Source organism: Talpa occidentalis, unplaced genomic scaffold, assembly GCF_014898055.3.
Source record: "Talpa occidentalis isolate TD23 unplaced genomic scaffold, MPIMG_talOcc4v2.1 talOcc4.7, whole genome shotgun sequence".
Taxonomy (NCBI): Eukaryota; Metazoa; Chordata; class Mammalia; order Eulipotyphla; family Talpidae; genus Talpa; species Talpa occidentalis.
In genome coordinates this window covers 115,823,118-115,947,387 of record NW_023605083.1, presented here as the reverse complement: position 1 = coordinate 115,947,387, position 124,270 = coordinate 115,823,118, and the positions used below count along the sequence as shown (strand labels likewise).

Sequence of the window (124,270 nt, the reverse complement as noted above, 5' to 3'; positions counted from 1 at the left end):
CGAGCTGGGGATCTTGGGAGGGCCAGCCTGGCCCAAGCCAAGAGTTAGGCACGACTGTCTTCTTCCACCCCCAGACTTGGGGTGGGGGCTGTGAAGAAAGGGAGGGGAGTGTGATTCATAGTAGGCAAGAGATACCACCCAGTACTTGGATAACCTCGCTATGGAGGAGACAGACTCTGCCTTGAAGAAGCCTCCAGTCGATGGGGGAAGTCCCAGTCCCAGACATGAGGGTACCTTGGATCTGAGGAGGCCTCATTCTGGTGGGGCACAGACCTCTAATTTGGTGGAAAAGAGCCAGAGGCTGCTTGTGGGAATGAGGGTGATGCAAACCCCCGCCTGGCGCCCCCTACTGCTCTGTGTGGCGTGCAGTGCCATGAGAGGGAGGTGGGGTTCCCTGTCCAGACCCACCTTATAAGGGGATGGGGCAGGTTTGTCAGAAAAGGGACATCCCGAGTCTGCAAGGAGGAGTGGGGTTAACAAACTGGGGGAGGAGAGTGTTTCTGGCAGAGGCCCTGAGAAAGAGAACAGAGCTCGTGAGGCCTGGGGAGGCTTCTGTGCCCGGATCCCAGAGAGTGAGCGGGCGGTCAGCGAGGGGCCAGCAAGGGGCTTGTGAAGAAACAGGGGGCCCGGGACTACATGTGGGAGCGGCACCGTGGGGCGGGGCGGGGGTGGGGTGGGGGTGGGGGTGGGGGTGGGGTACTGCCACTGACAGATCCGCAGCTTAGACAACACTAGTTCTGACTGCAGTGGGGAGGGTGGAAGCCAGAGTGGCCTGAAGTAAGGGGTGGCGGGGAGGTGACTACCTGAGGCAGGGCTCCTGGTGGGGAGGGGGGCAAAAAGCCCAAAGACCTCATTGGAGAGACTTGTGTTCCCCTTCACACCCCCTCCCCCTGGGGCCGGTTGTGGAGAAACCCTCCTTGCCCTCCTGCAGCCTCACCTCCTCCCTCCTCCAATTCCCCTCTGAGGATGAACATGCTTCATTGACTTTGCATCTTTAATGTGGCCTCAGGGGTCTATGAGGCCCCTGCCAGCTCCTCCAGGCTCACTCCCTTGCTCAGCCACCCTCTTCCTCACTTCTGTGCTACCCAAACCAGCTCTCTCACAATTCTTTTTTTTTTTTTTTTTTTTTTTTTTTTTGTGGGACCCTCACCCTCGGCCTGGGAATGAACCCGCGCTGCAGAGGCTGCGGGCTTCCTCGCAGCCCGGCGCTCAACCGCTGCGCCACCAGGGGAGGCCCTCTCACAATTCTTTAAGCTCAATGTTCGCTGTTGGCACAGGGCCTTTGCACATGCTGCCCCTTCTAGGCCACACTTTCTCTTTCTCCCCCGAGATACCTCTAAGTTCATTACTTTCTGAGGAAGTAATTGTGTTCTGGGCTCAAGTCAGGTTTCTTGATTCTGGGTTCAGCGAACTCATGGTCCGCTGCTTTGCCCTAGACCACTCATCTCCTTGCATTAGGCACCACCTGAGTGATGATTTGATTGCTCTAAACTCCCGGAAACCAGAGACACGGACCCGCTGTGCTCACCTCTAACGCTCAGCACCTTGCCTGGCGCAGACGAGAATCGGCTCAGAATCAGCACTCAGTACGAATCAGTTGAATAAGTGAACGTGCTTTAATGCAGCACTGTCCGACGGAAGTACCATGAGGTGACATGGGTCATTTGCAATTTTTTCATAGCTACATTAGAAAAGTAAAGAGAAGCAGGTGAGATGAACTTAGTGATATATTTCATGTCGCCCAATAATATCTGCAGTATATTTGAATATACAATCAATATTTTTAAATTACTATTGAAATATGACTTTTTTTTTACACATTTTCAAAACAGTGTATATTTTATTCTCACAGCACATCTCAGTTTGGACAGGCCCTTTTCAGGTGTGTGGACGCTGCTCGGTGTCCAGCGTCTAGTCTCACAGCGAGTAGGCACTTGGGCTGAGCCCCTAGTAGACTCAGGACAGAGAGATGCCTCCTGCCTCCTCCTGTGACATCAGTCTCCCTGGGCCTGAGGCCCTATTCTCCCCTCCACCCCACCCCCCAGGCCTCTCTCCCCTCCACCCCACCCCCCAGGCCTCTCTCCCCTCCACCCCACCCCCAAGGCCTCTCTCCTCTCTGCTCAGCCCAGGAGTCTCTTTGTCTCTTTCATTCTTGAGACTGGAGGATGTGACCCTTCATTTTTGCCAGCCCATCAGGGCCTCTCCGTTCCCCTAGTGCCTTCCTGCCCTCTTTCATCCAGGGCAATGAAGCTGAGACAAGTCTTGAAAGACTGTGACAGGCCTCTTCATCCTTGGGGAGAAGAGTGATGGGGGCACTGAGCCTGTAGTCCAGCACACTCCCAGCATAGAAGGGGCTGGGTCAGAGGTGGGGGCAGAAGACATTTCCCATAATGCTCTGGGCTGGGGGTCTGCTGACCATATGCCTGGGGGGAGGCAGCTCCTCTGATAATGCAAAGCATGTTCCTCCCAGCTTTGTGGCAGCTGGTGGGCAGAAGGCCAGGGGACAAGGCTTGAGTCCCCAGGCGTCTGGATGCAGAGGAGCTGAGACTGGGAGGGCTCCTTTTTCTGCCTCCTGCCCCCTCCTCTTTGACTCCCCCAACACCTCTGCCCTCCTGCTGACCCCACCCAGCTACACCAGACCCCTTCAGCAGTGGGCCTGCTTCGGGCAGGGTGCCAGGCCCCAGGACACTCTCCAGTTCCATAGAAGACCCCAGTGCTCTGCATACATCCTGTGGGTGATCCTGGCAGTACCCTCATTCTGATGGACTCCCAGTATTCTTCCCCAGGCAGCCCCTGAGCGACCCTCTTCATCCCCACACGCAAGGTGATTCTTCCCTCATCCGACTGAAGTTCGGAGTTTCCACAGAGTCCCCATTTCCACACCCAATGCTCCCTATTCCAGTTCCCCAACCATCTAGAGGTGAGACCAGGAGCATTTTCCTAAGGCTCTATAATGGAAGAAGGACATTCAGGAACATTCCAACACTCATGCCCCATTTCTCCTAGGGCACGCAGTCCTGCTCTCTTCCCATAGCTTCCAGGTACTTCTCAATCCCTGTGCTCCCTTCCCAGCAGTCCCTGTTCTGACTGTTTCCAGCAGCATTTCCCAAGGGCTCCTGGGAAAGGTGGGATTGGGTCTTCTCCCTGGGCTGGAAACTGTCCCTTTGGAAAAGTCTGGGTATGCTCCCCACCCCATATTGTAGTGACTCATAGAATCTGGGGGTCCCTCTGCATCATCCAGTGAGAGCCTTACACTTCCCTGAGAAGCCCTCAACACTCTCTGGCTTGGGCCTGGGGCTCAACATCCACATTCCAGGAGCCCAGCCCTACCCGAAGCCTAAGGTTTCAATCAGCAGTCCAGATGGTTCTCATTCTCCTCCTACGGACTTTGGGATGCCAGCAGTCCGCACCGGATGTGCAGGCCAGGGGCACGGAACAGCCAGGTTTCCATTCATCAACCTTGAAGCTGAGGGAGGTCACACGATGACCTCCCGGAAGATGAGGCCGATATCCCAGAAGCCGGCCACCTGGGAGCTCTCCCTCCTCACCCTGCTTACCGGTGTAGATTCTTTGTGTTACAAGAAGAAAAAACTCAACTTGGGGTAATTTAAGGGGATTTACTGTCATTCAGAAGTGAAAAGTCCAGGGGTAGAGATAGCCCTGGGCACAGCTTGATTCAGAGGCTCAGCTAACTCCCCATGGCCTGGATTCTCCCTCTCCACCTCTGGTCTCCATATCCGCCCATAGCCCTTTCCTTGCTGTGGCAAGATGGCTGCGAGCTTCAGGTTCAAGTCGGTGGGAAAGAGGCCTCAGTCCTCCAATCCCAGTAACAGTCTCCAGACAGTGTTGGTTTTGACTGGCCCATCTCTGTGGCCAAGGAATGGCTGTCACTGACTGGCAGAGGTGGAGGTCCCAGGCTCCTTTCTCAAGGTGTGGGTGTGGCCTTGCCTGAAGCATGAAGGTGTTGGGGTGGTTTGAAGTACTTACCAAAGGGGTGCCCCAGTCAGCAAATGTAGCCGCCACCTTAGATCAATACTTGACTTCTTTCTCCTCACCAGGCAACCTGAGGAAGACTGTACCCAGGACCCAAGCTTGTCTCTCTAGTCAGAAAGGCCATGAGAGAAGACAGCGGGGGCTGTGGTTCAAGGACCTGCGAGGCACTGGGGTTTTGAAGGGAGGGAGGCCACTGTGGCTGCAGGAACCTAGGGAAGGTCCTGGCTATGGCAGCCTTGGTCTGAGCCTTGACAGGATTTGGATTGTGGGGGCTTGAAAATAGGGGTAGGGTGTGAATATTTCAGGCAGAGTAAACAGCTGGAGCAAAGGCACAAGAATGGGGCAGAGGGAAGAGTTAACTTTGACCCACATAAATAATAAGGGGAGAAGGCAAGGAACAGGGTCAGGTCTAGCAGGGACTTGAATGCCAGGCTGAGGAATTTGCACTGAAGGGAAAACTACTGAGGTTGTCTGAGCAGAAGTGTTCTGGAAGGAGAGGCAGGAAGACCAGCCGGGAGGTTGGAGGTTCAGGCGTGGGAACTCACGTGGGGAGGAAAACAGGGAAGCAATTCAGGGAATATTAAGACAGGAGAGTGAACTCACCTTGGCACCAGATCAGAGGGAAGTGGTGAGGTAGAGGAGCTTGACGGCTCCCCATCTCCAGCTTTAGCAGTTGAAGGGTTGGGTGCTGTTCACAGAATCCGGGCCCTGGAGGAGGAGCAGGGCTCTGTGAAGATCAGGAATTCTATGTGGAGTCTGACACACTTGTGGGACATGCCGGGAAGGAAGGTGGGAGGCACTTGCTGATGCAAGTCAGGAGCTCAGGGAAATCCCAGGCGATTGTGGAACATTTTGATCACCTGCCACCCACAGGGGAAGGTCCCCACCGGACAGTGGCAACAGGCCTTGGGCCAGGCCCATTCAAGTGACCAAGGAGAAAGAAGAGGCAGAGATGACCAAGAAGGGCTGGTGAGTGAGTTGGGGTGCCTGGATCTTTTGGCATCAAGAAACCTAAGAAAAGAGCAAGTTTCTAGGAGATAGCAGGGAGGCTAGAGTGGAGGGCAGGGAGAGGGCTAGGAAGGGCCAGCCAAAGGGGCCGTGAAGGGGTGCAGGAAACAGATGTGGGTGGTGGGAGGAGAGGCAGCAGGTGAGACAGCAGCCCTGTCCCTGTAGAACTTTCCCAGAAGCTTTGCTGGGAGGGGAAATGATTAGAACTAGCCTTGGGAGGAGCAGGGAGCCGGAGGGAGGATGTGACCGCCATGTTAGGAGCTTTAATTTTGCAAATGGGCTACTTTGAGCCACCCCATCGCTTGAACCCTGCAGCCCAGTCCCTCTGTGTGAAGCTCTGCAGCTTCGAGGGTCCAGGCCAGATGAAGTGGTGTCAGCTTCCATTGTCAGGGTCCTACCTCTCTTCTTACCTCAACCGTCCTGTCCTTTATCCAACACCCCCGCTTTCTTTGGTCCCTCTTGCATCTGTCTCACAGCCACTGGTGCAGGATTCATTAGCAAGAACCTGTGTCTTCCTCTCAAGGAACTCAAAGTTCCATCAAAACGAAGAGGGAAATTGTGACTCTAAATCCACAAGCTAGACTCACGTCAAATGCTACCTCTAAGAGACTTTAATAAGCAGCCCCTAGGCCCCCCAGAGTGAATTCTGTGGAAGATTGCTAGGCTACACTCTAGCCCTTCTGGGGAATGACTGGCTGAAGGCTGGGGGATGGTACTGAGGAAGCTGCCAGAATCACATTAGGTTCATGCAGAAGCCACCTGGGAGGCCCTGGGCACCAAGCCCCGCCTCTTTCTGGGGTAACACATGGGCTGGGCACGTGCCCAGAGAGCACCACATGCCTGTCAGGCTGGGGCCTGCCTCCTGCCTCCCTAAGGAGGTTGCCAGAAGCCCCGGAGCAGGGCAAACCCAGAGCGGTGACTCAGGTGAGGGGCTGCCAGGGCGGGAAGGCTGCCGTCCAGGTCAGATCACAGTACCCTCCACCCCACACACGCCAAGTGCCTGGCTGGCCAAGGATCAGCCTGGGTGCCAAGGCAGGGGCTCAGCTCCCCCATCTGGGAGCATGGCTCTGTCTCCCTTGGCAGGAGGGAAGTCTGCTTGGCAGACAGGCATGGCAGCTGTCTCAGGTCGACCTAAACTCACAGTCGGTGCCCCAAGGCCAGGCAGCCCTCCATCCGTGAAGAGCCTCCACTACGGCCAGGGACGTGATGGGAGGTGAGGAGTGGCGGCTGTGGGAGCCGCAGCCTTCTTCCCAGAAGTCTGGGCCCCGAGTTTGACCTCAGATGGGGAGGGGCCCTGGAGACCTTGGGGATCCACAGGGCACAGGGCGCCCCCAGCCATCTCAGTGGCTGAACCCAGCAATACAGCTGCCTCTTAACTGGGGCCTCTGGAGACATGGCTACTGATGACAGGTGGCACTGGTCCAGCATTTTAAAGTTTATAAAGAACTTTCTGGGCCTCCCTGGTGGCTCAGTGGGTTGAGCGCACTGATTCCCTACTGGCCAGGACGATTCCCACATGGCGCGGCAGACCTCTCCTGTCGCTGCTCCCCTCAGCAGTGCTTTCAGTCTGTCTGCCTGTTCAGCTCCCCGCTCTGTCTCTGGTGAATCCTCTCACCCTCCCGCGCCTCTGGCCTGTACCCCAGCTATTGTATAAATAAATAAATCTTAAAAAAAAATAAAGCACCGTAATTTCACATGATCACGTCATTTTTCCTGCCAGAGAGGTATTATCAGTCCTTACAGGGAGACAGCAGAAACAGAGGTTCGCCCAAGGCCACCTGATAGAAATGGCAAAGCCAACCTGGGGCCACTTTTTCCCCCTGCCAGGATGACTCTGCTGCCAGCAGGTGGAGGTGGTGGTGCTGGGCTTGGTGCGGGGATGAGGAGCAGGGCAAGGTGTTTTGGGGGGGCAGGGAGCCTGAGATGAGGACTGGAATTCAGACAGGGGCGGGGGTGAAGATCAACTGACCCCATTCAGATATTTCCAATGGCTCATTCGCCTTCCAGAATCCCTAGCCCCTCCCACAAAGAGTGGCAGGGACAGCTGGAATCCACAGGGGAAGAAGAAAGGGGATCCCAGCTCAGAGCCTTAAGGCCACCAGCAGCACCCCCCCCCTCTGCTCCCAGCCCACCGCCTGGGCTGCAGGAGGCTGGCACCACCGGGAGCCTTGGCATAGAGCCATAGAACCAGGCATAGACCTAGTCTTGTGAAGGGGGCAGAAGACCAGCAAGGCCACACTGCAGGGCACCCTGGCCTGGACCCCTCTGTCTGTCCCCAGCTGCCCACGATGCTGCCCATCCGTGAAGACGCCTCAGGGCCTGACACCTTAGTCTGAGACTCAGACAAGTGTGCCCTTTCAACAACCCCACTTGGGGGCCTCCCTGGTGGCCCAAGGGTTAAGTCTCAGTGCTATCACCAAGACCCACCATGATGGCCTGAGTTCAATCCCCGGCCAGGGAGCAACCCACATGGCTCAGCAGACCTCTCCTGTCTTGCCCATTGCTCCCCTAAGCAGTGTGTTTCAGTAGCTCCGCCTCTTCTGCTCCCCACTCTGTCTCTGGTGAATCCTCTCACTCCTCCCCACACTGGCACCTCTGGCCTACACCCCAGCTCTACGCAAAAAAAAAAAAAATCTTTAAAAAAAAATACAGGATCCTGTTTCTGAATGAACCATTTTTCACCTGAACTGTGACCTCCTTGCAAACAAGGGACTGACTCTAATTAATCCTCCACACCCAGTGCGGTGCCAGAGAGCCAACTTAGGATAATCACCCCATTGTGCAGGGGAGGCAGGTGAGGCTCAAGTTTGCATATGACTCCCCCAAGGTCACACCGTGGACACACAGCAGAGATGGAGCCTTGGGCCTCCAAATACCCTAGACTCTTCTCACAACCCCCTTGACTGAGGGGTTTCAAGGGCAAGATATTCTCTAAAATGAATCTGCGAAGTTTACTAAATTCTGGAGGACTCAGGAGCAGAGAGGATCAGATGCCTTCGTCCCCCAAAGTAACCTCCTCGTGTCTCTGGCCACTGACCAGATTGTCCCTGGGTTTCACTGCAGACCCCTACCTTGCCACCTTCCCCTGCTGGCCTAGTTTCCCAGGAGGACCCCAGGCCTTGGGGGTGCAACCTGCCAGCCTGAGTACAATGTGCAGTCAGCCTGGGATCAGCTCCCAAGTGGTCTTCCTGGCACTCTGAATCATCCCTGGTCACAAAGCTCTGCCCACCTTGGAGCTAGCCTCAGTGTCCTCTGCTAATTAGAGCAGATAAAAAAATTGCTTGGAGCAACCTCAAGAAAGCCCCAGCCTGGTGGGAAAGGCATGCTTCTTGCCTCTGGTCAGCTCCAATCTGATGGTGGTAAAAGGTCACAGGTGGGGACTGGCACAGAGACAAAGAGCAGTGGGCAAAGAGCAGGGGTGGGGGTGGTGATGGAAGCGGAGAGAAGGCACGTGGGTGGGCCAAGCAGGCGAGGAGGAAAGGGTGGGCCGGCCCTAGAAAGGACCAAGGGGACAAGGGGAGGCCGGCACGAGTTGGGGACCAAGGTGCCTGCCGGATGAGCAGGGGGTGCCGAGTGGCTTGGGAAGTTGGGGGGGGGCAGGACCCTACAGTTGGAGGCCCCAGATCCTGGACCTGACTCCAGTGGAGAAACCTAAGCCTGTGGGCCCTCCCCCTCCCAATCCGCCGGTGCTAAAGAGCCCACGACATTTATGACTTCAGGAGGGTAAAGAGCCTGAGAAACGAATCGCAGACCATATGGATTTGTTTCCTGGGTTTAAAAAAATCCCTCTAATTAGACCGGGAAAAGCCATTGGCCTCTGTCTCAAGGCCCCTGGATTCAATTACTGCCTGACCTCCCCCACTCGCACTGCAGTGTGGCCCTGCCTGCCCCTCCACGCGTGGGGGTCAGGGGTGGGTGCCCCAAGAAAGGGGTGGGCCCAGGGGAGAGAGCAGGGCTCCGGGGAGGGAAGGAGGCTGGGGGGTGGAGGAATGTTTTTATTCCTTTCTGATGGATTTGATGTTAGATCCCCTGGAGCAGCGGCAGGGAGCCAGCAGCTCCCAGCCTGGCCCCCGCCCCAGCACTGGGCCCTGGGAAGGCAGGCCAAGGTCCTGGGACAGGCCCTCCGTAGCTTGCCTTCCCCGCTCTGCAAGGAAAAGTTACTGCCGTCGGGAGAAAATGGACTCAGTGAGCAAGTTAAGTGGAATTATGGGTTGTTTCCCCCAAAATGTTTTTAAGAAGTTGGTTTAATACTTTTCCTACAGTACATCGAATCAACCCATGGAAAAATCCCCACTCCACCTGTGCCCTGGGTTTCCTCAGAGGACTCCGTCTCCTCAGTCTATAAACACTCTCCCACTTCCCTCATCCTATAAACACCTTCCCTGAGCCCTGCCACCCCCTCAAACCTCTGTCCTCTCGCCTCTCTGCCAACTCCATATTCTGGGAAAAGGCTCACTCCCTCCTCCCTCCCAACCTCAAATAGCAGCACCTGCTCCCCTCCAACCCCCATCTCAGGGCTGAGCTGGCCTCCATCTGGGGCCCCAGTGGTATGCCCCCCAGGCCTTACCCTCCCAGCATCCCTGCACCTGCGCTCTGAGGGCCTCATCTCCCCTCAACATAGTCCTCCCTCAGCCGCCAAGACACCCACCTACTTCCCCACCAGCCCATCTGCCCACGGCCCTGAGGCCAGAGCTTCCGGGGTTCCGTCTTGGGTGACACGACCCCTGCCCAGTGGCCCATCTCACACTGTGGTCCCAAGTCTGTGGCCTTAGGCCCTCCTTTCTCAGACACCCGCTCCTCCAACCCCACATGTGCAAAAAGCAACAAGTCGTCCTTCTTCGGCACAATCCCTCCCGAATCAACATGCCCAGCGCGAGCTTCTGCCCAGTGCTCTTCTGTCCCGTTGGGCTAGTTGTCTGTTCCTCTAGCAATACCGGACAGTCTGGGTTTCTCCGGCTTCATGACAAGATGAGCTCAGCTCCCCAGTCTCCTACAGACGCAGATGCAGAGCAACCATCAGTCTCAGGCTACTTACTCCCCGTCACTGAAGCAAGACCTTCCAGAGTGTTCTATTCAATGCACCTGAGCTGAGCCTGCCCAGCCGGGCAGGTAAGAACAGATGCTGTCCCAGGCCTGGTATGCTTGAATCCTTCAATGGTCTTTGCAGCCTTGGGGAGGTTCCGCCCCTACACCTGCCAATCAGTACTCTGCCTAAGTGCAGGGGTCCCCTTCACAGGGCTGAGGGTACCCTCTGTGCAGGTCTCCCTCCTGATCTCCTGAGACTCTCACCTCCACGCCTAGGAGCCCCCAGGCTCTGCCTCAGTCTCCCCCTGCCACGGCCTGAAAACCTTCCCCAGGCACTGTTTCCTGTGTCTCGGGGGCCACGGCCCTTCAGCGCGGCCCCCCACTGCCCCTGCTCCACGTGCTGTCTACTTGGATGTGACCTGAAGGGCAACAACTGTCCGTCACTCCATTCTGGGCAGAAGCCCTGGACGAGGGGATTTGAGAGTCTCTTCCAGCCTTAAATCTTACAGTTAATGCAGCCCGTGGCCCATGTCCCTGCTGCACACACGTCTTGTCGCTGAGCCTAGGGTGACGCTGCCAGGACACGGGAGGGCAGGCAGGGCCGGCCGAGGGCACGCGCAGGGCATGGCGGCGGGGCTGCAGGGTCGGTGTGTCTGGGGGCATGTTGGTGGGAAACAGAAGGGAAGGCGGTGAGCTTGGGGCTGAGAGAGCCTCACATGGCTGGAGGGAGAGAGAGCAGGTGGAGGAGGGTGGCATGCAGGGGAACCCAGGAGCTGGCCCAGGGCACAGCGGTGTGTGGTGCAGCCCGGGCTGAACCTGGAGCTCCAGCTCTGAACCGCCGCAACCCGCCCTGCCCTGGGAACTTGGCAGAGAGAGAAAGGAGGAAGAGGGGCTTGCGCGGGGCTCAGGTTGATGACTGCCTGACACTGGCAGACCCTGGGAGGAACAGGAAGGGAGGGCAGAGCTGGGCATTTCCTGGGCCCTGGGGGGAGCACCAGGAAAGTGAGACGTTGGGTCCTGGAGGTCTCCTGAGAGCCCAGGGCTCCCACCCAGGGCCTCCCGCGGTCTCGAGGGCTGGGGCAGGGCCGTTCCCTGGAGATGCATGACGTGTCTCTGAAGACTCTGGGAGTGGAGGGTGGGTGGCCCCGAGCACTGAACTGGCAACTTTGTGAAGGTGCAGCTGCGCGGCCCCCCTTGGAGAATGGATTCAGCAGGGCCTGGGCAGCTGAGCCCCCAGCCTATTCTCTCACAGCAGGAGTTCTGGGCACCGAAGAGGCTCTGCTCCACGAAATGGGCATCTTCGGGCATCTTCCCCTGAAGAGCTGCGGGGCGGGTGGCAGGCCTGGCAGTCTGTGGTCTGAGAATCTCAGTCCAGGGCCAGAGGGGGTGAAAGTGCAGGCATGTGTAAAGAGCCTAGGTAGACAGGCAGAGGGAGGCAGAGGGGAGCAGAGGGTGGGGGGGGGAAGGGCTGTCGGCACCCCTTTAAATATCCCTTGTGCCCTGGACTTACTCCCATCCCAGATCTTATCTCTGGGCGCCTGTCCCTTGGATGGCGCTTTCCCCAGAGCACCCCAGTACCCCTGGGCAGGAGGAGGGGGCAGATCAAAGGGCAGGCGCCCCGACAAGGGAATCTGAGAGGCTTCCTTTGTCTGCACACTGGAGAGGCCCAGCCTGAGACAGGATGGATGGGAGCCCCGGGCCCAGAGCTGGGGGGTGGGGGTGTCATTGGAGAAACCAAATCCTGGTGTATTCACTATGGACAAAAGAAAGGGCTCACAGAGGGTCAGCTCTCTCTCGCCAGCTGCTCTGGCTGGACGTTTCCGGCAGGTCTTGAGATGTCTGGGTCATTCTGGGGCAGAAAAGACCCAAAGCGGGTGGTAGTTGGCACCCGAATTGGCAGGGGACCCAGGGCCACTTACCAAGCTCTGCTTTTAGCTCATTCCAAGTTACCTACACTAAGGAGGGAAACTAGGAGCAGAGCTATGGGGAGTTGCCCCCCCAGATTCTCCAATCCGACACCCCTCACATCCTCATCCCTCCTGGGAAAGCAGACCAGCCACTTGGGTGTAATACTATCCCCAGACTCTGGACTCCCCCACATCTGGAGCCCCAGCTGCCAGCCTGCCATGAGGCTGTGAACTCTCCCCCCAGTCTGCCTGGTCCCAACAACAGGGGAAGAGCCGAGGGGAGCAGCAGCTGTCTCTGGAGCTGTCTGGGCCACAGGCAGGCGCCAGGGCGCTATCGGGAGTGGTGAGGCGAGGATCTGTTTCACCTGCCTCTATTGTAATTTGGGGCTTACAGTTGGTATTAGGGTAAAGAGGTATGTTTGGGATATGGCTTGCTTTGTCCCAACTTTGGTCTGAATTCAAGGAGACCCAGGGATTACCAAACCATGTACCCCCAAGTCACCACTAAGACCAGCTGGACTCCACATAGGACCAAGCATCTGATTCAGCCAGGCCAGGTCTAGAGGTGACCACGAGTGGGGACTGGGGCGGGGTAGACCCGGGCAGCAGGTGAGCTTGTGGATTCAGCGTCCTGGCCGCCAGGGTCCTCTCACCCCTGTGACCTCCTCCACGTTACGCCCTGAGGCTGGTAGTACTTAAGCCCAGCTGCATCCATTTCTGAGTAACAAATTACAGCAAATCTTGCAGCTTCAAACAACACGCCTTTATTATGTTTCCACTGGTCAGAGTAGGTCCTGTGCTCAGGGCCTCACAGGCTATGGCCAAGGTGTCGGTGGGGCTGCACTCCTTCCTGAGCCCAGGTCCTGTTCCAAGCCCACACAGTCATCAGCAGAATTCAGTTTGTGTGTAGAGGGACTGAGGTGCCGATGTTCTTGCTGGCTGCCAGTCAGGGAGTAGTCTCAGCTCCCAGAGGCTGCGCACACTTACTTGCCACATGAGTCCCTCCCTACAAGGCAGATGACTTCTTCCAGCTCAGCAAGAGGATTGCTCTGACCTCACGGAGGACCTCAGCCCACTTTTGAGGGCCTTCACCTGATTAAGCCAGGCCCACCCAAAATACTTTCTCTTGTGGTAACTCACAACCAACTGATTTGGAATCTTAATGTCACCTGCAAAACCCCTTCTCCCTTGTCATATTAGCTAGATGCAAATCACAGGTTCTGTGCCCACTCAAGGGGGTGGGAGTCTTTAGGGCCTGAATTACAGGGGACCACATTTGGATGCCTCTGCCATACTATCCACCCAGGGTCTTTGTATCATCACATCTCCTTCCACAGACTTCTGCCATCTGTGGAGACAGCCAGACTGCTGGCAGCCCAGGAGGGGCCAGGTGAGACCCTTTCTTTCTTCAACATCCACTCAGCAAAGGGCTGTTAAATGTGTGCAAGGCATGCAGGGAGTGTGCAGGCTGGTGAGGCCGTGGCTCTAGCCTCTGGCACCCTATCCTCAAGGGGGAGGCCAACCCCACATAAAGAGGTCACTTTAGCTCCTTAGGAGAGTGCCAGAGAGCTTGTCAGAGGGAGGATAAGTTGAGCTGGGCCTGACTGAAGGTGCGAGATGGGCCAGGGGATGGGCTGTTCTGGCTAAGGGACAGCTTGGCGGAAGTGACTTTGGGAAACAATGTGGCTGTTGACTGCAGGGTTTAGACTGAGAGATCTGACTAGGAAGAAGACAAGGGCGGGTGAACAGCAGGCTGAGGAGGGAGGGGGAGCTGTGAATGAGAACTCCCATGAGCAGAGGACAGACACGATGATATCTTGTCACCTCCAGAGAGTCCTGTCGCCTCTCTAAACTGAGCTCCCGCTGTTATAGGGCAGCCCCGATATTGAACGGGTTGCCTGGCTGTGGGTCCTCACCCGCGCGCTTAAAAGGGACTTATTAATACTCCACTACAGACACACACAAAAGGTTAATAAAAGGTTTATTTACAAGGGAAAGGGAATTAAGGAAATGTACAACTCAGGGAGAAAATAGGGAAATAAAGTCTTTAATGCGTCCTACCCGATCCGCCGACCTGGAAACCCAAAGGCGCTCTCAGAGCTGGCCGGACGCTGCGAGCTGGCGGAGAGCCAAAATGGGGATCCCCCAAAGCCCACGTGTCTGCCTTTTTATATCCACCTGGCTGCTTAACCCCACCCTCAGGTCCCAGCCACCTTCCCTTTGGTGGGGATGGGATTTGGAGTTCCCAGTGTCTTTGGCTTTGGCCTGGGGTGGGGGTGGAGTCCACAAAGCCTGTATGGGATTAGCTTTAGGACATCCTTGTCCCCCTAACACCACTACGAGTCACATGTGGATTTGGGCCCTGGGAATGCAACATTGAAGCAGCAGCAAGGGGAACGCCAGGACCTGAGAGATGAGTCAGGGGTAGACACCAACCAAGTCAGTTACATCTGGAACATGAGCTGGAGGGAAAGAAGGGGGTATCGTAAGAGCAAAGAACTGGGGTCCTGACCTAGTTTGGAGAGTCCACAGAGGTTGGGGGTGGAGTGGGTGGTCTGTATATCACACCCCAGCAGAGGAGAGAGAAAGAGCAGGCAAGTGTATCGCCTACTGTCACTCTCTCTCTCTCTCTCTCTCTCTCTCTCTCTCTGGAAGTAGCCCCCGTCCTTAATTCTCATCATCTCTTGAAACCAGGGCCACCAACATGCTCCTACGTGCCAGAAGCTCTTGGTGCCTTCACACGCCGTGGAAAAACACCAGCGTCCCAGCGCAAGCACAGGGCCCTCAGCCAGAGGGGTACAGATGTGCAGCCCCCGGCTGCGGGAGCTCCTGAGGTCCTTCACCTCTCTGTGCAACCATGGCCGGCCGAGGGGGCCCTGCCCCACTGTCTCGCTCCTCCACACACCCTGCCCCAGATGTTCTCACGCCCCACTGCCCCAGACGTAGTCCCAGACAGCTGCACAGCTGGCCTGCCGGCCTGCGGGACAGTGGGCCTGCCAGCAGCTCTGGAAGAAGGGCAACGAGGGGACACCTCAGACAAACAAAACCTCCCTGAGCTGAGGCACACACCGGCAGAGGCCAAGCAAGCAGGCTGGTCTGTGGGCTTAACCCCTTCCCTCCCAGCACAGCCCCCAGCTGTCCCCCACAGGCCCCTCTCTGCCACTGCCCTGCTCCAGCCACGTGTTCCTGCGTCTCAGCATAGAGCAGACGTCCTCGTTCCCCGGGAACAGGCTCATTTGTTCACTCCTTGTACAGACACAGGCCCTGGGTCTTGTCGCCAAGCGGCCTGGAAGTTCTTCCTGTTGTCTGACCTTGTTCCCACTCTCGGGCTGGTCCACGCTGTGCATCTGCTACGGCAGGCCTGACCGCCCCTCTTCTGCTCTCCAACTCTCCGATTCCTCCTACCTCTAGGCAGAGAAACAGGAAATGGGTCTAGGAATCGAGGAGCAGGAGAAATGGCGGTGGTTGGGTTGGAGGAAGTTCCCGTGCCTCTGGGCCCCAAGGTGGGGCCTTGTTATGGAGGCAGCTCTGCACAGTAGGGGCCTGGGTGTCTGTCATGGTCCCCGCCTGCTAATGGTGCATCCCTGGACAAGCTCTGACTCTGCTTCTCTGCTTGTAGGATGGCAGTGTGCACAGAGGCTGCCTCGGGAGGTCTCAGGGGTAAAACTACAAAGTCCCTAGGCCTGTGGGGCTCACCGTGACTGCTCAGTGGGTGCTCCCCAACATGGTTGTGACAAAAGCACTGGCCCAACACCTCCAGGAAGACAGTCCGGGGCCTTGAACTCAAGCTCCAGTGGCCAAGGTGGCCATTGAATGCTACGCAATCAGCAGATGAGCTCACCCAGACTGCGGCAAGTGACAGAAAGGAACTCCCGAGAGTGTGAGCAGAGCTCCGGAGGCTGGGCCGGCGTGCATGGGAAGCGCAGGTCCCCAGAGAGCAGTGCTGTGCTGAAGGGTTTGAGGCCCAGAAGTGACCGGTCCAGTGTGGGTCTTGGAAAGGGTCCCCCTGGCTGCTATGAGAAGAGATTGGAAGGGCTGGGGTGGGGGGAGTGGAGCCCAGGGGAGGCACCCAGGCAGTGGCCAAGTCTGTGTTGAGGAGGAACGCTGGTAGCTCCTGGTGACAGGGAACCTGCGGAGGGACAGGGTTCTCCCTGGGGCCTGGACTGGGCCTCTCCCGACCACTCAGTTGAGTTCAACATCTCTCCCGGGCGTCTGCGGAGGCTGGGCCTGGTGCCAGGTGTAAGAGACAGATCGGACCAGCCAGGTGAAGAGCCCCACAGAGCTCCCAGCCTGGTGAAGACAGACAGTAAACAAAACACAGTGGGGGAGATGGCTTGTGAATAATTAAAGTGGGAGGCCCTTTGCTTTAGACACAGGCTCCCTGAGGGCAGGGCTGTGTCTCCCCTTCTTGCTGGAGATGCCTGGGGTCACAGCAGTGTTTCTCCATGAGGCTGGAGGCTCCCTCAGAGAGGGTCTGTTGCCTGCCGTGCGAGGGCTGTGGTCTGGCCTGCCTGTTCCCCATCCCTCCCGAGGGGTCAGGGACAGAGGGGAGCCGGTCATGTCATCTGAAACGCTTGCCAGCCACCCGCCAATTCCTGTACTGAGCCCGCTGCTCCCCGGGCAGCAGGGCCACCCACTCTGTCTCAGAAGCTCCTCTTGGGGGGTGGACAAGCAAGCGGAAAATCAACCCACAGAGGGTCTCGACTGTGGCTCAGCCCCTGCTGCCCACTGCCCAGTCCCAGTTTTGAGCTCACTCCACTTGAGGTCAGGGGTGACTGCTAAAGGGGACTGGATGGACATTGGAACAGTCACTTCTGGGCCTCAAACCCTTCAGCACAGCACTGCTCTCTGGGCACCTGCACTTCCCATGCGCCCCGGCCCAGCGTCCCGAGCTCTGCTCACGCTCTCGGAGCTCCTTTCTGCATTTGCCGCAGTCTGGGTGAGCTCATCTGCTGATTGCTTAGCGTTCAGTGGCCGCCTTGGCCACTGGAGCCTGAGTTCAAGCCCCGGACTGTCTTCCTGCAGGTGTTGGGCCAGTGCTTTTGTCACAACCTTGTGGGGGGAGCACCCACTGAGCAGTCACGGTGAGCCCCACAGAGGCCAATGGGCCTGAGAGCAGGACTAGCATTGGACTGAGATCCGGGAGCAGTTGTGAGAACAAGGAGGGTGTAGGAGAACTGGGAGACATGACCCCGGCCTCCATTCTCAATTCCTCTGGGCCATTGAGCTAGTCCCTGCTGTTCCGGGGGCCTGTTTCCCACGCACAGGTGGACCTGGGAGGGTTACAACTCTACTTTCTGAGCCACACTTTTTTTTTTTTATTCCAACACAGTCAATGCATCTTGGAAAACTGAAAACTGGAGAGATCTCTTGTGTGAGCCCCATTAAGAGGAATTGCTAGAGCGTGAAAGATTTGAGGCTGACACCAAGAAGGACTTGCTGGAAGGAAGGGCTGGGAGTCCCTGGGCAGGTCCCGTGTCATTGCTTTCCAGGCCCCATCTGGCTGGACAGGAGGAGGGGCCTGTGGCCAAGGCAGCGTGGGGAACACCGCCTGCCCTTGCAGCCGTGGTGGCAGGATTCTGGTCAGGGTGGGTGTTCCCCCTGGCACTCATGAGGTTTGACCTCTGACATTTGACTTAGTGATGGCCAAGGCCATCTGTCTACCCACACCATTAGGATGGTGCAGAACACAGTGCTGGCTCCAGAGCAGCTGGCTGTCTGTCTGACAGGGGGCTCCTGAGCTTAGGACAGCTCCTGCCCTCAGGAGGTGCAAGTCTGATGGGGGCCACAAACTGCTGCCTTCAGGGGCCCCGGCAGGAGGAAGGAGTCACAGCTTCTGTCTCAGGGCCATGTCTGTCACATGGAAAAATGACCCAGGAGTCAAGCAAACATCAAACCCCCCCCACCCTGGAGGCAGCTGGACCCCCAGCTGTGTGCAAACCTGAAACAGGATCGGGGAAGCAGAGATGGCAGCGTGCCCAGCAGCGAGCCCAGCAGCAAGTGTTGTGTGTTGGGGGGCTAGTAGGGAGGAGGGAAGCAAGCATCCTCCTGTTCCTGGCCTGTGTGTAGACATGTGCACGGGTGGAAGGCAAAAGGGGTGAGTGAGTGAAGGCCATGCTGGAGACCGTGTGCTCAGGTCTACGGGACTGGTGTGCCCTGAGGCACGCTCCTCACTGCTTGTGAACACCTCCACGCAGAGGCTGCAGACCATGTGCAAGGGTGTGAGGCATAGGCATGAGCACTTCGAGTGCACCATGGGTGCAGGGGTCAGACATGAATCCTCCCCAGCCCCCACCAGGCAGAGTGGGGAGCCTGGGCCTCGTCCCTCTGGACCTCAGTTCCCCTGCACACAGGAGGGGGCATGGGGCTGCAGGAGGCTTTCCCAGCTCCCGGGTTCTGTGCTCTGAGTGCCAGGGAAAGCCCCAGGGGCCTGTACGCCTACCTCCAGGCCTTCTGTCTGCCCTTGATCCCTCACCCTGGCGCCCGACAACTGCGCCTGACCAGCGAGTGAGGCTGGGCCAGCTGTCACTGTGACATCCATTCTCCTCGGAGGGTCTGGGAGAGCCCACCCAGTTCCCTGGGCCCCTCTCATTTTCCTTCCACTCCAATGCACCCACAGCTGGGACTTAGGCTAGGTGGCACCTGGAAGCCATGGGGTCTCAGAGGGCTTTGAGGCTTAATCCTTGAGCTAGGAGAAACTAACATGACAAGGAGCTCCGCCCCCAGCACCTCCTGAACCCCACTTTCCACTACCCCTGTCCCCTGGGCTCTGGGAGGACTCCTGGGACCCCAGCCAGGGCCAGGAAGAACCTGTTCATTTGCATATCACTTACATCTGATTTGCATTGTGCCTCCTGGTTGGCTATTTCTAAGCAACCCTGGAATTCTGATTTCACAGATGCTGGGCCTTTTTTTTCTTTCTTTCTTTTTTAATTTTATTTTTATATTCCCCATACAATTGCAACCCCCTTATTTTGACCCCAATCCCTCCCCTCCCCACCCCCCACTCCCCATAGAGTGTCTCTGGTTCATAGTTGTTTGTTGATTTTGATTTTCACTTTCTTATAGTTATTTATTTTCCTGGTCCCTTATTTAAGTTTTCTAGATTCCTGCTATGAGTGAGACCATCCGGTATTTTTCTTTTTCTTTCTGGCTTATTTCGCTGAGCATGATCCCTTCCAGCGCCATCCATGTTGCTGCAAATTGCATGTGTTTATCTTTTTTGAATGCTGAGTAATATTCCATGGTGTATATGTACCACATCTTCTTGATCCAGTCATCTATTTTTGGGCATTTGGGTTGTTTCCAAAGCTTAGCTATTGTAAACAGTGCTGCTATAAACATAGGGGTGCAGGTGTTCTTTGTAATTGATGTTTCTGTGTCCTTTGGGTAAATACCTAGGAGTGGAATTGCTGGATCAAATGGCAGCTCCATCTTTAGCAGGTTGAAGAATCTCCACACAGCTCTCCATAGTGGTTGGACCAGTTTGCACTCCCACCAACAGTGCAGAAGAGTTCCCTTTTCTCCACAATCTCACCAACATTTGTTGTTGCTAGTTTTTTTAATATGTGCCATTCTCACTGGTGTAAGATGGTATCTCATGGTAGTTTTGATTTGCATTTCCCTGATTACGAGTGATGTTGAACACTTTTTCATATGCCTGTTGGCCATTTGCATTTCCTCTTCAGAGAAGTTTCCTTTTAGCTCTTCTTCCCATTTTTTGACAGGAGTATTTTCTTTGTTGTTGTTGAGTCTCATCAGCTCTTTGCAGATTTTTGTGATCAATCCTTTATCATGAGTGTTGTGTGCAAAAATGTTCTCCCAGTTGGTGGGGTTTCTCTTTGTTTTTGTTATTGTCTCTTTTGCTGTGCAGAAGCTCTTTAATTTGATGTAGTCCCAATGCTGGGCCTTTTCTAAGGGGCCACTTCTCTCCCTCCTGCCTTGCTGGGATGCTCCCTAAAGGACACCCTCCTCTCTCTCTCTCTCTCTCTCTCTCTCTCTCTCTCTCTCTCTCACACACACACACACACACACACAGAGAATTCCACTCCTACATACCTGCACTTATGCATATGCACAAGAGTATACTGTCCTTCATCCACCCACATGCAGAGACCTGGGTTCCACCCCTCTGCACCCCCACCCATGTGCCCCTGGAATATGCAGAGTATACACATACACATGCAGCTGCACAAATGTGCATGGTTCTGTATCTTCACAACACTCAAAAAGACACACATGTGCATGCTTGAATACACATCCACAGGGCATTCTACACACACAACTCAGCTCCACAAGGGGCATGCACATGGAGTATGTGCCAGGGCCGGCTGCCACAGGAGTAGTCCAAGCAGCACACCCCACCTTGACCCCTAAATGGGCAGGACTGGGGGTAGGCAGTGCTGGGCCATCAAGTGGCTATTTTTAGTGGCTTTACCACAGAGAGAGAGAGCAGTTCTTTCATCAGAGCTTTGTCTCCAATGCAATATGGGCCCAGCTTGTATTTTCTGGCTTATCTCCACTGCCTCCTCCCAGGTCGTGTCCCCTTATTTGTCCCTCAAAACAGCTTCCTTGGGTGGTCCTGCCTTCTGATTTTATTCACGCTGCTGGCCACCAAGAATATCTCCCTACCTTCTTCCACCAACAACACTCACACCTCTTGGCCCTTGCTCATGCTGTTCTCTCTCCTGGAAGGGTTTCCTAGCCACCCAGTGCGTCCCTAACCATCCTTCAAGTCCCACCTCCATCTCCTGCATGAATCCTTCTCTGGTCTCACCAGGCAGAAGTAATGGCTCCTCACTATGCAAGCTGGTGGCAGAGTGGCCAGTAAAAAGCAGAGCTTGGCCCTGGATATCTGGGTGGGGGCTATAGTGGGGTGGGGGCTGCAATCCTCCCTTTTTAAGGGCAAGAGCAGGGGACTTCTCTGGAAAAGAAGGGGTCTGAACCCTGTGTCACTGCTTTCCAGGGCTCACCTGGCTGGACAGCAGGAAAGACCTAAAGCCGAGACAGAATCAGTGGGCAACAGGCAGGCCAGAAAGTGATTCCTCTACATCACATAGCAAGTCTGGGTCTGCTCAGCTCCTGAACCAGTGGGCCCTGCTGGAGGCTTGGGCAGAGCCCCCGATGTTCTGCGGGGGTCCTGGTCCCTGCTGTTTGGCCCCTCATCTCCAGGGAGAGCAACCCATATGGCCAGAATCCCAGACTGAGAGACATCGGCGCTTCCTCTGATCCTAGACAACACACAGCCAGGAGCCTGCCAGGCCTGGGGTGGTGGAGCAGCGAGGCATGAAATAGGGAAGGAGGAACTTTTAGGGGGTGAGATGAAGCGAGACGAGGCAGTGAGAGGCCTGCAGTTTGGGGGCCGACCCTGCCCGCAGATGTCCCCGGCTGGGACGCAGCCAGCCCTGGGCTGCAGGAGGCCGGTCTCGGGGGAGGGCGCGGCAGGGGCAGGGAAGGAATGGTTTCTGAGCCCCCTCAGGCTCCAGAGTCAGCCTGCCCTCCGGCCCGGGCCCAGAGGCGTGGACGCCCGAGTCCTGCGGACATTCTGGCGGGACTGAAGAGAGGGACCCAGGGGAGAGGGAGGAGGTGGGGAGGGGGACCCCGCCCAGGACCCCAGCGGCGGCGACCGCTCCCGCGCGCCGGGTCGGGTCAGGAGCGGCGGCGCCGCAGCGCCCTCTGCTGGCCGGAGGCGAAGGCGGCGGATCCGAGCTCTGAGTGACGGGACCGGGCTGCGCGCCCCACGCAAGTTCCCAGGGTCCCGGGACTCAGCGTCCACGAGGGAAACTTAGCGACTTGTGCGTCACCCCCTATTTTATTGCTGGGAAAACTGAAGCAAAGAGAGGGGAGGTGACTTGTCCCAAAAGAGGCTGAGGACTGGACTATGGGGTTACGACTCCGTGGGGGTGTCAGGGGGGTGGTCCTGGGTTCCTGAGTCATCCCCATTTGCCATGCTACCCACCAACCTCCCCAGATCAGCCTACAGCCGTCGAATTCCAGGATGCTCTGCAAGCCTCCCCTCTGCCTCCCACCCCTTCTACCCAAACTCCTCCTACAGCAATCCTAGAATCAACACCCTCCGCAGCATGCCCCCCACTTTCCCTCCCCTCCCCCTCCCCAGCCCCTGCTCAGGACACTACCTGTGCTTCCCAACACGCCAACCTAGTCCCACACGAAGCCTCTGCTTTTTTCTTAACCCCCCCCCCCCCCCAGGTAATGAAAACTTTTCTTTTTTTTTAACAGCTTTACTGGATTTTCCTTTTTTTTTTTAAGATTTATTTTTATTTATTTATACAAGCACTGGGTACAGTCAGAAGCGCGGGAGGGTGAGAGAATTCACCAGAGCCAGAGGGGAGAGCAGAGCAGGCAGAAGGACCGAAGTACACTGCTGAGGGGAGCAGCGGGCGGCAGGAGAGGTCTGCGCGCCATGCGGGACCCTCCTCCGGTGGCCGGGGAGCAGCCGGGGATCGAACCCATGCTGCAGAGGCTGCGGGCAGCTTTGCAACCCAGCGCTCAACCGCTGCGCCACCGGGGACGCCCTGGATTTTCCTTTTAATTACAAACCACTATACTAGTATTCTTCATAATGGCTAAAAAACCCAGAGGTATCTAGAGAAAAGGTTGATAGTGTCCTCTCTCCTTTCCAGCTCCCACAGTCCTGTAGCCACTAATCGGATGAGGCCTTGTCTTTCCTTATGCTCCTCTGAGGCCAGGCACTCAATAGCACACCCTGAGATCTGCCACCTGCCAGCCCTGAGGTGCCCACTGCACCCCTGCGGTTGACCTAGTGAGGATAGGGGAAGCCATAGAGAGTAAATAAGTTGATTTCATCATGCATTCTCTGGGGGACAAAATGAGTGATGGACTGGGAAAAATGGGGCCTTGGCTGGGACCAGGTTGCTTTAGGTGAAACTGCCTGGAATTACTCTAAGGACGGACTTTTGCTTTAAGTCCCATTAGAGGGCGCTGTGGCCACTGTAAAGGCCACTGATTTTCTGACAAATCAGACAGCCTCCAGAGGAGAGAGGGGCTGCATAAGAACCCCTGGAGTGCCCACTGGGTGGAGAATGGATTGAGGGTGGGTTTGCATGGCTGTCAGGAGACAGATATAGACAGGTAGGTAGGAGGGTAGATGATTATAGAGATGATAGATAATACATGGATGCTAGATGATAAAGAGGACAGATGGCAGATGATAGGTGGATGATAGATAATGAGATAGATAATAGATATCCCTCTTTTGTGATGGTCCTTCTTCTTGCACAGAAGAAGGCCCAGACAACACACATCCCTCCAACCTTGCTCTTTCCCCTTCCAGCACTTCCAGGTCAGAACATGTAGTTTCACCTCCAAGGTGGGAGCCAGCAGTCCTGGCTATTAATCACTCCTGCAATTTTTCCAATATGAAGGGTAAAAACTTCATCACAACAATCGAACAAAATAAATGGGTAGTCCTGGATTATAACCCAAGCACAAAATACATACCTATGTACAAAACCAAATGTCCGTGAGACCATACCGATTTACATAAAGGTTTGAATAAATTTTAAAATGGGGAAAGAGACAAATCCCCTGTGCAGAAGAAATCCAAATAAATCATGTAGCTACTTTATCCTAAAAGAGGGGGCGCATAACCTCCCCACTCCTTACCAATGGCTGCACAAAATGACTTCCTTCTAAGAGGAGAGCCTGCCCTCTAGCTCTCTAGAAGGGGCGAGAAGTCAGATGCGCACAGCTTCAGCCAGGTGAGCAAGGTCAACATGGACAGCCATAAATCCTGTCGATAACATGCACCTTTGATATGTGATGAAATAGCACCTTACCCCTTTGGTCATCCTCCAAAACCCACAGTCTGATGGGGAAAACCAGACAAATTCCAGCAGAAGGACATTCTACAAACTACCCAGTAAGCCCCAAGTTGTCAAGGTCATCAGAAACAAGGCCAGTGAGGAAAGGTCACAGCCCCACAGAGCCCAACAAAGCTGAATGCCATGGGGTACCCAGGACAGAAATAGAACATTAGGCAAAAACTAAGCAAGTGTGCAGAGACTATGGACTTGTAGTTAATGATAATAGATCAATATTGGTTCTTGAATTGTGTACCAGACAAACTGTACCATACAAATTGTGTACCATATAAATTGTTAATAGTAGGGGAACTGTGTGTGTGGCGTGGGCCTACAGGAGCTTTCTGTACTGCCTGCTCGATTTTTTCTGTAAGTCTGAAACTTCTCAAATAACTAGGCCTATTGATTTGTTGAAAAATACACAAACAAAAACAATTTGTTGTTGTTTTAAATTGTATTTCCCCGACTTCTACTCAGGCTAACTCTTTTCACAGGTATGTTCTGTCAAGTACTTTAGATACAGCCACACATTATTTTTTCTTTTACTCATACACACTGGTAGAAAATTTGTATGGTAAGGATATTGTTGCAAATATTTCTTCAGTCTTTTTATTTTGTTTATGGAAACTCATGCTACTCAGAAATACTTCCTTTAACCAAATCCTCTTTCTCTCTCTTTGCTTCTGTGTTTCCCATGTTTGGAAGATTAAAGAATTATTCTTCTAATAGTTTTAGTTTTGTGTTTCATTTTCAACCTTTAATCCATCTGGGATCTATTTTGTAGGTGATGTCAGGTGGGAGGGGCGGACTTGGCTTTATTTTCTTCCAGATGGATCCGGGATATGGCAGCATCATTAATTAAATAAATTGGCTTCTCTCTAAACTGACACTCCCCTTTGGCAGATAACAAGTCCCTGGGCAGATCCTGGGATTTGCTTCCGGGAGACCATCTTCCCCAGTTCTCCATGTTGTTATCAACATCCAGCCCCAAAGTCCACACCCACATTCCCCTTGAAGGCTGAATTCCCCCCCCACACCCCCGCCCATACCTCCCAGGTGGAATCTCTCTCCCACCCCCCCTTCCCACGGGACTCCTTCATTGCCCACGCATTTACTGAGCGCCTCCTGGGTGTCCAGGGCTGGACCAGGGAAGCCTGCTCCTAGTCTCCGGGAGTTCACAGTCGGGGAAGGGAAGGGAGGAGGACAGGTGCCATCGTGCTGTGAGGCCAGGTGACTCCGGGGTGCGATGGTGGGAGAGTGTCAATTCCACCGCAGAAGAGCTTCATGAAGGCAAGGACACCTGGGCCAGGTGAAACCTCTAATGGTGAGCAGGTGTTTGCCAGACAGTCAAGAAGGAAGGGTGGGGGGTGGAGGGAAGAGAAAGGGATGAGGGTGGAGGGGGAAAGCGAGAGGCGGCTGGCGAGGTGTAGGGCCAGCGCGCACGTGATCATGGGAAAGAGCCTGACCTTTCTCCGAGAAACGGTGCTGAGCCTGCCAGCGCGCACGCGCCACATCCACTCTCCACCTGTGCCGTCCTGTGCTTAGGTGTCTTCTGCCAATGAGCTACTCTTTTTTTCCTAAAATGACTTCACTTTAAAGGGACACTTTGCCTCACTCCCATAGGTGAGAAACCACTATCCCTTGCTATAAATAAGATAGAAAAATCTTAAAAAGAAACATTCTTATAAAAATTAAAATTCTTCATCTGTGCTACTAAAAAAATAGCCCTCCCCGCCACCATGAAGAGCACTTCAGGACACTGAGCAAGAGCTTGGGCTCTGCAAGCCGGGCCGCCTGGCCTCAAACGCCGGCTTGGAAGTTTTAGCTGCGGATCCTCGGGGAAGTCGCCTGTAGTGGCTGGAATGGACACGGTGCAGGTCCTTTACCCCAGCAGACCGGGTAAAGGAGGAGTCAGAGTCCTCAGTGGCTTTTTGCAGGTCTTTTATTGGGGTTTACCAGGTACACAGCAGGCAGGGGTGCTGGGGGGACCGGGAGGCTGGCAGACCTCCCAGCCCCCAGCAAGTCTTCACTCTATCTGGGCTCCCCTGCCTTCTCCCTTCTCTTTCGGCTTCTGCTGCTGCTGGCATCCCTGTGACGCCGCCCTTAAAAGCAGTCTCAGCCCAGGGGAATCCCATCTACCTATGCCCACACCCTACTCCAGGTGCCCGCCATCAGGCATGCAGTCAGGACCGCAAGGATCCATCATCTATCCTGATGGCGGGAGGACAGAAAAGCCTGACATTTTTTCCTTACCCTACACCACCTTATCTCTGGGAGCCTCAGTTTTCTTCTCTGCAAAACGTGGCAATAATAGAAGCAACTTCACTGGACTGTGCAGTTAAATGAGAGGATTGGGAACATTTAGCGGGTGCTTGCTATCTACCTTGGCTAGTCTGGGGTGAGCTTGGAGGCGTCCAAGGATTCCAACCAGGAGAGGGACTCCTGTAGTCTGCATCTCAGAGATCGCCTCCCCCTGGCTGTGGAGTGGGAAAGGAGTGGGCGGAGAGGCCAGCACCAGAGCCCCGTCCAGAAGCCTGCAGTGAGGGGAGGCCCAGGGCTCGGGAGGGAGGCCGGAGCAAGGCTGGCCCTGAGATTCTAAGGTGGCGCGCTGGACCCTTGGGCGCCCCGGGGTAAACCTCCCGTGTGCTGGAGTCCCGTCTGCGGACGGTGGAGGCGGCCTTCAGGCCATCCCTGGGCTGAGGACAGACTCCACCAGCCTAGAAGGCCCTGGAGGGGGTGCCGAGTTTTCAGGAATCAGTGTGGTCAGGGGCAGAACCGGGGGCCAGAAAAGCGTTTCCAGGTGGCCTCCTTTCCGCAGCCTCTCACATCTGCTTTGCCGGCCTTGGTGGCTGCGGCTGAGCCTCCAGGGGGCCCCAGGCCTGCGCTCTTTCAGGCTGTGATCATTTTCTGACTGATGTCCCCTCACTTACTGCCTCCCTGAAATCTGGGGGTGGGGCGCCAACAGGAAACAATGATGATCCCAAGTGGGATGCAGATAGAAAACGAGGCAGTTGTCCTGAACCGCCTGGTGCCTCACCTGGCTCCCATCCCAGCCGAGCCCCTTCCTCAGTGTCCTTCCACTCCTGGGCACATCTCTGATCCAATATGGGTAGAAGCCAGGGTCATGGCTGCCCTGGGAAGCTCTTCTACCTCCTGGACCCCCCGACAATGCCTGCTGGCCAAGGGGCAGAGCGCCCGGCAGCCCTAGAAGCCTCAGCCTCAGGAGGTGGCCTCTGCCCCAATGTCCATTAGGGACCCAGAGGAGTGCTTATGCCCGAATTGGAGGCCAAAGGCCAGGGGTGCAGAAAAGCTGTCAGGTAAATAAAGTTATCAGGCCTTTTTTTTCCCTGCCCCCTGTCATTTGTCTCTATGACTGACACCTATGGCTTTACACACGCACCTGTCATTATGGACACCTCGGCCCAGCACGCACAGGGCATGCTCACACCTGTGCTAAGAGGCCAGGAATAAAAAGATGAGCGGCGTGACTACAGAAGAGGCGAGACCACGAGATAAGAGAATGCCAGAGAGGCCAGAGAAAGAGCGCAAAGATTTGTGAGGGGCTGGGAGGCCCAGTTGTCTCCCGAACCCCCTGTCTCCCACAGCCTGGCCTGCCCCCTGCTTTCCTGCCTTTCCCCCTGCACCTGTTGCACTAGACAGCCAACCCCAGGCTGCCCTGCCTCTACACCCTCCCTGCGCCCCTTCCATGAAAAGAGAGAACTTCTCCCTACCAAGGTTATAGTGACACCCAGTTCACAAATACAGAATCTGAGGCTCAATTTCAAGGGCCAAGTGGCTCAGCAGCCCCAGGTGAGGCTATTTCCCCCACTGAGATGCCTCTCTAGGCTGCCGACAGGAAATTTTGAAACTCAGTGGTTGAACGAGGGCCTGGATGTGCATATTATAATAGCCAGCATTTATTGAACATTTAATATGTGCCAGAAGCTGTTCTCAACAACCCTACCAAGTGGATTCTATTATTATCCCCATGGGGTGGGGGGAGGAGACACAGAGGTGAAGTCATTTGCCCAAAGCACAAGGTTCCAAATCCAGAGTTGGGATCCAGGCGATCTGGCTCCAGAGATGGAGTTCCTCGTTGAGTAGCACACGCCGTTCGTTTTTAGTTTCTTATTTGTTTTTTTAAGAATTCTTGATTAACGAGTCTGAGCAGCCCAGGAACCCGGTTAGCCTGAAAATGCGCCCACCGGAGGCGCACCCAAGTGCCCACCAGGTGGCGCGCTGACCCTACTCGCCTCCTACCAGACACACCCTGGTGCGCTCTCTATTGCCCCCTGCTGGAGATAGTCTTAACCACAGTGACCTGGGTCCAGCGACAGGTGGCGGACAGGTGACCTGGTGCCAGGTGTGGGCTACCTGCCAGGTGCCCTGCAGTCTAAGCGGTCCAGCTTTAGCCCTATTTTCTCCCCCTTGCTTCTCACCTCCAAAGATACTGAAATGTAGCAGGTAGGAGCATGACATATTCTTTCTGTTCACCACTTTACAGCGTACAAAACCCTTTCCACCAGCTCAATTCAAATAACTGGTAATAAAGACCAGAGTGTATTATGTGACAGTAGAGATCCAGATGCCCCCACACCCCAGTCTTCATCCCATGACTTGGGATGATTCCCTCTTATAGGCAGGGAAACAGCACCAAAGACTAGATATTTGCCCATGATCACCCAGACAGCAGTTCTCAGAGCCAGATCCCTAGCCCAGTCTTCCCCTTTCCACTGTACAAGAGCATATGCGGGCACCATGACATCAGGAGAAGGTCTTCTCCTGGCTGGTGAGGTCCTGGGAGAGGCAGGGGCATTGACAAAATGATGCCTCAAAGCCTACAGCGTGTATAGTTTGGGGTGTTAGTGGGCGGTTTCCCTCAGGGCCTTTCACCTGCCCACCCTTCCCCTGCCAGCCAAGCCCCCTTCTGGGCTTCATTCCTTCCTGTAGGATGGACCCTAGCATCCCCGGTGTGAACCCTTGCTGCCCTCTGTCCTTTGCGAGCTCTGCACACTCCCCCGATGATTCTCAAGGCTCGTAAGCCTCCCAGACCTGTCTCTCCATCTGACCTCGGCTCTGGAGTAGCTATTCACTGCACCTGAGCACCCAGAAGCACCTACACTCTACCTGTCCAGGAGGGGGCGCTGCATCTCTTCCTACCAATTGGTTTTGTCCTGGGCCCTGGGCCCAACAGCTGGGAGTCATCTTTGGCTCCTCCACCTCCATGTGTTGGAATCCAACTCCTCTTAAATGTCCTTTCAGACACTTTACCTCCCAGCCTCCAGTTTCACCCACCTTCTCTTATTCCCCCTCCACACTGTTGTAGAGTGATCTTTCTTAATGATCCTTCTAAAGTGCAAACCTGACCCTGTTTAAAACCCGTAATAAAAAACAAAAACACCTTAATTATACGATGATTAAGGAACCACTACTTTTAATGAGGCCCATAAAGCCGTGGGCCATCTAGCTCCTGCCCACCTCTCTGGCTCTGGCTTACGCTCTCCTTCCTTGACCTCACTCACATCCTTCAGTGCCTCCAAAGCACCAACCTCTCCCTGGTCTCATAGTCTCAGCACGTGCTGTTCCCTCTGCCTGGAAGGTGCCTTCCCCAGGGCCTCTCCCCCTCCTCCCTGGCTCCATAGGCAAGGCTTCCTCATCCAGCTGACAGGCTGCATCTTGCAGAAGTTTCCTAACCTCTCCCAGCTGCAGTAGGATCCCCTGCCCCCTTAGTTTCTCTGTCTCTGAACTTGTTCTTCCTTCATGCCACTTGCCAACATCTCAGAGCTTGAGTTTCCCTGTGCCTACCTCATCTCTGTCTCTCCCATAGCCCAGATCCTCCCTGAGAATAAGGAGTGCAGTCTCGCCACTCACAGCTGTACCCCCCACCCAGCCCAGGACCTGACATAAAAGTAGGCACTCCAGAACTATTTGTGGAACAAATGATTCTTTCATCTCGTCCTCATCAGAGCCCCATTCCCAGACTTGCTTTCATCTCTGGCCTTTGCCTGAGTTGCTTCCTCTGCCTGGAAGGTTCTTTCCTTCCCCTCCCACCTGAGCTGATCCACATATCACAAAGCTAATTTCTCTGGGACTTGTCCTTGGCCCCTCATTTGAATGAGAGTTTCCCTCTGGGCCCCTCTCGTGCCCTATACAAAGACAACACCTTAAAATCGCATATTGCCAGGTAAACATGAGAGATTATTACCAATAACGATCTACTCGTGCCTCTCCCCCGACCTCTCTGCTCCAGCTGCTCGGGGCATCCACTCTCTACCTTTCAAAGCATCGGAAACCCCATTTCTCATTCATTGTTACAAGCACTGATCAGGCCCCCACTGTGGTGTTCTGTCCTGCAGCACTGGGTTGGGAGGGAGGAAGGAAGCACTATAGACAGGATTCTTCCAACGGGGACATGGGAGCAGGTGACAGCGAGAGAGGTGGAAGCCAAGGAGCGGTCAAATGACATCCAGGTGCAGGTGGGTGCAGAGGAGGCTGGAGTGAGGGGCGGACCCAGTGTATGAGCACCCGCTGTGCGCAGGTTGTGGCCCTGTGCCCCAGGACCAGAAGGCTGGAAGTTTCCTTTGCTCCTCCACCTCCATGGCAGATACACCTGGGTGTTACCTCCAGCACAGCTCAGCACAGACGTCAGTGCCTGTGGTCCGTCTTCCTGCCCTGGGAGCAGCACTAGGGGCCAAGAAGTGGGTCCAGCTGTCCGAGGAATCTCGGTCAAACCTAGTGGCTACTTTTTGGTGTCCACCTTGCCACACTGCTCTGCTCCTTTGAGAGTCTGCTGGTTCCTACTTTCCCAATGCCTGCCCCCCCCCCCACACACACACCAGAGTTTATCAAATGTGAAATTCGGAAGTTCAGAGGCCATGTCCATTGGCATCACCTGGGACGGGGCGGCAGCTTATGTAACAGTGCTGGTCCTGCTAATTCAAACTAAAAAGCTTCTGCACCGCGAAAGAAACCATCATTAAAACAACAGGCAGGCAGCCGAATGGGAGATCTGCAAACCACCTACCAGACAAGGAATTAATATCCAAAATATATCTAAACAACTCAACAAGAACAAACAACCTGATTTTAAAAAATGGGCAGAGGATCTAAATAGGCATTCCAGCAAAGAAGACATACAGATGGCCACCAAGTACATGAAAAGATTGCTTATCATTAGGGAAATGCAAATTAAATGAGATATCACCTTGCTCTGGCTAGAGTGGCTATCACCCAAAAGTTAAGAATAATAAGTGCTGATGAGGACGTGGAGAATATATTCCCATCTCTTGGTGGGAATATAAATTGATGTAGCCCTTAAACAGTTTGGAGGTTTCTCAAAACATTAAAAAATAGAACTACCATATGATCCAGCAATTGTACTTCTCGATATTTTCCCTAAGAATATGAAAACACTGATTTGAAAAGATACACGCACCCCTATGTTCAGTGCAGCACAAATTCAACATCGCCGAGAGATGGAAACAACCCAAGTGCCCAGCGATGACGAGAAGAACACGGATACGTGGACAAAGAAATGTGGTATATACTTAGAAGGGAATACTACTCAGTCATAAAAAGGTGAAACCTTGCCATTTGTAGCAACATTATGGGTGGAGAGGGACCAGATTGTACTAAGTGAAATAAGTCAGAAGGAGACAGACAAAGTGTATGTGTCCACTCATTTGTGGATTAGAAAGGAAAACAGAGCAACCGCATACACAAAACAAACACTTAGACTCTGACACCAGAATGTGGTGCCCAGAGGGGAGGAGGAGGAGGTGCAAATAAGAGGGGACTGACCGATTGGAGGTGAAGGATGACTGGACATTTAGTGGTGGGCATTGAGCGATTCCTCAACCACTGAGGTGAGAAAATGCACCCCTGAATTATACAGTCAATAGATGTTACCTCAAGAAAAAAAAGGGCTCCCATCTATGAGGGGAGGGACCCTAGTATCTGAATGGGCACACCACCCATTCTCCTTGGCACACCCAACACTGAGAGCCCCAGCGTTCCTGCTGCTTCCAGAATCCACCCGCCTGCCTGCCTTGCCCGGCTGCTGTCCCTGCCCGGGGACTTCAAGGGTGTTCTTCCTCGGCCAGGGTGCCCAGGCCCCTCCATCCAAGCCCCTGGCTCCTCTTCTACCATCCACCCCGCCCTGTGCCCCAGGCTAGACTTTCTTCTGCCATTGGGTAGCCAGTACCACCCAGACTTGACATGACCAAGGGTGGTCCCACCACCCTCTCCTGGGAACCCTCCTTCTGTCCCCACCCGTAGGGAACGGAGGAGTCAGACTTGCCTCCCTTGCCCTCTGCCTCCCTCGTCTCAGCAGCAATTAGATCCTGGTAGTTTTGCCTCTTCCATGCCCCCTCCCTGCCTTCCTCTCCCGACTGGCTGCCCCAGTCTCTCCTCTTCGCAGTGAATTTTTCAAAAGCTTTCTAAAATGCAAATCTAACTATAATAACCAACCTCCTTAAAGCCCTTCAAGACCTCCTCATGAACAGAGGGGCTCACCCCCTGACCCCACACATCAGCCCCTCGTCAGCTGTCCCGGCTTGCGGCTCGGCTCCCTCTCTTCCCCTGCCCGCCAGTGGCAGCAAATGGCTCCCACTATTGGCCTCCAGACCTTGGCCATTCACTGTCCCCGGCCAGGACCAGCCCTTGCCTGGCAGAATCTGCGTCACAACTCCACCATCACCTCCTCCAAGAAGGCATCCTGACCTACCCTCCCTTCCCCTCCCCCTCTCTCCCCGGTGCACCCATAATGCCCGGCACAGGGATCTGTTATTCCACTCACCACACTGAGTTACAATCATTTACAATCATTGATTTTCAAGTCTCCCGGTAGCCAGCGAGAGCCTTGAGGGCAGGGATGGTGTCCCATTCATCTCTGCATCTCAGCCCCTGGCCTGGCGCCTGGCTCTGAGGACAGGCTGACCAGTGATTGATAGATGAGTGCAGAAGGGAGACTGGAGGGAAGTGAGAGGCAGGAACAGCTGAGAGGGCAGTGAGGGCAGGTGTGGCAGGAGGCTCAGCCAAAGCAGCCGTGTGGGAAGCAGCAAAGCGAGAGCTTGCGCGCTGCACTCCCCCCGCTGCCGGCCAGCACCGTGCCTCAACTTTGTTTGCATTTTGTCTCATTAGTTCTTGCAACAGCAGAGCAGGACACCGGCACCAGAGAGCCAGAGCAACCTGCCCAAGGTCACACAGTCCAGCCTGGAGTGAAATCGGGACTGCCAGGCCCGAGAGCCTGCATTCTTGCTGCCGGGTCACACTGCTCTCCCAGGGACAGGGCCTTCTGGAGACGGACAGGAGTGGGCCCGGTTATGCCTCCCCCCAGCTGAGTGCCAGAACCAGCTGTCCACGCTGAGGCCAGCAGCTTCTTCCTCCCAGCCACACCAGAGACTCAGAGGCTGGACAGAATTTATCTGTCCCTTCCTCCCCTGGCTTCGGGGTCTTGGACTAGAGAAGCACACACACACCCCCTACCCCTACCCGGGAAGGGCTGCAGCATCCTGGTACCGCCCCAAGTGCCTGGGGAAGGCAGGGGGCTCGGTGATGGTGTCTGGGCTCTGCAGAATCTGTCTCCCTCATCGCACTTGGCCCAGGCTGATATTAAGATTCATCTGCATTCCCCGCGCACCCGCCTGGCAGATGGTGGGGGAGGAGGCTGGGTGTGTGCTGGGGGCTGCAGCCAGAGACCCAGCTGGGCCTCGAGGACCACAGAGCAGGGTGCCCACCCAGCATGCCCTATGGCCCAGCCAGGCTGGGGCCCCTCCAAATGCTGGGGCACCTCCTCATCCTCATGGCCTCCAAGGACTGCTAGCACCTGACCTTTGATTTTTCTGGAGACTAAAGGGGCCCTGGAATTCCAAGAAGAAAATGTAGACATGGGGGACAGGCCCACACCCTGGAGAATCTCAAATCAGGGTCCTGTTCCTCCTTGCCCTGGAGGCTTGCAGAGACCAGAGATAACCAGGGGCCCCACTGGGATAGGAGCCCCACTAACAACGAGGTGACTCCCTGGTCACAGAGAGGGCAAGCAGGGAAGAACGGAGGGACAGTCTCCAGAGAGGCCGTGCCCACCCCAGATTCTCAGATTTGCCCTCCCTTGGGCCCCAGAATCCATCCCGGTCCCTAGCGGCCTGTGCAGGGCAGGGGAGAAATCAAGTTTCCAGACACTGACTGGACCGAGAAAGGAGATGTGTGGCGAGTGTTCCCGGGTCGTCAGCGCAAGGCAAGAGACAGCAACGACATGGTACCAGAAGGCGCACAGGCTAGACACCCGGGAGAACTTCCTGCGCGCAGGAGCAAGCCCGTGCAGAGCGAGTGGGCTGCTGGCTGTGGGGACCGGCTGCGCTGAGCAGGGCATTCCCTCCCGGCTGGTGGGATGGGCTTGGAAAACTGACCTTTCCCAGTTCCGGGTCTGCTGAGGGTCAGAGTGGGGCAGCAGAGTCCCTCTGGCGCTGGCTGAGACTGGCGCCCTGCCAGGGGGTGGAAAGGTGGGGTCCCTGCCCCCGGCCGCCACCCTCTCCGCGGGGCCGAGACGTGCTCCGCCCCCGCGTCCTGCCCCCTCCGCCCTCGGTCCGGCGGCTGCGGGCCGGCAGGGGAGGAGTTAACTCCGGCGGTACCGGCTGGGCTCACAGTACCTGCCGCGCCGCCGCCGCCGGTGGGAGGGACGAGGAAGCGGGAGCCGCGGGCGCCGGGAGCGCTCCAGTCTGGCGGGGCGCCGCGCGGGGAGCGGGCGGCCGGGGCTCCGCGCGGCCGGGGGCTTCCGCCAGGGGGCGCGCCGCGACGGGGCGGGAGGGGCCGTCTGGTCCCGAGAATTAGCACCGGGGACGGGCGCGCGCGCGGGTCCCCAGCACATCTGGGCGAGCCCGGCGCCGCTGGAGCCGAGAGGGGCGCCGAGCGCGTATCTGGAGCGGCAGAGCCACCGCGCAGCTGGGGCCCTTCGAGGCGCTCCGGGCGCACATCTGGGACCTCGAGAGGGAGCCTTGGCGCGCGCAGCTGGACCAGGGGAGGGGGCGGCGGCTGCACAGCTGGACCGAAGGGGGCGGGGTCGGTCCTGGGCGGCTGGCGGAGGGGAGGGCCGCGAGGCGCCGGCGCCGGGAGCATGGGACGGCGCGCCTGAGAGAGCAGGGGTGAGGAAGGGGCCTGGGACCCCGAAAGGAAAAGCGAGGAAGGGGCACGTGAGCGGAGGAGGAGATGCAACTGACTCGCTGCTGCTTCGCGTTCCTAGTGCAGGGCAGCCTCTATCTGGTGAGTGGTCCGCGGGGAGCTGCGCGCAGGGGCGGGGGCCCGGAGCACTGGGGGAGAGCGCGGGAAGCTTCTGAGCCCTGAAACTTTCTCCCTTCCCCCCAGCATCCCAGGATGAAGGGGAAACCTGGAGGCTGGGGAGAGGGCGGCTCCGAGGCCGGAGACCCGAGAAAGGGTTAACAGGGGCGGGGAGCGGCGCTCGCTGGCCCACCCACTAGCCCGCCGGCGGCGGGAGGTGTGACCGGCACGAGGGACGAGCCGGCCGGCGGGTCGCCGAGGGTTGCTTGACCCCTTCCCGGCGCCCGGGACGCGCGGGAGAGGAGTGGGGGCGGGGAGAGGGAGCGCCGGCCCGTTAGGTCAGGGGTGTGGGCTTTGCCCTGACCTCGGGGGTCCGAGGAGCCCGGAGTCTGGATCCCCCCGTGCGCAGAGTCGGTCCAGGCGGGGGGCGGCCCCCGCGTCCTTCCCTCCGGTCCTCCCTCCCACTCCCTCCCTCCCCGCCTGTTGTTTTCCTCTCCTCTCCCGGCAGCGCGCAGCCCGAGCCCCACAGGACCAGGGCAGGCGGCTCCCGCCCCGGGCGCCCGCGGCAGCCGAGCGGGGCTCCCAGAGCCCGCGCCCCGCGCGCTCGCCCGCGGCTTCCTGGCCGCCCCGGACGCGGGGGAATCCCACCGCAGCCCCCAGCCCAGGGCTCAACTCCCCTCGGACCTCGCGCCTGCCAACCGCTCCCCACATCCCCGCCCCCCCACAATCCTGTCGTGGAGAAGCCTTAGCCTCACATCTGGATCTGCTCTTTCTCCAAAACAACAATCCCCTTGGCCTCCTCCCCTTGGCACTGCGTGGAGGAGCCGTCTCACATCCCACCTGCGGCCCTTATGCTCCAGCCTTTAGCTGGGACCCACCCCCCCCAGCCCAGTACATACAGCTTTGCTACCTAGAGCCCAGCCCCAGGAGCTTCCCCTCCCCCTGTCCTTCTGCCCCATCCCTGGGCCTGTCCGGCAGGGCCTCTGCATGTCTGAGGGCATGACCAGGCCAGAGCAAGGGGCTCAAAGATCCCAAGCCCCTTTGGAGTCCTCTAGACCACAGCCTCTTAAACCACCCCCATCCTCACCCAGGGTGATGCCAGCAAATCCAGATGCTGCCCGGTTGTGAGCTGATGCCCCACATACTAGGCACGCAGACACAGAGGGCAAATGCTCCCTTCAATAGCCAGTACACACAAACCAGGAGCTTCTCCCCGAAAGCCTCCTCTGACCACCCCACCCCCCCATGTCCCACCGCGCTGGCCTGTGCCCGAGCTCAGTCAGGGTGTCCTGCTGGTCCTCTGCCAGGAAGTCGCATGTCACCTTAGCGGATCCAGCAGAGGCCGCTGAGTTTTCCAGGAGACTTGGGGTGGGAACGGAGCCCAGATAACACCCCCGTGAAAGGACACATGCGAGACCAGAGTGTGTGGTGCGAGGGAGGGCCGACCCTGTGTGACTAAGCTCGCGGCCATGAGTCCTGTTGTCCTCATCTGTGAAATGGAACCATAATTCCTGCTCCCTCTGCTAGTAATGTCCTGGACGTCATCGCTGTCCCCAGGGGAGTGCTTGGTTTTCCATACCCTTGGTCCCCGTCCTTCCCTGGGGGTGGCGCTCAGGCAGGCCTAGCAAACCTAAGCGCTTTGTGCCTGGGAAAGCAGCCACTGGGGTCTGTTTCCATTGTCTGTTGGTTCTCCCGGCCTCTGAGGGTAGGACTTTCCCAGGGCAGGGATGGTGTCTCATCCAACCGACCCTTAGGTCCCCAAAGCAGGGCTTCGACCAGTCCTGTCAAACAGGGGCTCTCCCAGTCTAGAGGTGGGGCTCCCCTGTCTGACTCCAGGCTCTTGAAGGGCAGAGACTGCACCTCCCCCACCAGCCTGGGCGTTTCAGAGGCAGAGACTCTGCTGCTCCTGTAAGATGAGGGTGGGGGGCTGAGCCAGCTAGGGGATGTGTCTGCCATCAGGTGGGGGTCTCCCAAGAGCAGGAGCTCGGCCTCCCCATCACTCTAGGGGTCGGGATTGTGCCTCTCTGTGCCGTGGCCCCCTGGAGAGACTACCAGGCCATCTTGTAGACTGACTAGTGGCCAGAGGCAGCCCAGGAGGAGAGGAGCGGGAGGAGAGGGGAGTGTTAGAGCACTAGATGGGGCCACACCACCAGCCAGAAGGCAAACCCGCCCCCAGCCCAAGTGCGTAATGAGGTGGAGGGGCGCCTCAGTCCACGTCGGAGCCAGAGCCGGAGTGGAAGGGAACCAGGGAGAGAGATGATGCGGGTTGGTGGGCAACGGTGGGCCCTCAGCAATGGGGCTCTCACTCTCCCCCCCAACTCACTCCATAGGTCATCTGTGGCCAAGATGATGGTCCCCCAGGTGCAGAGGACCCTGAGCATGATGACCGCGAGAGCCAGCCTCGGCCCCGGATGCCTCGGAGGCGGGGCCACCTCTCCCCTAAGTCCCGCTCCATGGCCAATGCCACCCTCTTAGGGCTTCTGGCTCCACCTGGGGAGGCATGGGGGACCCTTGGGCAGCCCCCCAACCGTCCAAAACACAGTCCCCCACCCTCAGCCAAAGTGAAGAAAATCTTCGGCTGGGGGGACTTCTACTCCAACATCAAGACGGTGGCCCTCAACCTGCTCGTCACTGGGAAGATCGTGGACCACGGCAACGGGACCTTCAGCGTCCACTTCCGGCACAACGCCACGGGCCAGGGCAACATCTCCATCAGCCTGGTGCCCCCCAGTAAAGCGGTAGAGTTCCACCAGGAGCAGCAGATCTTCATCGAAGCCAAGGCCTCCAAAATCTTCAACTGCCGGATGGAATGGGAGAAGGTGGAGCGGGGCCGCCGGACCTCGCTGTGCACCCACGACCCGGCCAAGACCTGCTCCCGCGACCACGCCCAGAGCTCAGCCACCTGGAGCTGCTCCCAGCCCTTCAAGGTCGTCTGCGTCTACATCGCCTTCTACAGCACGGACTACAGGCTGGTCCAGAAGGTGTGTCCCGACTACAACTACCACAGCGATACCCCCTACTACCCCTCTGGGTGACCCCGGGCAGGCCGCAGAGGCCAAGTCAGGGCTGGAGGGACAGTCTGCCCAGCAGGAGGCCATCGTCTGGACACTGGGCAGAGGCGGGGAGGGGGGTGGACAGGAGGAGAGGTCAAGTGGGGCCGGGACCAAGTCTCCAGGGGCACCGGAGGGGTCCCAGGTGCTGGCCGGGCCCGAGGCTGTGGCCCGGGGCGCAGGAGCACCGAAGGAGGAGTTTCCTGCGCAGCTTTATGTGACTTCCCCACCCAGCTGAGGGTGGGCAGATGCTGGGCCCCGAGGCCCTTGGGTAGACAGACCAGCGTGACCCCAGATAAGGTCATGGGGAGGAGCCTAAAACCTTGGCTCCTCCCTGCTGTCCTGAAAAGGGACGGCAGCGAGGAGAAGGGGATTTCATCAGCGTGGACACCCCCTAAGCGCCAAAGTCGGGCTTCCTGGGAGCCAGCACTCAGGGTGGCAACGGGAGGAACTCTGCAGCCCTCCCCACTGGGCAGCCCCCAGTCTCTTGTCCTGGACGGTGGGCTGAAGGTGGCTTGAGACTCGAGCGCTGTCCCATGGAGCCACTGATGTCTTGACCCCCTGCCTCTAGCCAGGCCACCCCTTTCCAGAATTTCCTCTCGTGCCATTGCCCCCCACCTCTACCCACCCTCGAGCTGGCAGGACGCTGTCCCAAGACGGAGGGCAGTGGTGGGTCTCCCAGCACCACGGCCACCGTGGACACTCATGTGTGCGGTCCCCCCTGCTGGCTCCTCCAGGAGCGTCCTTGTCCAGTGAGTGATCCTGCAACAGCCAGTCTCCCCTGTCAGATCCCGGCTCACCCAGATGGAGATGGTGCCTCCCCTCTGGGCCCCGGGGTGGCCCTCGGCAGCGGTGAGCTGAGGGAGGCCACCGTGGCGAGCTGAACCTGTTCTGTAGTGTCTGTCTGTGGTGGGGGGAGGGGCGGGAGGTTTCGTGAAATCATCTGAATGTCGAGTTCTGTGTGCAAAATCTTGTTCTTGGAGCAGGGAATAAAGCTTTCCCGCGGGGGCACTGGACTCCAAGCTGTCTGGGGGAAGGGGCTGGGTGCCTGGCGGTCCACAGGACTTTTCCTTGAGACTAGAGCTGCAGGGCGCCTGGCTCTGGTAGGGGGTGGGGGCTGCATCTGCAAGAACAGCTGGGAAGGAAGAGCTGGCAGATGGGACGGGTGAGCCAGGGTCTTCTCCCTGGACTGCCATCCGGGTGACCCAGCGGGGATTTGCTTTGCGCCTTGGGTGACTTCATGCCTCTCTGGGTTTCTTTCCATTTCTGTTTTATAAAATGAGACGCAGGCCCAGCCCAGAGGTTCTCAACTGAGATTGGGCCTCTGAATCACTGAGAGGCTTCCTTAAAACAAAGACTGCCCAGCACAATCATCCCAGAGTTTCTGGTCCCGTCGGTCTTGGGGAGGGCCTGAGACCACCGTGCTCACCCGGGTGCCCGGGTGCCCATCGTTCTCCTGGCCCAGGCGCCACCTGAGGACCCCTCTTACTCACACACAGCCTTTAAGTTCCTTTCTGGCTCTGGCTCCCGAGCATGAGACTCCTCTGGCTCCTCCCAACTGTGATTTCCACCTGCTTCTCCTGCCAAGGGTTCTTTCAGAGATCCAGAGGCTTTGGATTTTCAGTCTGCTGACACCTGCGAAGGGACAGCCAGGCGACTAGGGATAGGCAGGGCTGTGAACACAGCCATTCCTCTGCCCCAGCCAAGAGGAGAAGAGGGGCCTGCCAGTGGCTCCTCATCTGGAAGTCAGTTGGGCACTTTGGGGCTTAGCGAGGACAAAGCAGGGGCCCCACTACCGAGGCCACAGTGCTTTCTCGAGGTCACCTCTCACGGAAGGTCAGCCCTTGTGTCCCCTGATTCCCTTTTAGCCTCACAGCCACAGTAAGGAGCCCCAGCACAAGGGTGGAGTGGTCTCACCACTCCCAGCCTGTCTCCCCTGGCCCCCATCACTCAGCTTGGACCAGGCCTCTTGCACTGCAGAGCAGAGCGGGATGGGGCCCAGCAGCCACCTTGTTGTATGAAATGACCCAGAAAGGGGACAAGAAGTGAACCCACACTCCTATGGCAGCTTCTTCCCCTGCACAGCTTGCTGGGGTCATCTGTCCTGAGCAGAGATCCGGGAGACTGCCCCCTCTCCTCCATGCCATAGTTTCCCTACCCACCCTGGGTCAGAGCTCAGAGTTCAGAGAGACCCAGGGGCTCAGGCCCTGCTGGGCTGCTGCGTTCCCTCCTGCAGATGTGTGAACCCCTCAGACACCAGCCAAGGCACCTCCCGTGGCCCCGTGGTCTAGAGAGGGAGGGAGGGCGGAGGCTGAACTGTCAGCAGGGCCTGGGGGCACTCTGACCCACCCGCTCTGGCTCCTCTACTCCTGCAGAGAGCCAGATGCTGCTGACAGCTGGAGGGCCAGCCTGCCTGGCACACAGTCCTGCCAGCATGGGGGGTGGGTTCATTTTAATAACTTCACTTCACCCTCACACACACTCCACCGCTTCATCCCCCTTTACTGCCTTCCCCGCAACCCGGCGGCTCTTCTCAGCTAGAATCTTGCTAACAGATTTCCTCCCGAATCGTAATTCTCTTGGACTAGCCCTCTGGGCCCTGCTCTTGCCATCACCAGATGCTTCCTGCGGCCTCCTTCATCCTCAGAGGCAAGGGGCCAACTGCCTCTGGTTACCCAGGTTCCCACCTCCGCTCCCTTGGTGAGCAGTGCTCACCGCCTGTCCCCCCCACCCCAGAGCTGGACCCCCAAGTCCTGGAAGCGCTCTGACCGTCCACTCTCCAAACACTCACAGGAGGGCAGTTCCTGGGAGGAGCCTGCTCCTAGGCCAGGGAGAAGTTGAAGTCCTATCCTCGCCCCAACCACGGCCTTCAGGGCCCTCTGGCACCTCAGGCCATCAGTGACTGGCTGCTGGCCCCGTGGTCCTGCTGCCCCAGGGCCAGGGGCCTTGTCTACTTTATGGGAATAGGGCCTCTGCACAAGTCATCCAGATCAGGGCTCTTTGGGAACACAGTTCTGTATCTTCCCACTAGACTGGGGACCCCAAGAGCCTCCCTCATCAGACTGGAGTATCCCTGAGGGCAACACCTACAATATGGAGGCAGGGTGGAAATTTGTTCTTTTCTGGGCATCAAAATAACACCTTTGCCCGTCGGCCCTAAGGAAGTGCTCAGTGTCCCACCTCGGATGGGGAGACTGTCCCCCGTGGCTTTGAGGTCAGCTGGCAGCAAGGCAGATTCTTCCTCCCCATGAGGCTTAAGGCAAAAGCAAGTGTGTGTCTGGGTCTCTCCTCCCTCCTCTCTCCTCCCTCCCCTCTCATTTTCCTTCCCCAGGATGAGCAAGCGGGAACTGAGTCACCCCGTCCCCATCCTTGGCAGGAATGCTGGTGACCTTGCATGCGGCACACTCCCGTGGCGAGGAGATGCACACGAGGTGGGTGGGTAGGCAGGGAAGCAGGGGGAGGGTGTGCATGGGGTGGAGGCAGCTGAAGGTCAAGGGTGACCAGGGCCTGGATTACCATGTGGGTCTGGATGGGGGGTTGAGGCATACACAGTGAACCGGCTGCTCTGTTGGGCAGCGAGCCAATGTCATGACTGGGAGTGGGAGAGAGAAATGTTACTTCTGAAGACTCTGAGTCCTGCGGTACTGCCAGGAGAACTGGGGGCTGGGGTGACGGGTGCAGAGAGGCAAAGGCAAGCTTGGGTGGGGGCGGTACCTGCTGATATGCCAAAGTCCTGGAGTAACAGCTGCCACTGTCACCAAGGCACAAATGTCAGAGGAGACCTGGTGCCCAGAAGTTGGGGGCTGAGTTCTGGCTCCACGGGGCCCTGGTTTGTTTTTGACCCGCCAAGTGAATGGCTGACCTGATAACAACCCACATGAAGACGCCTCGTTCAAAGCCTCCTGGTTCATCATCTCAGAGCCACCTGGCTAGAGGCTCCCAAGGGACAAGCACGCACCTCTGGAACCACACAGGCTGCCAATGAACAGGCCACATTGGTGTGGCAGGAATATCCTCTGGGTGCCAATCCCGGGCCTGGGGTTTATTAGCTGGGTGGACTTGAACAAATGGCATAACCTTCTAAAGGCTCCTTAGCGGAAAAACTAAGCATCTACTGTATATACCTTGGAGTGTTGCTGGGAAAATGAAACCATTTGCTCAATGGATGTTACTTTCTTCTCTCTTTTTTGTTTAAAGATTTATTTATGTATGCATACAAGAGCTGGGGTATAGGCCAGAGGTGTGGGGGGTGAAAGGATTCACCAGAGACAGAGTGGGGAGCAGAATAGGCAGACTGACTGAAGTACACTGCTGAGGAAGCAGCGGGCAAGACAGGACAGGTCTGCTGCGCCACGTGGTTTGCTCCCTGGCCAGCCAGGGTTCTGAACTCCTGCAGCAGAGGCTGCAGATTGCTTCATAGTGCGGTGTTTAACCCTTGCACCACCAGGGAGGCCCAACTTCTCTTTTGTTTTTGGAGGTGGCTTTAGGTTAATATCAGCCTTGCTGTTCCTGGTGTGGTCAGGTGAAAGGGCCGCCCCCCACCTCCAGGGAGAGGAGACCTGGGTTCTTGTCCTGTGCCAGAGGCAACTGATTGTAATATCCATTTCCCCCTTCTCCATAGTAATGGAGTTCGCCATTGTTAGCTGGGGACATGGCTCCCTGAAATACACTTCTCTGCCTCCCTCGCGCCTAGGACCACATGCCTAAGATCTGGCAGCGACACGTAGCTTAAAGAGTTATCTAGCAACTTCCAGAAATCTTGAGAGTTGATGTATGCCCTTTGCCTGTTTTATATCCCCTCATTCTTTTTATGTTCCAACCTCCATCCTGCCACCTGGAATACGTATGTGATTGCCAGAGCTCTAGCTGCCATCTTAGACTTGGGGATAAGAGCCACACCCCAGAAGGGACAGAGCAGTGATCTGGAAGAAATCTTGGTCTCTGAAAATTTTGTGGAATAGAAATATCATACCAATCCAAGTCTGCCCACCTTTAGACTTTAGAGAAAAATCAAATGCCTATCTTATTTCTATCAAATGTCTCTATTTCTGGTGGTTAAATCTAGTTCTACCAGATGCGACGGTGTTGGGCACCTCATCCTCCTCATCTGCAAGAACGAGATACCACCTGCATGTCTGGTCACACGTCATGGAAGGTCTGTGGCCTCACAGGCAAGCATGGACTAGGGAAGGCTCTGGAGTTCCCACCCTCACTGCGCTGAGGCAAACAACCTCCATCTTTGGAGCTGGAACAAGTTGCTGCTCATTGCAGGGAGCCCCCTAGGGCTCAGAAGGATTCTCTACTCAACTGAAAGGCCTCAGTCCCCAAATTCAGCCCGGCACGTCTGAGTCCCCATCCACATTCTGATGTTGGTGACACACAATCCTCGTTAAGGGCCTGACTGATCCCAGCCAGATGGGATTCTAATTTAATTAAAACCCTTTAATTACCTGCAACAACACAGCTTCGAAAGTCCAATGCAGAAGGGGGCCTGTGATGGGAGGGGCACTGCTGACAGGCCAGGGTGGTGGCTGCCTTTTCATTCCTCAGGGAACCAGGGTTGCCAGGCATTTCTCCTACCCAGGTGGGCAAAAAGGCACAAACCGCGTGAAACAGCCTGTGTGGCCCAGGCTTCTGGCTTGTTCGACAGCCAAGCGGGGAGTGGGCAAAGCAGGCCCTCGGGAGCAGACTACTGGCTCTTGAAACCGAAGCTGTTAGTGTTGGTTCTGTGCCTTCACTGAGAGCAGCAGAGACAGCTTAAGCTCAGTCTGAGTCTTCCCAAGCCCCAGGCCCTGGGTAGGAGCAGGGTGGCCTCTGGCTACTCGGGATCCGGCTTGGCTTAGGAAACGGGGGCAGCTGTGCATCCACAAGGCAGGACTTGTCCCTCGCACAGGTCTTCCCTAAGGTGTCATCCTCCTAGGGAGTGGACATGAAAGGGAGTGACTTAGGTGGGCAGCAGAGGGAACCTGTGGTTTTGGGGGACTAGTGAGGAGCGCCCCTCCCCCCACCATGGTGTTGGGCCTCAACTGGCTCCTCCCCACGAAGGCCGAAAGCCGCAGCTCAGGCCAGGCAGGAGCCTGCCAGGCCTCGGCAGGGACAGGCTCAGAAACCCAGAGTTTGTAAGCTGGGCTATTTTTAAGCCTTGTGGACATCATACGCTAATACCCTTCTGTTCTCCCTCAGCACTTATTCACTTAACAAATATTGTTTAATAAAACCTCTGAAAGTCCCAGCTGGTCTCCGTGGTGCCAGGAGATCCAGGGGAAGAGGTCCTGGTTCGCACTTGAGCTGTCGCCCTAAAGGAAACGTTTGCTGAGGTCAGTAGGATGTCAGTGGCTGGATGTGAGGACAGAGCTAGAGGAAGGAGAAACTCAAAGGGGACGAGCAGCAGCCACAAAGCCCAGCTACTCCACACCCCAAAGGGGCTCCTTCCCAAGCTGAAACTGAGGCGGCGCTATAGTTCCCTCTGTTGAATAAAGTGCCCCTACGTGGGCCTGTCTGCTGCCCTCCCAGCCCCTTCCTCTCCGCCAGCATCTGGCCTCAGCTCCCACTCCATCGTGCTTCCTCTCTTCTCCCCAACAGCCACAGGCCTCGCTAAGAGCCTGCTGCTCTCGCTGACTCAGGTTGGATCTGGAGAGCTGTCAGCTTGGGAACTGTCACAGCAGGGAACGTGGCTGTCCTCCCAGAATGACAGGACTGGCCCCGGCGCCCTGTCTCCCCTCATGCTGGTGACTCCATGGGGTTGGGGATGTGTGGCCCTGGTCAGCTGACTTAGAGGCTCTGCAGAGGCAGGAGGGCCTTCCTCTGAGAGTTGAACCCAGGTGTCCTGACACCAGACTGCACAGGGGCTTCCGATAGGCCTCACTGGACAGCGTGCTGGGGGCAGCATCCCTTCCCTCCACAGTGGGAGAGGCCGCGAGGGGAGCCAAGATGCCACACTGTTGCGCTCTGACCTGCCCAGGCCCACCTGAAGGAAAAGGGGGGCGGGGAGGGTGAAGGCTGGAGAAGATGGCGGCAGCATGGGGTAATGGCCACCCCTCCTCCCACATGTCCCTGATATTGTATGTTGTCTTATCTAGAAAGGGCTTCAGAGATCCAGGTCAATTCCTGGGGCCCACCCTGAATCAGTTATTGTAAAAGCCAGGACCTCTGGCTCCTACCCCAGTAACTGCTCTGCCGTTACCCCAGGCTTCCTTGCCCCAGTCTCCCTCTCGGCCGTGGAAGGGGAGGAATGGCTTAGTCCTGGGGAGCCCACCTTGGGGTCAAAGCAGAGAGCAGTTTCTCTCTTTGCAGGGTGGTTTGTGCATCGCAGGGCTGAGAACACGGATTCTGGAGCCAGGCTGCCTGGACTCATTTCCTTGCTCTGCCACTTCCTAACTGTAGACCTTGGGCGGGTTGCTGAGCAACTTGGTCTTCCCATCTATGAATTTCCTCACCTGTAAAGTGGGGCTGACCTGTGTCTCTCAGAGGGCTGTGTGGGGCGGGACGTGGAGAGCATGGAGCTGTGTTAGGCACAGGCCCAGCCCACAGCCCTGGGTGATCCTGGCTAAGGCTGTGTGGGAAGGAGGGAGAAGATGCCACGGGCACTCTCGTTCTGTGTTGCAGGAGGAACGTGTGGGGTAAAAACTCACGGGGAAGGTCAGAAGTATGTCGGGTGCACGAGAGATGACACTTATACAAAGGAATCTAGTGTTTTCCTTCACAGTGGCCAAGAAACAGGGCCCCTGCGTGTATTCTTAGTGCCCCATGAAGCCAGAATCCCACTTCTGCACTCCAGAAGTTCCTCCCTGCGCATTGAGGGCATTCATCTGCATTCTTCCCCTGGAAACACAAGGTCCAGAGAATGCAGGTGGTCAAAGGGTCTTTATTTAGAAGCAGAGTTAAATACCCTATCAGCCAAGCACTCCCCAGGCTGGGGCAGCCTGCCCAGAGCTCTGCCTGCCTTACGTTGACCCAGTCCTGGTCCCACTAACCAGTCCTCACCTCATTGGTCTTTGGCACCTCCACCTGATCAGGCAATCTCTCAGCAATTTGGTGGCTGGTCACCCCTGGCTGGACCCCCGGGAACTGTGTGTGAACTGTTTTGGTCTATACCCTGAGGGAGAGTCCTGAGCAGTGGGCTTTGTGTGCCCCATTTCTTCCACATCTGGAGAAGGACCAAGCACATGGGATACCCACAGGCCGGACCAGTAAATCTTGTTGACTCACCAATAAACTCTGTACTCGGTGTCTACTGTGGGAGTCTTTCACAGGGACAGGTAGAAAGGAAGGATGCAGGTCAAGTGGCAGCTAAAACCTGCCTGGTGGTATCTGCAATAGATGAAAGCTGGCTTGGGGAGATGGGGTGGGTGGGGGATACAAGAGTGTGGCTAGGTATATAAATGCCCCGTTTACTAGCCTTGGCAGCTCCCAGGCCCAGGCTAGGAGGGGCTGCCGCTGCTCTGTCAGGCTCTGCCATCTGCCACATCTCAGCGGAGATCAGCACTGGAGGGCGCATTGTAGGCAGTTTCTTTTTTTTTTAATGCAGCAGGATCAGGCTCAAGATGTCACTCTAGTGAGTGGGACTGGGGGCGGGGCGGGGCGGGGGGGGGGGGGAAGAAATGTCTAGGAAGACAGGGAGAAATAAATGGAAGCTTCCATGCCATAGGAGGAGGGATAGACAGGGGGCAGAGAAGGAAGGGGGAAAAAGAAGCAAAAGGAGACAAAGGCTTGGGAAAGGTGAGTTGATTTAGCATGCACACCTCCATCTTTACCTGGATCCTCAAAAGGCCACTGTGGCCTTGTCCCAGGGCCCCTGGGCCCAGTTATTTCCATCCTCTCCCCAAGCCCTTTTTCATGCCTCCAGTCCCAAGTGCTTCTGCCTTTCTCTTCCCTTCTCCTTGGCACGCCTAATGTCAAGCACTCCTGGCTAAGGGAGATTCTAACAGCGATGACAGTGATGATCACAAATGAAGAATGAAAGAGCTATTCCAGTGACTGAAAGATTTGGCGCAGACTGAGTCTTTTCTGAGATTCCCCCTTCTCGTCACATCATAACAGGGCAGAGCCTCGGACTGTACAAGATTCCAAGATTCTTTCTCCACAGGTAATCCTGCTTCAGAAGATCCTCATGCTCCCAAGGTGCCTGTTTAGGGTCTCATAGCACATTTATATTCCATTCCCAGAAATCCTCAAAGGAAATGAACCCAAAAGGCTATACAGGCCTTAGGTTAGACCCAACAAGAGTTACATAGCAGTAATAACATTAGTGACAGTTTGCCCTTCTGGAGCCCAATGGCAGGTAGTTATTAAGAATTCGACATGTATTTTCTCATTAATGAGAACTCTGAGATACAACCATTTTACAGAGGAGAAAACTAAGGCCACATAGGCAAATACTTTGGTCAGGATCACTAGTGGTGGCGGGAGGTCAGAGCCAGGCTCCTGGGCTCAAGATGCTGGACTCTCAGAATTGCCTGCTCTGACCCTAACCCTAACTCCTCCCCAACTAGTTTAGGCCATGCCTCCAACCCCCAACCCTTTCTCAGGAATTCTAGGCCATTGACCTTATTTCCTGCTTAACACTGAAAAATATGTCACCAGAGGCAAACTTGCTCAACTTCCCACTATCAAACACACCTGTTTCTGCAGGAGGATCACACTCAGAAAAAGTGGACCCCTTCTTCTGGCCAAAGCCCACCCATCCCTCTCCTTCCAGCACCCTCAGGACCTCATGGCATACTGACGTCTGGCTACTGGACCTGGAGCTAGTTCTCTCTGCCGAATCCTCTCCAGTAGCTTTACATCTTCGCTTCCCTTCCATCGCATAGAAACAAAATAAAACACCTTTCTCTAGTTGTTTCCCTTTCACTCACTGTCTGGATGTTGCCAGTACTCAAAGACTTGCCTGTACTCCCAGCCTCATTCCTCACCTCCCACACACTCCTGATCTCAGCCTTCCCTGACGTGGCCCTGCAAGGTCCCCCTCAGCTTCCATGTTGCTAGCTCCAACAGCCATATTTTCTTCTTTCTCTTATTCGACAGCCTTTAGGATGTCTAAGTTTTGTATTGGTGCTAATACAAATACTTCCTGTATCTCTGGCCACTTCCCCTTTGTGACTTATTTTCCTTTACTGGTCTTGTGAGTTCCTAAGGGCTTAATCCTGTTCTCCACAGTGATTTAACACACCTCCAGGCTTGTTACACCTGTAAACCAGTATCTCCTGGGACCTCGTATCCAGCTCCAATTGTTCTGGGTTCTAGGCTCATGAATTCAACAGCCAAGTGATACCTCTATTTGGATTTCTCAAGGCATCTCATAACCAGTAAGAAAAACGAAAATAATCTAGTTTTCCTCGTTTCCATTCCCATAGGTCTCTATTTTGGTGAATCTATCCTCGTCACTTCTTTGACCCAAACCTTATATCTGATCCATCACCAAATTCTGCAGAATTTCCCCCCTAAATCTCTCAGCTACCTCTGCTCTTCTCCAGGTCTGCCACTTTCCTAGTTCAAGTTCTGTGACCTCTTGTCTTCCTTTAGTTTCACTCCTAACATTAACTTTTCTATACTCAGGCCAAAGAGCTTACTTAAAATGATCTTGACAACCCATCCCACTTAAAACATTAATTTTCCACTGTTCTTGCAAGTCCCTAAATGCTGAATGTGACCAGATCTGGCCTCTGACTTGGGCTTCCCTGCGCCCTGTATGTGGAATGTGCCTCCCCAGCGTTTCAAGTCGGCAGCTCTTCGTCCTCCCATTCTCACTGCAGAAACTGCATTCTTTCCAGGTCCCCAGACAAGATGGATCCCCACAGCCTGCCGAGGGGCCCTCTCCATGCCTTTTGGAGCACTCACCAAGGGCTGACTTTGTACGTTTATGGGATTATTAAGGACACTCTCTTTCCATTAGACTAAGTGCCAATGAGGGGAGGGAGCAGTTTTACTCACGGTTTGTTCCTAGAAGCTAGCACAGTCCTTGGCACAATATGCATCAAATGTGTAAACGGATCATCAGCAAAGAAATCAGAAAGGGTACTAAAAACTCTTCTTGAAAGGTCAAGTGAAAGCAAAGTTCTTAAACCTGACACAGGGGATCACCCATTGGCCACTGTCTTCTTTTTGTCATCTGTCCTTTTCATTTGTAACTTTTGTTCAGAGGTAATGGGGGCAGGAAAGATGGACCACAATCTCCTGGAAAGACTAAAGATTCTACTGGTAAACAAGTCAGAGAATATACTTACTTCTCAATAAGTGTTTCAATGAAGTACACACTTCCAATACTGGTAAAGAGATTAAAAAGTAAAATGTTTATTTACCCAGAAATTAAAATGTGTAATATGACTTGGTTCATGCATTAATGTCTATGTAGCGACAGATTTCTAAGAAGCGGTACTTCCTTTACCAACCATTATGCTAGGCAAGTGCACATTAAAGTACTGGGGGACAGCAGGAAATACTGACGTGCACAGATGTTGGAGGACAAATGTAAAACCACACCGGTGGTGTGCTGGAGCTGGCTCACACTGGCTCTCTAGAGCCAATAGTTAAAATTTCAGCAATTTTGAGAACTGGTTGCTAAACGGCCAATTAAATATTAAGTTAATGTACAATTAACAGCAAAGGTAATAAATACTTAAAATTCATCTCATCCTAATTGTTCTACATTTTGCTATTACCTGTGCTCCTGAGGTCACATACAGCTCTGGTATCTCCAGTGGAACCACTATGTAGTTGTAAGCTGTGTGTCCTTCCCGATGCTGCTCAATAACGCCACCCTGGCCAAGTTTGAAATAGGCTGGGGGTAGTATTCACACCATGGGAACTGGCCAATGCTACCTGCCAGGCCCACATTCTTGGGAACTACATGCTACACCGTGCCACACTGTCAGTAGCACACCACTGCACAAGCCGCTGGCCCATGGAAGCACTCTAAGCTTTATGTGAGTGTGAAGCAGACTTTTACTTGGAAGATGGATAGGTTGAAGAAGTACAGTAACATGAGTCTGTCCTTAGGAAATCATTCTCAAAACCCTGTGAGGGTTGAAGGTGATTTTCTTCCTTTCTCATCTTAAAAGCTATAATTATTCCACAAACATGACTTTTATAACAAATACCAGTTACAAAGTGTCCTGTAATTTTATGGAACAACCTGTGCACTGTTACTTCTAGATAAAAATAAATGTGTTGACTAGATTGAGACATAAGTTCCTAGGAGTAGGTGGGAGAGACTCCCTTCTCTCCCTGCCAAACTTCTAGAAAGAATATTTTATACTGAATCTACGTTGTTTACCTCCTCATCAGTCTTGGCTTCTGCCTCCACCACTTGATAGACACTGTTGTAAGGTAACCATTGAGCTCCTGACTAAATTCAAGTTTCTTTTCAGTCTTCAAAGTCATGGCCTTTGCTTCTGTGGGCCCTCCCTGGCCACCTCCATTCATCTGAATTAGAGCAGAAGTCCTACCCTCCCTCCTGAGCCCAGCTTAGCCCAATACGTGGCACCTCCTAGCGACTCAGCCCTTATTTGCTGCGTTAGTGTGGTCTGATTTTTAATCTCCCTGGATGTCTAATTTCTTCATGCATGAAAAGAAGTGTAAGTTGGGGACCCCCTATTTTTTTGTTAAGAGTTTCACCTTAAGGGGGTCTTGAGAGGGTAAATGAGCACCCCATTTCAAGTGACTGTTACCAGCATGTGTGTCCACTTTGTTGCCAAACTCTGGAATTTTCACTTTTTCTTTGGTCCTAGGCCTGAGTCCCTCAACTGTGCCTTTGCCTTTTGTTGCTCCTTGGCTCAGAGCCAGGTTGAGTGACCTTGAGAAAGTTACATTATCACCTTCCCCAGCTATGCAACTGGGACAAACGGGAGCTGTGCAAAGCCAGCTGGCAAGCTTGTTCAGAACTCCTGTGAGATGGGTAAACCACAGGCCCTGGTGCTACATTCCCACACTGGAGTTTCACATTATTTTATCTTCACAATGTTTTTCCCCTAGAGTTGCTCCCCTTCAACTCCTTTGTCACCTTTGTTGCTTGTGCGGAATTCCCTCATGTCTACAATTCTTTTTTCCTACGGCAGCAGGAATCAGAACCAAACAGTATTCCAGATGTCATTTTCCACTCCGGCATTGCAGGATTTACAGAGGGGGAGCGATCATCTTGCTAATGGCTTAGCGACAGAAGATCCCATCAGTCAACAACACTCAAGTTTCTGCTCTCCATCTGGAGGTCAAGGCTTCAGGTTCTCCAGGCTCGTTATTCCAAATACTGACTGTCCCCCCTCTGCTTTCTTGTTCCGTCTTCACGAGGTGTCCACCTGTTGGGTCAAAGGCCCCAACGTGGCACGGTCACCTCTGAAATTAAAAGGGGGAGAGCACATCCACCTTGTGCATACACAACATAAAGAGCAGTCCCACGGTACTCACCTGAATGTTAGATTAGTCAGCAAGCCATCAGAAATGAATCTGAATGATGGAGGGCAGAGTTCGGTGAAAAGTCATGAGATAAAAGAACATGCCAGGCCCAGGCTGATTAAAATGATAATTAGTTGTGGAAAATAAGGTTGGGCACCAGCCAAGAATTTGTCTTTGACAAAAGATAAACCTGAAGGCTCCAATCTAGTCATGTTGGGGGGATTTAGTTGTTCTTTTGTAGGAGCTCCAGAGCCAGAACAAAGCAACACTGAGTTTCAAAGTGCAGATGACTCCCCCTCTGTTTGTTGTTCTCCCCATAAACATACAAGCTGTTTCCTTTCATCTGCACAGGCTGACACAATATGGAGAACCCTCAATAGGTTTAAGCCAGATTCTAAATGAATGCAGGGTGGTGGTCAAGTCAGAGCTCTTTTGGCCTTAGAGACGATCTTGATGTCTCTGGCTGGAATTTAAAAAGAAAAAATGAGGGGGAGCTTTTTGAAAACTTAAAAGATCAGCCAAATTACTAAGAAAAGGGGCATCTCTTACTCTAAATTGCTAAAACCCAAAAAAGTGTTTGAGATGCCCAAAAACGACACACAGTTTTAATCTCCAGACCAGGAATGGCCAGATTCAGGGGGACTGACAATTGGGGAGGAGGGGAGTTAGGGAATGATGCCAGGTGTTCTATTTGGACCTGAAACTGCAACTCCAAAGGTTCTATGAAACTACTTGCCTGAAATATTGTTTTGATAAATAAGCCATATCCTTGTGGAATTGAAATCTCCAACTGTTCCACTGGCACGGACATCTCTGCAGTGACAGCACATGCCCCAGATTGTGGAGTTAACTTGAATTAAATTTCAGATGTGGGGGAGCCGAGGGAGGGGGTGGTGGCGGTGAGAGGTTTATGAACAGTATGCTGGAGCTCTGATGTTGTCAAAACCAGATGGCTTCAACTGTATCATTTAAACAAAAACAAACATGTCCAGAAATAATACAATTAATGACAGGAGAAGCATCGAGCAGCTTCACCTGTATCTGAAATACAGCAGTTCTGCAGCTGCAGTAAAGCCACACATTGGGAAGTCCACAAATACTGGAAAGTCCCAGAAGAGACTTTCATCTGTTCAGAAGCTTGGTACCAGGACTGCTACCCTCCTGAGGACTTACTTCCCAAGCCCACCAGTCCCTAACCATAGCTTTCTGGGAATGAGAAAAGCACATCTGAAACCTGGTCTGTCCTGGAGTCCCTGACTGCCAGGCAGCAGAGGCACATTTCCAGAATTCTGCTCTTGCTGTTCCCGCAAAAAGGAAGCTAAGCTTGGATTTCATACCAGAACTTTTCAGAAACGGGACTTCCTCCACTTTAGATAATCTTTTCTGGGTCCTCCACTATAAGAGTTACTATTCCCCAGCAGCTGTGTGGTCTTAGGCACATCACCTGACTTCTCCAGATTTCTTTTTTTTTTTTAAAGATTTATTTATTTATTTATACAAGCACTGGGCACAGTCAGAAGCGCAGGAGGGTGAGAGAATTCACCAGAGCCAGAGCGGGGAGCAGAGCAGGCAGAAGGACCGAAGTACACTGCTGAGGGGAGCAGCGGGCGGCAGGAAAGGTCTGCGTGCCATGTGGGACCCTCCTCTGGTGGCCGGGGAGCAGCCGGGGATCGAACTAGCGCTGCAGAGGCTGCGGGCAGCTTCGCAACCCAGCGCTCAACCGCTGCGCCACCGGGGAGGCCCCGACTTCTCCAGATTTCAACTGGTCTCATCTATAAAATGGAAAGAAGCTACCTACCCTTGTTCTACCAAACTCAAGCCACTGGGAAATCCAAATGAGCCACTGTACATGGAATGTTCACTGAGAAGTCACAACTGCTGGACAAATTCAGTTACCTGACAGACAATGTGGGTGAAACAGACTGTATGCTCTGCTCCCTGATCTGTGTGCTATCTAGAAAGTGAGGGTTGAGGACAGGAGAGCAGCCAGAACATGAAGGGGACACTTCCTCACAGGCACGACACTTAGGAATCTAAGAAGGGCAAGTGGAATCATTTCTAACTAGCCATATCTTTGACTACATTATTATTATGTCCTATCTGCTCTATTCTAGGGGTGGCAAGATAAATGAAAACTGGAAAATTTGCAAAAGCTAAAGTCACTGGAGAAAATGAAAGAAGAAACATGTTGAGTCTCCATCTAAGGTCAACTAATCTACACTTGGCTAATTCAGCGATATATTTTCCAGTGTATTCCTGTGTCCTGTGCTGTCTGACACTATGAGACAGGCAGCAGAGTCATACTGCAGCTAGTGAGCTTGCTGGGAATTCTGACATTAACTTTTCTGAAAGTACATCAAGTCAGAGACAGTAATTTCCCTTTATTTAATCTCCACATTCATGTCCCCTCTGATCTTTTTTGAATTTAGCTAGAATAGGGAAGCTGGGGTTTGATCTTAAAACATATAGAGTGCAGAAAAGCTCATTTCCATTACTTGTCTTGGCAAAAGTAGGAAACTGATCCCTCACTGGGATGAGAACTCTGATACTCAAGGACAAGAGGCTGGCAGATGTTGGTAGCTCCCAAAGGGAACTTAAGGATAGGGAGATGTAGTAAATCCCTTCTGCTTAGACATTTCATACATAATCTCTGCAAGCTGATGGATCAAACTGGGCCTTCAAAATCCCGTAAGAACTCAGATCCAAAGGGCAGCCAGGTGAGTAGAACAAAAGACCAGAGATACCACACAGTACAAAATAGTAATTATTTATATTTTCAAAAAGAAAAAAATTAACATTTGGAAGTTCTCCTCTGTAGGAAGAGGGGTGAACTGGAAGGAACAGGATTGGCTCCTATGCAGGCGGCAAGTCAGGTAAGAACAGCTGAGCAATCTGGATTAGGATTTTTTCACACAGCATTAATAAAATTTCTTCTTCTTTTCATTTTGCTCTATTTTTGTTTTGTTGTTTTTTTTTAGAAAAGGGGGTGGGGAAGAGAAATAAAATCAGAGAAAAATGCAAAAAACATTTTCCACAATATCTAAAAACAGAGAACCATAGTTCTTGTCAAGACAGTATGAATTCTGGATGCATTATTTTTTCCAGTTTTCAACACCAATAAAGATTTTGTGCAAACGCCACCACATCAGAACACTCACTCATCTTCCAGATCAAATAACCTCCTTCCTCTTTCACCTTCGCTTGTCATTTTTCATAAAAGGATAAAAGGATGTATTCTGTTCTTGCAAACAGTAAGTGCTAACAACAAGAGAGCTCTTCTGATACTTGTATGGTAGTGAGGAGTTTTCACAAATATCCAAGTTTTAGCACAGTTGGATGGACTAAAATTAGCTTCTCGCAACATAAATACTACTGGAATCCACAAACTGATTTTTTGAGAAAGTCTGCAAAAATCCTCTCTTCTTTTCCCTTCTTTTAAAACTAAGTGTCCTTTTTTTTTTTCCTTTTTGCTCCAGGCACCTGACAATTTGTTCTGCTCAGTCAGATGCAGACAGGTTTCTCCGAAGTACCACCGCTGGGATGTCCACAGGGTCACCGCCTAAACTGAATCCCCACAGTATCAAACTCGGCCAGGCCAAAGGGAACACAGTGACACAGCAACAGGGTTTTCATTAGGCTGAACTGCCCCGAGTCCCAGGCCCTTCCCTCCCCCCTTACCCCCAAGTTTATTTAGTGCTGTTTTAAAAGTCTGGGGCCACGATGCAGTCTTTCCCCCCCACAACAGAGTAAAAGCTCCACAGATTGCGCTGTCTACCTGGTGGTCAGTGGCAGCAACAGTGGCTGCTGCTTCTGGAAAATAAACGGAAGTCTTACAACAGGCAGGATCTTAGGATTGCTTCAGGCGCTTGCGCGGGGGTCCCAGAAAAGGGCACTGTGCCGAAGCCAGAGAGCGATACGCCTCAGCCACCAAGTGGGGATGCGACACCACCATCGACTTCCAGCCAGAGGTCTCCAAGACGTCCGAAGCATGACTACAAGAAATGTGGAGAGAAGGGTTACAAAAGGAGAGAGTGCAAGTGGTTTAAACAGCCACCCAGATACCCTAATTTCCTAGAGCTTGCTGTAAAGGGTGTCAATGAAAGAAATAATCAGACAACCCCTTAATATGCATGAGAATTTGCCTGTTAAGACAATGTGCAGGCAGGGGACCAGGTTGTGGCTACATTGTCAATGTTCTCTCTACTTGCTAGTGATCCTAGCAGAAGGAAAGAGTAGAGGTTGTCCTGGCAAGACAACTCTGAGCTTTCATCTGGCTTTGCCACACTAGTCCCATGACCATAGGGCAGAACACGGCCTGGGCACTATGTGATGACCAAAAAAGGGGATAATAAACACACTTCACTGAGAGGTTAACATCTAAAAAGCACTAGCAAGTGTCCAGACTGAGAATTCACTAGAAGGGACTTTAACTAGGGACCACATTGAGTGGCCTCTTTCCACCCTCTTTTGATAATGCCTCTGAAGCAATCCTACAAATAGACTGTCTTGTCTCACCCCCGAAGAGTTGCTGTGAGGGTTTTACAAGGCCTGCTTCTCTTCCTTGGGGTTTTCCAATTTTTATACTCTACCCCACCCCTCGCCCCAAGTGAGCAGAACATGCCCCAGTGAGAATTATTTCAGAAATAATGGCCTGGTCACTTGACACTTAGTATTCGGGAAGAGATCTACTGGAATGAACATTTTTTTTTCAAAACAGGTTTTAACTATCCCATCTGCTCTTTCCTTCATTTCACAATCAACGGTTAGATATATTTTACTAACTCATAAAAAACAGAAATCCATGTCATGTTAAGTCAGTGAGAAGTAATGAAGCTATCATTTACAGGTATTACAGCGTTCAGGCAGCAAATTACCATTTTCATCAATTCTCATTACTACAAAGAAGTTAAATACCTCACTCACCAAGAGGATTTTAGGCCCCTGAGAACAAAACCACTGTTAAGCTGAAGGGGAAGATGAAAACTGCTTATTTTAAGAAGGTTCCTGAAGCTCCTCACCTGTTGTACTTACTGATTCAAAGTCTTTCTCATTTCTCTAGCTAGTCCAACTATACTGAAAGAAGAACTTTGAAGTTGCCAACTCACTAGTTGATGAAATCCACTGCCTGAGTTTTCAACTGATCTGCGCTGTGGAGGTCAGCCAGGATGAGAATTTCTGCAGCGTTCTCCACGGAGAGGTTACTGCAGAGGGCATCCTCACACATGACCTTTAAACGCTCCAGGGCATACTGTAAAACACAAGCGCGGCTGTTGTCAGAGCAGGAATAGCTCTGGGCTGACCACTACAGAAGCTGTTTTCTTCGGCTGGACCATCATGTAACTGGATACCCGAACAAAACTGCAGACCATGGAAAGGCTACTGCCGCAACTATAATTATAAAACACTCCCATACTCAGAAGGCTGAAATAAAGACAGTTAGGATACCTTGCTCAGCTGCCATTCAAATTCTAAAGTCTATCAGAAAAAGGCTAATTATAGAGTACACCTGCATCCTCAGGTTTACACCGCCCCAACTAAGATTAAAGTGCTTCTTAAACAACCACTATCTACTCTTAAAATAAGGCAAAACTGTACTTCAAGTCAACAGGGACATTACATTTCTGCAATTCTTTTATTTAGAGCCAGACTAGGTTGAAGTGCAGTCCTTTCTACTAAACCACCATCCCAGCCCAGCAGGGTATCCCAGCTGACCCATCAGACAGTGAAAAGGAGCCCTGTGGTGACTTTCACTGCCATCTCTGCCACTAGTTGTGCCTGAATGAAAGTCAACCAGAGGTCTCCTTTTAAATAGAAAAGGATAAATGAAGTCCTTTTTTATTGGGGTTGAGGTTAAGATGCTTGGGGCAAAAGAATAAAGCAACGGAAACCCAGAGTTCAGTTTCAGTCTAAAAACTTCCTACTTTCCAAGGGTATAGATGTTCTGGAAATGGAAGGTCTAGGTTGATATTGGGCACATTTGATCTAGTTGATTTGTTTTGATGCAACTGTACTACTTCCCCTCAAAATGAGATTATGAACTTACTAAGGAACAGCAGGGATAAGGAGGAGGAAAGGATAAAAGGCGGCACAAAATAAACTGTCACTAATGGGTTCACAGGAGAACAATTTGCTTTGAGGGTAACCGCAGTCTCCACACAGGTCCCATTTTGAGGGCCTCAGGACCCAACAGCACAATACTCCTCCAGGCTGAATCATGGCAATCAAACCAGGACAATTTTATTTTTATGAATTCTGGGTGAGGAGGCATATCTACTGGCACTGTGATCTCCTGCAGCAAAAAGAGAGTTTTATTGGTTTTGGTGCAGCTTTAATTTTTTTACATTTGAGTAACTGGAAAACAGTTTCCATGGAAAATAGAAATGATACTAGACAAGCAAGAAATTAGGTTGCCGTTTTTGTTTTCAAAGGTTGGAAAAGGCTGAATAAATGTTCAGTCTTTATATAGTACCGCACAGAATATTCCTCCTATCTTTTCTCAATACATTCTTTTAAAAGGACTTTTACTGTGAATAGCTGTGATCCCTACTGCGTAATTAGACAAAAGTAGCCATTCTTATCCCTTAGGGGACAAAGTTTTTTTTTCCTTAATTATGCTTCTGAAAAACCTGCCTAATGGCAGTACTCACCCAGGAGACTGAAATGGTGTCTCCCAGGCCTGGACTACGTGTTTTGTTTTGTTTTTGGTCTAATTACACATGTCCCCAGGAGAATGGGAAGGCTCAGAAGAAGCTGTTTCAGTCTCTTGGGTAAATTCTACTTGTTTAGATCCTTCCATGAAAGATTTCTTCTTCTGTTTTCCTAAAGCTCACAAGGAGGTGTAAAGGTAAAAATGTTTTCAAATAAACTTGGAGTAAAGATTGTCTAAAGGGAAATTCTGAATGGAATTAGAAAATGCACCCTCTGGTAACTTCTCATTCATAAATTGAAAGCACTGCTGTGATTCAGCTGCTTTATCTTTTAAAAATGTAAGCTAACACATCGTACTGAAAATATCACCCTTAGAATGTCAAGTCAGGCTAATTCCCATGCTCTGTGCACTTTAGGAAGTTCCCAGCAGGTTCTCTGGCTAAGAGCAAGAATGAAAACCCAGGGACACAGATAGCTAACTCTGGCTCTAAGAATACACAGCTCTGAGCCTTGATGTTTCTGTCTTAAAGGTGGGTCTTGCAATACTAGTCATGATGGCAGCCAGGAGATGAGGAGGCAAATTCCTGGTATGTGACTCCCTTTCATGGAACATCAGAGGGCAGATGAGGCAAAATCATCATAAATTCATGTTTATAGAAAGCAGTACTAGGATGGGTGTTCTACCTCCTCAGAGGTCACAGTGAATATTTTCTTACTGTCCTCACCAAAAGCCAGTTTCCTCTAGTCAGAATTCAGCTAGACCACAATGGTGTAGAATATTTGCATGGCTACAGCTATTTTTCAATCCTTTTTATCAGTAGTAGTGACTGGGTTTGCATGTCTCGTCCTCTACAGACACTCCAAAAAGCTGATTAATAAAGATAAAATCTCTCCTGTAAACCTAAGCGCTTTCCTCTGTCGGTGGGGGTGCAATGGGAGCTGGAAGGGAGACTACTGCCATGGGCAAATCCTCAGAAGGCTTTGGTGCCCTTGGGTCAGGGCCAGCTGTGCCCTCAGATGGGTGTTGCAACATTATGAAGCAAAGAACCATCTTTCTCCCAATGCATACCTCTCATTGGGTCTAAGCTCTATTAGCACCCTTGTCTCAAATGTCCTCCTCTAACACTGGCAGAACAAGAATCCTTCCACTTCCTCTCTCCTCGGACTATAGGGTCTTGGAGGACATGTCACCAAGCTCACTTGTTGTATCAACACAATGAACACCAGTTTCCAAAAGTGAGTTTGAGAAACACTAATCCCGGGAAGTGATCTTTAAGATAAAGAACTCCAGGGTTAACTAAATTGGAGAAACACGATGTGTCATATTTCCTTTTAGAAAACTCAGAATGCATATTAACACTCCAAAGGTTTTGAGAAATCTTTTAGTAAAGCACACAAAACACCAGTTTGATTTGGTTACATTCAGTATTTCATTAACCTTTACCCCTAATCTTATTTTGGGAATTACTGGCCTGTTGTTTTAGGTAATCACCATATTTTCTTGATTCTAAGACCCACATTTATACTTTCATACTTCAGTATTTCTCAAATCAAAATGTGTGTTGTCTTTACCAAATTAGGATATATACTCATCTTACCCATAGAACCCATACAACATAAAATTCCAGGCTTTAAACTCAAGAGGTCAAAAAAATTCCTAGTCTTATGATCATTTTTCTATTCTTATCTCACCTTGTCAGCAGCTGCCAGCAAATCATCTGCCATTTTGTCGAGGTTTGGAGCTTTCCCCGTGTAAATGAAGCACATCATTTCCTTAAAAACTTCAGGCTCCACATCATTGATTTCAACCCGATTCTATGCCAGAAAAACTGAAAATGAGAAATATTCCAACAGAACAAAATCCCTAAACAATTTTTTTTAAGCTCTCGTGAGGAGAGAAGCTTGTATCATTTAAAACCTAACATGAATGGCAAATTTCTTTTTCCCTATTTGTTAAAATAGTCTCTCCCCACCCCACCCCCAGCCACCAGTTCCTATTTGTAAATAGCTCCCCCCATCACTGGCTACCAGGTGTACCACCTTTGTACAACAGCAAAATGACTCCATGTTTAATTTTTCACTTTTCTTTTCCTGAGTTTGCTGAACAGAAATACACGTCTAGTACCCTCAACCCAAAACTCTATGGATGATCTGTCAGGGACTAAGCGAGTTTGTTTTGTTAGAATGCTTTTGGAACCTCTCTCTGCTCTTACAAAGTACCTGCTCTAGTAATTGTACTCCATTATAATAACACAGTAAGAAATAAATAATTAGGAAAATAAGTCTCCTGCCAAACTGAGAAATCATCTGAATCTAGTCACCTAGCTAAAAAGACCTATCCCCACCCAGTTACATACCTTTTTGCTCTCCTCCATTTCATGCTCAAACATGGCACTAAAAACTGGAGAACGAGCTACAACATGAAAGGGAAACAGAGAGATGGTTATCACATTGAATCTCTTGGGTCTTCTGTTCTGAAGAAGAAATAGTTTACTTTCCTGTCCCATTGCTATAGAAAGGGTCTTAGCCTCAAATCATAACAGAATTATAAAATTCCTTTCTTTTTAAACCAGTGAGTGAGTAAATATAGTAAGGGGAAAAAAGAAATCACTACTTTGAAAATAAAACTTTGTATTAGCTTTATTCTAACCATTCATATTTCTAGGAACTTATTCAAATTCTCTGTTGGACGACAGGGATCTCCTCTGGATAGATTTGGAGGTTCGAATATAGAAGATCTTTCATGGTCTTAGGCAGGTGCCCTAATAGCTGGATGTTTGTCCTGGAACAATGACATATACTTTTCTCCACTTTCAGTGAGCACACAGCATGGAAGTCAAGAACAGAGCTCAAGGGCATCCACTAGCTAGATGAAGTGCATGCTCATTTATGGCGCACTGTCTGTTCCTCCAAGTCAACAGAGATGATTGAACTCCAAAGAGGCAGGAAAAAAAAAAAGAACCAGAATTCTAGTCATGCCCATTCTAGCCTAATGAATGCTATGAAAAATAAGTAAATTTAATCTCAACCATGAAACCAATAAAATAGCTAAGAATTCAAATTTTATTTTGCCCAATAAATCAGGGGCCTTGATCAAAGTTGAGACTATCAATCTTTCCCTAAGAGAGGGAGAACAAATGGGGTATATAGGACTTTGAGCTAACAGATAACCGAAATTGGTCAAAAAGGACCAATTTTTGACCTGCCATTTTCTAACTGTATAATCTTGGACAAAGCACTTAACCCTCTGGAATAGTTTAATCCACTCCAAAAGGATATTAATTCTCAATGTTCTTATCTCAGAAGGTGCTAAGATAAATACATTACAGAAGTTGAAGACTAAAGGGATGGTGCTTTTACTGAAGAGAGAGGGTCCAAAGTAGTAATATGCTCAGAAGTCTTCAGTGGACAGAAAGAAAGTAATGCTATGAGAACAAATAAAATCACCCAAGGAAAATAAATAAGAGTGAAAAGAGAACTGAAGCAGACCTTTGGGAAACACCAGCCTTTATTTATAGGGATGGGCGAAGAAGAGGGAGGCCCCCTCTTCTTCTGGCTACACATCAGAAGTAGCCAGAGAAACAGGAGAAAACCAGGAGAGAGGGCCTCCCCGGTGGCGCAGTGGTTGAGCGCTGGGTTGCGAAGCTGCCCGCAGCCTCTGCAGTGCCTGTTCGATCCCCCGCTGCTCCCTGGCCACCGGAGGAGGGTCCCACATGGCGCGCAGACCTTTCCTGCCGCCCGCTGCTCCCCTCAGCAGTATGCTTCAGTCCTTCTGCCTGCTCTGCTCCCCGCTCTGGCTCTGGTGAATTCTCTCACCCTCCCACACTTCTGATTGTACCCAGTGCTTGTATAAATAAAAAATAAATCTTTAAAAAAAAAAAAAAAAACAGGAGAGGGAATTCAAATAATATATGAATTAAAAAACAAAACAAAATATGAATAAAAAATAGATATGCACTAAAGAGTCCATCAAGTTAGGGACTAAAAGGTGACTTGACTTTGGAAAAATGCTTAAGTGGCAAAGAGGTGAACTGTGGCTAAGTGGGAAGGAAGAAATAGAGATAGTGAATGTGCTAACTAAGAAATTAGCTCTGACAGGAGAGAGAATAACTAGAGGGAAAACTTGAGTCTGTTTATAGGCTGAGGGTAAACAGGCAATAAGAGAAAGAGATGGGAAAGATACCAGATAATAAGGGTACAACTGGCAGGGCAAGGCTTCTGAGAAGGCAGCATGAAGCAGAAGTAGAAAATACAGTCTCCCTCCACTGAGATTGCAGGGAAAATGCAGGTAAAGTGAGAGTCAAAGTTGAGGGAGTTCCTACAAAAGGGCTTCCATTTTCTCTTGGAAGTAAAAGAAAGGTCACCTTTTAGATGCTGGAGAGTAAAGAAGATTGATAAAAGTTTGAAGTATCTGTTGTTGAGAAAAAGAAAGGAAGCTGACTACTTAACATGTAGAAAGAATTCTTTTCTTGGCTGTGCTGAGGGACACTAACCAATTAACTTCCTTTAGCGATATACCTAAACACCGAGCTGAGAGTGGGAGCACAAAAATGGTTAGGTTGAGCCAGACTGAGGTCTGGCAGGCGTCCATTTTAGAGCTGTGGGTCTTGGTAAGAAATCTGTCACCTGAAAGTTGATGTGATGTCCTCTTATGTCTTATGGACCGAATAGAAGTTTGTGATTGAGACTCCTATGTTTTCATGTGAGGTAAAAGCTGGTCCTGTCTCATCAGTTCCTTCTCTATGCTAGTCTTTCTAGTCGTAGAGATCACGGGTCTATTAGTAAAGAAAGACCCAGCCCTCCAGTCACTGGCAACATTTTCATTCTTCCAGTATTTTTTTTTTTCCTTTAAAAAAAAAATTCTCTTTTTGAATTTTCTTCCAGTGTTATTTGTACTGAAAAGAGGGCTAAGATCTCCAGGGCTGGGCACCTGGCTACAAGATAGTTTTGTCCTTAGTCAGAATCTTCCTCATTACATCCCAAGCCCCTGTCTAAGGACTAATACCACACAGTGTTTGGACATCTACTCTCCAGGTGCAAAGGCCTTCGATACTGTATCATTATCATCTATTCCTTGAATATGATGGCCTAAGTCCACTATAGAGGAAAAAAACAAGTATCATTTTATGGAGCTTTTGGACTTTTTGTTTTTGACAATTAATATTTAGTTGCAGTTTTTTTCACTAGTTCAAAAAGCTGAAGTTACTCAAAAAAAGGCAATTATGAAGCCATTGTTTTTCCTTGTTTTACCAAAACTAAAGCTCCCCATGAATAAATACTAACCTGCTAAGATAGCTTTGTGAGCCTGGAATTCCTGGCCAGCAACACACAAACAACAGTCTGTGAACCGGGAATTCTCCCACAGTCCTCCTAACTCATCTGCCAATCGGCACTCAGGAACCTTCACCATATTCATGGTATTCTGGCCAGAAATGTTGACAGAATCTTGCACCACACTCACCTATAAAAGATAAGGAAAAACAGTCCAAAGCTTTTGTTACCAGAAACTATCTTCCAGCAGGAGGAGAGTATGTACTCATTTAGTACATTCAGATACTAATGTGAGTTATAGTCTCTTGAAACCATCTCTACAAATCAAGTAATTTCCAATCTATCACAACTATGTGCCACCTCAGGTAAATGGGGAGAGAGTGCCCCACAAATTTCCTTGTTATTCAACTTCTAGTAAGCTATACCTCCCCTGGCAGAAAACCTGGGTAAAGTCACCCAGAGGGAAAAAACTGACAGAAACCAATGTTAAGCTTCAAGTATTTACCTTACTCTGCCTTAAGCAAATGGTTAAACACAAAGAACTCTTATATAAACTACCATCTTTTAAACTCTCTAGAAAAAGGAATCTCATACAAATACTTCACTTATTTTAGTTAGGTCTGGATCATGAAAATAAAGTGTAGTTTCTATAAAGTCCCGTAAATGACTTGTACTTCCTCACAAGTTAGTATAATGAAGGACTGGGCTTAAAGATCTTTCTGGTAATAATAACTAGATGGTTTACACTCTTTACTCAGTCATTTTTGACAATGACATGCAGACTGGCTGGCTCCAGTTAGACACGCACTCATAGCTTTGAACAGAAAGACGACAGGTTTACAGAGGTATCTAATTTGCCACTACAACATTTAGCAGCAGCAGCTGAATTAACGCAACTGTTTAGCTGAGGTTAAAAACTAAGGTAACTTCTAGTTGGTTCAGTGAAATGCAGAGAAATTTGTTAGGATACCAAATACAAGGATTTGAGATCATATGACATTATAAAATAAATGTAAGTTACTAAATTGAAAATAGTTAAGACCCAACAGATCAGTTTTCTGCCCAATAAACCACTGCTATTCTTTATCTCCTATAGCATGTTCATTTAGAAATGTTAAAATCAAAGCAGAATTCACAGACCTTGAGAGTCAGCTCCCTACTTTTGCTATTCCTACAAGTTAGATGAGAAAGACAGCTTAGGAACATCCTAAATGACCCGAATTTCTTTTAATCCTCAAGATGAAAATCATTCCTTAAGGGTAGCCATAAATCCAGGGGCAAAGCTAATGCCCCATCCAAATGCCCCAAAGTCCCTTCAGTGCAGGAGGGAGATATTTATTAGCATGTCAAGAAATCTATTAATCTATTTAGAACTAGCCATTATGATCTTTAGCAATGAAGCAGCCAAATTAATCAATTACAAATGTGTTCAGCATTAGTAGCACATTTATCAGAGCCAGATTATTACATTATTTTAATAGCCCAGGACCCAGCACAAACCACTCCAGAGATTCTCTCTTCTCCTATATAATATCTCTAATTTGGTTCAGCCACTTTCTCATATTAACACCCTCACTTCTTTGATACACTAACACCAAAAGTAGGAGTTGCCCATTTCCAGTTATAGCTTCAAAATAGATTTTTTTAAAAAGGAGGGGGAGGGGATGAAAGAAAAACAGAAAGACGAGTTCAATCCAACTTCCTCATAGGAAAAAGCAAGAGTCTCTTGGAATGGCTAATGATGAGAATGGAGAATACTTTTGGCACTGGGTTCCTAAGCCTGAATTAAACCAGGTTGACAGGAATCCAAAGTCATTAGCACTTGATGGCAATTTACTAGCCTGGGTAAAACGAAATGGCAAGAGTTAGGCTGAATTGCAAACTATGGTTACCAGTGGACCCTATGCTGGTTAGATGCACTGTAGTAATGAGTGGAGCCTAAAGACTGTGACTTCTCTCACAGGAGCAATTCCTCTCTCTAGATATAGACAGGAACACAGCAGGAAGGAGAATGTACCTTTACTGTCTGAGCCAGACTTGTTCTGTAGATATATGAATGCCTGGAGTCTCCAGAGCTCTGAATGTCTGGCACCTCTTACCAACATTAAATACGCTTAATTAAAAATAAATTTTAAATGGCATTCACAAATGAGTCTTCAGAGCCCAAACTTTTAACTTAGAAAGAGATTGTTTTTCTCTGCAAATGATGATGCTAAAATGAGACCATTTTGAGAAAAAAATAAAGATTTTTTTTTAATGCCTATAAAGTTGACTATGGAGACTCATTCAGAATTGCAGCTGTGAAGATGACGTGACTGTGACATTTATGTCGTCTTATAAATGACTGCATGAAAATGTCTCAGGAAGACTGTATATTCCTCTAAACTTCAAGTTGTAAAAGGGCCTCACTTGTAAAGTCGAATCCTTTTCTTAAAAAAGAAAATTTCATAGAAGACCAAAGATTGTGCCAATTCTTGTACATTTTAACAAAACATAAAAAGTCAAAGTAAATCAATAGAAATATATCTTAAATTTCTTTATAATTAAGCCAATCAAGAAAAAAAACCTCACTGTATAATTATTTATAGAAGCAGTACTATTTCTAATCAAAAGACTAGCAATGATCTAAATGCTCATCAACAGGAGAATGAATAATAGAACCACTGTATATCCATACAACAAACTATTGTACAGCACTAAAAATGAATGAACTATAGTTACAGCCACAACATAAATTACAAGCACATAATATGGAAAAAAGCAAGTCATAGATGACTACGTACAATCTAACATCATTTTATAAAGCTCAAAACAAGCAAATCAAAACAATACAAGTAATAAACAAGGGAATGAGAGCATACAATTAAAAATATAACATCCTCGGAGCATGGAGATAGCAGATGTAAGAAATAGATGACAAGCACATATAGGTTAGTTCCAAGTTACAGGTGATAATGTTAGGTTGGCGGTAGGTTTACTACATTATCATATTTTATAACCTATAATAATGTTACATTAAATATCCATTTCTATAGGTCAAAAGCAATCAAATACTAGCATTTGTATATAGATGAACCAGTACATCAAAAAATTCATTAATAAAATAAAAAATGAACAGATCCACATTATTTAAAAATTGACAAAAATATTCCTGGTCTATGAAGGGATATTCACATTTGAGAAGAAAAGGGATAAAAATTTAAAGAGTTAACTAGTGTCTACATATTTCATATTTGGTTTTTCATATTTCAACTTTCATTGCAATATTACAAAGAGGTATTGGAATCTTCTACTGTCAAAGGAATACACTGTGAAGGTGGAATTTATTGCTAACAACTACTTGTTTTCAATATAAATAAATGAGTCAACAGAACTTGAAACACTTCATGAAGATTTTCATTGGTCCAAATTATAAAAGAGAAAATTAAAAGTGTGACGCTTTCATGATTCTTTCATTACCAAAGTAAATAGTCTCTGTTAAAGAAAACTTGGTAGAGACTGCATTTCCTTGGGTAAAAAGTATTTGGTTCCACTTAGAGTAGTGCAACAGACTAGAAATGGATAATGGAGAGCTGACATGGCCCTGACACTAATTTGCTGCACAATGTTAGGAAAAATTACCTGACCTCCACAGGCACTGCTTCTTTCTTTAGTAACATGAAATGAAGATAACAGAACTAACCCTAGCTCGAAGGATTGGGATAAGAGACAATTCAGGGAATGCTCTGAAATTCTTTCCAAATACATTAACTAAGTAATAATACCAACTTGGAAGAATAGCCACAACTCCTAATAGACAAAACATCACTGAGAACTGAACATGTATTCAGTGCAGCACAGTATAAACAAGACCACCTATTCAGCATTTTCAGAACCTGCCACTAATTCCACTTAAATATTCATTAACAATAATACCAGTGAAAAAAAGCACCGAAACATAAAAATTCTCACTCATTCACCTAAAGATTTCTTCTTGTGGACTCTAGGAATAGGCAGCACACACACACAACCCATGAAACAACTGTACTTATTGTGTCAGGATAGGACAGAAGCGAAGCGCCTAGGCTGAGAGAGGAATGGAGCAGTGGAGTATTTATAACCTAAATTGTACTGGGACATCACTTCATAAAAACTTCAAAATAGTAAGAAAATACCAGCTAAACCAATGATCAATAAAACATAAATTATCAAAAAATCAGCTTATTTATAAATATTCCATTGACAGAAAGGAGCAACAAGTCAGGGATAGAATTTGCATCCAAGAACGATCTAGCTTTGAAAAGCACTAAGAACTTAGATGAGCTGCAGACATTTTTAAATCCCACACATCTACCACACACCCCACGCAACTGTCTTGCAATGCTGAATTCTACTAAGTCCACAGAGAGTCTTGGAACAGAAACGAGTCTCACTAGGCAGAAGCCCAAGTATGAGAAGCAACACTCAGCACCTGTGGCCAATGGAGAAGTGTGAGAGGAACAGATGGCACACCTGGTCTGATGGTAAGAAACCGATGGCATCAGCAGAACCCAGCAGACGTTTCCCTGTTCAACATCTCCTCATTTCCAAAGTGTCATCTCACTTCCCTTCTAAGTCAGTAAGGCAAATCTAAACTTAACCACAGGATTTCTCCTAAGAGAATTTTATGTGGGAAAGCAAAACGAGAGAGAGTGCATTAGACTTAACCAAGGGATAAGAGATTGCCAAGTGAGGGCAGGTCAATTGGTTTCTAAACCAAGAACTTCAACACCAGGGTTGGAGTAGCTGGAATGGATTTAGGGTATGGGGTGAGGAGAGGGAAAGCATGTGAGAAAAGGCTGGACCCACGATGGACTTGAAAATGCTGCAATAAAGGTTATGATGCGGCCTTAAACACCGGATGCAACATTTGGAGATTTCTTTTCCTTCAGAGAACAGTTTCAAAGACTGGCTTTCACTTTCAATAGCAATTAGAATTTCCACTATTTTTAAATTTCTCTAAAATACAGGTCTCTATTTCTTTATGATTTGTAATTAGCTGAATTTGCATGGAATTCAAATTTCAAGTTTATAAACAAAAAATAGCAACATTTTATATATGTATACAGATGCCATTATTCTAGCATTTTTCTTTTTTACTTAGCAATTTTAAAGGAGGTGAGGTAGCTATTATGCAAACTGTATTTTATGTATTCAGTGTGGTATTTTAATAAACCATGGCTCCAAAGTTTTCTAATCACCAGGAGCTCTTCTGTGGAACTATTCAATGAGCTGTGATTTCAAAAAGAAGCTGACTAATTGCTGGTCAGGTCTTTTTTTGCAAAAGGACAAGATTCCTAAGAGAAATCCTTCCCCCAGGCACAGGTGGTAATATGCCTTCAGAACTGTCATTAACTCACAGCCCGAGCCTATAATTTGACAGAGCACACTGGTAGTTAGGGAACTTGTCTGCAACTCCTCATGAAAATATAGTGGTTACTCTCATTACATGGTACTGCTCAGGAAGTGGTTCCTTGACCCATACTATGAGTAGGGAACGCTAACATCCTAGTTAGTTGACTAGAGGTTGAATTCATTTATTACAGCTGATAAGTACTTAAAATGTATTGATAACAGCATGTAGCAACTAATTAGCACATACTCATTAAAGAAAACACGTTCCAACTCACTCTTGTTTAGGAATTTTACTTCAAGGCTTCTCCTGTAAATGTGAGTAGACTCTTAGGTTGTCAATAGATGAACTATCCTAACTTAGTGACTACAGACAACTCTCCTAGCTAACTACGAATCAGAGAACTTTACATAGCCTTCACTCAAAAAAAAAAAAAAAAAAAAAAAAAAGGTTCTCACCTTCCTATTTCACAATTACTCCAGCAAGACAAATCGGAGACACTCAATTCCTGGTAAGAATCATCTAGTTCAAAGAGCAGAAAAGGAAAGGAGAGGGATCTGTAGTCAAACACACTTGGGCTCAAGGAGAAACCAGTAACTTTAAGGAACAAATATACATTATCTAGTTGCTTGCTATTCTCCTCAGCTTGAAATGACAGTCCTTCCAAATGCTATCTGAAAGCAATGAAAAAGCCAGGATACCAGAAAAATCACACATACCAAGGTAGTGACAATCTGTTTTTAGAGTAACAAGTGGAAAACTGACATGCCCAACAACCTTGAAATCACAACACAGTTTTCAGTCAGTCACTAAATAATGTTCATGCAGCACCACTCCACTTGGGGATTTTTCCCATTCTCATCCCTGATACAATAGAATACCAAGAGAGTCTACCAAATACCTAACGGAATTGCTAGTCTCATAGACAGGTAAAAGTTAGGTAAAAGGACTCACCTCGCAGAAGAGTGTAAGCTTGTCATCAGGGAGAAGCCCATTGGCTTCATCCAAGAGAAAATCTCTACGGATGAATTTTTTAAATCCCCAGTCTTTGCCTTGCACAAACCTATATGCCCGTTGAGATTCTGGGTGGAAAAAAAAGTCGTATTTAGGGTTACTCAAAAAAATGTATCAAATCTATAACTGTCAGTGCATGAAGTTGTGAAAATAGAGTTGACAAAGAGGAGAACATTTACCCATAGCTTTGGTTTCTTCTCCCTTGGCATTCAGGATGGAGAATTTGAATTTTGCCCGAACTTCACTCTTTGGACAGCTGACCAGTAACAGGTAAAGTGACAGGTAATCTTTACTTTCTTCATCTAGTCCTTTTGGGTTTACTCGCAAACACCTGCCAAAACAGATTAAAAAAATGTCAAAAACATCCATGTTTAGAGGCTTGTAAAGTGCGAAAAGGTAAACAGAACATCAGACTCAAAAGTAGACACTTAAAAAAAAATCCCTGTCCCTATATGGAGATTCTGATTCAGCAGAATGACTATTAACAACCTGAGTCACCTTTTAAAAAGTAAACAACAAAAGTAAAGTGACATTATAGAATCTGAAAACATATCCCTTGTATCTTTGACCTCTTGACTCATAATCTCCCAAATCATTCATCTTTTTGCCCCTAAATATTTTAAAGTTCAGTTAAATCTTAATCTGTTCTAATCCTTAATCTCAGGAAATGCAGTCTCTGATTTTGTTGGAACTGTGGACAATGAAAAAAATACTGATGAGCACTTTGATACTACCTTGGGAGAGAAAACACATTTTGTATTCTTAACAAATATAAGGATAGTACATAATCTTTCACAAGTACTTTATCAATCTGGAAATAATATTTTAAGATTAAAACAAAGGAGACAGCATGGAAGACTCAAACAAAAATAAACTCCCATTAAACAGGGTAGAGATCGACACTAGGCTTCTAAATAGTCACAGATGCCAGTCTGTTATCAATGAATGGGAACAATCTAGACAGAATTTATATAGTTCAACTGAGTTTCAATTGTAAATGTCATTAGTTGAACTGCATGTGGTTCAGATACTGCTTCTACCACATATAATACATTGGCCATATGTATCCTTAGGCCTTGTCAATGTTGATTCTTCTCCAAACAGGTGGCCCAATCCAGTGCCACTCTAGTGATTTCATATGCCACAAAAATCACTATGCATTATATGAAAGATGTGGATCTAAATGCAATGCTTAAGATATAAGGGTTCTCTTATATGTAGTAGTAGATTGCTTAATGTATACAGCCAACAAATACTAAATTAATGTTATCAGAGGTCAAAACTGGTGGTTCCCAGGAATGAAGTTTTATCTTTGCTGTGAGCACATGGTTTGGACACTTAACTGCCTGCTCCTCTTCATGACCAACAATAGTTTAGATGGGATTAGCCCCACTCCCATATCATATTCCCTTTGCCACAGGGATTAGTTGAGGGCACCCAGACCTAACACATTCAGCGGGTATGACATCATCTTGGCCACACAGTCCAGAGAAAAGTTCAAGGACTTGTTAGATGGTAGTTAAGTCACATCCACTGCTACAGCCAGTCATTCTTCAACCACAAGGGAAGCTAGACTTGAGATGTCCAACAGTGTGGAGAACAGGGCAGAGCAGAGAGAGACTTTGGGAACCTCATCTAACTGGATTAAGGATTAGATTAGCTGGATTTTAATCTAACTGGATTAACTACCTTCAAACTCATTCTATACCCTGGGCATTTCAGTTACATAAGCAAATAAATATCCTTTTATTGTTTAAAACAGACAATTTAAAAGTCAAAGTATTTTACCTTAAAATCTAGATTTTCTTGAAAAATCAGAAAATCTGGTTATGGTCAGCTGGAGCTGAGTAGCTATCACTTCTTTTAAAAAGACACTTGTTTGCCAACTAGTCAACACTCACAACACTGACCCTCTTTACTCACAAAACTCCACATCCTTTGAGTTTACTGATGCCTGACATCACTGACTTAATTAAAAAAATACAGAGAACAGCCAGGTAAATGCCAGGTACTGTTCTAAGCACTAAGTAATACATTAAGTACAAAACAAAGCCTCTGCCTTCAAAGATCTTACATTCTAGTCAAGACTCCATAAAACCAAGCAAAACAACTTACAGAAAGGTTTTTACAACTATTATGTATTCTTCCTCACCATTTCAGTTTATCATTGGCTCCTGATGAAAAGGTTGAACTTTTAATGACTTCACCCATTTCCTCGCGGCAAAAGCTAAAGTTATTGATGGTCCACATGTAGGAGAATTTCACTACCTTGATCTGTTGATAGAAAACCAGGAAGCCATTAAAGAGGAAGTGACCAGCCTAAAAAAACAGGCTGAAGATCAGATAATCATTTCTCCTCCCTTCTCCTCTGCATGATTCCCATAGAAGATAGCATTGTTTGGTCAGCTTTTTCTCACATTAGGTCCCGCTTCCATATTTTAAAAATCTCACAGTGACCCACTGCTTTCATAACTTTTCTCAGCTTTGGAGAAACACTTTCCATCAAAAGTGAGAAAAACACGAACGGGGTTGGGAAAGCAGATGATAAGTCATACTTAAAATGAGCCTCTGCACTCAGAGAAGCCTTTGACAACAATTGGGATATTGATGTTCTACCTGTGGTTGCAAATCTCAAACCTCGTTCCCCCTAGAACTGCCCAACAGAGAAACACATTGCCATTATGGGGGCAAGCGGGGTAGTGTAAGTGGATCTAGTTGCAAAGACTCCCCCCTTTCAACCTTCAGTGAAAGCCACTGGCCAAAGGCATTCAGATTCTATGTAGAAACCAAGAACTAAAGAGCAGACAAATACCTGTATCTATCTGCTATTTGGTAATTATGTCCCAAACAAAGCAGGAAACCCAACAGGGGAAAGAAAATTATTCCTTTCATCCACTAAATCCTCCCCAAATTTAAGATTAACCAGATGAAAACATGAACTTACCTGTGTGTAACACCAGCTCTCAGCTACGGGGCCACTCGACATTTCTGCCGGAGGTGGAGGACTTGGAACCCTTGACATCGCCAGTTTGAAGGTTAAACGAGATTCCCAAAGTCAGGGGACAAAGATTTCTGTTTTCTCTTTACCCTGCTCAACCCAAGAGACAAGAGAATTTTATTAGATTAATGGAACACAATTCTATCTTTCCATTTAACCTACTAGAGATTGAAAACTTTTATCTCTTGCCTGGAGGGCTTTACCCCTATCATTCAAAGAACTCCTTAGCATTCAGCTCCTAAATTTAAACCTTAACCTCAGAGAGCATCTAATCCAAAGCAGTCTCCTACTCACAATCGTTAACACTGTATTTATTTTAATCCTCTGCACAATATTTAATATTATCTTACCAAATGGATTTACTCAAGGAGCATATAAATCACATCCAATGGAAAGAATGCCTAAGAAAAAACAGCTTTGCAAACACCACCTACAACCTTGTCACTCTCTCCTTTCCTGAGGGCACAAATACTCCATACAAATACCCCTAAAGGAAAAATAACCTTGTTATCTAACTCACCTTCATTGCAAACTATTCTTCAACCCATTGTGAACTGATCTCTTGATGGGCAACACTTACCCCTTTCTTAAATGTGTTTCCTTTCTTTACAGCATTAAAGATCTCTCCCCTTTACTACTCACCATTACTGATTTTTCAGATTCTTCTCTTTGCTCTGCTTATAATCATTCCCCAATCTCTTTTACTGGATTATCCTCCCCTGTTTTTCCTCATGGCTTAATACTCAATCATTTTCTCAAGCTACATTCTCTTTCAGGGAAATTTTATCCACCCCAACAAGGTCAAATTTCTACCTTTATATAAATGTTTCCCAAATCTCTTTAACTTTGAACTCTTATAAACCTCAGATCATTTTCAAATAACTGTTATACTTCTCAGCAGGGTGTTCCAGTAGCAAATCAAATACAACTCAAAATTCTCCCCTCCAAGGTCTTTCTACACAAAATCCATTAAAAAAATTGGTAAATATGGTATAAATTTAAAGTACCATATGTAAGACAAATGGGGGGAATGACATGCAATATGTGACAAAGGGATTAATTTTATTAATTTATGAACTGATCTATAATTTTTCTACACAATCAGTAACAAAAAGGCCAACCCTAAAAAAATAGTTTACCAAATAAAATAAAACAAAATAGCTCAAACATTTTTACACCTGTCAGACTAACAAGCAAAAAAAAAAAACAAAACAAAAAAAAAATCAGCTATACCATGGATGGGGACCAGGAGAAATAGGGAACTCTCATCACTGCTGGTAAAAGTGTAAATTAGTATGTATATTTTGGATAGGAATTTTGCTATATCTAAAGCTGAAAATACATGTACCCTATGACTTAGTAATTCTACTTTTAAGGAACTGTAGTTCTCAAACTTCAGCGTGCAACAGAATCACCTATTAAACAGAATGCTGGTTCCCACCCCTAGCATTTCTGATTCAGCGGTTTGGAATGAACCCAGGAATTTGCATTTCTACAAGTTTCCAGGTGATTCATATAAGTTAATCCTAGAACCACATTTTGAGAACCACAACCCTAGAGAATCTCTGCAATACAGGACAAGAAGACATGAAAGAACAAGGTGTTCAACGTGGAATTGTTTATAATAATGAAAAACTAGAACCAAACTAAAACTCCATCAGGAAGGAACAGATAACTAAATTGAGTTATTTCCACAGAATGAAAAGCAATATTCCAATATTTAAAATTAATGAACTAGATCTATGTAGCACCACAGAAATGAGAGAAAACAAAAGGCTGATGAGAAACAGCAAATTCGGGAATGTTAATGTGTAATACATTATTTATGCAAATTTAAGATTTATATATTATTCACAGATATATACATATAGTAGAAGTATAACAATGACAAGCAATGCATCAGATTCACTGACAAGCTATGAGAAAGCAAGTGAGATGAATGAGACTGGTTAACATTTTATCTGTTTATCTGTTTCTTTTAAAATGATAATCTGGGGCAAATATGACAATACAAATGCCCATTTAGCTTAGTATGATAGCTACTTGAATGTATACTATTCTTGGTACTGTTCCACTTTTTTAAAAAAATATACTGCCATAGTTATAGGGATAATGTAAGGATATGCTTCATTATATCACATTGTCTGGCTTTATAATACTGAAGGGAGAAATTTCTTTACTGAATGCTTGGCTTGTTTTCAGCCATAGACAAGACAATATAAATCTTATAACTGACCATGTTGCCCTCTTTGCTTGGTTACTAGGAACTCTGATACAAATCTGTGAGCCACCTCTTTAAACTATAAATTCATATGCTCATTCTATATGCTATACTAAATATAGGATCATATACTCATTCTATAATAGCTTTATTATTTTCTTAATGTTATTAATTCCTTTGCTTAATTCCCCCAACTGTTCATTTTACTCTTTTATATATTAGGTATTTTTGGAAACGGCCTCAAATCCTTTGTAGAAAGAGGTATAAATGAGTAACCAGAAAATCACTCCATTCACATTCACTAGTTACTTAAGTAATAAGCATGGAGGGATTAATAACATATATTTGCACCCTCTCAGAGTGATACACTTTTTATTACTAGAGTCCCCACTTTGGTTTTAAATACTAGTCCATGGGCATTTGAACTAAAGCATCCTTTGTAATCACAAACAGAGTTAACAGTCTTATACACATAATGTGCTTTTTTTTTTTTCTTCTTAACTGCTTTATTAACTTTACATGTTTTCATGCAAATTGTTGACAGAAAAAAAGACTGGTGCAAAGGCAATCTCCAGTTAGAAGCTGCTAACACAGGACCCACCGACACATGGAAATTAAAATTACCTAAGGTTTACAGCAAACGAATCAGTAAAGGCTTATCAGGAAAATGCAAGGAAAAAGAACAGAACAGTGGGACTCACAGTATTAATTTTATGAAAACTGGCAGGAGTCAAGGCATAGGTAAAATTCATCATGATGGTCATGGTTATTTGTGAGCTCCCCCAGAAGGATACACAGGCAATTCCGTAACTGCAGCTCCCTAAGTTTTCTCCTGATTTCTCTCATCTCCTCCATGAACATTTCCATATCATCTCCATCTCCACACATCCTGTCATTGACCTGCCTGTTGGGTATGGCCCACCAGAAATCAGGGGCAAGTCGGCGAGCCCGTGCCCTCCTATTATTTCCTGCTGGCTGGTGGCCTTCGCCCCCTCCCAAAAGGCGGTCTTCCTCTCCCTTCTGCATGGGCTGCTCCATTTCTTCGTTTTCCTGGGCCTATCCTTGCCGTTTCCTCCTCTCAATTCTCGCCACGGACGCGCCGCTGCGATGCAGGGACTTGCAGACCTGCTCCACTCTCCTGGGGCTGATGCCAGCCTGCCATGCACAGGGCAGGGGGACCTGGTACCTAGACGCAAGTGACCTAATGTGTTCATTTCACTTAAGCTAGCAAACTAAGCACTGCACTGGCATTTGGACTTCCTTGGTTCATTCAACTTTAATTTCATGGTAACATCAAGAAAAGAAAGTAAATGCTAACTCTGATCACCTGTGATCAAGGTAGGTTTGCATTTGATGGAAAACACATTCTCACAAAATGCACCTTATACAGTTTTACAAATCCCAGGTTCATTGCTGCCAGTAGAGGATAGAAGGAAATTTCAAAATTCCTATTTAAAGCTATTTTTTGGGTGGGTTGGGAATGAAGATGTGAATTTCACATGATCGTTCAGAGAGTAAAATTTGGCTCTCGAGGTGTAGAGCTCTACTGAGTTCTTAAAATACTAATCGATTTTATTTTGAAGTTAAGAAAATACTTCAAATTTATCTAAGGATTAAGAATAAGAATTCTCTAAGCCTAAGAAAAGGACAAATTTTATTTTAATGTCTTAATTGTTGCTACCAAACCATGCTCCATTATTATAAGCAGAAAGAAAATACTACTGTACTTTGATCTTGGCCATCTTTTTCTTTTTTTGCTTCTCACTTACTCTGTAGCCAAGTCCTTTTTTAAAAAATTACCTTTTTCACAATTTTTTAAAAATGTTCAAAACCCAGTAGATAGTAGAACTGGAGAATCATCCTTAGATTCTGAGGAGTTCTAACCACACAACCTGCTGGGAGGGAAATTGACTAGGCTAGCACAAATCTAATTAATTTCACTCATAGCAGGCACTATGGGCAAAGTGTTCATCAGCAAAGTGGCCTGGTATTACAGGAGGTCTCCAGCACTTCATGCCAACTGCTGTAGATGCCCAGCAGAAAAACAATCTTAGAGGAGGTCTATTTGAGGGTCATAGTTTGAGAACCTTTGTAGGAGACAACTTACAACAAAATATATTGTTTCCGGCTTTAAACAAGTTAAGACAAGACCATCCAAGTTCTCTAATGAGAAATTTATTTTCTAAAGCTTAGCAAACTTCCCAATATGCTGACAAGTCTGAGGCTGAACATGTCTGCTATATATCACCACTTATTTTCCTGTTCACTCTATTAAATCCTGACTTACAAGGTTATACCTGAGTCACACCAAGAAATAAGCCTTAAAATATCTCTGTCAACTTTACACTGCTCAAATTCCAATGAAAGTAGTATCACAGTTAGCAACTAATAGTAACCTCTAACAGAATGCTTCCCAGCAGGTATTATGAGACTAGGAGATGTCATTAATCTTTTTGACAAGAGATTCAAGTCTATCAATATAATATGATTTTTTTTAAGATTTATTTATTTATGCATACAAGAACTAGGGTAAAGGCCAGAGGTGCAGGAGGTAAGAGGATTCACCAGAGACAGAGTGGGGAACAGAACAGGCAGATCTACTAAAATACACTGCTGAGGGGAGCAGCGGGAGAGACAGGAGAGGTCTGCTGAGCCATTTGGGTAGCTCCCTGGCTGCCGGGATCAAACTCATACAGGGCTGCAGAGTCTGCAGATAGCTTCACAGTACTATGCTTATTAACCCCTTGTGTCACCAGGTATAATATGATTCTTAACTAGAGAGTTAAACTTTGGAGAATATACAGAATCGAAAAAGAAAATATATTCATGCGGTCAGAATAATCTGTGCATGTGTCAAGCACAGAAATGCTTTAAGTCAACCTACATGGTGTACTTCTTTTCCACATTTGCTTACACTTATAAAAATTTCTGTAACTTTAAGTTCCTTAAAGGAAATCTGCAACTATTTTGCTTTGTACTGCCTTAGCATCTAGCATTGCCTGCCTAGAACAAGGCATTCCGCAAAAATACTTCGATGACAGAAACATTTATCCAGTTGCATTCAGTTCATTAACTTTTTCTGCTTGTTTCTTTCACATATCTTTAGAAGAAACCTCTGAACAGCACTGAGTATATTGAATTTGCAATGTAATAAGAATCATAAATTTATTCACAAAGCTAAAAACTCCTAGGCTGGCACCCTCATGTATCAGCCCTGGCAAAAGCGAGTTTTTCATCAGTATCAAGTATATCTTCATTCTACAAGGAAAGACTGGTTGTAATGTCCTTCATTTTGAAAACACAAATCAGTAATTTGAACTGAAATCTTACATAACCAAGATTTTTTTAGTATAGAGAGTGAATTCTCTGTATAGCAGGGGGAATGTCCCAGTAGTTTAAGCTGCAGTATATGCAGAACTATGCTTGCTAAAAAATGTTACACAGACATCTTGTGCAGTTATTTTTTTTTTTCTATTTTCTCCAAATTTTTTTTTTAGGTTAATCCCAACAATTCTTTATAAAACATAAGTTTTATAAACTTTTATAAACTTTTATAAACATAGGTTTTATAAACTTTTTTTTCTTTTAAATGATTTTTATTATTATTTTTTTTTGCCATGCTCTGCAGTAGTTTATTTTATTTTATTTTTTTAAATAATAAATTTTATTTTTATATTCCCCCATACAATTGCAAACGCCCCATTCTGACCCCAATCCTTCCCCTCCCGCCCCCCACCCCCCAAAAAGTGTCTCTGGTTCATAGTTTTTTGTTGATTTTGATTTTCACTTTCTTATATTCATTTTCCTGGTCCCTTATTTAAGTTTTCTAGATTCCTGCTATGAGTGAGACCATCCGGTATTTTTCTTTTTCTTTTTGGCTTATTTCGCTGAGCATGATCCCTTCCAGCGCCATCCATGTTGCTGCAAATTGCATGTGTTTATCTTTTTTGAATGCTGAGTAATATTCCATGGTAAATATGTACCACATCTTCTTGATCCAGTCATCTATTTTTGGGCATTTGGGTTGTTTCCAAAGCTTAGCTATTGTAAACAGTGCTGCTATAAACATAGGGGTGCAGGTGCTCTTTGGAATTGATGTTTCTGTGTCCTTTGGGTAAATACCTAGGAGTGGGATTGCTGGATCATATGGAAGCTCTATGTTTAGTAGGTCCAGAAATCTCCACACAGCTCTCCATAGTGGTTGGACCAGTTTGCACTCCCACCAACAGTGCAGAAGAGTTCCTTTTTCTCCACACCCTCGCCAACATTTGTTGTTGCTAGTTTTTTTAATATGTGCCATTCTCACTGGTGTGAGATGGTATCTCATGGTAGTTTTGATTTGCATTTCCCTGATTACAAGTGATGTTGAACATTTTTTCATATGTCTGTTGGCCATTTGCATTTCCTCTTCAGAGAAGTTTCTTTTTAGCTTTTCTGCCCATTTTTTGACTGGATTATTTTCTTTGTTGTTGCTGAGTCTCATCAGCTCTTTGCAGATTTTTGTGATCAGTCCTTTATCATTAGTGTTGGGTGCAAAAATGTTCTCCCAGTTGGTGGGGTTTCTCTTTGTTTTTGTTATTGTCTCTTTTGCTGTGCAGAAGCTCTTTAATTTGATGTAGTCCCAGCTGTTTATCTTTGCCTTCACTATCACTTTGTGCAGTTATTTTTTATCTTTCTTTTATTCCCTATAAGCATTCCTCCATAGTCAAGCTAATTTAGTCAACCAGAAAATTTAAAAAAAAAACAAACAAACCACAGGCATACTGCATACATGGTATCTATGAGTTAGTCTTATATCTATCTATCAGTCTTAAAATTACAGGAAGAAAATTATAAAGATAATAGATTGAACAGTAAAAACTGTTGTTTTGTATGCCAAATTGTTTAGCAATTTTATGTGATTTAACATAATACACAAAAACATACAAGTTAGATGGCTGGAAACATAGCTTCCTGAGAAAGGACTGTTTGTTAGGGACTTTTTAAAAGCCTATCACTTTTTTTCTTTTGGTTTAAAGCCTTGTACAGTTTCCAAGTAAGGATAAATCCCAATGTCATAACTATTTTAAACCTGAGAGACATTTGCCTTTCCAAAACAAAAGCTGCCAAAAAGATTATTGACAGGAAAAAAAAAACCCCAAAAACCCTACAGAAAGTGTTGGGTATATTCATTTTTGAAAAATTGATGTTATCTCAACAAAGTGTCTATGTTTCTTCCATTACAGCGTCCTTAATCATATACAGTTAAGGAGGTAATAACTTCTCACTATCCCAATGACAGATTAATACAGGTCGTACTAGTTTCCTCTCTATAAAGTTTGAATGATTTTTGAATATCTGTTATGGGTAAACTTTTTGCAGTTCAATCTAGTTTAACAAAATGTTAAATGTACTTTTTTGTTCAAACTTAGAAATGCTTCTTAAAATGAACTAATGACAATCATGATGGGCCTCAATAAACAAAGGAAACCTGGGGTTTCTCCTATTTTTGTCAGGTTTATGCTTTGAAAAATTACAGGAAGAAAATTACAGGAAATTACAAATTAAAGATGACTGCATTTTTTTAAAGATTTATTTATTTATGCATACAAGAACTGGGGTACAGGCCAGAAGTGGGGGGGGATGAGAGGATATACCAGAGACAGTGGGGAACAGAACAGGCGGACTTACTGAAATACACTTCCGAGGGAGCAGCAGGCAAGTCAGGAGAGGTCTGCTGCACCATGTGGGTAGGGATCAAACTGGCCAGGGATCAAACTCTTGCCGCTTTGGCTGCGGAGAGCTTCATAGGTTGCGTCTTAACCCTTTGCGCCACCAGGGAGGCCCAGATGACTGTATTTTTAATGTTACTGCCATATGACCCAGCAATCCCATTCCCAGGAATCTACTCAAAGGACACAAAAACATTCATTTGAAAGAAAACCTGCAGGCCTATGTTTATTGTAACATTATTTATAATGGCTAAGATATGGAAACAAACTAAATGCCCCAAAACAGATGAGTGGATCAACAAGATGTGGTATATACACACAATGGAATACTATGTAGCAAACAGAAAAGATAAACTCATGCCATTTGCAGCAACATGGATGCAGTTGGAAGGGATAACAGCTCAGTGAAGTCAGGAGAAAGAAAAATATTGGATGGTTTCACTTATGGGAGGAATAGAGGGAAGCTGAACAAAGGATCAGGGGGAAAAAAGGACAAAACTAGCAGACACATTATAGATTCAAGATATATAGGGGGGAAGAGGGAAGGAAAGGGGTCAAAACTGGGCAGGGGGGAGGGAGAACACAAGGGACTATGATGATGGCTCATGGGTAACATGGCGGTGGGAGATTTTTGGGGATTTCACCTGAGGGGAGAAATCAAATATTGTACAAAAATGAACAATGATGTAAAAATAAAGATGACTGCACTTTAAAAATTGAGATATAATTGACATATAACATTGCATTTGATTTTGTTTTTAAAAATGCTTTAATCAAGAAGAAAAGTCAACGACTTAATAGAAAATGGCCAAAACCCACGTTTTTTTTTTTTTTTTTAAGATTTTATTATTATTATTTATTTATTTATTTATACAAGGACTGGGTACAGTCAGAAGCGCGGGAGGGTGAGAGAATTCACCAGAGCCAGAGCGGGGAGCAGAGCAGGCAGAAGGACCGAAGTACACTGCTGAGGGGAGCAGCAGGCGGCAGGAGAGGTCTGCGCGCCATGTGGGACCCTCCTCCGGTGGCCGGGGAGCAGCCGGGGATCGAACCGGCGCTGCAGAGGTGCGGGCAGCTTCGCAACCCAGTGCTCAACCGCTGCGCCACCGGGGAAGCCCAAAAAACCCACGTTTTAAAGACATGGAAACACCAATGATTCTTAAAAATATGAAAATGTGTTCCACTTTCATTCATGGTACGAAAAATGTAAATTAAACCACTCACTGGTTTACCCAATGAATTGGCAAAGATCCAATTAGGGTAAGGAGAACATTTCTGGGCCTCCCTGGTGGTGCAGGGGTTAAAGACAGTGCTATTGAGCTATAACCAGTCACTACAGCACGAGCTTGATCCTCGGCTGGTCAGGGAGTAACCCATATGGCACAGCAGACCTCTCCTGACTCACCTGCTGCTCCCCTCAGCAGAGTATTTCAGTAGATCTGCCTGTTCTGCTCCCCACTCTCTCTGGTGAATCCTCTGACCCCTGTACCTCTGGCTTACACCACAGCTCTTGTAAGCATAAATAAATAAATATTTAAAAAAAAGAGAGAACATTTCTGATTAGAGTATAAATTGTTAACAAACTATGGAAGGAAATGTGTATCAGAATGAATAAGATATGCATATACCCTTTGATCCAGCAATTCCACTTTCTTTGTTTTATATATACATATATATATATATATATATATTTATATATGTGAAGGAAGGAAGGAAAGTGGGTACCTGGGTAGAAAGGAGGATTCCCACTGTATCCCTTTTGTCCTTTTGTATTTTGAGCCATCTGAACATACTACCTTTTCAAATAATAAATTAAAAAGGAATTAGCAGCTTTTACAATTAATTTTTCTAAGTTGTAAGATGGTTTATAAAACCTATTCTTGTGAAAGACAAGATAGGAATTCTTCAGTGGTTTGGCTTCCATTGCTATCCAAATAAAATCTACCTTTTGTTATGACCAACATGTGTGTTTAGACCACCATGTCAAGGCCTCAGCGTACCTCCCATCTAACATTATTATCAAGCTATCACCATGCTTAACAATTACCATGCTTTAGTCACCCAGGCCCTTCATTTTATTCAGTTGAACACATCGGGCTCTTTCCTCAGTCTGGAAAGCTCTTTCTTCCCTCATATCTTTTCATAACTAGCTTCTTTAATCTTTAGGTCTCCCATTAAAAGCAATATCCTCAGAGAGATCTTCCCTGACCCCCTGACCTGAAATAACCTCCACATCTAGCCTGTCCCTCTAATTACATCACCCTATTTTATTTTCTTCTTTATTGCCACTGTCTGAAATTATCTTGTTTTTATTTCTCTTGTTCACCGTCTTCCCCACTAGAATTGAACTCAATGAAAAATCAGCATTTCTTATGCCTAAGTGGTATCATAAAAGGCACTCAATAAATATTTGTTCAATAAAATTGATGTTGATAACTGGGCGTTAACTATATTCACTGTCTTTTGGGATCAAATTTTTCCTTAATGAGTTCTAGTTAAAAGGTTAAAGTTTGAAAATTAGCTAAATAAGTAACCACTACAGGAAACCAGGCACACTTTTCAAAAGAGAAAAACCAATAGTACAGCTCACTCTAATTTTCAAGACTTTGCTTACAAAACCCAAACTCTTCTTTGATTTAAAAAAAAAAAAATCCAGAAAACCTGGGAGAAAAAAGGTGCCTGAGGGCTAAATGGGGGAGTTCCTGAATCAACAAAACAACGGTAATATAAGCACATTTTCCAGAATAAGTCAACCTTGACTTATAGGAATAACCACTGTAGCAGCTATGAGGAAGTCAGGCTACACCTCTAAAATATTTCAAGTTAAATTTTATACCAAAAAAATTGAGAAAATTGAGGCAGATTCTTAGCATTTACTTAGATATGACTATAATTTTCATATCTGACATTAGGGTTATCCCCTTAAAATAAACACGCAGAGAAAAATGAACATAAATATCTATGTGTATAAACAAACATATAAGCACATATATAAAAACATATATACATATATATCTTTAAATCATGTCTAGAAACCTAAATTTCTTCTGTATCAAGCTAAGATGTAGAACATATTTTCTGCTATAGCCAAACACTTATCTAATTAAGAGCTGAACTGTTCTTGCAACTTATATATAAAGAAAATTCAGAAGCAAGTATGGTATTATGTATGCAGGTCAGCACCTTATGCATTTGTACATAAAAGGCTTATTTCTTCTTTCTCCTCAATCTAAGTGTAACAAGGGAAGTTTTATAGAAAAAGTCTTATTAGTAAGGCTTATCCAGACAGTCAAGATGGAGATGAACAATGTAAGTGAAGGAATCTCAAGTCACAGAAAGCAGCGGGATAACCAACAATGCTCTCACTGACTCCCAAACCTCAGTGTGTGCTGTCTGTTTACAGCCTTATAGCCTTTCTCTACAGGTTATAAATAACTACAAAATGTCCTTGTCCCCAAGGAGACCTTACAGACAGCTTAAAGGTTAAAATATGGAACAGTTCACACTTTGAATGTAACTTTTCTAGTTAGCAAAAAAGTCAGAGAACATAAAAAATTACTGCCAATTTAAGTTAAGGGCTGGGAAATCTACTCTCTCACCTTAAAAACTATTCTTTATGTAAGAGTTGTTGATATAGACACATTAGTATAATTCCCCACACCAAAAACATGCCCAGTGAGAATACAATGCGTGCTTTGCTCTAAATGCAAAGGTCTGTCCTGGAAAGGGGCGGATGCCAATAAACAGTCTTACAGGATTGCTTGTATCCCTTAGATCTTCCAAAGAAGTTTTGAGTTTTTGTTTTGCCTTTTAACATAGGCACAAATGATTACTGAGCTAAATACATCTACATAACAACATCTGGGGAACAAAATTAGATATAGGTTCCTGCAGGACAAACCATGACTGCAACAAGCACAAGTTGACAAGGTCTGGGTTAATACCATGAAGTTATGTGGTAGCAATTCAGATGATAGCTATGCTACTGTTCTTAATTACAGAACCTCTGCTAGGAGGGAAAAAAAAAACAAACCCTCCAACCACTTAAAAAACACACAAACAAAAAGATAGGGTTCATTAGATTAAGTTTCTCCTCACATCACCTTTAAAATCCATCACTTGGGAGATGTCTGAATGGAACAACATGAATCCAAATCAGCAAACAAACCTGATTATAAAGGGGCTATTTCACTTCAAAGTAGACCTCAGTTCCAAAGCAAAACACCTTTAGAAATGAAGTTAGATAGGCAGAACCAAACAATCAGCAACTTCTCTCTTCCCACAAATTATAATAGTGTGTTTAGTGCACTGACTGGCTTAGGCAAAAATCTCTAGGGCCACAAAGAGCAACCTTAGGAAAGATGAAGATTTTAACATATCCCACATGTTATCAAAGACTTCTCCTCTAGGTTGCAAAAATTTATTCTAAAATAAGAACTTGAACAGAATTTAAAAGGAGGAGGAGAAGGAAGAAGAGGGATACAACCTTATGGCTAAGAGGATTCTATTTATTATATAGTCATATTCCCATAGCTGTTTTGAGATTTGAGAGGTTATGGTGTTTCTCCTTCTTCACTCAACTATAACTATGAAGAACCTTATAAAATTCAAATAGTAAACAGGTGAAAGACTTGGCCCAAACACAATTTAAGCATGTCCAATCTGCAAAGAATTCAAATACAGAAGTCATTTCATGAAACAAATAGGCAAAAGTTGCTTAACCCCAGAGGGTCCTTAGCCTTTAATAGAAATCAAATTCAACCTCCAGTTCTCTTTGGTCATCTACACTTTAGTTAAGCCATTTAAAAATACTTCTTGCTAATACAATTTTGCGACAGAAAGGGCCCAAAGAATGCTTACCAAATAAAGTCTAAATTGGTGTTAGGGCATACAACTTGGAATATATTCATTAATTTAGAAGCTGAAAAGGCCCACCTGCTCAAAGGATTTGGTATATTACACAAAGGCAACCAATTTTGTTCAGCACTACTACTGTCTAGCAGCACAGAATTCAATATTCTCTGGAGATACTTTTCCTTATGACAGACACCTAAACCTCCCACTATGAATGAGAGATGAAGGTATATGTATGCTTTAATTTTCTCCTTTAACTGCAGACTTTTTTATTTACGCATACAAGAGCTGGAGTGTAGGCAGAGGTGGGGGATGGGGGGTTAGAGGATTCACCAGAGACAAAATGGGGAGCAGAACAGGCAGATCTACTAAAATTCACTGCTGAGGGGAGCAGTGGGCAAGACAGGACAGGTCTGCTGCACCATATGGGTCAGCTCCCTGAAAGGAGATGGAATTCATGCTGCAATGGCTGCCAATAGCCGCATAATGGTGAGACTTAACCCCTTGTGCCATCAGGGAGGCCCAAACTATACTGAACTGAATAAGTCTGATGAGTGTATACATATACCCATACCTCTTCCCTAGAAACCAATGCAGAAAATAAATTCTCTCTCCTTCTAAAGTTGTTAAAAATAAGCTAATACCTATGTTAATGGTAACACTGTAAAGTTAAATGGGACAAAGGAAATTCTAAAATTCATGACCCAAGGAAAAAGTAAAACCCTCCAGGCACACAAAACAGGGAAAAGTTATACAGAATGTCTGTCTTCACAGAAATTCCCTGGCTCCCAATGATTTATATTAGAAATTAAAAAATTAAAATGCAGTAAAACCTATTTTTAGGGCCTCCCCGGTGGCGCAGCGGTTGAGCGCTGGGTTGCGAAGCTGCCCGCGGCCTCTGCGGCGCCAGTTCGATCCCCGGCTGCTCCCCGGCCATCGGAGGAGGGTCCCGCATGGTGCGCAGACCTCTCCTGCCGCCCGCTGCTCCCCTCAGCAGTGTACTTCGGTCCTTCTGCCTGCTCTGCTCCCCGCTCTGGCTCTGGTGAGTTCTCTCACCCTCCCGCGCTTCTGACTGTACCCAGTGCATGTATAAACAAAAACAAACAAATAAAGAAAGAAAGAAAACATGCCTCTATATATAAAAAAAAAAAAAAAAAAAAAAAAACCTATTTTTATCCAATAAAACTCTGTAACAACCTATAAAAAAAAAAAGCATTTGAAACAAGAACTTCATACCACAAAGTAAAAAATTTATGACGCTATCTAGAATAACAGAGAGATTTTAAGTTACCTATAGAGAGATGAGATCTAAAGTACATACACAAAGGCAATCTAATCAGAATCAAACTCCTTTTATAGAATAAAATCAAGCCCATGAATTGCTTTAAGGTATTGTCTTTTGTAAGATATAATTCTAATTTGCCTGAAGATTTTTTTCGAAGGAAAGAAACAATCTTACTCTATGGTCTTTATATCACATATCATCATCATTGATTAAAAACAAAAATCCAAACATCTTCCTTCCCCTCCACCATTAGTGTAAAGCCTTATCACATAAACAGTTTTCTCCAGAGAAGATGTGAACAAATAGTTCTGGTTTACTCCAGGAAAGAACATTACAATAAAACTTCTTTTGAAGCCACTCATGAAAAAGATTTTAACACTATTTGTAATGTTCATTATTAAAAACAAAACAAACCCAAAAAACTTACATGCTTACCTTATGTGACTTCCAACTTTACATACTATTTGCACTGAAATGAAGCAGTAGCTTATACTCAAGATGTGTGTTTTTTAAAATCATAGTAAATATTTCTATGCATTTCATTGTGCCTTTTTTTCCATGCTTTTAAACTATGTTTAAAGTAAAACTACGTAAAAACTCACCAAGTTAAGTCAGTAGAAAGACTCTAATTTGTCTTGTCTAACAGGAAACCTCTGTTGGAAATAGAGATGATGAATCAGACTTAACTAGATTTTGAAATCTCATAGACGTCTTTACTTACTTTGACTATTCTGAAAAGGGAAAATTTTATAAAAGCAAGGTGATAATATTTGTTGGGATTTACTAGTCAAAATTGCCATTCTCATCACCACCACCTTAATAATCTCCCATATGTGACTAAGTGACACAAAATGAAAACAGAGGTAAGAATGGTAGCAAGGATCTAGGAGTCTAACCTAGGCAGAAAATTCTATCTTCCCTTTTGTGGGAAGTGAAATACTGCATACATAATGGGTGATTCTCTAAAAACAGAACCTTTTCCTTAAAATGTAAACACTATTTTTACCTGGCATATCAGTACAAATAAACTCTTATATTGATAAACCAAGATTGGATACTATGAGCTGTCAGCAAAAATTATCCTACACTACTAATGTTAAAACAGGATAGTCTTGATTAGATTCAAGAGTAGCAAGAATCAGGTCAAATTCATTTAACAAATTACTTACTAAGCACCAACTGTGCAAAGGTACTCTTCTTTAAGACAGTGGTAAAACACAGAGAGACAGAGAGACAGAGACATAGCTACCCTTTGAGGGTAGACAGATAAATACCTTTAAAACTTGTAAGTAAGTAACTATTTGTAGACAAATGATATCAACCCACTCTTAAATGAAAATGCTCCAAATACCTGCAATTAAAAACCCAGTAACTTTAGTCCTTTACTCTTTAATTTTTAAGTGCAAGGTTTTGGTTTCTCAGTTCATTTGCTGAAATTTTTAGCCAGGAAGGTTTGGCAAAATCTAAAGAGTCTGACAATATTGGTCAGGACTGGCAGGAAGAGGGATACTTTTACACTGCTGGTAGGACAAATCAATACAACTAATAAAACCAAAGATCTAGCAAGTTCACTCCCAAATATGGCCCAGAGAAACTCCTGCACTTGTCCATCAGCATACCACACAAACAGGAAGGCACATGGCAGCATTGTTTCTAACAGCCAAAGACATCAACAGTAAAATGGATACGTCAATTGTGGTTTATTCATATAACAGAATGCCGTAAGGCAATAAAAATAAACTTCAATTCTATATAACAACATAGATAAATATTATAAGCGTAGTGTGAGGTTTTGACAGACACAAAAGAACACATACATTATTATTCCATTTACCCAAAGTTAAAAAACAATCAAAAGTAAATTATACCGGTCTGCAACGAATCCTACATAGTAAAACATTTTAAAAAGGAAATGATATCACAAATGTCAGAATAATGATACCTCTGAGCAACAGTATTGGTTATGATTTAGAAGGGATACACATAGCTAGCTGCTTCTGGGTATTGGCAAGGACACATCTCTAGATCTAACTGGTGGTTATACAGGTATTTGCATTTTATAGTTAATCTTTATACAGTTACATTTTGTATATTTTTGTTATATTTATAATAAAATATCCAAAACATACAAAATTAAAATAATCTAATAGAGTGTATGTATAGACATATATGTTTGTATTCCTCCAATGCCTAAGAATAAATACAATATCATGCACAAAATACAACTTTTTTTTTTTTCCGAGACAATTCAGGATGAGAACTTGGTAATAAAGCAGAGCCTACCAGGAATGAATGAATACCTGTAACACAGGCTTTCCTATTATATTTCCTTTCTTAGAATTTAAATGCCATACTCACAATCTGTATTTCTGGGACTACTCACCAGAGGCCATTGTTAACATCCAAATTATCATCACAAACAAAAGCTTTTGAAAAAGCAGAGTCAGGATACAAATATTTGAGTTACTTTTTAATCATGGACTCTGAACGGAACCTCCAATGATTTTCAACTCACTCTGAGTAAAAACCCAAGTCCTTACAATGGCTGAAAGGGCCTGCACAACCTGGAGCTGATTACCTACCTCTCCAGCCTCATCTCCAATTACGTTCTCCTCTGTGCACTACCTTCCAGCCACATCGCCCTTCTTCAGGGTCCCTCAGCCAGAAGAGGTTAGTTCTTGCCTCAGGGCTTTGTCCTTATCCTTTCCTAGCCTGGTGACTCTTTCCCCAGACAGTCTCTTGGCGCACTCCCTTACCATTGTTGAGCCTCTGTGAGCCCATCCCTGACACCCTTAAAAATGTAATTCTCTCCCCACTAGAGCTACAATCCTATTCCTCCATTATTTTTTTCTGCAGCACAAAGTCATCTATTATACTGTATCTGGAATGTAAAAAGGAAGATTCTTATCTGTTTTGTGGCTGCACCCTGACAGTGTCTGGCACACAGCAAGCCAGGAATAAACACTTATTTAATAAGTGATTGAATTAATCCCCATTTTTGGATTTCCTTCCTTGAAAGATAAGACAGTAACCTAATACATTAAAAAAAAAAAAAAGTTTCCCCTCTGTGTACCTCAAATTTATTAACAAAGTTGTTTTTTTTTTTTTTAACTAACAAGCTTCAGGTTATGCTCTCATTAGAATTAATGAGTCATATGTAAAAATTATAAAAAGTTGATACAAACTAACTAGTACTTTCCCCTAAGGCATGTACACTGCTAGCTTTAAAGATAGCAACACTGGGAGAACCCAGAGACTCGAACTCTCCTATATGGCTGATGTGGTGGTACACTGGCATAATCACTGTGGGAACTACTTGACAAGATGCAGCATGAAGACAGGGATTGCCTCCTTTAGTTACACTTCTTGTTACTTTGTTGTTGTTTTTTTAATGAGCATGTTTTACTTTTATAGTCAGAAAAAAGGGTGTTTTAAAGAAAGAATTACACAAACAAAATGTAATTTCAAGAAGAAAGTTCTTTTTATTTTACTTTGTCTCCAACAGAAACAATAAAACCTTCTGTTTTGTAGCTAGATGAAATATCCTGAGGGGGACTACAGTAAGAAAAATAATTATTTTTGACTTAAGAACTAAAAATTATTATAGCAGTTTCCACAGAAGGAAAACGAAAAAACTATGGGCTGGTGTTACATATAAAAATACAATTTTATTCTAAAGAAACTTAAATTAGGAACATTTCTCTGCAGCATAAAATGTGGGATTGATGTGATAAAGAGCAAGTTTAAAGAGCAAGTAAAGAACTTCATTCAAAGTTAGTGATTACAACAGCATAAGGAAGATAATTCACTAAACAAAACTGCTTACTCAGTGAGGAGAGATACTTCTGAGTACAGAGATGACACATTTCACCCAAGTTTAATGTCAGAGTAAGCCTAGATCCAAAGGTTACTTTCTAACTAGGGCATCTGATAATCTAATTACATGGAGTACTAAGATTTCCCGTTTTAAGGCCTTATCAATTATTAAAAAATAAAGTCTATAAATTCTCAAACTCTTAAAGATAGTTGCTATATTCAATATCTGAATATATCATGAATACACAGACACATCTCTGAAATATTGCCGGTTTGGTTCCAGATCACTGCATAAAGTATTTCAATGAAGCCAGTAACACATATGTTTTGGTTTCCCAGTACATTTATAAAAGTTATGTTTACATTATATCATAGTCTATTAAGTGTGCAAAAAGCATTATGTCTGAAAAAATGATGTAACTTAATTTAAAAATGCTTTATTGCTAAAAAATGGTAACTGATATCTGAGGTTTCAAGAAACCATAATTTTTTGCTGGTGGAGGATCTGACCTAGACGCTGATGGCTGCTAACTGATCCGGGCTGCTGAAGGTTGGAGTGTCTGCTGTAATTTCTTAAAATAAGACAATAAAGTCTGAACCACTGACTTTTCATGAAAGACTTCTCTATAGTACACACTGTTGTTTGACTAGCATTTTGTCCGCAGAACTGTCAAAACTGTCAATTCTCTCAAACCCTGTGGCTTCTTGTCAACTAAGTTTATGTAATATTCTAAATCCTTTGTGGTCTTCAACATATAAAAAAAGACACCAACAGACTTGCTCAAGAAGGGTTGCCACAAACTTTCAACTGGTAAAAATGCAATTATCTGCAAAATTCAATAAAGCAAAAGCCCAATAAAACAAGGTATGCCTGTATATTCATTATGAGGTGGCTATCCAGACTGGTTAAGAAGGAAGTCCTACTCAAACACTTGCAACAGGCAGAGTGTATTATTAGAGGAGAGCAACAGTTTTCATTTGTAACACTTCAGCATGCCAAGTGCTCAAAGCTCTGAATAGGATCCCTGTTTTAAGGGGAAACAAAATTAAAAATATACTCAATCTCACAATCATGAATAAAGAAAGTATCATGGCTTAAAGACTCCAAAAGATTTATAAAATGAAAGCCATTGGTCATTGAAACATGGTCCTAAACAAAATTTATCTGTAAAAATTCTAATCTAAGGTGACATATTCTTTTAAATGCTTTATTTGGCTAAGAAACTTTCACAAATACCAGCTGTTTGGATTATGCTGAATTTATAACAAGACCTGCATACTTTGGGTTGGGTATCATTAAATTGTTCCACATTTAGTGAGTGAAAAGTATTGTAGTAGTTTTAAAAAATACTTAGAAAAGAGAATAGAAAAAGGTGAGTAGTTGTTTGTGTTTATGAAAAGTAGCTATTGGATATGAGACAAAAACCCAAAATAATAAAATACAAAGGTATCCAAATTCACCAGATAGGAAAAGAAACTTTCAGAGCTTCTAACCATAGTAAAAGTAAACTGGCCAACTTATAAAACATTTTGCTCATTTTAAAATTTTTCAAAAACAACTCAGAAGCAAGAATAAATTAGAAGCTTTAAAAAAAACTAATATCAAGTACTATTTTAAAGACAATAATATAGCCTGAATCAAACCCAAAAAAGGAAATGAATTCAGTCTGTATTTTCTCAATATTGAGACATCTAGCTTTTGGTGGTAAAATACTTTTCTTTAATGGGAATTGCACTGGGGTTAGCACTGGGAATAGCACTGGGGTTACTTAATAAGCAAAAGGAGTAAAGAGAATAACTGCATACTTTGTTAAGAAAGCACATTTTAAATAAAACACTCATAGTAATCTAGCACTTTAAAGAAACGTTATGTAAAGCCTTTTAAGGAACCATGTTTCTACAGAGCATCTTCTCTTTCCTATTATTCTACCTTCTGACCTTCTAAAGACTTGTCTTCCACCTTTTACTAGTTTTACTCATTCCCCTCCTAAGGGCTAATCCCTCCTTTAATCACTTCAATTTTAGTGTCTGAACTCAAAGACAGACTTTTTTTTTTTTAAAGAAAACCTGAAACTTTTTAAAACAGTGATATAAGCTTTTTCTCCCATTTCAAATATGATTTTTCTCCCTCTTCCTTTCCTCTCCCCATCCCTCACCTGTTTTTTTTTTCTTCCATTCTCTTGCTGATCAATAGTTACTTTCAACTGTTAGCAAGACTCTGAGATGTTTGTACTTTTCACTTAAGGAAAAGATACTCCCAAGTAAAACAAATGAAATCCCATTCTATAGCCCAACAGTCAAATAATGGGGGAAAACAAAGTAAATAATATTAAACATATTTTGCTGCCTTTCATCTTTTTGGCATTATGGCCAGTAAAAGAGTCTTAATTACCAAATAAGAGAGCAAAACCAAACTTATGAGTATATGTTATTATCTTTATAGCATTTAAATTTATCTGGGGTCCTCTGTTCCACAAATCACTTTGGTTATGAATTATAAGGTACTAAATGGTTTATACAGTTGAATACTATAGCCTAGTGGAAATCAAAACCTTCAGCTTCACAGTAGAGGCACAAACTGGGCACTTCCACCTCTGTCCAGGTCATCTTTAAAAAAATTTCAAGGCCCTTTCATGTCAAATGCCTTAATCATTCTCTCACAAGCAGTATTTGGTGCTTCACAATCTCAAAGTACTTTGACATCCATGATCTTATTTAGAGTTTTTAACAGCTTGTGAGCAGGCAGAAGTTCTTCACAAATAAGAGGGAAAAAGCTCAGAGTTAATATCTGTCATGATCCTATGGCTAATCCCAACTCCTAATTCAATACTTCTGTGATTAGGTGATTCTTTTTTTTTTTTTATAAGATTTATTTATTTATGCATACAAGAGCTGGGGTACAGGCCAGAGATGCGGGGGGTGAGAGGATTCACCAGAGACAGAGTGGGGAACAGAACAGGCAGATTGACCAAAGTACACTGCTGAGGGGAGCAGCAGGGGAGACAGGAGAGGTCTGCTGCGCCATGTGAGTTGCTCCCTGGCCGGCTGGGGATCGAACTCGTGCTGCAGAGGCTGCAGACTGCTTCACAGTGAAGTGCTTAACCCCGTGCACCATCGGGGAGGCCCTGTGACTAGGTGATTCTTAGATAAGGTATGGTATTCTACTCAACATATAGAAATTGGAAAAATATCTAGAAGATATATTTATTTATACTAACTTCTTATTTGAATATCATAGTCAAGTGGCAACTCTGTTGAAAAGTACATTCTTTTGTTCTAACAAAATCTACTCTCAAAACTGGATACTGACAACAAATCACATGTCATAACACTTTTAGAATGACTTTTCATGTTTTCATACCTAATCACTACTAATTTTCAAGAATAATATCTACTGTTCTAACATGCCAGTATAACTTTCTAGTCTGAGTTTCTGAAAAACTGTCTTCTCCTCCAAAAATCTCCATCTCTCCTTTGCCACAAGCATACAGAATTAAAAAGCACAATTTCTATCATTCCTTAATTGCATTCATGGTTGCTCAAGCCAAAACCCCTATCTTTTCCAACCCATCTATCATCAAGCTGTCATCTCTCCTGCTTCCTGATGTACTCCATCCATTTCTTTCTAATTTTATCCATTTCTGTGCAGTTTTCTCTCACCTGAACCAGTGTTAAATGGTTTCTAATTGATCTCCCATCTTCCCTTGTAGCACAAACATAGCTACTCCATGCAGAAGCCACAATGAACTTTAAACATAAATCAGATCATGTCATTCTTCCATTTAACGGCGCTTAGAATAAAATTCAATCTCTTGAATTTGGCATTATGTCCAGTAAAAGAGTCCTAATTACCAAATAAGAGAGCAAAACCAAACTTATGAGTATGTTATTATCTTCATAGCATTTAAATTTATCTGGGTTCCTCTGTTCCACAAATCACTTTGGTTAAGAATTATAAGGTACTAAATGGTTTTATACAGTTGAATACTATAGCCTAGTGGAAATCAAAACCTCCAGCTTCACAGTAGAGGTACAAACTGGGCACTTCCACTTCTGTCCAGTCTGTCCCTAACTCTACAGGGTACTTAGAGTTGGCCCCAATTCATCTATACATAAACCAAGCCTGTTTCCATCTGAGGACCTTTTCGTTCTCTTCAGCCTGGGAGACCCTTCTTCATATTCACACTGTTTGCTTCCTGTATTCGTCTTAGTTCAAAAGTAACCTCTTTTTTTTTTTTTTTAATGCCTTCTCTGGCCACAGTCCAAACTATTAGCTATCATTCCCCAGCCCCTCCTCCTATGAATTTGTTTTATGTGAATTAACCCTCTATACTGTCTGCATCTGATTACATTCTGACTGCCCTTATAACTGACATTCTGGTTCTGCAAAGCTGAAAAGCAGAACCTAGAGAATTGGGGGAATGCTGAGATAATGCCAGTTCAAAGGCAGAAACAGCTCTGGGTTCTTTTTCTTTTTAGATACTCTGTTAATTTGTTTTTCCTTTGGGGCACGACAATTTTAAACAAAGCCATCCGTAATTTTTGAAATATTTCCCATTACATCCATTTAAGCTTTTTTAAAAAATTACAAAAGAAAATCAAGTTTCTAGAATCTGTCTTTATTTTTTATTTGTCTTAAAGAAATCACTACTTTTTCTGACCACTACGCCTTATTCTATAATAAGTAGTTTATTTTCTATATAATTTCTGTCATTCTGGGCCTCCCTGGTGGCACAAAGGGGTTAAATCTCAGCACTAGGAAACACTGCAGCATGAGTTAGATCCCTGACCAGGGAGCTAACCCATGTGGTGCAGCAGAGCTCTCCTGTCTTGCCTGCTGCTTCCCCCAGCAGTGTATTTCAGTAGATTTGCCTGTTCTGCTCCCCACGCTGTCTCTGATGAATCTTCTCACACACACCCCACCCCCATACCTCTGGCCTGTACCCCAGTTCCTATATGTAAAAATAAGTAAAATCTTTAAAAAGAAATAATTTTTGTCATTCTATCATAATGAAATCAGGAAGCTGACATTTGTTTTCTGAAATGAGAAACTGACTTAAAATTAGAAAAATAAAAGAGTGATAAGAACATTTTTGGAGATGGAAATGTAAATAATGCCAACAATTTTAACAAAAAACGCCTCATTAGGTAAAAGTCATTTAACAAATGCCTCATAGGTAAAAGTCATGCTAATACTACTTACTCTTCAGGAGTAAAAGAATGAGGAAACCTGAATAAACGTGAAGGGAATTCTTTGCTATTAGCCTGAATAGTCTTTGAGGGGAAGACACGGGCACCCAGAACATCTTGTACTGTGTCACACAGAAGATGTTTCATAACTATCTGATGAATAAAGGAATTAGTAAAATAATTCTAGAGATATAAAAGTAATGAATAACACCCAATTAAATAACTTTGTTTTACAGATCACAAAAATAAACTCCAAAGCAATTTAGTGGCTTGCTCAATGTGATAAAACACACACAAAAGACCAGGAGCAGAGATGAGATCAGAACTCAAGCCATTATATTATACTATCTCCCTGTAGTATGTTGGAAAAAGTAGGCGCTGGGCTCAATAATCTCAACATAGGTAAAATGCACTGGTGAAAAACAATCTGTAGTTAAGGACTTTGAGTTCAATACTGATTTAGAATACAAAAAAGACTTCAGTGAAACACAATAGTTACACATCATGTAGAGTACAAATGACCAACCAAACTCTCCCCATTATCAGAAAGCATGTTGCAAACCAGAAAACACAAGCAACACTGGCATCCCCCATCTAGCTTTCCATTCTTACCTAATTTGACTGCTCATATTAAGTCAACTGTCGGATTACCCTATTCCACTCCACATTCAAAACAGAATTAAAGTGGCTACACAAACTGGATTCCTCCCTAAGGATGTGGGGTTACAAAGATAAATTTGCAACTCTATTTGTTCTTGGCCCTCTATAACCTTTTCTCCCTTTCAATTCCATCAAACCTTGACTGACTAAAGCTACACAGACATGATTTGTTTGACTCTGATCCTCAAGATGTTGAAAGGCTCCTTTATTTTCTAAAAAACACTTTACTTTCAAGCAAAGACTCATCAGCCTACTCAAATTATTATAAAATAGTTGGTCCACTTTGATAGCATTTGGGATTATTTAAATGTTGGAAGAGTTAGGTTTTCCCCACCGATACAAGTAGTAAAGTCAAAAGCAACAGCAGATTTTTATCCTAAATCCAACAACTAATCTTAGCATTAATAAAAGTGTTTCTTGCTTGAACCCTATAGTCATTCAACCATAAAAAATATTCATTGAATGCAATTTGGATGTCTAGTCCTATGTTGAATTATGAGTCTCACCACTACCAATTTCTTTGCTTCGTTTGAATAAAGAGAAAATGTTTCTGGCCTTAAGTCAGGAAAAGACTCAACTTACAATTAAAAGAAGAACTATATTATCAAGTTTTCAAGAACTTAAAGAGTTTCTCCTAAATATATACATTTTTCTCCTTTAAACAATTTTTCTATCATCTTTTTAACTTTTTTTTTTAAGATTTATTTATTTATTTTTATTTATTTATTTATACAAGCACTGGGTACAGTCAGAAGCGCGGGAGGGTGAGAGAATTCACCAGAGCCAGAGCAGGGAGCAGAGCAGGCAGAAGGACCAAAGTACACTACTGAGGGGAGCAGCGGGCGGCAGGAGAGGTCTGCGCGCCATGCGGGACCCTCCTCCGGTGGCAGGGGAGCAGCCAGGGATCGAACCGGCGCTGCAGAGGCTGCGGGCAGCTTTGCAACCCAGCGCTCAACCGCTGCGCCACCGGGGAGGCCCTCTATCATCTTTTTTGACAGCACACTTTGCCTTTAAATAATTTAGCAGGCCACTTAGAAGTCACAAAGATTAGTTCTCCAACTACTCACCCTTGTTAGTAGATGGAAAAAACTCAGTAAAATCAATTTTTAAAATCTAAAATAGTCAGATAGGTATTCAGATTGAAAAGGGAACTGTGGGTTCTAGACACAAATTCACTTCAAATATTAAATACTTACATTAGAACTAATTTACTTTTTTTTTTAAAGATTTATTTATTTATACAAGAACTGGGATACAGGTCAGAGGTGCGGGAGGGTGAGAGAATTCACCAGAGAAAGAGTGGGGAGCAGAACAGGCATTGGACCAAAGACAATGCTGACAGTAGCAGCGGGTGAGACAGGAGAGGTCTGCCACGCCATGTGGGTTTCTCCTTGGCCGGCCGGGAATCGAACCCACGCTGCACAGGCTGCAGACAGATTCACAGCTCAGTACTCAACCCGCTGTGCCACTGGGGAGGCCCAAGAACTCATTTACTTTTTTTTTAAAGATTTTATTTATTTACTTATACAAGCACTGGGTACAGTCAGAAGCGCAGGAGGGTGAGAGAATTCACCAGAGCCAGAGCGGCAGCAGAACAGGCAGACTGATGATACACTGCTGAGGGGAGCAGCAGGCGGCAGGAGAGGTCTGCGTGCCATGTGGGACCCTCGCCCTGCGGCCAGGGATTGAACCAGATTGAACCAGTGCTGCAGAGGCTGCGGGCAGCTTCGCAGCCCAGCGCTCAACTGCTGCGCCACCGGGGAGGCCCAAGAACTCATTTACTTTTAAGGGACTGGATCTCCAAAGCTACAAAATGTGGTGAAGAGTTAACACTACCACTTGATCTTTACTTGATCTTGATCTTTACTGTCAGAGGTAGTTATATCAAAAACTATCTTAGAAAGGTCAACATCTTATTGGGTCTTCCAAAATCAATTTCTTCACAATGAGAAATAGACATCAGTTAAATGAACTGTTAGAATGAGACGAGAACAAGTCAATATATTCATAAGCTTTTGCTATCCTTGATACCTGAATTCTAGCATGAGCTTTGCAGATTACGTTCTTAAATTTGAGTTTTCTCATCTTTAAATCGAGGATGACTGTCCAATAATCTAAAGTTCTATGTTCCTTTGGAAACACTGTTAAAATTCTATCTGCCTCTCTTTATATATGCTTTTTAAAAGTTAAAAGCAATATACACACAGCATAAACAATACAAATTATGGGAATTTTAACTGAAAGGTAAAGGTTTCCTTCCAGACACCCAATTTCCTCTTCTAAATCCTAAAGGCAACCACTATTTTCTTTTGTCTCCTCACAAATAAAACCCACAAAAAAGGCCACATGCAAATACATGGCAAATACATACAAACACACACAGACACGCATGCAGGGTTCACATCCCTTGTAGACATATATATACCTTATTCTTTTTAATGGTTGCAAAGATTTCTATTGGATCCTGATGTGCGGTTTCCAGGTTTTTGCTACCCCCAATGTGGCAAATACGTATACTGAATATAAGTGCAAGTAAGCCCTAGAGTCTATGCATTGTTTATTTTGATTGATAGTACCAAATTGAGCATCTACCCTCTGATACACTATTCATCCAGGATGGGAAGAGACAAAGAGACATAAGCAAACCTTAAGAAGAGCCAGTGAGACTTAGAACAAAAAACAAACAAAACAAGGTCACAAATTGTCTTTTTATGAATTAACTGGGCAAACTCTAGCCAAAAACATAGCAGACATGATATGTGGTACTTGCCTGTTACTTAGAAGATTTCAGTGTTGCTGTTTTCTTAAAGTGTTTATAAAAGAAGGAACAAGCAGAAAATAAACGGGGGTGAGATGTGAGGGTATCAGGGAGGAGGGTCACAGGGAAAGAAGGTGAGCAATTTGTATTGCAGACTCTAAGAATCCCAAGGAGGTCCAATTCTGTTTTAAATCAGGATGTGGATTAATGACATGTATTGCTAAATTACTCCACATATAATCTGGCTACTTTCACCCAGAAATAGTTTCAGCACAGTGAGAAGTCAATTCAGCTGTTTATCCCCAAATTAGAGGGGACAATGCATGACTCCAGAGGTAATAAAAATGTTAATTAAGCATAGAGAAGCAACTTGGTGTATTTTTAAGTGTTTGTTACATAATTGTTATAATCTCTATAATCTACTACATGCAGTAGATACTCAGTAAGTAACTGTTAATTCAGTCATCTACTTTGAGAATTATCATCTTAGTTTAACAGAATTATTTGTAAATGAATTAAATATTAATCACCTCTAGTAATGTATAAGTGTGGATGTATGTACAAACTTCTAAAACCAATTGAATATAAAAGTTCTTATTTTGCTTTCCTATACTTTGTTATTGTTAAGTATTTATTACATCTTCATTCAATATGTATTACATCTGTATATTACAAATATTTATTATACCACATTTTAGAGGTAAATGAAAAAATACTTTTAGTTCTACATTGAAAAGTGGGGGGAAAAATCCTAATTTTAGAATCAGGTAAATACAGTATGTCTTAATGCAGTATATTTGTTTTCAGGAGGAGCTCCCTCTAATTTTTTGAGAAACATAAGAAGGTTCAACGTTGGAACACCCTCTATGAGATTATTCCCAACACATTCTTTTCTTACCCAATTAAATCAATCATACCCAACACTAAATCTCTTAAGAAAACTGCTCCCAATTTTTTGTTATAAGAGGGTCATTAAATAAAAGCCTCACATTAAAAAAAAAAATTGACAATTAAAAAGACAATATAAGCATCAATTGGAAGTATTCAGAATCAAGGCCAATCTGCACATGACATACTAATCAAGCACATTAAGTCCAGAAATTTGGCTGAGAACCAGAAGAATTTCTTTCAAAATGAGAGTGGTCTTCTCAGTCCTTGCTCTGACTATACCACAAATTATCAAGGGGTCAGACTGCAGGTACCGGGCTCACAGCAGAGTTCCAAGTATCCAACAGGGCATCAACTAGGAAAGGGGTGGGAGATGAACTAAATGGAACAGAAAGTAAATTAGAAGTGTTAACTGGCATGGATCTTGCCCATAGTGTTATGAAAAAAATCATGTGGGAGGTCCCTGAATTCTATCACTAATAACAAAACCCCTTACCTGGGGCATGTGATATGGATAGGCCCTTTAAGACTGGTTGCAGCTGAAGAAAAATAAATCTTCTAAGTGCTGGCAAATTCTGTCTAATGGAGTTCAATGTCTCATCCTCCAGAATGAATTCCACAAATTAGCAGATAAAAAACTGATGTTGAGTTTTTAAATAAAAATTACAAACCAAAGAAAAACAAATATTCCAATCACTTAAAGAGGCAGGTCTCAAAGTGAGATGAAATAATTATAACCTTCAATACAATATACTGTTTCTAAGACACACAAGAATCTGTTTCTTGGACTTGAAATTGGTATTAAGTGGCAACGGATCAAGGAGAGAAAAATAAATGACTACTTGAAACTAATCCAAAAAATCAAATCCAAAGACTTTCAATTTAACACTGAGCTAGCACACACTGTCAAGAACAAACAAAAGCAATATTAGCTGGGTTGCTATGTTAAATGGCAAACTACTATGACATAAAAGAGAACAATGGCTTATGATTGGCTGTAGACAGCCTGGTAAAAACATGTATATTTATTGGTTTCTTGCCATACTTGCCAGAAAGGCTTATCCTTTCAAACCATGTAATGCAAATAGCCTTCAAAAGCAGTTTGGTTTTTTTTTTCCCTCATGGTATGAGTTTTTAATGAGTGTTTACTCCATACATATGCATAGTAATCAAGGCATAGTCCTGTGGCGGAAGGGAGGTGTCTCAGTTTTCTATTGCTATATAATAAATTACCAAAAACTGGTGTCCAGTGTCGTTGACACATTCACATAATTTATAATTAACCTAATCACTTTTAAAATATTTCTTGTCTAGGGCCTCCCCGGTGGCGCAGCGGTTGAGCGCTGGGTTGCAAAGCTGCCCGCGGCCTCTGCGGCGCCGGTTCGATCCCCGGCTGCTCCCCAGCCACCGGAGGAGGGTCCCACATGGCGCGCAGACCTCTCCTGCCGCCCGCTGCTCCCCTCAGCAGTGTCCTTCGGTCCTTCTGCCTGCTCTGCTCCCCGCTCTGGCTCTGGTGAATTCTCTCACCCTCCCGTGCTTCTGACTGTACCCAGTGCATGTATAAACAAAAAAACAAACAAACAAACAAACAAATAAAACATGCCTCTATAAAAAAAAAAAAAATAAAAATAAATAAAATATTTCTTGTCTATAAACTCTAATTTTCATAATTGATGTTAATTTAGCTAATTCTAAATATCTTTTTATTTGGTGATAAAGTTACCTTCATGCTTTATTCTAAAATAAAAAATTATGAGCTTTCCTACGATCCTACCATATTTGGAAATGAAAATTATTAAACAGAAATTTTAAAAATATTTTAAAAGATACTGCAGTATATCTCTAATGAAATAATTCACAGTTGGGTGGGGGAGACCAGAATCAGTACAGCACTCATTAACAGGTTTGTAAACTCTTCAGATCTTTTCTTGCCTCTCTATAAGCAGTTCTAAGGAAATAGAATAAATACATTTAAATTCACCCACTGTGTATGTAAGCTTGATTACTATGCATACTACAAATCACTATTCTGCTACTAGATACCATCACATGGTTTATCTCACAGTTACCTCATATCAGCAAGCCCACCTTCCTCCAAAAATCTGTCTTCCAGTGATCCCATCAATCATCCAGGCTACCTAGGAGATAGCCTTAACTCCCAGCTCTTCCTCAGACCTCCATCTCCACTTGCCCATTTAGTCAATCTTCAGGTCTTGACAGTTTTACTTCAGAAATACATACCAGAACATTATTAGTTCAGCACACAAGTATTAACTGCAATGCTTTCTAGCTTCATTTCTTTAGAGTAGCTGGGGTTTTACTGTTATTTATTTTGGGCTATAGCATCTTTGCATGTTTCCTCTATCCAGAATGCCTTTCTTTCATCTATGTAAACACCTACTTTAATCTGTCCAAGCAAAATTAAATGTTTCCTCCTCCTCACTCTAGATGTGAAGATCTCCTACTGTTGTAATTATGCCTTTCCCACTAGATTGAGTCTCCCAGGAGGGCCCCTAACAGTGTTATATTCACCTTCATAAGCCCGATGTCTAGGCAGTACCCAGAAGACAGCAGGTGCTGACTAAATGTTTGAAAAAGTAATGAGTGAATCTATCATGATGCAGATAAAATGGCCTCAAGGATTTTTACCTCCCTTTGCTAAGATTCCATGCTCACTAAGTTACTTTTTGCTTAATACACATAGTAGTTACTAATTGTATATATTAGATAAGTTACTAACAAAATATCTGTGTATCAGATACCTCACCTATAAGATACAGATAAAATACCTCCTTCATGAGGTTATTATAAATATTAAATGAGTTAAATACATGTAAAATACTTAAGAGTAGTGCCTGACACATATTAAATGCTCAATTAAACATTAGCTATTATTATTAGGTTTTAATATCCTGTCAGGAGGGGAATGGAACAAAGCAGACATGTTTTCTAGGTCATAGGAAAGACTACTCTTCAAAGCACATCAATAAAATGACATTCTATTTTATGTCAGCCCCTTGTGAGTCTGGTGAAACCAAAGAAACAGAGCTTACTTGCAAGACTGAGAAATGATTCCTGATTGGACCCCATCAAGTTAATAGTATCCTAAGAAGGCTTATCAGAACAACTGATTGGTCACCTTACAATATCTTGCCTTGTTTCTCTCTAAAAGGCATTTTGGTCAAAAATAGTGCACTTTAGTGAAAAGAATGTGCTGTTAGGAGGAGATATTTAAAAATATAGATTTGAACACAAATACGTACTTTACAAGAAAGTCTCAGTTTAAAAAACTAGTCATTTCTCAATTATACACACTCAGGGAAGTGAAAGGCATAACTGATAATTGACCATCAAAACAGACTTAAACATCCTTAACATTTTATTTTGGAATGTATTATGAAGTTTCTCCTATGTATTTAAACTCAAAGTTATATTTGAGCTACATTAACATTACTTCCTATGGCCTTAAATATTTATACAGTCTGGCCATACACATTAAAGACACACACAAAGAATTCAAAATACTAGGATGCTAGGACACCAGCATGGGATAAATTCCTATGGATAATTTAAATGCAAATAATTAAAAACTCACTGTTATTATATAATAACTCCTTTCAACCACATAGCATCCTCTTGAGGCTCAACTTTAGCCATAAAATTCTTTCAAATGAAAATTTCTAAGTGTCATTTAGAAATGAATGAACAACTGAGTTTTCAATCTAAACCTGGGAAGCCAAGGGCCTCCCCGGTGGCGCAGCGGTTGAGCGCTGGGTTACGAAGCTGCCCGCGGCCTCTGCAGCGCTGGTTCGATCCCTGGCTGCTCCCCGGCCACCGGAGGAGGGTCCCACATGGCGCGCAGACCTCTCCTGCTGCCCGCTGCTCCCCTCAGCAGTGTACTTCGGTCCTTCTGCCTGCTCTGCTCCAAGCTCTGGCTCTGGTGAATTCTCTCACCCTCCTATGCTTCTGACTGTACCCAGTGCATGTATAAACAAAACAAACAAACAAATAAATAAATAAATAAAAACATGCCTCTAAAAAAAAAAAAATAAAAAAATAAACCTGGGAAGCCAGGAGGGAATAATCCAATTGAGGATTTTTGGTCCCACAGATGTAGGAGTGCATGATTATGCCTAAAGAGTTAGAAATAGGTATCAACCTAACTGCAGGCCAATTTATTTCATAAAATCAGGTATTCTTGAAAGGTTATGTAACTATCTTAGTGCTAGAAAGGGCTTCTGCAATCTCCTTTTCTAAACTCTTTGATTTTTAGAAGAAACTGAGAACCACAAGAATTGCAACATATCTTCAAACTACATAATAAAATAAATATTTAAGTATTGGGAAATTCACTTATTTTTTTATTGAGATATAACTGGCATATAACATGGTACCAGTTTTAGATATATAACATAATGACTTGACATATGTACATATTGTGAAAAAATTACCACAATAAATGTAGTTAACATCCATTACCAGTTACAAAAAACCATTTTTTCTTGTGATGAGAATGTTTAAGATCTATAGGAAATCCATTATTTAAATAATTTTCATATAAATAAATAACCGTCTCCTATACTTCTTTAACTAAAAAAAGACCTTAATGTATTAAGATTGTTTAAATTGGGCTATATCTAATAATAATCTGTTTACCTGATAGTTCCACATTGTACAACTTCAGATGTACTAAAAATAAAATCAGTCATGTGTGATACAGCTTATTTCTTGCACAAGCCTGTCCACTATATACATGACCCCTCCTCCCCCATTACTAGAGCTGGGAGACTCTAGTCTATGTTTCAGCTCTTACACAACCAAGTGCTTTCCTCAAACTTGTTCATGCTATTCTGAAAGCCAGGAATGTTCTCCTACCTCCTATTTGAATCCTCACTGCTGGATGCAAGTGAAGTTCCACTATGCCTAGAAGCGCTCCCTAATCATCAGGGTTTGCTCTGAGTTCCTTTCATACTATTGTCAGTTTCTTGGCAGTTAACAAATGTTATTAAGAACCCCTTACCTGATAATTAACAGAGGATGCCCAGAATTGTAAATGTCTTGTGTATTAAGTCCTTCCCTACCCCCAAATTATTTCTGTAGATCAAGTGAGACACAGGAATAGGTACTTAAAAAAAAAAAAAAAACAGGGAAGAAAAGAAAAACAATCATGTAGAAGAATAAAACTGACGTTTCCCCTTTCTTAACCATCACTGATTTACCACCTATGGTCAACAGATCTGAGTACTGGGGTACACTAAGAACACAACAGTACCCTGTGTCTTTGTCTTGCCGGGATTTCAACTTCAATGGCTCCCATAGCCATTCCACTTAAGATGCCCATTTATGCTCTTATCTTAGCAAGGATCTCTTGGAATTTTCTCTACTTCCCAAATACCAACTTCTGAATTTTTCTCTTTGAACTCATTCCCTCTACCAAAAGGAAGGGGCAAGTCAAAATAAGAAAACAAATAGTGCAAAAGCCCTCCGGGAGGACCTAGCGGGGTATATTAGAACAGAAAGTCAGTGCAGCTGGAAAATGATGAAGAGAGGGAAATACTACGCAAAAACAACAGGCAAGCAACTATTGTAGAGGGCCTAACAGGTCATGATAAACTTCGGATGTAGCCATTTTCATAAATTTTGCTGCTTGATTGTGAAGTTCATTCTTATTAAATGAAACCTAGATCTATGTTTCAAACCTCCTATGCTCTTACAAAACCCAGTGCAATAGATTCAACTGCCTGCATGCTAGGCAGCTTCTCCTAAATGTCAATACATGCAAAGCCAAACACTATCTTTTTCCCAAACCAGCTCCTCCTGACTACTTTATATCTGCTAACAGATGGATCAGTCACCCAGGTTTGTTATCTCAAAGTTATCTTTCATTCCCTGCCTAGTGTCCACCCCATTACATATGGTTCCACAGGTCCTCAAGTCTCCAACCTACTCTTTTCTAGTCCCACTACCACTTATCCTAGTTTATGCTAGCACTAATTCTTTTTTTTCTGTAATCTTATTTTATTTTTAATTTAAATTTTATTTTTATATTCCCCATTCAATTACAACCCCCTTATTTTGACCCCAATCCCTCCTTTCCCCACCCCCCACCCCTCCATAGAGTGTCTCTGGTTCATAGTTGTTTGCTGATTTTGATATTTTCTTTCTTATAGTTATTCTTTTTCCTGGTCCCTTATTTAAGTTTTCTAGATTCCTGCTATGAGTGAGACCATCAGGTATTTTTCTTCTTCTTTCTGGCTTATTTCGCTGAGCATGATCCCTTCCAGCTCTATCCATGTTGCTGCAAACTGCATGTGTTTATCTTTTTTGAATGCTGAGTAATCTTCCATGGTGTATATGTACCACATCTTCTTGATCCAGTCATCTATTTTTGGGTATTTGGGTTGCTTTCAAAGCTTAGCTATTGTAAATAGGCTAGCACTAATTCTTGCTCAGATTACTGGACTAGTCCCCATACCTCCAATTCTTTTCCCATCACATTTATCCTTAAAAGTATCATCTTAATACTTTTCTTTTAATCTTAATACTTTTCAGACCACCAATAAGCAGATGACATAAAATTTATTACCTCAAGTTTCAACTTCAAGTTTCACTCATATATCTGCCCACTTAACATATTTATACTTAGTCTCATTCACATCTCAAATTTAACATGTCTAAAATTGAACTCCTGATTTCTGATCTTCCTTCCAAACCCTAGCTACTCCTCCAATTCCTCTCCGTCTCCCACTCCCATCTCAGTAAGTAGCACCTCTACCCAGTCAACTGCTTGAGCCAGAAACCTGGGAGTCATTCAACACTTTCTATTCCCTCAACCCACATTTAATCTATAATTAAATGGATTCTTTCTTTAACGTACTTCTCAAATCTATCTAGTTCTCTCCATCACCTCTACCACTGAGTCCCACCTGCAAGGCAAGGCTTCTTACTTAAATGGTATTGAGTGCAGCCTAAGCATCAGGATTTTTAAAAGCTTCCCGAGTGATTCTAACATGTGGCTAAGTGTGAGGATCGCTGCTTTACAGGTTCTGGACTCCTAAATCTCTGGCCTCATTCCTACTATTACCTCCCTGGTTCACTTAACTCCAGCCACACTGATCTTGCTGATTCTCTGAGTATGCCAGGAACAACACAGATTCTTCATGGTCTTTGTGCTTGCTATTCCTCTGAGTGGAGTTCTGGTTCTCTTCTTCACTTTCACCTTCTATACTTACTTACTCAAATACGACCTCTGTAGTGATTTAATGCCATGTTCCCTAGCCATTCTAAAATCGCAAGCCCCACCCCAACACTCCCTCTCTCTCTCCAACTGTTTTTCTCTTTGGGACTCATCCCTTTCTAACACAGCACATATTTTATCTTGCTTACTGCCAGAATATGCACTTCATTAGAGTAATGACTTTGTTTAAATTGAGTTTACAACACCATATATGATTTAGGAGAAAAGGTTCATACCTCCTCAGATGTATGTCATCACGTCCACCACCAAAGCACCCATAGTCCTTTACCCTAGATCACTGGGCCCCTTCCCTGACTTTTCCCCACCCTAACCCCTCCTCCCCTTTTAGTAGCCTCAATCCTGCCATCATATTTCAAAATTAAACCAAAACAAACCCTAGAAATATGAGAGAAGGGATTTTTGTCTGTCTTGTTACTTAACTATTATTTAACTCAACAAGGTCTTCCCTGATTCCCCCAACTAAATTTAATTTCCCCATTATGCCCTATAGTAATTTCTTTCTTTCTTTCAAAACATTTATAGAAATCTGTAATTATATTTGTGTTTATGTTGAAACTCCTTTCCTAGAATATAAATCCCAAATAGGAATTTTCTGTTTAATTAACCAAAAAATATTTACTGTTCCTCATGCTTAAGTGGCACAGAGTAATTATTCCAAAAATAGTTAATGAATAAATAAATAAGATCAAATAAATTTCCTGAAAACGCACTCTGATCATGTATTCTTCCAGTCAGAAACTCCCAAAGTCTCTTGACCACTTAATATATTACTCTAACAGCCTGGCTTTGATAGAAGACCGTCCATGTTCTGGGCTTATTTACTTCTATCTTATCTTCCATAATTTCCCGGGGCCTTTGCTTCAGCTCTATTACACTGTATCTAGCGCACACTCTATACCAACAAACACTGCATTTCCCCACCTCCACATTTTTGCTCATGACATTCCTTCAGTCTGAATTCCATCCCCAACTCTGCCAATCAAAACTCCAGCTTTCAAAATACCTACCCTCTAAAACCCGGCCCAAATGTCATCTCCACAGACAGCCTTGACTCCCACTCCAACCTCTCCAACATAATAATCTCTTCCTTTTCCTTTTCTAAACACTTTTAACTCCCTCCCAGTTAACAGCATACATAGCCCTCTCCCCCAACCTATTACAGTATCTTTTGTTTAGAGTCACTCACAATATAGTCCCTACAACAAACAGATATTTGTTGAAATGAAGTCAGTTAACACCACTAATCCACATCTCTGTGATAAAACATAAAAGGGGTGGGGGTGGCGAGGGACAATGAATTGTTTCTTTTCAGCAAGACCCTTTAATGTCCAAATATATGAATTTGGAATGGCAGATTCCCAGCCTTAACCTTCCCTTCTATGCCTTTTCTGAAAAGGTAAGCTCTTTCCAAATGCAATTTTTCAGCTCAGATTTTTAAAATATATTCAACTATTTGAAAAAATGTTAGGTTGCATGTGCTACTATGATGACGTAAATTCCTTAAACTATATTAAAATGGATTACCCTAAGATTATCGCATATTTCAAAGACTATCTGGCTGAAAATCTGAATACCTTAAATTCCTGCTGTCTGAAAAAGATAATTACTAGGAAAACATTTCTGTTCAACAAGAAATCTGAAATTGTTATGATCTTTTTAAAGTATCCCATTCATTTTGAAATCATGCTAAGTGATGTTAAGTCATAGCACTAGCAGTCCTGTAAAATTCTACTATGAAACACTTGTTCCTCAGAATAGACACTTGTTTCCCTTACCACTACATCTCATAAGATAGTGGCTCCCAAGGTGTAGCATGCGGAACATGGAAGTCCCTTTCCAAGCAGTCTGTTAAGTTGAAATTATTTTCATAATACTAAGAAATTGCTTGTCTTTTTCACTGTGCTAGTAGCATTTGCACTGGTGATGCCTTACTACAAGGTAATAGTGTTACTCTAACAGAGTCATGTGTCTTGCACCACCATGTACTGATTTTTTTAAAGTAAGCTTCACTTAAGAATGTTCCTGATGAAGCAATAAAAATTATCAATTGTATTAAATCTGAACCCTTAAGTATAGGTCTTCAAAATACTCTGTGTGAAGAAATAGGAAGTATTAAAAAGCACTTCGGCAGGACACTCAAGTACAATGACTGTCTCCAGGAAAAGTACCTGTAACTTTCTACATTTGTGAGGTGAATTGCTTATTTCATGGACCATTACTTTTACTTGGAATAAAGTACAGTTTATTCAGATAGGGATATTCAACAGACATTTTCTTAAAAATGAAGTGAGTCTGTCATTTCAAGGAAAACAACTGACAGTATTTGTTGCTAATGACAAAATTAAAACTTTTAATAAAAAATTAGAATTTTGGAGACCTTGTCACTGTTTGACCGAATCCCAATATTTAAGACTTTTCTGATGAAATGGGCTGTGATGCTGGGTGGCTTTTCTGATACTGCATTATGAAATGCGTTATTTAGAAGACCTGTTTAACTCAACGAACCAATTATTTCCCAAACAACTAATGCAAGGTATTATAAAATTATGCATAGGTAAAAGGTCCATTCAAGACTCAAGAGAGACCAAAGGACTTTAATGTAACAGTAACATTAATAAGATTTCCAATTCCACGCTGCAACTTAACTTGCAAAAAACTACCAATTGTGAAGTTTTGGTGTACTAGCAGAGAAGCACTGCAGAACTGTCTGAAAATATCTCTGAGGTCATATTTTCTTCTTATACTTCGATCAAAACAATCTATCACATTAGACTGAATACAGAAGCAGATATGAGAATCTGGCTCTCTTTTATTAAGCTGAACATTTAAGGGAGTGTAAAAAAGGCCACTCTTCTTATTAGTTTTTTTAAGTTATTTTCATAAAAATATATATTTAACATGAGTTAGCTTTTCTAAGTAATTTAAAAAAAATGTTTTTCTTTTAAAACTCTAATTTGGTAATATCAATAGATACAAACCACATTAACAAAAAGCCCTTTGGGGTTTTTAAGGGTACAGAGTTCTGAGACCAAAAAGCTTAAGAACCACTCCACCAAGAGAATCTTCTTGTGATTCTGGCCACCTCTAAAGTTGCTGTTTGTACCAAACTCCCCCATTGTCAACCAGAGTTGAATCTGGTGTAGATATCAAACCTTTAGTTTGACCAAATCCGATCTACTCAGCAAACTGAATTAAGCCTCATGGATACCAAGGATTATTTATGGTCAAACAATGGAGTCCAGTAACCCTTACTGCTGAAGTCCCTGGAACTATCTTGGATCCAGTCCTTTCTGAGGCCTGGTTGTTCTGGTTTTCCTAAGGTTCTAGGACAAGTATTTATTTCCTTTCGACAAATCTCTTTTTATATGAATTAGTTTAAACAGATTTTTTTTTTCTTATGATCCAGAAAGATTTAACACCATAGGACATCAATACCTTTACCAAAGCTGTTTTATTTGGTCTCCTGACCTGAAACACCAAATTATAACAAGGTCCCCCTCCATTTGAAGATATCCCTATGTGGAATGGAAATTATAGGTTCATTCAGAACAAGAGACAGACTTAGGGAGGTTTTTATTTATTGGGAGGGGGCAGAGATAAGGCCACTATTTATCATGCCATTATACTTTATAGACAACACATAGCTTCATTAAAAGATACCAATCTGACAGGATTTTTCACGGAACCTGATGAACAGAAAAAGAAAAAAAGCAATAAGACTTGCCCTACTAGATATGAACAATTATTATAAAGCCATGCTAATTAAGGCAGTGTAGTACCTGCACAAGATAGACATACCAATGGTACAGAAGAGAGAATACAGATACAAATGCTCATATGCTGGAAACGTAGAAGTGGCATTATAAAGTTCTATTAAAAAATGATGCTGGGCACTGAGTTACCCTTATGGGAAGAAAATTAAATCCCAGGGTCATTTTTATGGAACAAAATTAGGGCCCTACTTCACATCATATATCAAAATAGAGTCTAGGTAGATTCGAGACTTAAGTGTGAAAAGCAAAACTTTAAAACTTTTTAGAGGACGTTAACTATTGCCTCAGTATAGAGAAGGATTCCTTCCTTAAGATACAAAACATGCACACACACAGACTGAAGGAAAAATATAATAAATTTTACTTTAAAGTTTAAAATTTACTTTCAATAAAATATAAAGTTGAACAAAATACAAATTAAAACACACCCACTAGAACGTACTATCAAAAAAAAAAAAAAAACCCAGAAAATAACAAGTGTTGGCAAGGATATAGAGAAATTGGAACCCTTGTGTACTGTTGGTAGGAACATAATGTGGTGCAGCTGCTGTTAAACAGTATGATGGTTTCTCAAAAAAATTAAAAATAGAATTACCATATGATTCAGCAATTCCACTTCTGGACATATACACAAAAGAACTGAAAGCAGAGTCTCAAAGAGATAGCTGTACAGCAAGGTTTATACAGCCAATAGCCAAACGGTGGAAGCAATCCAAGTATACATCAGCAGATGAACGGCTAAACAAAATGTGGTACACATACAGATATCTGTATATATCTAATGGAATATTATTCAGCTTTAAAAATGAAGGAAATTCTGACTCATGCCACAATAGGACTGAACCTTAAGAACATTATGTTAAATGAAACAAGCAAGATATAAAAGGACAAATGCTGTCTGATTCCATTCATATGAAGTATCTAAAATAATCAAAATCATAGAAACAGAAAGTAGAACCTGTTTCTAAATAACAAGAAAAAGATTATGTAATTCTCAAATTCAGAGGATGACTGATTTAACACATATTTTTGCCCTTAAAGATAGAGGAGTAAGAGGCTTCCCAGCTTCTTAGAAATAGTCAAGAATAAAGGTCTTCGTGGTCAAGTAAGGATTACTATCTGAATGTTTAATTCCTCCTATGAGATCTGCATTCAGCTCTCCCAAAGTGAAACAGCCAGCTTTGCTGCACAGAGCAACAGTTCTATTGCTCTGTCAGTTCTATTAAACATAATGAATGCCAGTTCCATTAAAATATGAAGGCCTGAGTTTCCTAAAGAAACTGTCATTTAGAACATTGCCCCTATAATGGGAACTTGTCAAAAACAAAAGTAAAAGAAGCTACTACATCTTACTAGCAAGTTTGTCAATAGAACCTTTCCAGTGATTCATCACGCCTGAAAACACCAAAAAGCATGCCTTCCTGAATACACAACCAGAACTGAATATGGGGACACAATTGTTATGACACAGATTGAACATAACCATATAAGTCTGAAAATAAATATGACAAAATAGTAAAAATAAAAGTAGATTTCTGATAAATACCAGAATATTGTTATTGTACCCTGGTTTATATACCCTGAAATCAGTAAGATTACTCAAAATACCAGTACATGGCAAGACGCTAATAAAACATACTCTGCCAGGCAGCAATTAGCCCAGTCCTAAAACCAGCTTTAGAATGCAGTTCCACTCTATCTTCATTTGTGTTCACCTTCATCAGTGTTATGAATTTTCAGAAAACATCATGGACGCAATGACATTTCTCCTGATTCTACAGTACATGACAGAAATGCACAGGATTAATAAGCATTACTCCAGACCCTCAATTGAGAGATATCAGAGTTCATGGTCTAATAAAACTTTTCCTAATTAAGGACAATTTGTCTCACTCCTTTTTTATGATTAAAATCTAGTAATAATGAAAACAACATGCTATCACAGCATAATCTTACATAACACTCCAAATGTGTAGAGAAATGTGTATAAATGAGGAAAAGGGAAAAAAGACAAACATATACTTGTGTATGTACACCAAAGATGTTTTCATCTAACACTCAAAACCCCACATCTCCAAGCAAGCTTATAAGCACAATTTCATTCTGTGTAACTTTCATCTCAGAAAAAAAGGCAAAATCATGAGAAAAGAAATTGCCTAGTTTCCTTACAGCTAACCTTATTCTGGGAGGCAAGACAAGAAATTGTTTCTTCAGAGATACTACTCATCTTTCACACAGAGTATTCAAGACGAGGAAGCTGCAAGGTCTAAGATCCAGAATTCAACACCACCAGAGGCAAAGAAATGAGTCAAATATACGGTGCATTATGTTAAAATAAAGGCACTATACTCTTTCAGAATTATGAGTATGTGTCTGTGTGTATCTGCTTATAGATACACAAACACACAGAGGTGAGGGTTCCACATCTGGGCCAGGAAAAATACAAAGTGAGCCAGGAACAACTTGCACTAGAAAACAAAGAAGCACTCACATACCAAGCTCCCCCAAGCCAAAAGGGACATTTTGAACATAAAAAAAAATCTATTAAAAAAAGTCTATAATTATTGGTAAGACATCAACTAAATCAACATCAAAATATGAATCTGTAGGTGGTACTAAAATAAAGGGTAAGAAAAAGAAATAGTTCAGTCTTAAACTAAGTCTTGCCACCACTAGAGGTGATTATATCATCTCCTTATAAAAATGTTAAAGGGAAAATTAAGAATTACAAATTATTGGGCCTCCCCGGTGGCGCAGCGGTTGAGCGCTGGGTTGCGAAGCTGCCCGCGGCCTCTGCGGCGCCGGTTCGATCCCCGGCTGCTCCCCGGCCACCGGCGGAGAATCCCACATGGCGCGCAGACCTCTCCTGCCGCCCGCTGCTCCCCTCAGCAGTGTACTTCGGTCCTTCTGCCTGCTCTGCTCCCCGCTCTGGCTCTGGTGAATTCTCTCACCCTCCCGCGCTTCTGACTGTACCCAGTGCATGTATAAACAAAACAAACAAACAAAATAAATAAATAAATAAACATGCCTCTATAAAAAAAAAAAAAATTAAAAAAAAAAAAAGAATTACAAATTATTTGTTATAAATTATAATTTATCCCAAACTGATGAGGAAAGTTTTCATAGAAGATTGAAAACTAACCAATGAAAAGGGAATGGCAAAATTAGGAAATTACCATTTTGCAGCAACCAAAGAGATAACTGATCTGAGTAAGAATCATCATCCTGAGATGAAAAGTTGCTAAAGGAGTATTCACAATGCTAGAGTGTCACGAGTCCACAGATCGCTTGCTAATAATTACTAAGGGGAAATCTGGTATTTATCATCTTAAACAAATGACCAACTCACATCATTAACAGTGGGACATTTATTACATGCTTTTCTTATTGTGATGCAATATGAGATGCAAAGTAACACCTATGAAGCAGTCCCATCAAAAACCTTTCACCTGAATCTAATCAAGTCTTTCCCTTTCACTGCCAGTTTATGGGAAATACAAGGATAAAAGAACTAATTAAAATGAAATTATATGGAAACAAGCAGAAAATTTACAAAGTGATATATTTGGTAAGACAAATGGCCTCTTCAAAAAGGCAATATCATGTGTCTTCTAAATAAAGGTTTTAGGTTTAAAAAGAGACTAAAAAGACCTTTGGGGAAAAGAATACCAACAGCGTAAGTGTCATCTTCAAAACAACTGGGAAAATCTGAACTGGATAATAGATGATATTAGGAAATCATTGTCAACTGCCTCAACTGAGACAATGCATTCTAAGAAAAATTAAGTAAAATATAGACATTAGTCTGTATTTTTTTAAGATGTATTTGAAGTATTAAAGTATCATGACAGGGCTCCCTGGAGGTGTAGGAGTTAAGTCTCAGAGCTATCACCCCTGCGCCCTAAGCTCAATTCCCCAGTCAGGAAGCTAACCCACATGGTGCAGTAGACCTTTTGTATTTCCCCTGCTGCTCCCTTTAGCAGTGTGTTTCAATAAATCTACCTGTTCTGCTTCCCACTCTATCTCTGTTGAATTGTCTCATCCCCCACTGCTGGCCTACACCTTAGTTCTTCTATGCATAAATGTTTTTTTTTTAAAGTATCATGATGACTGCAATATAGTCTATATATACAAGCACATGCAAACATAGCAAAATGTAAACAATTGAATCTAGGAGATAACTGGTATAAAGGTGATGATTATAGTACTCTTTCAAATTTTTTGTACATTTAAAAAATTTTCATTTAAAACAGTTGTTTAAACAAAAAAAAGACTCAAAACATACTTCCTCCAAGAAGACCTCCCAAATGAACTTTCCTACAAACTTTAATCACACCTTATCTCATCGAACACAGTATTAATGTTACAGTTCTGTCTTCTACTTAGATATTCAATCAAAGATATAATATTCCAATAAGATTATGAGCTCCTTCCGGCACAGATACAATGATTTTCTATTTCTTCACAGATCACAGTGCATTGTACAATATACAAGACTTTTTAAAAATACTAGTACCAATATTCTGTGTAGGCATGCAGTAAAGCACCTTACTGAGTGGGTTAGATTTTCAACTAAACAGAAGCTCACTTGTATAAACAATTCTGAGTCAGAGCTATCAAAAGATCCTAAAGCATCATCATGGGCATGTTGAACCGCGCAGAGAAACTGGCATGAGGAGTTAAAGGAAGTGCGCATGTGCAGTTCACAGGTCTTCCGAGCACTGCTGTGAGTTTGCTGTTCCCCAAGCAGAGGCTTTATTCCCAAGCAATTATTCTTCAGTCAAACACTATCTTCTACCACCACCCCCATCTGTAAAACAGCACGGTAGTTAGCCACAGCTCCTGGGTGTAATGAAGCTTAACAAGCTACACAACTTGAACTTTAAAATCTTAGATAGAAGACTGCACAAAGATCAAAATTTTTGATAATACAATGTTGGTGAGGGAAATAAGCAGACTCACTCACAGAAACAGGAATACAGATTTGTACAACCTCCCTGGAAAGCAATTTAGCAATTACCGAATATTAAAAATGCACATATCCTGTGACCTAGCACTTCCACTAGGAATTTATCTGAGAGACACACCTCTGTACATAAGAAGTACATATAAGGAATTAATTGTAGCACTGTAAACAACCTAAGTAAGTATTAAGAGCTCGCTGAATGATTGTACATCTATACAATGGAACACCTACTGCCTTTCAAAAAGATGTTCTGTATGAATGATGGTCAAGATAGTCTAATTGAAAAAAAGCATTATAATGGGTATACTGCTTGCTATTTATGTAAAACAAACAAAACAAAAACACCAACATATATAGTTCTTTATGCTTAAAAGCAGTGATTATCTCTGGAAGGGTAAAGGACATACTGGCAACAAATTTCCTTTAGGTTGGTTAACTAGATGGATGAAAGGAGGAAAGCAGATGACTTTTCACTGTATACCTTTTAAATTTTGTTCATATGTATATATCATATATATGGACATTAAAACTAACCATTTTAAAGAGTTTTATTTAACCATGACACTGCACCAAAATAAATTAAATGATATTCATCTTAATCCTAAAGACAATGCCTTTGCACCATAAAATTTTCAAATGAGGCTTCACTAAATTCAACCACATAAAATGTTTCGAGATTAAAAATAAAGCATCCTAGATGATAGAAGCCTACTGAGACAAAAAATGGACAATCATTACCTCAATAGTTTTACTTCAAGATTTCACAAGAAACTGATGGAAGTTGAGACACAGGCAACATTACACATCTCCAAGTACCAAAGAACCACTATAAATTGCTCTGAAAGGAGAAGTAACCAGAATACCAAATGGACACCAAACCCCACCTTAAATGCGGGGTTGTCACAATAACTTGAACTCTTAAGTTTTCACATAAGGAAAAACAAACAAAAAAAAAGAGTCTCCAGCTCTTTCCCAGGACACAAGATGATGTATGCCCCCCAAATTCCTTTGCTTCCTGTGTCATCTCTTGGTTCCAACTGTAACCACGGTAACAGAAAACAGCACAAAAGACAGCAGAACCTTGTAAAGGCCAGGGTTAAATGGGGAAGTAAAAAATCTATATATGTATCTTTTTTAACCCCAAGAACATAAGATTCTAGAATTAAGACTGGCCACCAAAAACACCCTGAAAGAATACCAAAGAAAAACCGCAAAGAAAAAAGGAAAAAACCAGCCTTACTAATATATCCCATTCCCAGCTATACAAACAGAACACGGGGCTGGCAAAGGTAACTGAAAAACAGAGATGACCCCCTCCCCCCAACAAAATAGCTATTCATTTCAGTGCTATTTAGCAAACCTTTTCCTGTACAAGTTTATCATTTCCTTGCCCTCTTTTGATGGCAAAGCTAAGAAGTAGCGAAGTAGCCAGAAGAGTAGCAACACAGGAACAAATTAAAGGAGCATGCCATCTTAAAATCCAGGTCCTAGATCACTGAAATACTTTGAAGTTCCTTATTTAAATTTTTTTGGTTATTTACAAGTCTGAAAGGATTATCATTCTCTACTTAAGAACTCCAGTAGGTAAGTTATTATCGACCAATAACTTCAGACTGCTTTTGTTTTCATGTGGTGTTCGCAGAGCATGAACAATATACAGCTAAAACGAAAGTGCTAAGGTAGATCTTTTACAAAAAAGGAGGCAAATAGGTCACACAAAGTAGGAGGACTGGAGAAGACAGAACCTTGAAGTCTTAATTTACGGTTACTATTCTAAGTCTTTTATAGTGTGTGCTCTTTACCTTATCTAAGTCTATGAAGAAACTAAGAATTTTAATAAAATGAAACCCCACCCCCTTATTCTCTTTTTATGACCCTCAGTCCCCCTTGGAAAGTCTACAAAAATCCCCAGACAGAATAATTGAATGGGTGGGGCACGAACTCCAAAATTTAGTGGAGGTCTGTACTGAAGGCATAGCAAGACGTAGAGGAAAGAGAAGAAATGCTATAATTGTTAAGTTGCAGTGACAGTTTCAAAAGAAGGGTCAGCGTGGGGGCACTTCGGCTGTGGGAGGCGCTTGTACCCTGGGAGTCGCTAGGGCAACACCAGATGCGAACAGGACTTTGTCAACAAGTCCCTCATATAATTTAAACTCTCCCTTTTGGATAGGAGCAACAGGCTCACAATCTGGCAGTAAATCGAGCTCACTGCTTGGGAAGAAGGCGGGCGCGTGGTCAAGGGGCTCTTTATCCCGCAGGTCCCTGCAACACGGAGATGCGCATGCGCCCCAAGGGCAGCGAGCAAGCACCCCTAGCTCGTTCACACTCGCGCATGCGCAGTTACCCTTCTCGCCGCAGGCGACAGCTCACTATTTGGCAAGGGGGAGGGGGTTGGGAAATGATGGGGGGGGCGGCTGAAGGCAGGGGGCGCGTTTGTGTCTCCTGAATGCTTGGGATTGGGAGCGGGAACGGTTGATTAGGCGCTGGCATTCGCAGGCCACGTAACCCGGGATGTGGGAAATGGGGCAGAGAAGAGTCTAAGTGTGTGTGGGGGGGAGTGGGGGTCAGTCACCTCTTAAGGGAGGCGCCCCCCCACACTCCGACAAGACAACCCTCTCCCTCGACTCTCCTCCCCCCACTCACCTGAGAGCGGCGGCGACAGCTGCTGGTCCCCGTCCCCCTGCGCTCGCCTCATACTGTCCGCAACATCCGGGACCTGCGGGACCGCCGATACACAAATACACACTCGGAGCGCGCACACTCACACACACACACACCGACACACACCGGCCGGGGCGTCATGGCGTCAGCACGCCGACGCAGCGAGCGCGTACCCGCCGGGCCCCACCCCGCGCGACTTCCGCCCCCTCTTCTCCCCGCCCCTCCCTGCCCCGCCTTCCTCTCCCTTAAGTCGCCGCCTCGCTCCCGTAGTGCGCATGCGCCCCGGCGTCTCCTCGGCGTCGGGGATTTGAAGAAAAGGAGGGGCCTGAGAAGAAAGAGGCGGGAACTCGGAGGGCGTCGCGTGCAGGGCGCGGCAGGCTGCGCAGAGGTGCGAAGACCAATGGAGGCCCGCCAAGGCGGGAGGGTGTTGGGGGGGCAGGTAACCGTAAAGGTAATAAGTGGAAGTTTTGTTTGCAATATGTGACTGGATTATCAACGACTTTTCCATGCATTACTCTTTTTTTCCTAACCAACTCTGTGACAGTACTGTTTGACTTTGTGATAATGCTAGAGAGTCTTAAATCACTTTCAAAGTTCCACATTTTGAAACGAAAATGAAAAGGACCATTCTTTTGGGGTAAGAGCAGCATAGGCGGCCTAAAATGGAAGGAAGCTGATTTGGTGATGGTTTGTTGTGTTGGATACCTGAGTTCCCAGGTGGCCTCACATCCCAGCCTCCTAGGACTAGCCATCCCTGGGTTGAGTAGAGAAAAATATCTCATAGTATCTTGGCCCTGAGAGACAAGAGAAATCTCCAAGCTAGAGTAATAACGTCAGTGATGGGATGTTTGTTGTTGCTACTATTCTATCATTCCTCCCTTCAGCTTAAACTTTAAGAAAATTATTTTTATTGAATCAAGTAAGATAATCTGAAGTAGGCATTGTCTCTTTTCCACACTGAGATAGTCTCATCACACACACACACACACACACACACACACACACACCCCTGAGGTACTGAATCCAAAAGAGCAATCATATGAACCCATGGGTCATGGGGTGACAGTGTGAGCCCTGCCTTGGGAATACCTTCCGGAAGCCCTGCTGCTGTGGGACCGTCTCCAGGAGACCGGTGCTCGCTGTCTCCTGCCACATGCATCCTGGCGCCAGGTGGCTGGTGAGTCTGTTCAACAGGGAAGGCTGAGAGCCCATGAACAAAGCCACAGGGATTTGCAAAGAAACCCCTGACTGTGCCAAGCTGTCTTCCACTTTCAAATGCATAAGCAGACCATACTTAAAATGTCCTGGGAATCACAGATAAAACACTCCAAACTCCTAGAACTTGCCCAACCCACATTTCAGCCAATATAATCAAGAAACGGAGATAGTAAATTTCACAACGATGTAGTTACTCTGTCTGCCCCGCTTAAATCAAAATGAGCTTTTATCACCTATTCTGCTGATGCTCGAAACTTTCCAATTAGATTTCACTCATCGTCATCATCAACACCAGCAAACACTCATTCCTTTAGCCAAAGCCAGGTCCTTGTGAAAATTCAGAGTACCACACGTGTAACCCTTGTAACCAGTTACAAGTAGTTGGAAGCTGGTGTCACTGAGCCTATTCATTTCCTGTTCAGATTTCACAGAACAGCAGGGAAGGGGAAGAATAGGGAGGGGTACTCCTTGGAGGAGATAGCATGGAGGTGGGGAGGGGGTGCAACAAAAGGAAACTGATGACATGGACAAGACACTTGAGCTTGGGCCTCCCCGTTGGCGCAGCGGTTGAGCGCTGGGTTGCCAAGCTGCCCACAGCCTCTGCAGCGTCGGTTCGATCCCCAGCTGCTGGGCGGGGTCCCACATGGTGCTAAGACCTCTCCTGCTGCCCGCTGCTCCCCTCAGCAGTGCACTTTGTCAGTCTGCCTGTTCTGCTCCCTGCTCTGGCTCTGGTGAATTCTCTCACCCTCCCGCGCTTCTCACTGTACCCAGTGCTTGTATAAATAAATAAATAAATCTTTAAAAAAACAAAAACAAAAACAAGACACTTGAGCTACTTCACAATTGGAGCTAATCATCACAGTTTAGTCAGATTCTGCCAAGAACCTGGGAGGGAATCCTCGGGACTAGTGAGTCTGTGCCAGCAGCTTGTCCAGGCTGGCCCTGAATCCTCAGAGATCCTAATCCTAGCCCCATCTGAAGCCTGGTGCAACAAGGCTCCCATTCGACTGTAGGGACCATAGTGCCCACCTGAGACGTGATCCCACCAGCCTCTGTACAAAGGCCTTTGATTTGGTGTGGATCTGATTAAATGGCTCTAGATGTCCTTGGAAGTGCCGTGTGGAAGAATTTTAAACAGCTTCTCCTTTTTAATATGCACTTCCTCTTCGGTTTTAATTATTTTGTTCCTACATTTTCCCTTTCAATTTACTAAAATCTAGAAATGTAATTAGAGCAGAGGCTGGGCTCAGAGAAAGCTGCCAGGATTTCTACAGCATGATTAAATATACTAGGCATCCCTTTAGTGTGGGACTGAAAAATAGGATTCTCATTATTATCTTTCCCTTATCCAGGAAAGAATCGGCACCACATACAGATATGGATTTATTGAAAATGCAGCACTAATTAAAAACACCCAGCCTCTTGACGAGGTTTGGGGGCGAAAAGTGTGGTTATTTAATTATTTCCTCCATTTACTGTTTTGTTGTTGTAACCACTACAAGCAGGAAGCCCCCCTCACTTCTCTATCCTCAAAATAAAATTCTTCTCTCCTCATGAGGGACTTAATGAAACTTTTATCTATACAACAACAGTCAAGTTTACAATGGCACCAATTCAACTCACTGTTTTCTGTGGTGGTTGGAAATATGCAGGATTTCTGTTCTGGAATCAAAACACAAGACTGTGTTCATTGGTCATTGTAAGCCAGGTCTGGGCAAGGGATCTGTCCCTCAAAGACCCCCAGATGGCTGGTATTTATGCTGCCAGGGAGGCTCTTCAGCTCCATTTTATAGTCAAATAAACAAAGGCATGGTTGCTCATGATGCTGTAGGAGAGGTGGAGGCAGGCAGGGCTGAATAGAAGCTGAGCACAAACTCCTGTTTTGCTTGTAAATACTGTAGGAAGCTGAAGTCCTTCTCGCCTCTCCTCTCTGTACAATGATTCAGCACCCACCTTGGGCCCGTGGCCTGCTATGGCAGAACCCCATGCAACTCAGAAATGGATATACAGGAAGAAGAGCCCTAGTAGGGGCATGAGCCGATGCCCTGGACATCCCAGTCTAAAGGAAAAGAGACAGATGACACACCCAAGACACAGATGTAAAATCACACACAAGGAAGTGTGCCAAACTCATTGATGAGGTTGTGCTGGGGTCTTGATGGGTTTAATAAAAAATTGGCAGTGGAGAAATATTGATTCTGTTTTATAGTGAGCCAACTATGGCTTAATGAATGAGCTCTAGCCTCCTTGTCTGGAGACTCAGGTTCAAACTTAGCACTAAATATAAATTTTGTAATAAAATTTGACAGACCTTTCTGAACCTCAGTTTTTCCATTGAACAATGGAGAAAGTGTTGCCAACCAGAGTATAATAAAGCTGGCCCACTTATGCATGGGCCACTTACGTGTTACTGACTGGATTTTGGAGGTAAGCATTCATATATATTCCTGCTGACCGTCAGGCCCCACTCTAATCTATTGCTCCTTTTCTCTATGTCCTTCTTTTGGATTCTTCCTGAAGCTCAGATGCACAGAAAATGACTTCTCAGCCAGAACACTGCCACTGGGATCCCTAAACGAGCTTGTTTCCTCATAGAGCAATCAGGGTCTGTGTTGCAAGAACTGCACCAACTCTGGTTACATCATCCAAAACTGAAATTCACTAAAGAAATGTCTCTGATTCCCAGAATTGCCAGGAGCTGAAGAAGCAAACTTGGAAATTCAGCTGAAAATCAAAGGCCAGTGAAAGAGGAACAATTTTCTTTAGCAGGACATTTCGGCCAGTCGGCCAACGGGTGAACACTGCCACAAAGTGCCACCACCAGACAGGCCACTGCTGTGACCACTTCCCAGGATGTGTGACCTTCCTTGCATCTTCATGCCTCAGGCTGCATGCCCAAAACCCGGGCAGCAGCCCCCACTTGGCCAATCCTAGGTCACACCCTGGGCCCTGACCAATATGGGGAGCAATAAGAAAAGATCTTGCTGCTACACTCTAATATTTGTCACCCTTTCTGACACTATCCACAGCATGGGACTCATCCCCAAAAGAATTGGATCAGATACTGACCCACCAGCCCTCCCCTCTCATCTGTGAATGGCCGATTCATTTAGGGTAACCAAGAGCACCATGTGAGGTGTTTGTTCAGGTGTTTGTAATAGGCATTTTGTTACTTTATTTTCTTTAATAAAACAAAAGGTTTGGAATAGTGTACTCACCTGAGGATTTGATCAATGTACTTATAGGTATTGAAGTTCTGAGTTTTTAACCTGGAGAAATGGCTGAAAACTTATCTGAAGAGTGAAGGCCTAGGCAAAGGAGAAGCTATAGGAAAGAGGGGAGAGGAGGTGGCAAGTTTGAGTTCTAGCTTTTCTTTGATTTTTGTTTTGGACTAGCAATACAACTCCATTTCCATCTCATTTATCTTTAAAACAGGTCTAAAACTGACCTGAAGTCATAGCTTCAAATAAGTTTTAGAGGGTTAATATTTGTTTTCAACAAAGAATCTAAAATATGGATTATATTCAGTGTTATGAATTATTTTCAGTGGCTTTTTTTTTTTTTTGGTCCTATCCTGAATAGGGTTGCTCCACAACCTGTTGGCATTTGCCCTAAAATAACATTTGCCTAAATGTAGATAATTAGTTTAGCAATAATACATTTTTCCTCTGCTTCAACTCAAATAGAAATTACTTTGGATTTTACAATTTTAGATGATCCTTGCCACGGTTCTACTTTATCAAGGTGAATTGATTTCAATCGAAAGTTTACTCTACATTAGAATCCTATTTTAAAAAAAGAATTTAATCTAAAATTCAATTATGGAAGGTCTGTGCCAAAGTGAACAGTCAACTAGCACCTGCTGAATGTTCCCTGGGTACAGAGCTTTACCAAGGTAACTGCAGGAGAAGTCAGAGAAAAAGAAATGTCCCTATTTACAGAGAGTTTTCAGTTTAGAATTTAAAAATTTCCAAACTGGAAGGGGCCATGAAGCTCCCCGATGTAGTGGTTTTCAAATGGAACTTACCCCTGAAGATTTGCTCTAGGGGCTCCAAAGAAGAGGGGCTGGGGGACTAATAGGGCTGGGCAGACCAGGTCAAGCTAGCCTGGATCTCTTTCCATTCACTCAGGCCAGAAATAAAGCATCATCCTTGACTCCTCTTTTCATCAGAAATTCCCTTTAAGTTCTATTATCAGAGTATCCTTGGAATAGGTTCATATCTCTC

General features: G+C 45.5%; 3 protein-coding genes across 7 annotated transcripts; 1 reads left to right on the top strand and 2 right to left on the bottom strand.

Moving 5' to 3' along the window:
- The first annotated feature begins 34,867 nt into the window (after positions 1–34,867).
- Positions 34,868–39,130, top strand: NXPH3 (neurexophilin 3). Its single transcript, XM_037493011.2, has 2 exons — positions 34,868–35,032; positions 37,378–39,130. The coding sequence occupies exons 1-2, from the start codon at positions 34,979–34,981 to the stop codon at positions 38,080–38,082; spliced, it is 759 nt and encodes a 252-aa protein (XP_037348908.1). The 5' UTR covers positions 34,868–34,978; the 3' UTR covers positions 38,083–39,130.
- A 14,716-nt stretch (positions 39,131–53,846) lies between these two features.
- Positions 53,847–119,032, bottom strand: SPOP (speckle type BTB/POZ protein). 5 transcript variants are annotated; one of them, XM_037494896.1, is made up of 11 exons: positions 118,809–119,032; positions 87,459–87,509; positions 72,732–72,875; positions 71,940–72,061; positions 69,967–70,118; positions 69,728–69,855; positions 63,415–63,592; positions 60,489–60,544; positions 59,824–59,946; positions 56,589–56,731; positions 53,847–55,475 (listed from the first exon to the last, which is right to left on the bottom strand). In XM_037494896.1, exons 3-11 carry the CDS (start codon positions 72,807–72,809, stop codon positions 55,331–55,333), a joined length of 1,125 nt encoding a protein of 374 aa, XP_037350793.1. In that variant the 5' UTR covers positions 72,810–72,875; positions 87,459–87,509; positions 118,809–119,032; the 3' UTR covers positions 53,847–55,330. The 5 variants fall into 5 exon arrangements, with proteins under 5 accessions (XP_037350793.1, XP_037350794.1, XP_054545552.1 ...); XM_037494897.2 differs by lacking the exon at positions 118,809–119,032 and adding an exon at positions 114,376–114,708; XM_054689577.1 differs by lacking the exon at positions 118,809–119,032 and adding an exon at positions 100,665–101,219.
- Positions 75,313–76,588, bottom strand: LOC119232707 (protein BEX3-like). Its single transcript, XM_037494898.2, has one exon. The coding sequence runs from the start codon at positions 76,042–76,044 to the stop codon at positions 75,718–75,720; it is 327 nt and encodes a 108-aa protein (XP_037350795.1). The 5' UTR covers positions 76,045–76,588; the 3' UTR covers positions 75,313–75,717.
- Positions 119,033–124,270: the final 5,238 nt, after the last annotated feature.

What these genes read in the sequence shown, in the direction of transcription:
- NXPH3 (XM_037493011.2), top strand. Translation starts at nt 34,979, where the DNA reads ATGCAACTGACTCGCTGCTGCTTCGCGTTCCTAGTGCAGGGCAGCCTC. An exon ending in TGCAGGGCAGCCTCTATCTG is followed by an intron (nt 35,033 to 37,377) that starts GTGAGTGGTCCG and finishes CTCACTCCATAG; the next exon opens with GTCATCTGTGGCCAAGATGA.
- LOC119232707 (XM_037494898.2), bottom strand. Translation starts at nt 76,044, where the DNA reads ATGGAGCAGCCCATGCAGAAGGGAGAGGAAGACCGCCTTTTGGGAGGG.
- SPOP (XM_037494896.1), bottom strand. Translation starts at nt 72,809, where the DNA reads ATGTCAAGGGTTCCAAGTCCTCCACCTCCGGCAGAAATGTCGAGTGGC. An exon ending in TCACAAAGCTATCTTAGCAG is followed by an intron (nt 60,545 to 63,414) that starts GTTAGTATTTAT and finishes TTCATGTTGTAG; the next exon opens with CTCGTTCTCCAGTTTTTAGT. An exon ending in AAATGGAGGAGAGCAAAAAG is followed by an intron (nt 59,947 to 60,488) that starts GTATGTAACTGG and finishes TTTCTGGCATAG; the next exon opens with AATCGGGTTGAAATCAATGA.